This window comes from Cynocephalus volans, chromosome X (assembly GCF_027409185.1).
Source record: "Cynocephalus volans isolate mCynVol1 chromosome X, mCynVol1.pri, whole genome shotgun sequence".
In the NCBI taxonomy this organism is placed as follows: Eukaryota; Metazoa; Chordata; class Mammalia; order Dermoptera; family Cynocephalidae; genus Cynocephalus; species Cynocephalus volans.
Window position 1 is genome coordinate 82476708 of NC_084478.1, and position 144179 is coordinate 82620886.

General features: G+C 37.2%; 1 protein-coding gene and 1 non-coding gene across 2 annotated transcripts; both read left to right on the forward strand.

Annotated features, from left to right (window-relative positions):
* Positions 1 to 12422: 12422 nt before the first annotated feature.
* On the forward strand, positions 12423 to 12529 carry LOC134368800 (U6 spliceosomal RNA). Its single transcript, XR_010022502.1, has one exon. It is a non-coding gene; the product is annotated as a U6 spliceosomal RNA (small nuclear RNA).
* A 14513-nt stretch (positions 12530 to 27042) lies between these two features.
* CHIC1 (cysteine rich hydrophobic domain 1) lies at positions 27043 to 107004 on the forward strand. Its single transcript, XM_063083633.1, has 6 exons — positions 27043 to 27394; positions 36486 to 36540; positions 43799 to 43954; positions 102420 to 102476; positions 102751 to 102810; positions 104312 to 107004. Exons 1-6 carry the CDS (start codon positions 27123 to 27125, stop codon positions 104360 to 104362), a joined length of 651 nt encoding a protein of 216 aa, XP_062939703.1. The 5' UTR covers positions 27043 to 27122; the 3' UTR covers positions 104363 to 107004.
* Positions 107005 to 144179: the final 37175 nt, after the last annotated feature.

Genomic DNA, 144179 nt, shown 5'->3' on the forward strand with positions numbered 1-144179 from the left:
ACTCAAAGACAAAGAGAGAATCTTAAAAGCTGCAAGAGAGAAGCGTCTAACCACCTATAAGGGAGCCCCAATCAGACTAACATCAGACTTTTCATCACAAACCCTGAAAGCCAGAAAGGGATGGGATGATATATTCAAAATACTAAAAGACAGAGATTGCCAACCAAGAATACTTTACCCCATACGGCTATCCTTCCAAAATGAAGGGGAAATAGTATATTTCTCAGACAAACAAAAACTGCAGGAGTTCACCACAAGACCACCCTTACAAGATATTCTCAAGGAACTGCTGGGTTTGGTACATGAAAAATAACTACCTCTGCCATAAAAACCCAAGAAAAATCAAAACCCACTAGTATAATAAAAATGGCATTCGTGAAGAGAAAACAAACAGACAAACAAAAAGGCTATCTACAACCAAAGAAACCAACAAATACAGAAAACGAACTGTAAATCAGAAAGAAAGGAACAAAAGACACCTAAGACAACCAAACAATAATCAATAAAATGCGAGGAATAAATCAACACTTTTCAGTAAGAACTCTTAATGTTAAAGAATTAAATTGCCCAAACAAAAGAAACAGACTGGCTGACTGGATTAAAAAGGAGGACCCAACTATATCCTGCCGTCAAGAGACCCACCTCACCTATAAAGACTCACATAGACTAAGAGTGAAAGGATGGAAAAAGATTTACCATGCAAACAGAAATAAAAATGACCTGGAGTAGATATTCTTATATATGATAAAATAGACTTTAAACGTAAGACCATAAAAAGAGATAATGAGGGCTACTACATAATGATAAAAGGATTTATCCATCTGAAGACATAAGAATCATAAATATATATGCACCCAATGTCAGAGCAGCCAGATTTATAAAACAAACTCTATTAGACCTAAAGAAGGAAATAGACACTAATACCATGATAGCAGGGGACCTGAACACCCCACTGTCAATATTGGACAGATCATCTAGGCTAAGAATCAGCAGAGAAACACAAGATCTAAACAATACTCTAGACCAATTGGACTTGGCAGATATCTAAAGAAAATTCCATCCAACAACCTCAGAATATTCATTCTTCTCATCAGCACATGGATCATTCTCCATGATAGATCACATGTTAGGTCACAAATCAAGACCCTACAAATTCAAATAAATTGGAATTATCCCATGTATTTTCTCAGACCACAATGGATTAAAATTAGAAATAAATAACAAACGAAATTCTGGAAACTATACAAACACATAGAAATTAAACAGCATTGCACTTAATGAAATATGGGTCCAAGAAGAAACCAAACAGGAAATCAAAAATTTATTGAAACTAATGAAAATAATGATACATCATACCAAAACCTGTGGGATACTGCAAAAGCAGTACTAAGGTGGAAATTTATCACATTAAATGCTTACTTCAGAAGAATGGCAAGAAGGCAAGTGAACAACCTAACACTTCACCTTAAGGAGCTAGAAAAACAAGAACAATCCAAACCCAAGTTAGCAGATGGAAAGAAATCATTAAGACCAGAGCAGAACTTAATGAAATTGAAACCCAAAAAACAATACAAAAGATCAATGAATCAAAAAGTTGGTTTATTGAAAAGATAAATAAAATTGACAAACCATTAGCATGGCTAACTATAAAAAGAAGAGAGGAGATCCAAATAACAGGAACTAGAAATGAAAAAGGTGATATTACAACTGATACATTGGAAATACAAGGAATCATTCGAGACTGGTATATACAATTATATGCCAACAAATTTGAAAATCTGGAGGAAATGGATAAATTTATGGACACACACAAGCTACCAAAACTGAGCCAAGACAATGTAGAAAATCTGAACAGACCAATAACAATAAAGGAGATTGAAGCTGTTATCAGAAGGCTCCCAACAAAGAAAAGCCCAAGGCCAGATGGATTCACAGCAGAATTTTACCAAACATTCAAAGAGGAATTGACACCAATTCTTTACAAACTATTCTGAAAGATTGAAACAGAGGCAAATCTCCCAACCTCATTCGATGAAGCAAACATCATCCTGATACCAAACCAGGTAAAGATACAACTAAAAAAGAAAACTGCAGGCTGATATCCTTGATGACTATAGATGCGAAAATCCTCAATAAAATACTAGCTAACAGAATACAGCAGCACATATGAAAAATTATTCACCACGATCAAGTGGGATTCATCCCAAGGATGCAAGGTTGGTTCAACATATGCAAATCCATAAATGTGATACAAGATATTAATAAAATCAAACACAAGGACCATATGGTCATTTCTACAGATGCTGAAAAAGCATTTGATAAAATTCAACATTCATTGATCACAAAGACCCTCTATAAGTTAGGTATAGATGGAAAGTATCTCAACATAATTAAAGCCATATATGATAAACCGACTGCCAATATCATCCTGAATGGGGAAAAGATGAAAGCTTTTCCTTTAAGAACAGGAACTAGACAAGGATGCCCACTCTCACCACTCCTATTCAACACAGTGTTGGAAGTACTAGCCAGAGGAATCAGAAAAGAGAAGGAAATAAAGTGCATCCAGATTGGAAAAATGAAGTCAAACTGTCCCTGTTTGCAGATGACATGATCCTATATATCAAACAGCCTAAAGTCTCTACAAAACAACTCTTGGAGTTGATAAATGATTTCAGGAAAGTAGCATGATACAAAATCAACACACAAAAATCAGTAGCATTTCTATTCTTCAACAGTGAACGTGCAGAAAGAGAAATCAAGAAAGCTTGCCCATTTACAATAGCCACCAAAAAAATAAAATACTTAGGAATTGAGTTAACCAAGGATATGGAAAATCTCTGTAATGAGAACTACAAACCACTGCTGAGAGAAATTAGAGAGGATACAAGAAGATGGAAAGATATCCCTTGCTCTTGGATTGGAAGAAACAACATTGTGAAAATATCCATACTACCCAAAGTGATATACAAATTCAATGCAATCCCCATCAAAATTCCAATGACATTTTTCTCAGAAATGGAAAGAACTATCCAGACATTTATATGGAATAATAAAAGACCACGCATAGCCAAAGCAATGCTGAGCAAAAAAAAATAAAGCTGGAGGCATAACACTACCTGACTTCATACTACAAAGCTATAATAACCAAAACAGCATGGTTCTGGCATAAAAACAGACACACTGATCAATGGAATAGAATAGAGAATTCAGAAATCATCCCATATGCCTACAGCCATCTGTTCTTTGACAAAGGCACCAAGCACCAAGCCTATTCACTGGGGAAGGGACTGCCTCTCCAGAAAGTGGTGCTGGGATAACTCAATATCAATATGCAGGAGAATGAAACTAGGCCCATACCTTTCACCATATACTAAAGTCAACTCAAAATGGATTAAAGAATTAAATAATCACCCTGAAACAATAAAACTTCTTAAAGAAAACATAGGAGAAATATTTCAGGAAGTAGGACTGGACACAGACTTCATGAATACGACCCCAAAAGCACAGGCAACCAAAGGAAAAATAAACAAATGGGATTATATCAAACTAAAAAGCTTCTGCACAGCAAAAGAAACAATTAACAGAGTTAAAAGACAACCAACAGAGTGGGAGAAAATATTTGCAAAATATACATCTGACAAAGGATTAATATCCAGAATATATAAGGAACTCAAACAACTTTACAAGAAGAAAACAAGCAACCCAATTAAAAAATGGGCAAAAGAGCTAAGTAGGCATTTCTCTAAGGAAGATATACAAATGGCCAACAGACATATGAAAAAATGCTCAACATCACTCAGCATCCGGGAAATGCAAATCAAAACCACACTGAGATACCATCTAACCCCAGTTAGGATGGCTAAAATCCAAAAGACTCTGAACGATAAATGCTGGCGAGGTTGTGGAGAAAAAGGAACTCTCATACATTGTTGGTGGGACTGCAAAATGGTGCAGGCTCTATGGAAAATGGTATGGAGGTTCCTCAAACAATCGCAGATAGATCTACCATACGACCCAGCTATCCCACTGTTGGGAATATACCCAGAGGAATGGAAATCATCAAGTCGAAGGTATACCTGTTCCCCAATGTTCATCGCAGCACTCTTTACAATAGCCAAGAGTTGGAACCAGCCCAAATGTCCATCATCAGATGAGTGGATACGGAAAATGTGGTACATCTACACAATGGAATACTACTCAGCTATAAAAACGAATGAAATACTGCCATTTGCAACAACATGGATGGACCTTGAGAGCATTATATTAAGTGCAACAAGCCAGGCATAGAAAGAGAAATACCACATGTTCTCACTTATTGGTGGGAGCTAAAAATTAATATATAATTCACACAGACACACACACACACAAAAAAAAATACTGGGGGTGGGGGAAGAAGATATAACAACCACAATTACTTGAAAATGATAAGACAAGCAAACAGAAAGGACATTGTTTGGGGGAGGGGGGAGGGAGGGAGGTTTTGGTGATGGGGAAACAATAATCAATCACCATGTATATCGACAAAATAAAATTTAAAAAAAGACAACAACAAAAAACCAAAAAAAAGATACAGAATATGAAGGAGGAATCTTACAAAGAGATTAAAACCTTATAAAAGGTTGTAGCATAACTCCTGAAAATGAAGGATTCATTCAATGAAATATAAAACACAACTGAGAGCTTAAGCAGCAGATTAGAACAAGCAGAAGAAAGAATCTCTATCTCAATAATGGTCTTTATGAAATAACCCAGACAGAAAAAAAAGGAAAAACATTTAGATGAAGAAAGACTAAGAGACCTAGCAGACAACCTTAAGTGCACAAACATCTGAATCATGGGTGTTCCATCAGAGGAGGAAGAAGGTAAAGGCATTGAACATCTGTTCAATGAAATAATAATGCAAAACTTCCCAGATATGAGGAGAAACAGATACCTTCTGATCCAGGAAGCTCAAAGATCCAGAAACAGTTTCAAATCCAAAAGTTCTTCTCTGAGAAACATTATAATCAAACTGGCAAAACTTAAAGACAAAAAGAGAATCCTAAAAGCAGCAAGAGAAAAGTGTCAGAATAACAAATGCTGTTGAGATTGTAGAGTCAAGGGAAGTCTTCTGCACTGTTGGTGAGACTGTAAGTAAGTAAAGTCACTATGGAAAACAGTATGGAGTTTTCTCAAACTACAGATAGATCTACCATATGATCCAGCAAGCCCACTTCTGGGTATATACCCAAAGGAATGGAAATCATTATGTTGAAGGGATACCTGAACTCCCATATTCATTGCAGCTTTATTTACAATAGCCAAAATATGGAACCAACCTAAATAAATGTCTTTCAACAGATGATTGGATAAGATGATATGTATACACAGCAGAATGCTACTCAGCAATAAAAAAGAATGAAATTCTGCCATTCACAACAACATGGATGAGTTTATTAAAAATTCTGTTAAGTGAATTAAGCCCATCACAGAGTGAAAAATACCACACTGTATCCACTCATAAGTGGGAGCTAAGAGAGAAAAAAGGAAGGAAAGAAAGACCACAGTGTATGTTGCACTTGTAGAGGGAGAGAACCGACCTAGGATTGCCTGTGTTGGGGGGGAGGGGCATTGGGGAGAGGTTGGTTGTGGGACATGTGGAATAATTACAATTTGAGGTGGTGGGCATGCTTAGAGCATTGATTTGCTCATGACATCTTGGGCACAGGTGTTGATGGTCAGCTCTTGCCCCATGAATATGTATAATTGATGATAATGATACTACTACTACTACTACTACTAAATACTACTACTACTACTACTAATAATAATAATAGAAATGTTTTATAAATATCTGCCCAGTCTATTGGATCTATAGTGCATTTTGTTTTATTTTGTCAATATACAATGTGGTTCATTATTGTGGCCAATTACAGAAACCTACCTCCCTTCCTCTCCCCCCTCCCTCCCAACAATGTCCTTTCTGTATGCTTGTTGTATCAATTTCAAGGAATTGTAATTCTTATGTCTTCTTCCCTCCCCCCCCCCGGGTATTTGTGTATTTATTTATTTATTTTTAGCTCCCACAAATAAGTGAGAACATGTGATATTACTCTTTCTGTGCCTGACTTGTTTCACTTAATATAATTCTCTCTAGGTCTATCCATGTCATTGCAAATGGCAGTATTTCATTCTTTTTTATAGCTGAGTAGTATTCCATTGTGTAGATATACCACATTTCCCATATCCACTCATCTGATGATGGACATTTGGGCTGGTTCCAACTCTTAGCTCTTGTAAAGAGTGCTGCGATGAACGTTGGGGAACAGGTATACCTTCGACTTGATGATTTCCATTCCTCTGGGTATATTCCCACTGGTGGGATAGCTGGGTCATATGGTAGATCTATCTGCAATTGTTGAAGGAACCTCCATACCATTTTCCATTGAGGCTGCACCATTTTGCAGCCCCACCAATGTATGAGAGCTCCTTTTTCTCTGCAACTTTGCCAGCACTTATCATTCACAGTATTTTGGATATTAGCCATCCTAACTGGGGTGAGATGGTATCTCAGTTTGGTTTGATTTGCATTTCTTGAATGCTGAGTGATGTTGAGCATTTTTTCATATGTCTATTGGTCATTTGTATATCTTCCTTTGAGAAGTGCCTATTTAGCTCTTTAGCCCATTTTTTAATTGGGTTGCTTGTTTTCTTCTTGTAAAGTTGTTTGAGTTCCTTGTATATTCTGGATATTAATCCTTTGTCAGATATATATTTTGCAAATATTTTCTCCCACTCTGTTGGTTGTCTTTTAACTCTGTTAATTGTTTCTTTTGCTGTGCAGAAGCTTTTTAGTTTGATATAATCCCACCGCCATCTTGAAAACCTCCAACCAACAGCATATTCTCTATATTTTTTCTCATTTCATGATGTTGTCTTACTGAGTTTTCTCTTATCTCACTGAGTTTCCTTAAGTTTGTTACTGGGAATTCCTTTTAAGTCATTTCAAGGGTTTACTGTTTTGCAGTGTCTGGTATTTGAAAATTACTATATCCCTTTTGCAGTCATATTTTCTTGTTTTTTCATACTTCTATTATCTCTACATTGATTTCTGCTCATCTAGTAGATCAGTTGCTGCTTCTATTACTCTGGAATGGACTTTGAGGAGAAACACTTCCTCTTTTTCCAGGCTCCTCTGGTGACTCTCCTTGTGTCAGTACAGTTGATATGTGGCAGACCAACTGCATGGTGATCATGGCTGCTACTGTGGTGACTAGCCATCTTTCCAGCAATTGAAGCTGTGGTGGTGGCTGTTGTGGACTACCTCCTCTGAAGCAGTATGGGGCCTCCTGGATCTGGTCCTGGTGGGGAGGTGGCACTGGGTCCTGTCTTGTTGGCAGGCAGCAGCTGGGTTTCCCAGGGGGATTTTTCCCTTCTTGTGCTGCCCCAGTCCTGGTGGGTGGATGACACAGTGCGATCGGTCCTGCCTTGTTGTCAAGTGGCAGGGGAGCTTCCCGGGGGTAGCTTTTTACCTGCCTGTGTGGTCCCAGTCCCAGAGGGTGGGCCTCATGAAGTACTGGGTCCTGCCTTGTTGGCAAGTGGCAGGTGGGCTTCCTGGAAGACTGGAAGCCTGGAAGCCTTTTCCCTGTTTGTGTGGCACTGATACCAGCAGGCTGCTACAGAACATTTCATGCGACAACTGCAGAATACACATTCTTCTCATCGGCACATAGATCATTCTCCACGATGGACCACATGTTAGGCCACAAATCAGGTCTCAACAAATTTTTAGAAATTAAAATCACATCAAGTATCTTCAGACCACAGTAGAAAAAATTTAGAAATCAATAACAAGCAAAATGTTGAAAACTATAAAACTACATGGAAGCTAACATGCTCCTGAATGACCAATGGGTTTAAAAAGAAATTAAGCAGGAAATAAAATATTTTCCTGAAACACATAAAAGTAAAAGCACATCACACCAAAATGTATGGGATATTACAAAAGCAGTAAAAAGAGAGAAACTTGTTGCAATAGTGTTTACATCAAAAGAATAGAAAGACTTCAAATAAACAACCTAACATTACACCTCAAAGAACTGAAAAATCCAAGCAAAATCCAATCCCAAAATTAGTAGATGTAAAGGTATTATAAAGATTACAGCACAACTAAACGAAATAGAGACCAAAAATACAATAAAAAGATTGATGAAAAAAATTTTGGTTTTTTGAGAAGATGAAGAAAATCGACAAAACATTATTATCTAGACTAAGAAAAGAGAAGAGAATACCCAAATAACCAAAATCAGAAATGAAAACAAGAAGACCTTACAGAAAAATACAAAAAAAAAAATCATTAGCAGCTATATGAACAACTACACACCAATAAAATTGAAAATCTGGAAGAAATGGATAAATTTCCAGACATAGAAATCACTGAGACTGAACCAAAAAGAAATAAAAAACCTGAATAGACCAATAACAATCAACAACATTGAAGCAGTAATCAACAGTCTCCCAGCAAAGAAAAGCCCAGGACCAGATGGCTTCTCCACTGAATTCTACCAAACTTCTAAAGAAGAATTAATACACCTTCTTTGGCAGCTATACCAAAAAATAGAAGCAGATAGTATTCTCCTAATCTCATTCTGTGAGGCCTGTATCACCCTGATACCAAAGTCAGACAAAGACACAGCAAAAAAATAAAACTACAGGCCAATAGCCTTGGTAAACATAGATGCAAAAATTCTCAACAAAATACTAGCATATCAAAAACATTATACACCAGGATGAAATGAACTGCACCCCAGGGATGCAAAGAAGGTAAATATACGCAAATCAATAAATGTGATACACCACATCAACAAAGTGAAGGACCAAAACCTAATGATCATCTCAGTATATGCAAAAAAAAAGCATTTGACAAAATTCAAATCACTTCATGATAAAGATTCTCAACAAATTAGGTATAGAAGGAAAGTATCTCAACACAATAAAATCTATAAATGGCATTCTCCAATGCATTATTTCTCTCTATCTGCTTTCAAGATTTTTTTCTTTAGTTTTCAAAAGTTTGAGTATAATGCGTCTCAATGAGAATTTCTTTGGGTTAATCCTTTTTGGCTTACACTCAGCTTCTTCAATCTGTATGTTTGTGTCTTTTGACAAATTTTGAAAGTTTTCTTCCATTATTTATTCAAGTACTCATTCAAACCCAGACTTTTTGAAGCTCCAATGATATAAATATTAAATCTTTTATTATTGTCCCTCAGGTCTGTAAGACGGTTCTTTTTTTTCCTTTTTTTCCCCCTTTTCTTCAGCCTATTTTCTCTTTGTTGTTCTAATTGAGTAAAGTTTATTGAGCTATCCTCAAGTTCACTGACTTTATACTGTTATATCCACTCTAAGTATTAGCTCATCCAGTGAGTTTTCTATTTTGATAATGTTATTTTTCAGGTCTATAATTTCCATTTGGGTCTTTTTTAGCACATTTTATTTCATTGTTCAGATTTTCTATTTTTTTATTTGTTTCAAGAGAATTTAAAACTGCTGATTAAAGTATTTTTATGATGTCTACTTTAAAACTATTGCCAGATCATTTTAATACCCAAATCATCTCAGTCTTGGCATCCAGTGATTATCTCTTCTTATTCAAGTTGTGATTTCAAGTTTGGATTTTTCATCTTTTTGGTATGATAAGTGATTTTCTATTTTATCCTATACATTTTGGATTAGTCGATTAATTTTTATTTATGCAATTTAATGCATAAAAGACTGCTTTTTCAACAAATGTTGCTGAAACTACTGGACATCCATATGCAAACAGATAAATAAAATTCCCCCTATAATTTACACTTTATAACTAAATTAACTCAAAGTATATCATACGCCTAAATGTGAAACTGAAAAGTACAGAACTTCTAAAAGAAAATATGGGAGAATAATCTTTTGGGTTTTGAACATTTCTTAGAAATAATATCAAGAATATGATTCAGAAAGAAAAAAGTGAAAAACCAAACTTTATCAATATTAAAAACTTCTGCACTATGAAATACATATATTAAGAAGACAAACCATAGACTTCAGCAAAATAATTGAAAATCACACCTCTGCCAAGAAACTTTTATCCAGAATATATAAACAACTCTCAAAACTCAGTTTTATTAAAAAAAAATTCTATTTGAAAGAAAGCAAAAGTCTTGAACAGTTAACTGTTTACAATAGCCAAGACATGGAATCAACCTAAATGTCTATCAATGGATGACTGGATAAGGAAACTGTGGTATATATACACCATGGAATACTACTCTGACATAAAAAAGAATGAAATACTCCCATTTGCAACAACATGGATGAGTCTGGAGAAACTCATGTTGAGTGAAATAAGCAAAGCACAGAGGGATAAATACCACATGCACTCACTTATATGTGGGAGCTAAGAGAGAAAGAAGGAAGGAAAGAAAGACCACAATGGTGTGTTGGACTTGCAGAAGGAAAGAACATAACTTGGGATACAAAGTGGAGTGGGGGGGGAAGGGGGAGGTGGAGGGAAGTTGGAGATAATTGGGTGGGGGACACAGGGTATAATCACCATTTGTAGTAATGGACATGCTGCCAGTATGGATCTGGCCATCACATCTTAGGCACGAGTGGTGACAATTTGCTTTGTGCCCCATGAATATTCATAACCAATAAAAACAAAACAAAACATTTTTAAAAAAGAATTGGATATATATTGTTATAATGTCTTTACACTACACATGAAGTTTTGCAGTATTATTTAAAGGTGTACTTAGATTATTTAAAGTGTATATTATAAACTGCAGGCAAAATACTAAACAGTTTTTAAAAGAGGTATAAATAATAAACAGAAGAGATAAGATAGAATAATAAAAATGTCCAATTAAATTAGGGAAGGGAGAAAAAGAGGAAAATGAAAATGGATAAGAAGTGCAATACGTAGAAAATGACCAGCCAAATGACATACTCAATGGCATCAGTAATTACTTCAAGTATAAGTGGTCTAAAAATACAAGTTAAAAGACAGAGATTCACAGATTGGAAAGAACCAAGACCTGACTACAGGAAAGCCATTTTCTGTACAAAAGAAAGGTAGAGAGGTAAAAAAAAATAGAGAGAGGTAAAAAGATACAGAGGTAAAAAGCACAAAGAAATATATAATATACAAATACTAACCAAAAGATATCTGGAGTAACTATATTAATTATAGACAAAGTAGACTTCATTAAAAGGAAGATTATCAAGGATAAACAGCGACAGTACATAGTAATAATAGGATCAATTCTGTAAGAGTACATAATTCTAAATGCGTATGAAACTAAAAGCAGTTTCAAAATACATGAGGCAAAAACTAGATATGATAGACACGAAAGGAGAAACAGACAAATCCAAAATTATAATTGGACATTGCAATACCCCTCTCACAATACCTGATATAACAAGTTAATAAAAAACAAGAGGACTGGCCAGTTATCTCACTTGGTTAGAGCTTGGTGCTGATAACACAAAGGTCAAGGATTTGGATCTCCTTACCAGCTAGCTGCCAAATAAATAAATAAATCGTCTCTAGATTACTTATCCTTAAAACATGGCGAGCCGTCAGAATGAATGAATGAATGAATGAATGAATCATCTCTAGATTACTTATTTTAAAAAATGACCAGCTACCAGAATGCATGAATGAATGAATGAATGAATGAATAAAAGGAAGTCTGAGAAACTTTCATAGACCATAGATGACAACTGAGACATGAAGACTAAATGCAATGTGGTATCTAATTGGATCCTGAAAAAGAAAAAGGACATTAATGGAGGAACTGATGAAATCCAAATAAATAATGGTGATAAGTTAATAGTGTTTTACCAATTTTGATTTCTTAGTTTGGCAAATATACCATGGCATGTAAGATATTCGCAATAGGGAAAACTGGGTGAAGGGTATATAGGAACTCTGTGCAGGGCTATTTTACAATTTTCCTGTAAATCTAAAATTATTTAAAAATTAAAAGTTTATTTAAAAATAAAGTAATTCCTAAAAAAAACGAAAATGAGATAAAGTAAATGATTTCACATATATTCATGTAGTTGATGGCATAACCACGCAGTAATTTGGTATTGACTAAAAACTAAAAGTACTCTACATTTTTTAACTGTTTCTACTAGTCATATTTTTGATAGTAGTGCTGGCATTTTAATTCTGAAACTGTTCTGTACATAATATAGAAAAAAGTAAATTAATATTTTTATGATATTCTATCTATCTCAGTCTATTATGCTTCCTACCCAAGAGGACTGGGATTTGAGCATGGAAAACTGGAGATAAAATGTAAGGTACAAGAAGTTAAGTAAAAATCCAATATTCATGAATTTGAATTGTAAATTGCAATATAAACTGATAATTTATTTTATATTTTTAAAAAATGATCATTTCAGCAGCACAGGTACTAAAACTGCAACAATTCGGAAAAGATTAGCATAGCTCTTACATAAGTACGAGACACAAATTAACAACTTATCCTGCATTTTTTTCAAGGAAAGGAAATGTGAGCCAAGGATTTTATATCCAGAAAAACTAACAACTTTTAGGTATAAAGATTACAGTCATATCTACATGCAGAAACTTGAAAAGTTTGTGTTCTCGTGAGCCTTTCCTTCTACAAGAGAAAAATTTTCAGACAATAAAATTGACTAGAGACACATGAACATGATGTGTAGTGATAAAAAATAATAATATATAGTAACTTGTAGAACTAAGACAAAATTGGGGTTAAAAGGGCAGAAATATAGTCACATATAATGGCTATAAGTTCTGACAATACAAATATAAACATTAAAAACAGGAGAGAATGAGAAAGTCACATAGAAAAATATTTTAACTGTTTTTATGAATTATATTTTCAGGGGTAGGGGTAGTATTGTTATTCTGAGACTTGAATGCATAATGTGAGATAGTAAATGAGAAATTATGTATATTCTATTATTTCCTTACTTCCTGTATCCTTCAGAACCAGTATTCTTGGTGTAGAGCCAAGAAGAAACAGATATAATATAGAAGAGGTTAAGTAAAAATCCTGTAGTCTTAAATTGGAATCAGAACTATGAGTATGAACTCATGAAGTATTTTACGTGTGTGTGTGTGTGTGTGTGTGGTTCTATGCAATTTTGACAAAAATGGTAATTTTTTGACAAAATAGTAATTTATAACAAAAACCACTCACCAAATAGAGAACATCAATAACTAAATAGAAATTATTTTTAAAAATAGAAATTCTGGAGTTGGAAATGACCATGACTAAGGTGCTCAACAGCAGATCTGAGAAGGCAGAAGCAAGAATCAGCCAACTACCATATAGATCAATAAAGGTTATCTAGTCTGAATAGCGGAAAGAAAAAAGAATGAAGAAAAATGAACAGAGTGTCTAAAACCAGTGTAACCTGACACCACCATACATTTAATGATAGTCTCAGAAGGAGAAGAGAGAAAAATTGCAGAGAAAATATTTGAACAAATGGCTGAAAACTTCCCAAACTTAATGAAAAACACTACACATTCAAAAAGCTCAATCTACACATTCAAGAAATTAATAAACTTGAAGTAATATAAACACAAAGAGATCCACACCTAGACACATCACAGTTAAACTGTTCAATGACAAAGCAAAAATCTTGAAAGCAGTAAGAAGAAAATTACTCAACATATACAAGAGAACCACAGTAAGATAAACAGCAGACCTCTCATCAGAAGTTACTGAGGCTGGGAGGTAGTGGGATTACATATTCAAAATACTGGGGGGGGGGAATGTCAGCCAGTATATTAGTCCATTTTCTGTTCCTTATAACAGAATACGTGAAACTGGGTAATTTATAAGAAAATAAAATTTATTTCTTTCAGTTTTGGAGGCTGGAAAGCCAGGGGCACATCTGGTGAGGGTCTTTTTCTTTGTCAAAACTCTATACAGAGTTCTGTAGTGACACAGGCAATCACATGGTGAAGGTGGGAAGGGTGCATTCATGCTCTCCTTATAAAGCCACCAGTCCACACTCATGATAACTCATTACTCCATGAATGGATTAATCTATTCATGAGACCATAGTCCTCACGATCCAGTCACCTGTTAAAGGCCCCACCCTTCAACACTGTCACATTGGAAATCAAGCTCCAATACATGAACTTTAGGTGAACACACTTAAACCATAGCATTCCACCCCTGGCCCCCAAAATTCATGTCTTTCTCACACATAAATATATTTATTCCATCTCTGTAGCCCTGGCCTTAACTCATTCCAGCATAAACTCAAAGGTCCAAAGTCCTATCTGTGAAATCAAAACAAGTTATCTACTTTTGAGATACAATGGTGGAACAACCATAGGGTACACTATCCCATTCCAAAAGGGAGAAAGAGAAAGAAGTAGAAAGTGGCCCAAAGCATGTCTGAAATCCAGCATGGCAAGCCTTAAATCTTAAAGCTGAAGAATCATTTCCCTTGACTCCATGTCCAGCATCCTCTGCACACTGGTATGAGGTTTGGTCCCTACAGCCTCAGGCAGCCCCACCTCTATGGCTTTCCTGAACTTAGCCACACTTCAGCTCTCTCAGGCTGGCATTGCACACTGGTGGCTCTACAGTGTCCCGCGCTACCGTCTCGCCAGCAAGAACGACGCGGCACACAAAGGATCCTTCTGCAGATCAGCTTTAATGCATCTTGAGAGGGAGAGCATAAGCTTGCCAAAAATGGAGACCCCGAGCGAGGGAACCCGCACCCTTTATATAGAGACTGCTCCTCGCCTAGGACGTGCTCCTACCTTATTGGTGGCTGCCTAATCGGCCCAGGCGTGTTACCGAGCAGCCCTGCCCTCCACCGGAAATCAGCGCCATCTTGTAATGGCGATTTCGGGCAGCTCCTCACATCTCCCCCTTTTTTATCATTTAAAGCGGCTGGTACAAGCTCGGCGGTCGCGGACAAATTAGCCAGCGTTCCTGTCCTAGGTCGTCCCTCCACAGACTTTGACCTTACCCGTCATAGGTTGACCCTATTGCCACCGGGCACCATGTCTTAGGTTGGCTCAAGTCTGGGGGAAGTTGCCCGTCTCTGGACACACTGGAGCCTGTTGTTACACATAGACCTGTTTGAGCAAGGGCGAACTCCTCTGAACAAGCTTCAGGGAGGCCAGCCAACAGGAAGGGGGAAGGGGAGTCAGAGCAGGCTAATCCTTAAGCATGGACAGCCAAACGTCAGGGTTGGCCCCCTGTTCCAGGGCTAGAAATGCCTGGGCGATGACTACCCTGTCTCTCTGGGTCTGGGCTTTTAATCTGCAGACCAACCATAGTAGGAGCACAGTTCCCCCACATAAGAACATGCCAACCCCAATCACTCCTGCCCACTCCTTGAAGTGGGACACGGCCGTTTTAATCCATGAGGACAGTCCGGCTGCGAAGGAGACATCCACTCTTGTTGAATTCACGGACACAATGGCCATGCGCAGCTGGTTTATCAGGTTGTCAAATTCTCTCGTCCAACCTGTTGAAAGATGCTGGGATAATTGTTTAGACAAATTTGCAGCTTTGGTATACTTTTTATATTGGATACTGGTGACACATAACCCTGAATATTTCCATTGACACCCCAATTGAGCAATTTGCCATAAAACGTCTATTTGTTCCTGCACAAGATCCACCCGCTGGTTAACCACCATTAATCCTCCCTTCAGCTGAGCGTTTAGCGCAGTCTGTGTTTCTAGGGCCTGTGTTACCGCGGAGGACAAATTATTCAACGTGGTGGCAGTCTGTACCGTGGTAGTCAAGGAGACGGCAGCAGCTGTGGCTGCACCTGCCGCCAGGGATACGGCGGCGACTATTGCCGCAGTGAGACCAAAATCCCTCCTCTGCCTGAACAAGACCATAGTATTGGGAGCTTCTACTGGGACAGGAATCCATCTAGGCATTCGAGCAACTATGGCCAAATTGAACAGCGTAGCATTCCAGCACTGTGCATAAAAGCAAGTATAGTTATCACAAGCAATCTGACTCCTCTCATCACTAATATTAGTTAAAATAAACATGAAAGGAGGATAAAGGCAAACTGGTGTTGGCGGGACAGAGTAATTTGTTCCAAGCTGTTTTATGGACACAGTGGAGTCAAAGGACTCAGTCACATTCCACTCAAAAGAGGCATTTCCCCAACCACCGCCTTTTGAAAAGGCAAACGGTGAAAGGTCCGTGCAGCTGCCATTTACCCCACACAACAGCCAAACATCAAATGGGTTGGAACGGAAAGCCGTCTGATCAGCGGCAAATGGGCCCTGGCCTGTTAACATATCAAAGGTCCAATCTCGCTGCTCGGGGGTCAGTGCAGCAGCGTTTGCCCTGGCTTGAGCTTGTGCAGCCTCATGCCATAGCGCCTTCCATTCCATGTATTGACCCATGGTAGGGAGCGCTGCCTTAGCCAACATTTGCCAGTCAGCGGGTGTCATAGCCACACCAGCAAACCTTTCTAGCATTACTAGAGTAAAATTGGCATTTACACCATATTTTCTAACCGCCTCTGCTAGATCCTTAATTTGGGTCAGCTTGAACCTTTTTCCTCACTTTATCAGAGAGGAATGAGAAGGGATTAGAAGACTGATCTCTCCTCCTCGTACCTGGCAGCTTCCTCCTCCAAATCAGATTCCTCACTAGGGCTGAGGGGATCGGAGTCGGACTCATCCAGATTTAAATCTTCTAATTCTTGTTTTAAGGCCCCCAGCTCTTGCATAGGGTAGAGGCCTCCTTCTTTCCCTTCCAACTTTTGTCTGGGTTTTGAAATCCCTCCTTTACCGGCAGATGTGCCGGGAGTGTCACTTTGTTGTTTTAGAATCTCTCCCTCATCCGTAGACTTACCGGGAGGGCCCTTTTTCTTATGGGAGACGTCTCTCCTCCTGCGGGTACCCATCCTCTCACTCCGTTCAGTTTCTGACATGCTGTCTTGGACCTCCTCTAATGTATTTTGCCCTACTATCACTACCGGTTTACAGCCCTCATCTTCTAAGCAATTTTTAATAAACTTCCAAATGGTCTTGGTGCCCTGACGGAGGTCTCCCTCTGCGTACTTGCGGTCAAGGTCTCTGCCTAGTTTGTTCCAAGAGCTCAAAGTCAAGGAGCCGGAACAAGCAAACCACGGCGCTACACGATCTACCTCTTTTACAAAATTTTTGAGCACACGGCCCCCTACCTTTATATCACGTTGTCTCAGCACGGCCTCTAACGCGGTAACCATGGACTGAGTGGAACCCATAACGCGCCCCACTCCGTGGGAGGCGCTGTGAGACGCGCCGTTCCCTTACGTACTAGAGGCTCACACAGGTCTCTGGTGCAGCTGCTTATCTACGTCAGTCTGACCACACCAACGGGCGATTTCAAAACCTTTTAAACCAACCGGATTAACCCCAGACCAAGAACAGGCATACCTCTCCGAACTTACCCTCCTGCAGTTCTGAATCCTCCCTGTCTCCAGGGGGTCTCCGAAGGTGCTGACGATGACACAAGTTTCCCGGGTTTCGGCACCAGATGTCCCGCGCAACCGTCTCGCCAGCAAGAACGACGCGGCACACAAAGGATCCTTCTGCAGATCAGCTTTAATGCATCTTGAGAGGGAGAGCATAAGCTTGCCAAAAATGGAGACCCCGAGCGAGGGAACCCGCACCCTTTATATAGAGACTGCTCCTCTCCTAGGACGTGCTCCTACCTTATTGGTGACTGCCTAATCGGCCCAGGCGTGTTACCGAGCAGCCCTGCCCTCCACCGGAAATCAGCGCCATCTTGTAATGGCGATTTCGGGCAGCTCCTCACACTACAGTTCTGGCATCTCAGTGGCAGCTCTGCTCCCATGGCTCCACTAGGTATGGCACTCATGGAGATTCTCTGCTGAAACTCTGATCCCACATTTCCACTTGCCATTGTTCTAATGGAGATTATCTGTGGTGACACTGCCTTGCCACAAATCTCTTCCTGGGCCCCCAAGCTTTTCCATACATCCTTTGAAATCTGGGTGGAGGCTGCCATGCCTCCACAGCTCTTCTATTCTGCCAGCTGGCAGACTTAACACCATTTGGACACTGCAAAGATTTGGATCTTCTGAAGCAGAAAGCCCAGCAACACCAGGGCCAATTTAGCCATGGCTGAAGAAGCCGAGGGACACTGTGGTGGAATGCAGGGAGCAGCTTCCCAAGGCGGCCCTGGGTAGCAAGCCTGTGGAGGGCATCTCAGTTTGGTCCCCTGAAACCATTCTGTTTTCCTAGGCCTCTGGGTCTGTGATGAGAGGGGCAGTCTCAAAGGTCTCTGAAATGCCTTAAAGGTCTTTCTTCCATTCTCTTGATGATCCCTTCCCTCTGTACTAATCTCCTTAGCAGATGGTTGCTGGGCTACACCCTTGATTTTCTCCCCCAAATACACTTTTTCACTTTTACATGGCCAGGCTGAGAGTTTTCTAATTTTTTACCCTCTACATTCCTTTTAATTATAAATTCTCCTTTTATGTCATGGTATTGCTTCTGTGATTCATTGTAAACTGTTAGGAGTAGCCACGCAGCTTTCTGAATGCTATGTTGCTTAGAAATTTCTTCTGCCAAATACCCTGGTTCATTACTCTGAAGTTCCACATTCCGTATAGCCCTTGGGCATGGACACAATGCAGACAAGTCCTTTGCCAGTATATAACAAGGATGGAATTTGGCCAAATTTCAAATAAGTTTCTCGTCCATCTGAGGCCTCCTCAGGATGGCCTTTACTGTCCACATTTCTATCAATATTTTGGGCACCACCACTTACCCAGTCTCTGATATGTTCCAAACTTCCCCGGGTCTTCTTGTCTTCTAAGCCCTCACCAGAATCTAGGATTCTTTTAGCCTGCTCCTCCAAATTCTTCTAGCCTCTGCCCATTACCCAGCTCCAAAGCGACTTCCACATTTTCTTATATTTGTTATCAGCTATGCCCCACTTCTTGGTACCAATTTTCTGTATTAGTCCATTTTCCGGTGTAACAGAATATCTGAAACTGGCTAATTCATAAGAAAATAAAATTTATTTCTTACAGTTTTGGAGGCTGGGAAGTCCTAGGTCAAGAGGACTTCTGACCTAGGAAATCACTTCTGGTGAGGGCCTTCTTCTTGGTGGAAACTTTCTACAGAGTCCCATGGTGGCACAGGTAATCATTTACATGGTGGGGGCAGCAAGAGTGCTTTCATGTACTCTCCTTATAAAGGCACCAGTCCACAGTCATGATAACCCATTACTCCATGAATCCATGAGATCATAGTCCTCATGATCCAATCACCTCTTAAAGGTTCCACTTTTCAACACTGCCACATTGAGAATCAAGCTCCAATACACGAACTTTGGGGGGACACATTTAAACCACAGTAGCCAAGTACCCTATATCCAGAAAATCTGTTCATCAAAAATATAGGCAAAATAAAGACATTTACAGTAAACAGAGAAAGAGAATTTGTTGCTACCAGACTCCCTTACAAGAAATACTAAAGAAAATTCTTCAGCAAGAAGGAAAGTGACATCAGAGAGTAACTCAAATCCACGTTTTATAAAAACAACAACAAAGAGTACCTGTAATTAGAGAGCTAAATATAAAAGATGATATAAGTATATATGTTCTCTTTGCTTCTATTATGTGATTTAAAAGAAAATTACATTTAAAAAAATTATAAAATTTTATTGCTGGACTGATAACATATAAATATATAATGTATATAACAACAATAAAACAAAAAAAGGTGAGGGACTAAAGTTTATTGCAATAAGAAAATGACTCCCCAAAGCAACTTACATCCACAGAGAGAAAGAGTGCTAAAAATGGTTACTATGTAGATTTATAGATAACACTGTTTAAATTTTTTTCTCCTTAACTTCTATAAAAGACATAAGATTTGTATAAAGCAAAAATTAAAAATATAGTATTAAAATTAAAACGAATATACACATAATATGTGTGACCACAATAGCACAAAAAATGGTAGAAGGCAAGGAGGTATATTAGAGCAAAGCTTTTATGTTTTACTGAAATTAAATTGGCATCAAAATCTGAAGTAGATTGTGACGTGTTAAAAGGCATATCTTAATCCCTAGAGGAAAAATTAAGAGAATAAAAGCAAATATAGTATAAAATAAACAAAGAAATTAAAATGGTACACTAGAAGGTATTTAGTAAGTACAAAAGAATTAAAGGAGCAATAGAGGAACAAAATAAAGACATGAGACATATTGAAAACTAAGAGCAGACAGAAGTCCAACCATATCAATACTAATATTAAATGAATGAATTAAAACCTCCAGTCAAAATGCAGCAATTGTCAGATTCCATTTTTTAAAAAGATCCAATAATATACCATCTAATGGAGATACACTTTAAAAAATACAAATAGCTGTAAAGTAAAAGGATGGAAAAACATGATGCAAACAGTAACAATAATAGAGCTGGAGTAAGTATGCTAATATAAAAATACAGAATTTCAGACCAACATTATTAGTAAAGATAAAGAAGGGTATTTCATAATGATTAAAGGATCAACTCATCAGGAAAATATAATTACAAACAGATATTCACCTAACAGGAGAAACTAATACTACACGAAGCAAAGACTAACAAAATTGAAGAAAAAAATGAAAGATTCAATAATAATGGTTGGAGACTTCGATGTCCCACTTTCAGCAGTGAACAGCAAAATAATACAGAAAATAAGAAAGGATATAGAAGATTTGAATAACAGTATAAAGTAGACATGACATTTTTAGAACACTCCAACCAACAACAGCAGAATAGCCATTCTTCTCAAATGCATATGGAACCTTCTATAAAATAAATAATATGGTAGGCCACAAGTCTCAATAAATTTTAAATGATTGATATTATTCAGCTTATGTTCTCAAACCACACTGGAATTAAATTAGACACAACATAAGGAAATTTTGGAAATCTGCAAATATCTGGAAATTAAACAAATTCATAACAACCTATAGGTCAAAGAGAAATCAGGGAAATTAGAAATATTTTAAGCTGGATGTAAACAAAAATTTATCAGATATAGCTAAATCAGTCCTTAGAAGGAAATGCATAGGAGTATGTGTCTATAATATAGATGAAAGATCTCAAGTCAATAATCTAAGTTTTTGCTTTAGCAAACTAGAAAAAGAAGAACAAACTAAACCCAAAGCAAGCAGAAGGAAGAAAATAATATAGTTTCCTGTAAAAATCAATGGAAAGGTTAACAGGAAAAAAAATACAGAAAATCAGTAAAACCAACAGTTGGTTTTGCAAAAAGATAAATGAAATTGAAAAATCTGTAGCTAGACTGACCAAGAAGAAAAAAGGGGACAGAAAATTCCTGAAGTCATAATGAACAAGTCACTACTAACTTTACAGAAATTAAAAAGATTTAACAAACTAGTAATGGAAGGTAACTTCATTAATCTAATTAACGGCATTTACAAAACAAAAACTACAGCTAATGTCATACTTAATGGTGAAAGACTGAATTATTTTCCATTGATATTAGGAACGAGTCAAGGAATTCTGCTCTTAACACCTCTTTTCAACACTGTACTTACTGTAAGTTCAAGCCCATGCAATTAGGCAGAAAAGAAAGAAAAAGAAACAAGTTGGGGGTGGGGCGAGTAGAGAAGAAGAAAGGAAGGAAGGAAGGGAGAAAGAGATAGAGAGATCCAGATTAGAAAAGAACAGGTAAAACTGTGTTTATTCACAGGTTACATGATCTTATATGTAGAAAACTCTAAGAAATTCACATACAAATCTACTACAACTACTAAATGTGTTCAGCAAGGTCACATACTACATCAGTATACAAACATAAATTGTATCCCCACAGACTAACAATGGACAATCCAAAAATGAGATAAGAAAACAATTCCATTCATAATAATATGAAAAAGAATAAAAATATTTAGGAATAAATTTAACAAAAGAATCTCAAGTTTTGTACATTGAAAACCACAAAACGTTATTGAAGAAAATTAAAGAGGAGCTAAATAAATAGACAACCCATGTTCATGAATCAGAAGACTTATTATTATGTTGGTGACATGCCCAAATTGATCTACATATTCAATGTGATTTATGTTAAAATTCCATCTGGCTTTTTAAAAAGAAACCGATGAGATGATCCTAAAATTTATGTGGAAATGCAAAAGATTCGATAGCCCAAACAGTACTGAAAAAGAGCAAATTTGGTGGACTTATTTGTTCCAATTTTAAAACTTACTATAAAGCTACAATATTCAAGATGGTGTGGTACCGGGCTGAAGATAGACATATAAAAAAATTGAATAGAATTAAGAGTCTCAAAATAAACCCATATACTCATGGTTCAGTTGATTTTCAAGAGAGTTGCCAAGGCAATTCAACAGAAAAAGGACAGTCTTCGAGGGAAGAAGACATAACAATTACAATTCCTTGAAGTTGATACGACAAACAACAGAAAGGACATTGTTGGGAGGGAGGGGAGAGAGGGAGGAGGGAGGGAGGTTTTGGTAACGGGCCGTAATAATCAATCACATTGTATATTGACAAAATAAAATAAAACTAAAAAAAAAAAAAAAAAGAAAAAGAAAAAGGACAGTCTTCAACAAACAGTGCTAGGATAATTTGATAGCCACAGTGCAAAAACATAAATTTAGACCCTTACTTAATACCATACACAAAAATTAACTCAAAATGGATCACAGACCTAAATGTAAGAGTTGAAACTATAAAGGTCTTAGAAGAAAACATAAGAGCAAATCTTTGTGATACTGGGTCAGGCAAAAGTTTCTTACATATATCATCAAAGCACAAGCAATAAAAGAAAATTGATGAATTGGATTTCATTTAAATTAAAAACTTTTTCAGTTCAAAATTAACCATTAACAATGTGAAAAGATAAGCCAAAGACTAGGACAAAATATTTGTACACTATATATCCAATAAAGGACTTCTATCCAGGATACATAAAGGGCACTTATAAGCTAAGAAGACAAATAACCCAATTTTTAAAAGGACAAAAAAGCTATACACAAGTGTTCATAGCAGTTTTATTCATAACAACCAAAACCTGGAAACAACCCAAATGTCTTTTAGTGGATGAATAGGTAAACAAACTGTGGTATATTTATACTGTGGAATACTACACAGCAATAAAAAGGAATAAACCATTGATACACACAATAACTTGGATGATTTTCAGGATAAGTTTGCTAAGTCAATCCTCAAAGGTCACATACGGTATGACACAATTTACATAACACTCTTGAAATGACAACAACTATTGATTGTAAACAGATGAACAGTTGCTAGAGAGTAGGGAGGAGGGTAGGGATTGCTATAAAAGTATAACAGGCGGTATCCTTGTGGTGACATAATTGCTCTGCATCTACGACTGTGGTTATAAGAACATAAACTATGATAAAATGCATAGAACTAAATGCACGCACACACGCATACACACATACAATGAGTACATGTATTACCAGAAATCTGAATAAGATAGATGGAATGTGTAAATACTAATGCTGTGGTTGTGATAGTGTACTATAATTATGCAAGATGTTGCTATTGTGGGATACTGAGTAAACAGTAAACAGAAGCTCTCTATTATTTTTTACAACTACATATGAATCTACATTTCTCTGAAAAAAAGCTTGATTTAAAAAATGTAAAAGATTTGAAGAGACATTTTATCAAAGATATATAAATGGAAAACAGGCACATGAAAAAAATGGTCAAAATCATTTGTCAATAGTAAAATACAAAGTAAAACCACAATGCACACCCACAAGAATAGCATTAATCAAAAAGACAGACAACAACAAGTGTTGGAGAGGATATGGAGAAAATGGAACCCACATACATTGCTCGTGGGAATGTAAACTGATGGAGCCACCTTGGTAAAACAGTTTGGCAGTTTCTTAGTTTCAACATAGTCTTACCATATGACCCAGAAATCCACTCATAGGTATCTATCCAAGAGAAATTAAAACATATACTCAAACAGACCCATGATTATAGCAGCATTTTTATAATACCTAAAAGGTGGAAACAACCCAAATGTCATCAGCTAGTAAGTAAATAGATAAACAAAATGTGATATACTGCAACAATGGAATACTACTCATCAATTAAAAGGAATGAAGTACTGATACATAATACAACATGAACAAACCTGAAAAACATTATACTAAGTGAAAGAAGCTAGGGACAAAAGACCACATATCGTATGAACCAATTTATTTGAAGTGCCCATTGAAGAAATCTATAGAGACAGAGAGTAGATTAATGGTTACCTAGGGTTGAGGGTGAGAATGGGGAGTAACTGAAAATGGGACAGAGATTTCTTTTGGAAGTGATGGAAATATTCTAAAATTAGTGTGTAGTGATAGTTGCACAACTCTGTAAATTTACTAAAATCACTAAATTGTATGCTTTAATAAATAGATAAAGCTGTTTTTAAAAAGCTACAATTCTTTTCAGCTGTTTTAAGGTTGAAATCCTCTCAGCTCATTAAACCTGTAACCTCATGCCTCAGGCCCCCATCCCTTAGACGGCAGAATTACCCCCATGCCCTGCATAGCACATCAGATAGAATGTTAAATGGCCTGTTTTCTTCTCTATCCACTCCTTGATTTACTATCCTCAACGCTAAGTATCATTTAGAAACCATGGTGTTGCTTGTGATTACTGACAATGGATAAACAAAATGTGTTTTTCTCAGCATGCTCAATTCCAAATTCTCCTATGGTTCAGCAAAACAAATTACCTTTGGAATTACATATGCCTTTTCAGCACAATGTATGTGCAAGAAAACAGATGAGCAGATTTGAATATACTTGTGCATTTAGCCAAATATAGCACTTTCCTGAACTGCTTTGTCCTTTTGGCATCTGACTAAATGTCAGGGGTCTCTTTCCATTTTAACAGTAGAATTTTCTCATCTCTTTCCTTCCTTCCCATTCCCCCCCTAGCCATCATTTCCTCACTTTTACCATAGTTCAAGTACGTTATTTGCACTTGTCACAAAGCCCACCCCTTACTCCCTTCCCTTTCTCTCTTTCAAATATCCCTTCCTAGCCTAATCTTGAGTAGCATAAAGGAGAAACTACATTTAATCAGTCATCAGGGGAGTGTCTTTCTCTCTAGACATTGACTTAGTGGAACTTTATGGATAAAATAGTATATTTGAAAATTGTTAGTCTCATCTATGGTTTTTTTAGGGGGGGAGGTGATTCTTGAAATAGAAGAACTGGTACAGAATACTGAATTTGATCTTAAGTCTAAGGTATTTCACTCCCACAGTTGATATATGACACATTTATTAACACCCAAGAAAAGCAAAGATACATCATATATGTCTTGCCAGAAGGCTATTATGAAACATTTTAAGGTTCCACCTGTTATTAGAATCTCTGGCTAGTAGATAAGGTGCTCTATACTACAAAAATCTAGATTTTGTTGCTTATTGACAGTGTTACAACTTATTTTTAGAGTTCCTAAATAATCAAGTTTTTTAACACAATGAAAAATTTTTAACTTTAAGAAGCTCCTTGATCAGAATGGTTTTATCTGTTCCTAGAAAAGGAACTAATTTCTCCTTTTCTCATACACCCTAAATACTTTGTTTATACTGCTATAGTACTAATATAATGCTCATCCTAAATTAAAATCTGGCTCTGTCTGTTTCCCTAATCTCAGTATCTGATTGGGATGCAGCTGTAGTATAGTAGAAAGAGCCGTGAAGCTGGTATTAAAATACCTGGATTACAGTATTTGTTCTGTTACTTAGCAGCTATATGACTTTACCGTCTTAATGACATTGATTTGTGTGCTGCTGCCTGGTATGAACCAGTTTGGCACATTGTTTGGAAACTCAAAATATATGATCTCTACAACACTGGAGTGTGTGTGGAGAAGACAAAATATTTGGAATGGAAAATTTTGGACAAAAAGTCACCATAGACCTGAATAAATTACTAACTTGCTGAGACTCAGTTTTGTCATCTATAAAGTGTATATAATGATGCCTATCTCACAGGATTGTTTAGGGGTTAACTGAGATATTGTATGTGAAAGAATCTAGTGCGGTGTCTGGAAAACGGATAACGTTAATTAATGTTTCCTTAGGTTGGAATAATACTTCTACCCCCTCCATCTCCCCCCTGCAAATAAAACCCTCCAAAATTCAAACATGCATATTCTGACTTATCTTTTTAGAAGCCGCCCAAAAGGCAGCACTCTACAAACGCTTTCAAAACGACTTTAGGCAGTATAACCCTTTGCTTAAGAGTACTGGGCTTTGGGGATTAGAAGAGACTCCCAAATTTAAAAGTAGGTCTGTCATTTAGTGGCTCCATGACTTTGGACAAGTTACTTATTCTTTCTGCATCTAGATGTCCCATCTGCAAAGTGAGATTATGGTACATACTTCATAGCGTTGTGGAGGATTAAATGGCATATGCACATAGAGCAATTAGCACAGTCCCTGACAGTAAGTCTTCCATAAATATTACACAGTGAAAGTAGAAGTAGTAATAGAAAGTAAAACGTTAATAAAAACGCTTACCCCGCCTCCCAGCATTGTGGCAAAGTTTTGACGCAAAAGTCTTTTAAAATGTAGTAGTGGACAAACGTAGGGTAATTGCTATACACATTGCAATATTTGGGGCAAGTTCTAACCTCACTTTTATAAAATATGCTTCCCCTCGTCCGCCTGCCCTGGGGGTAATAACACTGAGTATTAATGAATAGGAAATAAAATCACGGATACGTCCCCCGAATACAAGCTGCTGACGCCCAAAAAGCAGAAATGAGATCAGCACCCGCAGACCGGACCTCGATAATTCCCTGGAGTTCACCTCTAACGGCCCCCTCCGCTTGGAGCCGCGCAAGCGTACACTGAATTTGTCCCCTCTCCCTCGTTCCCCGCCTCCGACAGCCCCCCCGCGTCTGCTCAGCACGCAGGCGCGTCTCCTCAGATCCTATCCCTACCCGCCTCCTCTTTCTCTTCATTTCGTTCCCCCTCCTTTTCCAGCACCTCAGCAGGTTCAAACTCTTCTCCGTGAGAGTGGCGGCGATCGCGAGGTCACGTGATGAGCATCCTGCTGCCCAACATGGCGGAGTTCGACACCATCTCTGAACTGGAGGAGGAGGAGGAAGAAGAAGCGCCAACGTCGTCGTCGTCGCCGTCGTCGTCGTCTGTATCTGGGCCCGACGATGACGAGGAAGAGGAGGAGGAGGAGGAAGAAGAAGAGGAAGAAGAGGGGGAGGAAGCACCACCCCCGCCTCGGGTAGTGAGCGAGGAGCATCTGCGGAGATATGCCCCCGACCCCGTATTGGTGCGGGGCGCCGGCCACATCACTGTGTAAGCAAGCGGGGGACGGGGGCTTTGAAAAGGCTGAGGTTTGGCGACAGAGGAATAAGAAGATGATCGAGGGGCCTGGGGAGTGGGGGAGGGCTGTTGAGGCTTACAGTTAGGAAAGGATACCTGGTCTAAATGGAGAAACCGAGGGTGAATGGGTGTAAAGAAGTGAGGAGAATGTAAGTGTGAAGCACCAACGCCGGGTAAAGAGTGAGTATAGATCAGGGAAGTTAGGGGGTTGGGAACCAGAGGGATTGGAGTAGTGATGTCTCCTTTCTTTTATGTATGCTGGCAAGTGAATAATATTTCTACTGCAGGATGTACCAGAGGGTTTTTAGCTGCCGAGATTGGTGTCTAGTTGGAAAACGGCGACTGCTGTGACATGTGACAAGAACTAGGCTTGCATTCTTCAAAACAGAAACATGATATATTTTGTAAATTATAGAATGTCCATCCACCCACATATTCATCCATTCTTCCTATCTAATCCTTACATGAATTAATACAATAATCCTTTCCCTGTTTTGAGCACTACTCATTCTGACAGTCCTTAAATATCACATTATGAGAGGTTCAGGTTGAGAGACTATGGAAAGTAAAAAGAGCAATAAATTAAGAGTCAGGGCTGTTGCATGCTAATCCCAATTTTGCTTCTTACTGGCCCTGTGACCTTGGGTTGCTCCCCATTTGTGGGCCTCGATTTCTCCATCTGTAAAATGAAGGGCTTGGAGTAAACGGTTTCTAAAGCCTTTCAGCTCTGAGATAATTTAAGATATCACCAGGGGATTTTGTATGCCCAAATACTAAATGAACAAACACTAAATATATATATGGAAATTGGTCCTCCAGGAGCTGAGGATGATTTCTTGAAAACTTATCCTGGGTGGCTTTTTAAAAAATTGAAATCTTGGATCATATATGAGAAAATAAAATGGAAAGGGACTTCATAACGTAGTAGTTGCAAAGCAAAAAAAGAAAAATTGATGGTTCTCTGGGCTTTGAAGAGTGCTTCCTTATTCTTTATTTGCTTGGACTGTAAATACTTGAAAGTTTGAGTATTGTATCATGTTCATCCTCTTAACTGTGCTTTACTGCATTTTCAAACTAGGCCTTTTTTTTCCCCCCCTGTCATGTCATGCTGCCTCTCATCTGGATAATGACTCACCTAGCCCCTTTGACTTTGAATTGAGTTCATTCTATATGAAATCATATAATATGGACTACCTCCCCTATCATGTTAGCTTTTAATTTTTAACATGTTGAGTATTTTGATTGTTACGTACTTTTGTAATCTTTGACATGAAATCTGTTAACAAAGATTTTGAAATTGTGCAAGGGTTTAGGAAGAGTTTTAGACCTGCTTTTTGATTAGGCAATTTTAAGACAATTTTTCTCGTGCAAGAATTTTGCAGATAGCCTAAGATGTTCACCTGCCAGCTTACTGCATTGTTTTACTTCCAATACTGGGGAGAGAATTTATTCCTCAAACTAGTTATGATTCTGGCACCAAAGATTGCTTTCATGCAGATTATTTCATGATTGAACAGAGAAAAGTTATCTTATTCCAATTCATAATTTTATACTCCAATACTCACCCTTCTCCCATTATTTTCTAAAATTCAGATGATGGAGAAGGAACAATGAAACAGAATTTAAGTTTCATTTGTGGTTCCATTGTACACTTCACACAACCATGATGAAGTACTTACAACTTATTTCTTCTTTAGAAGAAGAGCACTGACACTTGCCATACCCAGGCCCTTGTGGTAGATGTAATGTTCTTCCAAGCTTAAAAGTTCTGGAATTAGGAATGTGAAGTAGTTGTGTTGATAGTAACTGTTGGTATTAATTGACTAAAGCCAAAACCTGAAAAACAGCAAACCACTATTTGAATCACTGACCAATGTATGTAGTTTTGAAACTTACTTAGTTCTATTGTACACATGCCCTCACCTAGAAAGCACATTTGATGTTAAATGTCTGGGATTTGAAAAAAGATGCAGTGTTTAGGAGAAAGTTTTACTGGAGCTGAGAAATGGGTCTTTCTATGGTAGTAAAGCCTTTCTTGTATCATATAAAGTAAAGTCCTTATGAAATAATTAATCTTATATTCTGAGGCATCTAAAATATCAGCTTCTGTTTAATTTCTTTCTGGCATAGGAGTGTTAGAGTTGCCCTAAACTGTATGCCCTATCTGAATGAAATATTTCTTATTCTCTCCCAACTCTGAATTTTTTCCATTCTTTGTGCAGTCTTCTATTCTGTAGAGAATTTGTGTCTTCTCAAAGTTTAAAATTTGAGAGTCATCACCTCAAACTCAGTATATCTTCAATGCAACATTTTTCTGTCCCCACATTGGCTGTGCTTTCCAGTTCCCCCATTTCTGACCCTTATACCATTCTAATCTCCTAGGGCAATATTTAATATCTTTGAATCATTTTGACTCTTCCTTGTCCTTGAGTTGCCCTATACCAGTCTGTCCCAGAATTATGTCATCATACCTTTCGAAATATATCTTAAATTTTTCATTTTCTCCATTCCTATTTGGCACCACTCAAGTTTAGGTTGCCATTATTTCCTGCTTGAGTTATTACTACAGTCTGCTGCCTCTCCCCACTCCAGTGCGTCCTGCATGCCTGTGCCAAACTAATTTTCTTAAAACACAGTTGAATCATGTCACTTTCCTGCTGCCAACCTGCACTGGATCTTAATTAGGTCTGAGTTCCTGTGCCTTCTTCCTCCAACTTTAGAGTTCAAGGAGTCCTTCTTCTTGTCCAGAGCTCACCCCTCCACTTGTGCCTTCCATTCCAGCCTCTTCCTAGTTCTTGCTCCATCAGGTAGTCCCTGTCTCTCCAATACTACTTCTCTTTGCTTTTTCACTAGTTCAGCCTATAAACATATTCAGTCTCTCTAGTTTTTTAAATACAAAATAAGACAAAAGCCTTCCTATACCCACATTCCCTTTAGCTACCGTGGAATCTCTCTTCCTCCCTTCTCCAAATTTCTTAAGAGTAGCTCTATTCACCATATTTATTTCCTTTTCACCTCTCTGGAATATAGATTCTGCTACCACAGAGGAGTTGGCCTTAACTGAGATCATCTTGACCCTGTGGTTGTTAAATCAGTGGGCATCTGTTATTCCCTATCTTTCTGGTCTTCTCTGCTGACACTTAAGATGACTTCCTCTTTCTTGGAGGCTTCTACTCCAGGGTTCACAAACATGCAGGCTTTCAGAAGCAAGGCAGGTCACGGAAAATGGTGCAGCATAAATAGTGATGGAGACTTAGTTCAACTGGAACATCTTGCCTAAGGTGTTCAAATTCTGATTTAAAAAAAAAACAAAGACAAAAAACACTTCACTCTCCTGGTTCTCCTCCTACTTTTCTGGCTCTTCTGTAACTGTCTTATTCTTGGGCTCCTTTTCCTCTCTTGCATCTATAAATATCAGTGATCTCCAGAGTTTTGTTCTCAACCCACTACTTCTCTTATTTATTCCCTACTTTCCCTAGATGGTCTCATCTTACCTCGCATGGTTTCAGTTATCTGACATCTCCCAAATATGTATCTCTGTACCATACTCTGCTCAGGCTCTTATCTGGGCTTCTTCACATGATAGCCCACTGTCGTCTTAAATTCATCATATTCAACAGAATTCATCTTCCCATGCCCCCTCACACCCCACCCCAAACTCTCAAAACATTCCTCCTGTTTCTGTATTCTCCATCTCAGTTGAATGTACCTCCACCTATCACATTCATTACCCATCCTTTGTTCTCCTTCCCGCTCACACTTCCCACAGCTAAGCAATCAGCAAATATTAACAGTACTTGTTTATGTCCTAAAAATTTCTTCTTTTCCTCCCTCCCATCACTTCCCTGATTCATGCCCTTTCACCACCCTAACTAGTCCTCTTGCCTTCATCCCTGTCACCCTCACATCCATCCTGCAGCCTGCTGTTAGATTAAGACACCAAAAGTGCAGATAACCAAACCACTTTCCTGCTTAAGATTATTCTGTGGTTTTCTCTTCACCTGCAGGATAGAGTCTAAACTTTATAACGTGGCATACAGAACTGGACCCTGCCTATCAGCCTAATTTCCTGTCATTTCTCTTACTGCTTGTGCGTTACTCTTAACAGTATGCTGTTTCTTACCTCATTGCCTCTGTTCAAACTGGGGCCTCTATCGAGAATGCTAATACCTACCTCTCCTCACCCCAGCTCTCCATATGTCACCACCTCATGCAAGTCCACTCTGTCCCTGCTAAACTATAAACTACAATGGCAAGAACAATTTCTGATTACCTCTGAATCCTTAGTGCCTAGCACAGGGCCTGGCATGAAGTAAGTTGAATCGATATTTGTTCACTTTAGGAACACTCAATGTGCCCATCGTAGTGCAAACTATGCTATAGGCCCTCAACAAGTACTAGTTAGTTGAATCACACTGTGGTGAGTACTTGTTTCTGAACATAGATATATATGAATACAATAATATCACCAGTCCCAGTGATGGGGTTTATGGCATGGCTTTACTTCTGAAAGCTTTGTGAAGCTAGCTCTTATGTGTCAGAGTACCCCTGTTTACTTGTATCATCTTAATGTTTTGGCTTTCTAGTTAATTTAACAAGATATTAATCTTTTAACATGTAATGAATTATAATTTCTTAAGAAGTATAATGACTTAACCACACTTATTGTAATTGCAATTCTGAGATAATGACCATAAATAGATATATGGAAATCTTTTTCCAAATTTTAAGAGATTATAGAAACAGAAATAATGAAATGTCTCAGAAGTATTAAGTGTTTCAGAAATACTATACTTCTGAGTGATATAAATTAGTATCTATCACTTCTTGATATTTGTAGGGTAAATATTTGGATCCATCATATTGAAATGCGAAAAACAACGTCTTATGCAATTTTTTCCTTATTTATAGACATTAACACACTCTTTATATTACTTAAAATATATATATTTACTCTTGATAGAAGTTAGTAGATAAGATAATTTTATCAATCCCTGAGAATTGGTAATCTGTCTCATTAAAATTAATCTAGAAAAGATATAGATTTGCCAAACAGTGCATTGCTGCCAAAACTTAGAGAGCACTACACATACGGATATTTCTGAAATCGGGATGGAGTGCCTTTCTTGTAAACAGCTGCCTTTGAGGAATTACAGTGATGGATTGTTAATTTGTATCTATATAAGGTGAATATCTTATAACATTTTAGGCTTTGAGAATATTGAAGCTATGGTAACTTGCTATTGTACAGTGTGGTAATATGTGATTATTTCCACATGAAAGATTAAAGAGATTTAACTAGAACCTTTTAAAAATCTCCCTGTATTATATGGCATAGTCTTTCCTTTTCCTTAGTGTAGTAAATAGAGTTAATTGTACATGCTTCAGAATCAGTATTACTGAAAGTGCATCATTTTCTAGTGAAATTGCGTTTCTTGTTGGCAGAATTTTACTACACCATTTTCTTAAACAACCTGAGCACATGAACTTTAATTTGTGTAAGGTTTTGAAAAGCTAGTGTATAGCCATTTTCAAAAAGATGAAAAACAGTGACGGGTGTATAGAGGAAGAGAAGAAAAGGGAAGAGAAACTCCTTCTTTACCTCAGTTTTCTTTACTCCAATTAAAATTTTAGGCATTGAATACACTTGACAAAGAAAATACGACCATTTAGAACCACCAGCTGGGTCAGCTTCAAACACATAAGAGATTCAGTAGTAATGAAGTTGATAAAATGATGGTCTGAGCAGTTCCCAAGTGCCTGTTTGTCGAATGTTGAAGAGCCCCACATCTTGTCTAATGTCTGTTACTGATCAGTAATGAGTACATGAGCTTGTCTAACCTCTATGGACTAAGAGTTCTTAACTTAATGGTTTGTTTATGAAATAGAGCTGAGGTGTTTATTCAGCAACAGCCATTTCAATGTTTTTCTGGTAACTACTAAGTGAAATGTTGGGCCTAAGGTTATTTAAATATTCTTTTTATGTGCTGAGTCTCTAACGGGGAAAATTAAGGAAAGAAATCCCTGGTAGGCAAGAAAAGGATTGCTACCGCTTATTAGCCAAAATTATGAGAGAATATCAGGCCTACTTTGCCTTTCTTCACATTTTTTGATGTGGATATATGTAGGTCATAAGGGAGTATTTTAAGAATTAATCTGATACTTTCTTTACAATTTCTAATGTATGTTTTGTATTTTAGAAAATGCAATTCCTTTTTATATTAGAAAAGAAACTTAGTAATGTGAACATAGCAAATATTTCTTGAGAATTTGAATACTGGGCTAAGCACTATGAGGAATTCAGAGAAAACAAAGTACAGGCCTTACTTTACAAAGCTAACAGGAAAATTGCCTTTAAGGTATTGAGATGGAGAAGCAAAGAATAAAAGACAATATTTTACTAACTGTTGAATTGTATTGTACATGTTAGAAGTGGCTGTGAGTGTTCAGAGAAAGGGAATCAGTGAAGGCTTGAGCATGTCAAAGCATTACATGGGGATTGAAACTTGACTTGAGCCTTGAAGGCTACATAGGATTTAAACTAGGGAGAGGAAGCGAGAGGAACGATATGAGCAAAACCACAAACCAACGTGGCAGTGGCAATAGAAAAGAAGGAACTGTTATGAGAATGGTTTCACAGGAGCAAATAAGGGACCACCTGGCTATAAGCAAGGTGCAAAAAATAGGAGAGGGAAAGTGCAAGAATGATACCACAGTCTAGATTAAAGAGAGCAATGCGCCATTGACAGAGATGTAGAATTTGAAAAGGGGAACCAGTTTCCAAAAATGGGTAACATTTAATTTTAGGCATGTTTCACTTGTGGTACTATTATTTTGTGGTAAGATATCCAAACAAAAATTCTCAGAATATAATTAGAGATGAGGGTCTAGAGCATGTTTGAAAATATACATTACTAGAGATATAGATTTGATGGTCATCAGAACATAAGTGATTGCCAAAGCTATTAAATACAGATGAACTGTTTTAGACCCCTTAGAAAATGAAGCAGATGACTAAAAGCTAAATTTTGGGAAAAGGCAAGAGCGTTAGGGCAGAATGAAGGAATGGGAGTGTTAGGAAGGGAGTGATCAACAGTGTCACAGCTGTATACAGAGTCAGGAGAAAAAGTTCTGAGAAGAGAACATTGAATTTGACAATAAATAAGACAATATGAACTTGTCTTTCTGAATACATTTACTGAATAAGAGATTATTTTCAGTAAAATGATAGCATCACAAATCAAATTTCAAAAGGTAGAGGATACTAGGGAAATGGAAATAGTGGAAAGTTCATTTGTCTGGTGATAATTGCAGAGAGAGTATAACAAAGCTAAGAATTTTTAAAATAAAAATATTCTATACATTTTGAGGGATACATTTTGAGATATATATTTCATATATTCATATTTCATATCTAGTAGAAGAATGACAGCTGGCAAAAGCTAAAATGGCATCAGTCTCTAATTGAGGTAGTAACTTGTTATTGATGTTGCATCTAAAAGGCATTTAGACAAGATGTAGAAATAGAGTTCTACATTAAAAGGTATCATGTCTACTTTCTAAAAATGAAAACTGCATCTATTTTTTGTTGCCCAATAAGAATTTACTCTGTAGAATAATGAATTAAATTACATTTTTTTTTGACTAGTGATAAAGTCACTAACTAGCTGCATAGTGATTTAAATGGAATATGTTTCTTGGCTCTATTAAATATTTGTCATGTTATTAATTGCTGAGTTAACACATAATTGAATATATGTTTAATACTAGAGTGTTAATTTCTCAAGCAACAGGTGGAAATTGCCATAAAAATTAATGCACAGGGATATCCCATCTTGTTTTAAGTTTGGCTGTACTCCTGTGTTTACCTGTAGATTTAAAGGGAACGTGTGTTTGCATATTATTGATGTTCTCATTACATGTTCTACTGACACCCGAACAGAAGTAATGAAGGATTTTTTGATGTAGTTAAGGTCTTTTTACACTTTAATTAATTAATTTTCTCAATTATTTCAAAATATAGAGTTTGTTTTAAAATACATTTTAAACATACAAGGTACAGTATATTTATGCATAGGTTCACCCCACTTACTAGATAAATGACTTTGGGCAAGTCATTTAGTTAATTTATGTTTTAAGGTTTTTTCTGAGTGTCAGCTTCCTTGTCTGTAAAATGGGATGACAGTATCTCTTTTGAAGGCTTTTAGAATTTAGAAGTAATGTATTTACTTAGCTCTATGTGTAGCCCATGGAAAGTGCATAATTATTGGTAACGGTTTTTGTTATTGCCTACATCACATGGAATTCTCCATAAACGTTAGTGTCTTTCCCTTTTTGCTTACAACCTATCGTCCACTGACATAAAATTTTAGTCAGTATATGGTATCATCTAACATTAGGGAAGTGACCTTTGTTATCCCTGCTGAAATCAAGTAGGTGGCCAAAGCCTAACAAAATTCATTTTGACTTCTTTGTACAGATTTACTGGAAGAGAGAGCTTTATAGGCTGAAATGTGTTTTCTCAAAATGGATTGAGCATGTACATGAAAATCATTCATAGGGATCAACCTTGGAGTATCTGAATAGTTACTGCTCACAGGTTGTCAAACTCTGTAGTTCCAAAGGCTATATATAAGTGGGAGAGGGGGATACTTTTTATTAGGAACATTTTCATACATCCACAAAAGTAGAAAAAATAGTATAATGGACTCCCACATGCTACCCATCATCCAGCTCCAAAGTCAGTTTTAACAGATACATTTCAGTCAAAAATTATGACATGTCTAACTCTACGTAAGTGGTTCTCTAATTTATTATGTTTTAGTCCCATATCATGGGTGTAGTAAGAATCCCACTTTAACTTTTGCTCTTTGTTAAGTTTCTTTTACTATTAATTTGGGTTAATAGTCAAAGATTTATTTTCCATAAGGATCATAGAAATTTTTCTAGACACATTTTTAAATCAAAAGACCAAAAGAAAAATGCATGGGTAACTTTTTTTCTAAAAAGGGAAAGAGTTAAATATGCTGGGTAGAATATATTTTGTTCTGTCTTTGTTTTTAAGGTTTGGCTTGAGCAACAAGTTTGATACTGAATTTCCCTCAGTTCTAACAGGGAAGGTAAGTGAGAGTTTGCTTCGAACTTTTCAATTCTAAAGCATCGTTTTATGCGTTATTCAGTGTTAATGACAAATGCTTTGACCCATTGGTAATGAAGTCAAATAACAGGATGCCTCCATACTTGGAAGCTGTGTTAGTAGTTAGTAACTGAAAGCTGTCTTCATGGCTACCAGCCTCTGACCAGTTATTTTGTCCATTAATGCCAGCCATTATTTATTTATTTATCTGTGCAGCTTTTCCAGTTTTGCCCTTTTTTTTTTTTGCAGCACAGGTAGCTATAATTGTTTTCATTTAGGTCAGTAAATTCCCATGTTTTTAAAGTTATTTTTTGACTGTGTCACTCTATTATTTTTAAAGTGCCATATGGTATTTGTTATACATGAAAAGAATCAAATTTTTGTTTAGATATTTTTCTGCCTTTTAGATAGTTTGAGTTTCTTAAATTAGACTCACTGCAATGAATTATTGCCTTCTGTTCCTTGGTTCCTCTACATTTGATATCTTCTCTAGCATTGAGACTCAAAATTCAAGGACTTCCTAAGATTTGAAACTGTAAGTCTAGAAATGTAATGTACAGTGTGATGGCTGTAGTTAATAATATTATATTGTATACTGGAAATTTGCTAAGAGAATAGATTTCAGATGCTCTTACCACACAAAAAAAGTAACTGTGAGGAGATGGGTATGTTAAATTGCTTGACTCATAATCATTTCACAGTGTATGAAAACATCATGTTGTATGCCTTAAAGATATACAATTTTAAAAAGACAGCATATTTGGAATATCTTTTGCAACAGTAATGTTAACTTTCTAGATCCAAAGGAGAAGGCTCTGCCTGAGGCAAAAAGTTATTTATACCCGTTTGTTGTTGAGGAAATGCAGAAGAGAGAAAACCCATTAGATTACAGAATACTTTATAATTTCCAAATGGATAATAGCTGAAAACCTGGGTAGCTAAAATCATGATTAAAAGAAGCTTTTCTATTTTGGCGGATGGAATTTAATTTCATTCTGTTTAATTTTAGTACTAGAATAATGCTGTCAGTATAAATTTCCATTGTGTTTTAAAATCATTCCATTCTCTAAAGGTCTTTTATGGTATTTTAGTGTTACTTTTTCTCATATTGTCAGTGTGTATAGTGTGAATAAGAAATGGGAGAAATAAGAACATTAATAATTGTATTTTACATAAAGAAATTCTAGAAAGATATACATGAAACTATTAAATGTAATGACTTTTGATGGGAGAAGGGAAATGAGATGGATGGAGGCAAAGGGAAGGATGAAGTTGTTTTCTGAATATCTTTTAGTATTGTTTTAATTTTTGAACCATGTGACTGTGTTACTTTTTGAACCTTAGTTTACTTTTAATTTGTTCGTTCTTGTTCTAAACTCTTTGGGAATGGGATAAGATGCTTTTACTAATATTGGCTCCTTTTTGTCATGATGCATTGTTTTCAGCTGTTTACTCTCCTCACTTTTGGCTTAATTCCAATTCCTACCCACCCACCCCCACCGCCTCCTTAAGGGAAGGAGAGAGAAAAAGACAGCAGACCTATTTCTTTTTTCAAAAGGTACCTCTCGGATCATAAGAAATTCTATTTAATTTAACCCTGATAGGTATTTTACACTTTACTTGCCTCATTATCCCCATGAAAAATGGGGAGCTAGTTTGAGACAGAAAAAAAGTAGTTAAATAAGCTTTGCAGTGAGATCTGGGTTAGAATTCAAGTTCTGTCACTTACTGACTATGTGGCCTTGGAAAAGCCACTTCTCTGAGCCTCAGTTCTTATGTGAAAAATAGAGATGATGCTGATAGTTAACCTGACTTCTTCTTTTATGGAATAAATGAGAGCATGTGTAAAATCCTAGTACAATGTCAGGTACTTAACTCCCAGTGTTAGTTTGTGGTTGCTATTGACCATTCTTTATCAATGTATTGCAGTTTCACCGTGATTGTTTTTCCAGTTTACTCACTGGCTTCCAATTTTTAATTGCTTTTGCTACTTTTTCTTTATCTGAATAAAAATTTGTTCTCTGGTCCCACCACTAATTTGTCTGTTCTATTGCCTGTTGACCTTTCTTATCTCTCCTGAGGTATAATGTCAAGTCCTTCCATAGAATAATAAGCAGGTGATCATAATCTCTGACTAAGTTAACATTAGAAAATATGTGGGCGTTTAACTTTTTAGAACACGAAGAACCCTTTGGTGTGAGATTTTGATCTCACTCTCCAGTATGTCCTACCTTCCTATCCTAATCGCTTAGAATAATTCAGCAGTTGAAGCAATTGTTTAGATATAGATTTAGATTATATGAATTAATCATAAATGTTTTCTCCTAATGAATAAATTAGTTATGGAAATTTTTCTTGAATAATAACATTTATGGAAAGATAGCAAATTTAATATTAAAATTAAAAAGAATGTGAATGAAAATGGCTCCAATGGAAAACTTTTACTTTTCTTTGATGCTGCAGCATGTGTTCTCTCAACAGTTACAGCCAGCTTTTTTTTTAGTATTGCCTTAATTTTAAAAAGTTTGAATTACAGGTCCAAAAAATTCTAGAAAATGAATAACCTAAAAAATATGTCAGTGAATAAAGTTTCCAGGCATAAGAATTAACTATTTATGGAATTGGCCAGTTTTATGTGCTCAAGGAGTCTTCAGAATATCTCTTCACACCTTTTCATTTCTTTCTAAACCTTCTGAAACTAAAAATTCCACTGGCCCAACAGATAGTATAATTTTTTAAACTGGAGGAGTAAGAATGGTAAGGTGCTTTTGGTATGCATTCACACACCTAAATGATCTGAATATGAGCTGTTCTTAAAGACATGCATTCTTTCCAGGTGACAGTTTTTTTGTACTATATATCATAATGACACATGGATGTTTAATCATGTGTGCATTATTTATAGTGTACAAAATTTCTCATGTATTGGGTAAGGCATAAATTATACTGTGATGTTTTTCTTTGTGTTTGGTGATGAGAAAAACACTAAAAGGAATTCTGAAGGTCTGATTTTTTAAAGTTAGGTGGTGGTAACATTAGTTTTCTTTTTCTCTTTAATGAGATACTTTTTCTCTAGTAGGCACTGTTTCATTTGTATAGGTTACTTTGGATTATCAAAATGCTTCTCTGATAACTGGGGAGAAGAGGTAAAAAATTTACATGAATCTGAAAAAAAAAGTTAAAAGAAAAAAAGGTCTGAGTTCCACACTTAACAGTCCTTGTGTTAAAATATTTTTAAAAATGAATAAATGCAATAGCTAAATGGAAAAATATCTACGTTTTACAAAATCAGTCTTACAGCATGAATGAGATAGCAAATAGCTTTTATGCCTGCTTGTGCTAAGCAAAATTGCAGAGTGAATTCTGAAAACTTAAAAAGCCATTTTGACAAGCTCTGTGGCTCAATATATATTTTTTGCTTTTAATGTGTCAATACTTTTAATGCAAAGAAAAATATAATCTTTTAGAGTAAGTGCAGAAAAGATTGTTTTCCATTTCACTGGAGATAAGTACTCCTGTCATGATAGGACATATCAAGCAGGTATATACACACAGATTCTGGTGACCAGAAAATGAAAGAACCACAGAACTTTAGAAAAGAAATTTAAGCTTCCGGCTCACAGCTTGAAACAATTAAATGGTGTTATGGGGAGATTAGTGTGCAGTGTTGGGAATTGTAACCTATAAAAATCAACCTTTACTATTGTGATCCAATATGACAAGTGATTGATAGGGTTGTGTAACCAAGCATTGAAGGAGGCAAATCAGTCCTGCTGGGGTTTGCTTAGATTTTCTTCTGTTTGCAGAGTCTACTGCATCCTGTTGTAAAATATTATGACCCTTTCTCCTACCATCATGGTGTGTTTTTCTTTTTTCTTTCCAAGAGAGTCAAAAAGATGGAAAAGTTTCTTTACAACTTACCATTCAGCTAGAAAGTAAGGGGCCTCCATCTAACCTTCATTACTAGAGATACTCAGTTTTGTGAAAGTAAATGAGTAAAATGTTATTAACTCTGATTCTACACAGTTAACTAAATATTTCTTTAACACTGTTTAAAATTGGGAGTTAACCAGTTCTCATTTTCTGTGCCTTGATCTCTGTTTTATGACTTTTACTGTTATTCAAATACAGATTTTTTTTTTCAAAGACAATTCTGGCTTCCTTTTAAAGTCAAAATGCAGATTTTAGTTTGTCGTTTGAAAGTCTACTAAAAGTTTTTCTTTTCAATACATTTGTCTTATGACTTCAAAACATCTGAATTCTCATTTTTGGTAACTTGTATGTTTTTGTTTTTGTCTGTGGTAAGAGAGTACAAAATGAGGCTGTTATGTGTTAAAAGTCGAAAACGTGAGGAAGAAGGAAAATTGCTACATTTTAAGAATGTTTTTGTTTTCATTTCCGAAGCATGTAATGAAAGACAAATTTTATATACATTGACATATAATTCATCTCTTTCACAATGTTTTAAATAAAAAGTCAGTTTTCCTTCTTCTCTTTCCTTTTATTCTCTAGCTTTAGTCTCCCTCAGGTTTCTAACGCTATTCATCCCTGGTGGAAGTGGAGCTTTCTTTCCTAAGGCTCCTTATAAACACATTTTTTTGGAATTATTTCTGCATTTAGCCTTACCCTTTACTTTTAATTTTTTCATCTGTGCTTGTACTCACTTTTAAATAAAAATTTAAATTCTAATTACAAGTACTTAAATTTGTAAATGGACAGATTTAATAATTTTATGATTTGCATGAGTTTATATCCAAATATGCCATATTTTAAAAATGTCTTTGTGATTCTGGATATACAACTTAGAAAGACTTAATAGTAATGTTATATTACAGATTAGAGCTAAATATATAAATATATTTTTCCTTATTGTAACTTCTATTTAGTTGCTTGGTGATTCCCTAGGAAAAAAGAAGTTGAGTGGATGAGGCTGGAGAAAATTATTCTAAGTGAAACAACCCAGGTACAGAAAGAGAAATACCACATATTCTCACTCATAACCAGGAACTGAATCCATAAATAAACACATGAACAATAAAGAGAGGCAGAGAGAAAGAAAGAAAGAAACAACAATCACATTAAAACATTGAACTTTTAGAAAACTAGAGGTGGAAAAGGCGGGGGTGAAGGAGGGGGGCTGATGAGGAATTGGTCAATGGACACAAAGAATGATTGTGTATTGTAATGATGAATAAGCTAACTCTACTGATCTAACCACCACACATTCTACACAATTATTGAAAATCAACGTTGTACCCCACATGTATGTATAATAAAAAAAATTAAATTAAATATGCTTATGAGTTTTAAAAAAGTTGAATATTGCGATTTGAGGAGGTAAATCTTAAAATAGTAACTTGGTACCTTGTTTTTAAAGAGAACATCTTCGAGTTTTTTCTCTGATGAACTGAAGAGCATTGCATCTGCATTCAAAATATAGCAGATGATCCTTTCATTTATAATTTACTGTGCAGCACAACCATGGACTACTAGTAGTTACTTGATCAAAACCCTTGCCTTCAGGTGAGATTTATGCAAAAGAGCTTTTCTTTTTCTCCAGATCTACTCAGAGACATTAATTCACACACTTCCTTTTCAAAGCACTTCACTCATGAGGTTCTTTCTAAGATGAAATTTCCATTCCTTGTGAGGTATATAACACAAAGATTATTATTCTCATTTTATAGATGGAAAACTGAAACTCAGAAAAATTAAGTGGTTTAGCCTGGGATTTTTCATAGCTAATAAGTAACTACAATCCAGATCTCTTAGTTTATTGTCTAATGTGCTTAACTTTTTAGTGTTTTCTGTTCTTGATTATGAGACATGTTTCTTTAAATTTACTTTCATATTTACCCCAGATATTTTGTCATTTAATTGGGATTCTTTGTAGACAGTGATTGTCTTTACATCATGTTGCTGACAGTCTAGATTGAGAATGAAATTAGTTTACTTGCTCCATGTAAACAAAGTTTTGAACCTTACAATTTCACAACTGTTATTGGTTAACATATTAGGAAGAGAATCAGATTTATGGGCTAAGCAATTAACCTTATTGGATGACATGAACAATTGTAATAAAGCTTATCTACTTAATGTTTTAATCATCATCATGCTGAATTCTGTGGTCATGTATCTTTGTAACATCTGCTGATAGACATATGATTTGTAGTGTTGATTCTAAGACATCTTTATTAAAAGACAAAAGTGTGATAAGTTGATTTCTCTAGTACAATTTTTATTTGGAAGAGTAGTAAATCTCTATATTTTTTATACCTAATGTGCTAATGGGGTTTTTATTTTACAGCAGCTTACTTTTCCTGACAATTTCATAATTTTTGCTTGTACAGCCAGATGCTGAAATTTTTTTCCCATAAATTTTATAGCCTGACATCTTTCTAAATGAAAGTAAATTGTTTTTGTGATCCAGAAATGTGATTTAACTCAAAGCAAATTATTTTTAGTATACCTTCAAGTTGTATAACCTTCAAGCAGAATTTTGGTATAAATCCTGTGATGCCAGTCATGCTCATGCCTTTGAACTGACTTTGTCATTGCTTACAAAGAGGCACAAGTAGCCACTTCTAGGAATGGAGGTAATAACTAGAAATATTAAATTTGTGTATTTAAAGACTTTTCAACTTTCAAAATTTATAGCAGTTATGAGTCCATTTTATGCTGAATATTAACAGACCATTTTGAATGTAATCAATAGGCACTGTCTTTTGTTGTCTAACCAATGGCAAGTGTTAAAATTGTTCTGTGGTAAATTTGCCGTGAAAAAAGATTTGAGTCTTGCCTTTTTAAAAGTAACCCAGGAGTATTTCCAGAGTCTAATTTTAGTTCCATTTCCTTTGGTAGTATTTGGGTTTTTACAGTTGTATTATGCTTTTAGTCTTATTCAACTTTTAATCAGAGTGACTGGAGACTGTAAATAATATTGCCTTAATAATGAAAATATTTAGAAAGAAAACTACTTGACAGGTATTGATGTCATTTTATTGTTGGTAATTTCAGAAGAGTGTTTCTAAACATCAGGCTAAGTTCTGTGAACATGAAATTATATTGTTTTGCTTTCCAATATCATCCAATAGTATATTTGGGGGAGACGGGGAGGAAATATGTTTAGACATTTGTAATTCCTTAAAGTATTTGTAATAAGATAAACATTGTCCTTCGGTTTAGAGATAAATAGTAGAAAGCTGCTAACAAACTCTTAAAAGATTTTGCCCTTGTTGTAGGTGGCTCCAGAAGAATTTAAGATCAGCATTGGACGTGTGAATTCATGTTTGAAAAAGGCTCTCCCAGTCAATGTGAAATGGCTGCTTTGTGGTTGTCTCTGCTGCTGTTGCACACTGGGTTGCAGCCTGTGGCCTGTTATTTGTCTCAACAAAAGAGTAAGTAACCATTTTATTGTGTAATAATAAGAGCTAACATTTATTGCATACTTACTATGTGCCAAGAACTGTTCTCAAGTACTTGGCATGATTTATTTAATTCTTTTAACAATGCTTTCCTTATTTTAGAGATAGGGAAACTGAGGGAGAGAGAAATTAAGTCACTTGTTCAACCTTTATCAACACTTCATCAGTTAATATGGATTCTCAACATTGCATTAGATAAATGCAACGGAAGTGAAATACTTAAGTAAATATAAATGTACATGAGCAGCTTACTCTTTTTACAAAACCTGAAGCTATGACTTAAGGTATTTCCAAGTTATAGGTATATGGGAGAGCTTCTCTTGATCTGAAGAAAGGAAGTAGTGGGAGTAACATACTAAATTGGAGTCAAGGGGGGAATCCTTAGTTTTGAACATGATATAACAACATTCGAAAATAACATTACTAGTTATATCAGGGATTTAAGACTACTATCTTAATTTTTAAAATTTCATTTTAATTTTTGGAATTTTTTTCCCTGTGGAAAGATATCTTTAAAAATTTCAATTGAAGCCAATGAGGACAACTAATTCATTTTACCTAAACTTCTTTTCCCAGTGCCACATTAATGAGTTCATTTAAACTTTAAAATAACAACTCACTAAATCAGAATCAAAATTATATCACCTGTGGAGGAATAATTAGTAGTGCAATTATTTTATTAAGACCAAAAATATTCCTAAGAAATACTCATTTATTCCTCTCCATCTTTCTCCCACCCTCTTTAATGTATACTTCAAAGAGATAAATACCTGTAATATAATACTGCCAACCCTATGACTTTTTGGATGGAAAAGTTAAGCTTTTATTGGTTCCCTTGATCATGACCACCAGAAGGACAGAGCTTTACTTTAAATAAAGTTTAGTTGACCGCCCAAGCAGGAACAAAAGTGAGCTGCATCCCATGTGCCACCAGGTGCCCAGACCCAAGCCCTGGAAAGGCCTACCCACTGCCCGAGCAAGAGCAAGGTGAGTGGCTTCCAGCACACCACTGGGGGCCCAGACCCAAGCCCCAGAAAGGCATGCCCACCTCCTGAGCAGGAGCCAAGGTGGAGTACACAGCCATTGTCACATCTACTGCCACTGCAAGGATGGCTCACCACCACAGTAGCAGCCAGGGCCACACTACAGACAGTCCACCACACACTTGACTGCACTAATACCAGAAGAGTCACCAGCAGAGCCTACAATTACAGGAGTAAGTCTTTCTCCTCAAAGCCCACTCCAGAGTGATAGAAGAAACAAGTGCTCTACCAGATGGCGAAACATCAATGAAAAAATACTAGAACTGCAGATAAACAGGAAGATATGACACCACTGAAGGAATACAGTAATTCTCAAGTACCAGACTCCATACAGCAGGAAACCGTTGAAATGTCTGAAAAGGAATTCTGAGCAATGATCTTAAGAAAACTCAAAAAGATAAGAGAAGCCTCAGTTAGAGAACACAATGAAACAAGAAAAAATACCCAGAATATGAAGGAGGAAATTTACAGAGAGATTAATACCTTAAAAAAGATTGTAGCAGAACTGAAACTGAAAGATTCACTCAATGAAATATAAAACAAAACAGAGAACTTGAGCAGCAGGCTAGAGCAAGCAGAAGAAAGAATTTTAGATCTTGAAGATGGTTTTTTAGAAATAACCCAGAAGGACAAAAAAAAGGAAAAAAGAATTTTTTAAAAATGAAGAAAATCTAAGAGACCCTAGCAGACAACAAGTGCAGAAACATCTGAATTATGGGTATTCCAGAAAGGAAAGAGAAAGAAAAAGGCATTGAAAACCTATTCAAGGAAATAACAGAAAAGTTCCCAGGTATAGGGAGAGACACAGACCTTCACATCCAAGAAGCCCAGAGATTCCCAAACAGATTCAATACAAAAAATTCCTCTCCAAGACACATTATAGTCAAGCTGGCAAAGATCAAAGACAGAATTCTAAAAGCAACATCAAGTCACCTATAAGGGAGCCCCCATCAGACTAACCCCTAACTTCTCAACTGAAACCTTACAGGCCACAAGAAAATGTGATGATATATTCAGAATATTAAAAGAAAAAAATTACCAGCCAAGAATTCTATACTCAGCAAGGCTCTCCTTCAGAAAAGAGGGAGGAATAGTGTATTTCCCAGACAAGCAAAAATTGTGGGAGTTCACCACCACACAAACAGCCCTGCAAGAAATTCTCAAGGGAGTCCTACATCTAGAAACCAAAAAATGATAATCAGTATCACAGATACAAAAGAAATAGCAAAACTTGCTGCTAAAGCAAAAATGCCAATGAGAAAGAGAAAGAAACTAAATCATGCCACCTCAAAAATCCAACTAACATTGCAAATGAAAAATAAAAGGGGACAAAAGGAACAAAAGATATTTAAATCTACCATAGGAAAAGCAATTAAATGACAGGAGTAAAGCAATACCTGTCAATAACAACCCTAAATGTAAATGGATTAAAGTCCCCATTCAAAAGACACAAACTGACTGATTGGATTAAAAAGCTACACCCAAGTATATGCTGTCTTCAAGAGACTCTCCTCACCTGTAATGACACACACACACACACAAAGAATGGATAGGAAAAGATATACCATGCAAATGGAAACCAAAAACGAGCAGGAGTAGCTAATCTTATATTGGATAAAGTAGACTTTAAACCAAAAACCATAAAAAGAGACATAGAAGACCACGATATAATGATTAGGGGGATCTATCCAGCTAGAAGACCTAACAATCATAAATATGTATGCACCCAACACTGGAGCACCCAGATATATGAAGCTAACACTCTTAGACCTAAAGAAAGAGATAGTCCCTAATACAGTAATAGTGGGCGACCTGAATACCCCTCTCTCAGTGTTGGACAGATCTTCCAGGCAACAAATCAACAAAGAAAAACAGGATTTAAACTACACCTTAAACCAACTGGATGTAGCAGGTGTCTACAGAATATTTCATCCAACAACTACAAAATACATATTCTTCTCATAAGCACATGGAAAATTCTCCAGGATAGACCACACGTTATGTCACAAATCAAGTCTCAGAAAATTTTAAAAACTCGAAATCATTCCAAGTATCTTTTCAGACCACAATGGATTAAAACTGGAAATCAATAACAAGCAAAACTCTGGAAACTGTACAAAATGTATGGAAATCAAACAACAGGCTCCTGAATGACCTGGGTTCAAGAAGAAATTAAACAGGAAATCAAAATATTTCTTGAAACTAACAAAACTAAAGATACTTCATACCAAAACCTGTGGGATACTGCAAAAGTAGTACTAAGAAGGAAGTTTATTGCAATGAATGCTTACATCAAAAGAACAGAAAAACTTCAAATAAATGACCTAATGCTACACCTCAAAGAACTAGAAAAACAACAACAATCCAATCATAAAAGTAGTAAACAGAAAGAAATAATTAAGATCAGAGCAAAACTAAATGAAATAGAGACCCCAAAAAATGATACAAAAGGTCAGTGAAACAAGTTGGTTCTTTCAGAAGATTAATAAAATAGACAAACCATTAGCTAGGTTAACAACAACAACAACAACAACAAAAAAAAAAAAAAAAACCACAGAAGACCCAAATAATAAAAATCAGAAATGAGAAGGGAGATATTACAACTAAACCACAAAAATTCTAATAATCATTACTATTATAAACAACTGTATGCCAACAAATATGAAAACCTGGAGGAAATGGATAAATTTCTGGACACATACAAACTAGCAAGACTGAACCAAGAAGAAATAGAAAACCTGAACAGACCAATAACAAGCAACAAGATTGAAGCAGTAATCTGCAATCTTCCAATGAAGAAAGACCAAAGATCAGATGGCTTTACAACTGAACTCTATCAAACCTTTAAAGAGAGATAAGTACCAATTCTCTTTAAACTCTTCCAAAAAATTGAAACAAAAGCCATTCTCGCAAACTCATTCTCTGAGGCCAGCATCACCCTGATACCAAAACCAGACAAAAATGCAACAAAAAAAAGAAAATTACAGGCCAATATCCTTGGTAAACACAGATGGAAAAATCCTCAACAAAATATTAGCAATCAGAATACAGCAACAATAAAAAAATTATGCACCATGACCAAGTCGGATTCAACCCAGAGATGCAAGGATGGTTCAACATATGCAAATCAATAAATGTGATACACCACATCAACCAAATCAAGGACAAAAATGATGTGATTTTCTAAATAGATGCAGAAAAAGCATTTGACAAAATTCAACACCCCATCGTGATATAGACTCTTGGCAAATTAGGTATAGAAAGAAATTATCTCAACAGAATAAAAGCCATCTACAACAATCCAGTTGCCAGTATCATCTTGAATGGGAAAAAGCTGAATGATTTTCCCTTAAGAACAGGAACAAGATAAGGGTGCCCACTCTCACCACTCCTATTTAACATAGTATTGAAAGTAGTAGTCAGAACAATCAGGCAAGAGAAAGACATAAAGGGCATCCAGATTGGAAGAGACGAGGTCAAACTTTCCCTGTTTGCAGATAACATGATCTTATATATAGAAAAACCTAGACTCTACCAAAAAACTCTTAGAGCTGATTAACAATTTTAGTAATGTGCAGGATACAAAATCAACACCTCAAAATGAGTGTTTTTATACTCCAATAACGAACTAGCAGAAAAAGAAATCAGGAAAGCAATCCCATCCACAACAGTCACCAGAAAAATGAAATACCTAGGAATCAATTTAACCAAGGATATGAAAGATCTCTACAATGAGAGCTACAAAACACTACTGAAAGAAATTAAGGAGGATACAAAAAGGTGTAAAGACAGACCATGCTCTTGGATTGGAAGAATTAACATCATGAAAATGTCCATTCTACCCAAAGCAATCTACAGATTCAGAGCAATTCGCATCAAAATACCAATGACATTCTTCACAGAAGTGGACAAAAGAATCCTAACATTCATATGGAACAACAAAAGATCCTGAATAGCCAAAGCTATCTTGAGCAAAAAAAAAAAAAAAAACATAAAGTTGGAGGCATAACACTCCCCAACTTCAGATTGAATTACTAAGCTTTTGTAACCATAACAGCATGGTACTGGCATAAAAACAGCCACTCAAATCAATGGAACAGAATGAAAACCTGGTAATCAGCCCACATACTTACAACCAACTTCTTTGACAAAGTCAACAAGAACATACAGTGGGGGAAAGACTGCCCCTTCAATAAGTAGGCCTGGGAAAACTGGACTTCCATATGCAGAAGAATGAAACAGGACCTGTACCTCTCACCATACACCAAAATCAACTCAAAATAGATTAAAGATTTAAATATAAGATCTGAAATCATAAAATTACTAAATGAAAACATAGGGTGATCACTCCAGGAAGTAGGACGGGACAAAGACTTTAGAGTAAGACCTCAAAAGGACAAGCAACAAAAGAAAAAATAAACAAATGGGATTATATCAAGCTAAAAAGCTCCTGCACAGTAAAGGAAACAATCAACAGAGTAGAAAGACAACCTACATAATGGGAGAAAATATTTGCAAACTATACATCCAACAAGGGATTAATATCCATACTATGTAAGGAACTCAAACAACTACTCAGTAAAAAACCCCCAAATAATCCAATTAAAAAACGGGCAAAGGAGATGAATACACACTTTTCAAAGAAGATATGCAAATGGCCAACAGGTACAAGAAAAAATACTCAACATCACTAATCATCATAGAAATGCAAATTAAAACCACATTGAGATATCATCTCAACCCAGTTAGACTGGCCGTTATCATAAAGACAGAATAATGAATGCTGGCAAGGATGCAAGGAAAGGGGAACTCTTCTGCACTGTTGGTGGGACTGTAAATTAGTACAGCCACCATGGAGGTTTCTCAGACAACTACAGATAGAACTGCCATATGATCCAGCAATCCACTACTGGGTATATATCCAAAGGAATGGAAATCATCATGTCGAGGGGATACCTGCACTTCCACGTTCAGTGTAGCTCTATTTACAATAGCCAAAACATGGAATCAACCTACATGTCCATCAACAGGCAACTGGATAAGGAAAATGTGGTATATATACACACTGGAATACTACTCAAAAAGAATGAAATTCTGCCATTTGCAGTAACATGGATGAGCCTGAAGAAAATTATGTTAAATGAAATAAACCAGACTCAGAAAGAGAAATACCACATGTCCTCACCCATAACTGGGTGCTAAGAAAGAAGGGAAGAAAGAAAGAAAGAGAGGGAGACAGAGACAGAGGGAGGGTCGGAGGGAAAGAACGAACGAAAGATAGAAAGGAAGGAAGGAAACACCACAATAATAAATTGAACTTTCAAAAGGAAAGAACAAACCTAAGGATACTAGAGATGGGGCGGAAGGAGGGAGGTGGGTGGGGAGTGATAAGTCAAGTAAGTGGCATAAAGAAAAATCACGATTTGTAATAATGAATATGCTAATTAAAATAGAGTTTAGTTTACTTGTCAAAGCATTTACAATATTCTGAAATGGCTTGCTCTAAGTTAAAAAAAATCTGACAGCATGTATTTCTTTTCTTAATTGTGATATCTTACTCTTAAAAGTTATGATCATTAACTCCTCCCCATCACCATTATTTTAAAAGCCTCAATGTGAATTGATCATGATTTGGATTTCCAATCATGTAAATACTGCCAATCTCAATTAAGAACAGATTTTTTGCTTTTAATATTATCCAGGATCTATCTTTTTTTCTGATGACCTATTTACACTTTGCTTATTTGTTAATACCTCCACCAGAGGGTCTGAAATAGGGAGAAGCAATTCTTTCAATCGTTTGATTTTACTATAAGTACTTCTAGTAGAATGTTCAATGGAAAATGAGATAATACTGATGCTGTGGTCTCTACCTATACTCCATTACTTTGGTTAATTAAGAGTCCATACTGAAGTTGAGGTGCCAGTGTATCTAATTCAGTAATCTGTCAATTTTAAAACATTTATTTAGTACGTATTTGCAAACTATCGTCCCCTGATCCAGATCCAGCCCACTCTGTTTTTAAATATTTGAATCAATTGCCAGCATTTAATAATTAGAATATTTAAAATAAAATTTGGAATATTTAGCTTCTCATAATAAATATCTAAAGATCTGGCAATCCTGGACCCACATGCCTATATGTCAGCAATTGGTTCTAGCTGAGTGGTGGTCATATAGTCTCTGGTTTGCCACAGAACTACCCAGCATTTACATTAGCTGCCTTGCTCTATAGGTATTGTAGTTCATGGCCCCTGATTTTTTGTACATGCCATGTTTTTAACAGTACACTAGACCACGAAACATTAAGCACATGCTGGTAACCTTGTGCAAGTCACTGTCCTTTCTGGAGCCTCAGTTTTCTTACCTATAAAATCTGGATAATATTATTATTTTTAAGGTGGTTATGATGAATACATTTAAGGCACTTCACAGCTCTTTTTGTGTACATGGAGAAATAAAAAGTAAAATACAACAATTTAAAAATTTTATGCCTTCATTGCTACTTCCTAATCTATAAAATAAATTGTGTAGACTATAATAATTTAATTGGAAGGATTATTAGTATTTATATAGCCCAAATCTCTTATTTTACAGGTGTAGAAACTGAGATCCAGAGAGGTGAAGTGACTTCCCCATAAACAGAATGTTTATATGGGCACACAGCTAATGGCACAACCAGAAAAAATCCATGCTGTGTTTTGTTTTTGTTTTTGTCTCTGACACTGTATTCTCTTGACTGCATTGTTTCTTATGTCAGATTTTCTATTCTTGAGACAAGAAACATTGGGATAAGTGGTATGATAGACAGTTGGCCCACTGAGTTTTAGTTCTCTTGCAATGATCAGAAAACTTTTTCTTTTTTTTTTTTTTTAATTTTTTTTTTTTTTTTTTTTTTTAAAAAGATGACCGGTAAGGGGATCTTAACCCTTGACTTGGTGTTGTCAGCACCACGCTCAGCCAGTGAGCGAACCGGCCATCCGTATATGGGATCCGAACCCGGGGCCTTGGTGTTATCAGCACCGCACTCTACCGAGTGAGCCACGGGCCGGCCCAGAAAACTTTTTCTTAAAGAACCAAATAGTAAATATTTTAGGCTTTGTGGGCCAGAGGTCTTTGTTGCAACTACTCAACTCTGTCATTGTAACATGTAAACAGCCATAAACAATACGGAAATGAGTGAGCATTGCTGTGTTCCCATAAATTATTTACAAAAACAGGCAGTAGGCCAGATTTGGCCTGTGGGCTATGGTTTGGCATCCAGTTCTAGACATGTCTTATTGGGTATCTAGCTTTATGGAAGTCATGTCTCTGTTTATCCACAAAATAAAATGGAAATAAAATGATTACCCTCTCCTTTGTTACAAAGTTGCTACGTGAACCAGTGATTGTAAAATATTTCCAAGAAAAGACTGTGCAAACAGTCTGCCTTATAAACTTTATTTCAGCCAGTATAACTCATGGATATTTTCTCTAGCAAATTAGGTGATAAAGGAAATATAGATCAGGATGCCTTAAACTGCGCCTAATCTCTCTTGGCTCTGGTGGGATTTTTTAGCACGTGATATATAAAATGAGGCTTTTCATTTGCCCATTATTACATTTACCATGGAAACTGTGGTATCATAGTCAATTTTCAGGCCTAGTCTTGCCACTGCCTTAAATTTGAAATGACTTTTAACCTTTCTCTTTTTTGCTTTAATACTTGCTAAATTGAGAGGGATGTTCAGAGGGAAGGGACTATTCTCTGTCTCATAACATGAATATGATGTTGTTTTAGGAGATAGAAGTTATAATTCACTGTTGTATTGATTCCTTTTTTTTTCTGTCTAATTATTTAAAAAAAGGAAATGCATATGCTAGAAACAAAAGCCCCATCCATACATTATGCCATGTGGAAAAGAAAATCAGTCTTTGCAATGAGATACAAATAGTTCTGCCTGTAATCTCTATATAATTTAGGCCTTTTATTCATGCCTTTCATAAAATATATTCTGTGCACTTGGGCAAAGACAGAAAGCAGAAAGCAAGTGCATAGAGTATTATAACATGGTCATAGCCTGCTTTTTCCATACCATCTTTGAACCTTTTAATTTTTGTGTCAAACTTGAGTCATTTGGCTATAGCTATGTATAAGAAAATGATGGTGTTTATGGCATATAATTACTAAAGTCTGCTGAGTTTGCTTCCTTTGGGTTTTTTTGTGTGTGTTTTGGCTGGCCAGTGTAGGAATCCAAACCCTTGATCTTGGTGTTGTCATGCTTCATTTTTTGGTCAGTTTTACTGGCTAACAATTGCACTGCATATGGGGTTTTATCCGCTCTACAAAAGTATAATGGTTGGTATTGAGCTAACTTTGATACTTTTCCAGTCAGTTTGAGAGTCACCTATCTAATTGAAAAAAAAAAACATTTTATTGAGAAATAATTTACATAGCATAAAGTTTACTCATATTAAGAGGACAATTCAGTGAATTTTAGTATACTTACAGAGTTGTGCAACCATCACTGCAGTCTAATTTTAGAACATTTCCATCATCCTAAAAGGAAACTTTGTGACCATTTATAGCCACTCCCTATTTCCCCGAATCCTCTTAGCCCTAAGAGACCACTGATCTCCTTTACTCTCTTATATTTGCTTTTTTGGACATTTCATATATTGCATCCACACAGTATGTATTCTTTCATGGCTAGCTTTTAAAACTGAGCATAATGGTTTTCATTGTGGAAAAATACACGTAACATAAAATTTGCCATTTTAACCATTTTAAAGTATATAATTCAGTGGCATTAAGTACATTGCAACCATCACCACTATCTATTTCCAGAACGTTTTCATCACCCACAAGGAAAACCCCATACCCATTAAGCAGTCACTCCTCATTTCCTTTCCCCTCAGGAGTTTAAGAAATGTTCTCACCTCTTCTATTTTTTAGAAGATAATAAGAAGGTTTGGTGTTCATTCTTCTTTAAATATTTGGGAGAATTTACTAGTGAAGCCATCTGGTCCTGGGATTTTTTTCATGGTAGGTTTTTGATTACTCATTCAGTCTCTTTTCTTGTTACAGGTCTGTTCAGATTTGCTGTTTCTCCTTGAGGCAGTTCTAGGAGTTTGTTTATTTTATCTAGGTTGTCTAATTTGTTGGCCTACAATTGTTCTTGGTATTCTCTTATAATCTTTTTTATTTCTGTAAAATTGATAGTAATGCACCTAGTTTTATTTCTGATTTTAGTAATTTGAGTATTCTATCCTTTTTTCTTAATCCATCTAGCTGAAGGTTTGTCAAATTTGTCAGTCTTTTCAAAGAACCATTTTTTAAATTGTTTTTCTGTTCTCTATCTTAGTAATCTCCACTCTGTTTATTTTTTTCTTTGGCTACCTTTGGGTTTAGTTTGTTCTTTTTTTTAACAGCTCCTTAAAGTACAAAATGAGGTTATTGATTCAAGATATTTCTTCCTTCTTAATGTAGGCATTTACAGCTCTCAGTTTCCTTCTAAATACTGCTTTAGTTACATCCCATAAGTTTTTATATGTTGTGTTTTTGTTTTCATTCATTAAAATATTTTCTAATTTTCCTTGTGAGTTCTTCTTTGGCCTATTGGTTGTTTCAGAATGTGGTATTTACTTTTCACATTTGTGAATTTTTCAGTTTTCTTCTCTTATGATTTCTAGTTTCATTCCTTTGCTGTTGGAGAAGATACTTTGTATGATTTTAATCTTTTAAAATTTATTAAGAATTGTTTTGTGACATAGCATATAGCTTATCCTGAAGAATGCTCTATGTACACTTGAGAAGAATTTGTATTATATTTTTGTGGGTAGAGCATTCTGTATGTTTGTTAGGTCTAGCTGTTTGATAGTGTTGTTCAAGTCTTATATTTCTTTATTGATCTTCTGCATAGTTGTTTTATGCATTATTGAAAATGGGGTATTGAAGTCTCTATTATTGTAGAACTATTTATTTCTCCCTTCAGTTTTGTCAAATTTTGTTTCACATATTTTGTGGGTCTGTTGTTAGTTGCATATATGTTTATAATTCTTGATTCTTCTTGATGGATTTATTCTTTTATCAGTATACACTGTTATGGACTGAACATTTATGTCCCCCCCCAAATTTATTTTATTTTGAAGCCCTATTCACCAATGTGATGATATTGGAGGTGGGGCCTTTGGGAGTTAATGAGGTTTAGATGAGATCATGAGGGTGGGGTCCTTATGATGGGATTAGTACCCTTATAAGGAGACCAGAGAGCTCTCCCTCCCTCCTCCCCCTTCTCTCTCTCCCCTTTCCCTTTTCCTCTCTCCTTATTCCCTGTTCCTATCCCTATCCCTCCCTGCCATGTAAAGATACAGCATGAAGGCAGCTGTCTGCAAGCCAGGAAGAAGGCCCTCACCAGAACCTGACCATGCTGGCACCCTGATCTGAGATTTCCCAGCCTCCAGAACTGTGAGAAATAAATGTCTGTTTTTTTAAGCCACCCAGATGATGGTATTTTGTTATAACAGCCTGAGCAGACTAAGGTATGTATACTGTCCCTTTTTTTCCCCCTTTTTACTTAAAGTCTATTTTTTCTGATACGAGTATAGCTACCCCAGCTCTATTTTGGTTACTGTTTGTGTGGAATATCTTCTTCCATCCTTTCACTTTCAACCCATTTCTGTCTTTGAATCTAAGTTGAGTCTCATGTAGACAACATATAGATGGGTCATGTTTATTAATCCATTCTGCAGATCTCTACCTTTTAATTAAAAGTTTAATTTATTTGCATTTAAGTTTTTTTAATGATAATGTATTAATTTTCCAAGGCTGCTATAACAAAGTACTGCAGACTGAGTGGCTTAAACAACAGAAATTTGTTTCCTCACAGTTTTGGAGGCTAGAAGATCAAGATCAAGATGTTGGGAGGGTTTGTTTTTTCTGAGGCCTCTCCCTTTGGCTTGTTGATAGCTGTCTTCTCCCTGTGTCTTTGCATGCTCTTTCTTCTACACTGTCTGTGCTCAGTCTCCTCTTCTTTTTTTTTTTTTTTTTTTTTTTTTTTTTTTTTTTTTTTTGGTCTTTTTTCGTGACCAGCACTCAGCCAGTGAGCGCACTGGCCATTCCTATATGGGATCCGAACCTGCAGCGGGAGCGTCGCCGCGCTCCGAGCGCAGCACTCTACCAAGTGCGCCACAGGCTCGGCCCCAGTCTCCTCTTCTTATAAGGATACCAGTCATATTGGATTAGGGCATACTCTAAAGACCTCATTTAACTTAATTACTTCTTTAAATACCCTATCTCCAATACAGATGTTCCTTGTCTTACAATAGGGTTACATCCCAGTAAACCCTAAGTTGAAAATATCATAAGTTGAAAATGCATTTAGTACACCTAACCTAGTGAACACCATAGCTCAGCCTGGCCTACCTTAAGCATGCTCAGAACACTTAAATTAATCTACAGTTGGGCAAAATCATCTAACACAAGCGTATTTTATAATAAAGTGTTGAATATCTCATGTAATTTATTAAATACTATACTGAAAGTGCAAAACAGAATGTTTATATGGGTACTCGAAGTACAGTTTCTACTGAACGTGTATCACTTTCATAGTATCATAAAGTTAAAAAATTGTAAGTTGAATCATAAGTCAGGGACTGTCTGTATAGTTACATTCTGAGGTACTGGGGGTTGTGATTTCAACATATGAGTCTTGAGGGAATGTAATTTAGCCTGTAACAGGTAAGACTTACTTTTGCTATTTAGATATTTGTTTGCTGTGTGTCATGTCTTTTTTGTTCCTCAGTGGGTTTTGTAGTGTGCTGTGTACCTCCTCATTTCCTTTACTGTATATTCTTTAAACTGAAAGCACACCAGTTTGAATTAATACCACCTTAGCTCCAATAGTATACAAACTGCTCCTGTATATCACCATATCTCCTCCTTTATGTTGCTATTGTCACAAACTACATCTTATATATTGTGTGCCCATTAACATAGATTTATAATTATCATTTCATGCATTTGTCTTTTAAGTCATATAGGAAGAAAAGAGGAGTTCCAAACCAAACATACAATAATATTGGCTTTCATATCAGTGTTCTTTATTTCATCATATGGCTTTCATTTCAGCCTGAAGGATTCTCTTAGAATTCCTTACAGGCACTTCTAATAGTAATGAACTCTCTCAGCCCTTGTTTGTCTAGAAATTTCTTTCTTTTTTTTTTTCCCTGCTCTATCACTTATTTATTTATTTATTTATTTATAATTTTATTTTATTTTGTGAATATGCAATGTGGTTGATTATTGTGGCCAATTACCGAAACCTCCCTCCCTCCTCCCTCTGCTCCTCACCCCCAACAATGTCCTTTCTGTATGCTTGTTCTATCAATTTCAAGGAATTGTAATTCTTGTGTCTTCTTCCCTCCACCCGCTGGTTCTTTTGTGTATTTATTTATTTATTTTTAGCTCCCACAAATAAGTGAGAACATATGATATTTCTCTTTCTGTGCCTGACTTGTTTCACTTAATATAATTCTCTCTAGGTCGACACATGTCATTGCAAATGGCAGTATTTCATTCTTTTTTATAGCTGAGTAGTATTCCATTGTGTAGATATACCACATTTCCCGTATCCACTCATCTGATGATGGACATTTGGGCTGGTTCCAACTCTTAGCTCTTGTAAAGAGTGCTACGATGAACATTGGGGAACAGGTATACCTTCAACTTGATGATTTCCATTCCTCTGGGTATATTCCCACCAGTGGGATAGCTGGGTCATATGGTAGATCTCTCTACAATAGTTGAAGGAACCTCCATACCATTTTCCATTGAGGCTGCACCATTTTGCAGCCCCACCAACAATGTATGAGAGTTCCTTTTTCTCCACAACCTTGCCAGCATTTATTATTCACCGTCTTTTGGATATTAGCCATCCTAACTGGGGTGAGATGGTATCTCAATGTGGTTTTGATTTGCATTTCCTGAATGCTGAGTGATGTTGAGCATTTTTTCATGTGTCTGATGGCCATTTGTATATCTTCCTTTGAGAAGTGCCTATTTAGCTCTTTTGCCCATTTTTTAATTGGGTTGCTTGTTTTTTTCTTGTAAAGTTGTTTGAGTTCCTTATATATTCTGGATATTAATCCTTTGTCAGATATATATTTTGCAAATATTTTCTCCCACTCTGTTGGTTGTCTCTTAACTCTGTTAATTGTTTCTTTTGCTGTGCAGAAGCTTTTTACTTTGATATAATCCCATTTGTTTATTTTTCCTTTGGTTGCCCGTGCTTTTGGGGTCATATTCATGAAGTCTTTGTCCACTCCTACTTCCTGAAATGTTTCTCCTATGTTTTCTTTAAGAAGTTTTATTGTTTCAGGGTGTTTATTTAATTCTTTAATCCATTTTGAGTTGACTTTAGTATATGGTGAAAGGTATGGGTCTAGTTTCATTCTCCTGCATATTGATATCCAGTTCTCCCAGCACCATTTGCTGAAGAGGCATTCTCTTCCCCAGCATATAGGCTTGGTGCCTTTGTCAAAGATCAGATTGCTGTCGGTGTGTGGGTTGATTTCTGGATTCTCTATTCTATTCCATTAATCAGTGTGTCTGTTTTTATGCCAGTACCATGCTTAATGAAATTGAAACCCAAAAATCAATACAAAAGATCAGTGAATTAAAAAGTTGCTTTTTTGAAAAGATAAATAAAATTGACAAACCATTAGCATGGCTAACTGAAAAATGAAGAGAGAGGATCCAAATAATACAAATTAGAAATGAAAAAGGTAATATTACAACTGATACATCTGAAATACAAGGAGTCATTCAAGACTACTATAAACAACTATATGCCAACAAATTTGAAAATCTGGAGGAAATGGATAAATTTCTGGACACACACAAGCTACCAAAACTGAGCCAAGACGATGTAGAAAATGTGAACAGACCAATAACAATAAAGGAGATTGAAGCTGCTATCAGAAGGCTCCCAACAAAGAAAAGCCCAAGGCCAGATGGATTCACAGCAGAATTTTACCAAACATTCAAAGAGGAATTGACACCAATTCTTTACAAAGTATTGCAAAAGATTGAAACAGAGGCAAATCTCCCAACCTCATTCTGTGAAGCAAACATCATCCTGATACCAAAACCAGGTAAAGATACAACTAAAAAAGAAAACTACAGGCTGATATCCTTGATGAATATAGATGCAAAAATCCTCAATAAACTACTAGCTAACAGAATACAGCAACACATACGTAAAATTATTCACCACGATCAAGTGGGATTCATCCCAGGGATGCAAGGTTGGTTCAACATGCACAAATCAATAAATGTGATACAACATGTTAATAAAATCAAACACAAGGACCATATGGTCATCTCTATAGATGCTGGAAAAGCATTTGATAAAATCCAACATTCATTTAGCACAAAGACCCTCTGTAAGTAAGGTATAGATGGAAAGTATCTCAACATAATTAAAGCCATATATGATAAACCGACTGCCAATATCATCCTGAATGGGGAAAAGCTGAAAGCTATTCCTTTAAGAACAGGAACTAGACAAGGATGCCCACTCTCACCCCTCCTATTCAACATAGTGCTGAAAGTACTAGCCAGAGCAATGAGAGAAGAGAAGGAAATAAAAGGCATCCAGATTGGAAAAGATGAAGTCAAACTGTCCCTGTTTGCAGATGACATGATCCTATATATTGAACAACCTAAAGCCTCTACAAAACAACTGTTGGAGTTGATAAATGATTTCAACAAAGTAGCAGGATACAAAATCAACACACAAAAATCAGTAGCATTTCTATTCTTCAATAGTGAACATGCAGAAAGAGAAATCAGGAAAGGTTGCCCATTTACCATAGCCACCCAAAAAATAAAATACTTAGGAATTGAGTTAACCAAGGAGGTGAAAAATCTCTGTAATGAGAACTACAAACCACTGCTGAGAGAAATTAGAGAGGATACAAGAAGATGGCAAGATATCCCATGCTCTTGGATCGGAAGAATCAACATTGTGAAAATGTCCATACTACCCAAAGTGATATACAAATCTAGTGCAATCCTCATCAAAATTCCCATTACATTTTTATCAGAAATGGAAAGAACTATCCAGACATTTATATGGAAGAACAAAAGAGCACGCATAGCCAAAGCAATGCTGAGCAGAAAAAATAAAGCTGGAGGCATAACACTACCTGACTTTAAACTGTACTACAAAGCTATAATAACCAAAACAGCGTGGAAATTTCTTAATCTGTCCCTTTTTTTAAAGGATAGTTTTGCTTAATATAGAATTCTTGGTTGACAGTTTTTCTTTTAGCACCTTAAATATGTCATTCCACTGCCTCTGACTTTCATAATTTTATTTATTTTACTTAAATTTTGGTGGCTGGCTGGTACAGGGATCCGAGCCATTGACCTTGGTGTTGTAACGCAGTGCTCTAACCAACTAAGCTAACCAGCCAGCCCCTGACTTTCATGATTTCTGATGTGAAATTAGGTGTTAATCTTATTGAAGATTGCTTGTACTTAACAAGTCGTTTCTCTCTTACTGATTTCAAGATTTCTCTGTTTTTGATGTTCACCTGGTTATATTTTATCTTGGTATTGCTCATTTTGGGTTTATCCTACTTGGAATTCATTTAGCTTCTTGGTGTTGGTTTTTTGTTGTTGTTTGGGGGGGGTTTTGTTTGTTTTTTTCTGTGTGTGCATTCAAATTAATGTCTGAGGTCACTTGGTTGTAGCCTAAAGAACTTACTTTAGTATTTCCCATAACGTGGGTCTGCAGGCAACAGATGCTCTCACTTTTTTTCTAGGAATTTCTTAAGATTCTTTAAAAGTAATTTGTTAATTAATAGGGGGTTTTTTTGGAAAAATTAGAGGTTTACAGAAAAAATGAGCAAAATGTACAGAGCATTTCCATAACCCCCCCCCCATCCATCACCAATTTCTTCTAGTATTAACATCTTGCATTAGTATGGTACAGTTGCTACAACTGATGATCCAGTGTTGATACATTATAATTAACTGAAGTCCATGATTTACATTAGTGTTCACTCTTTGTATTCTATGTTTTATGGATTTTAACAAATGTATAATATTGTGTTCATCATCACAGTATCATATGGAATAATAGTTTCACTGCCCTAAAAATCCACTGTACTACTCATATTTATCCCTCCATCCCACCCATAAATCTTGGGCAATCACTGAACTTTTTATTGTCTCCCTAGTTTTGCCTTTTCCAGAATGTCATATAGTTGGAATTATACAGGATATAGTCTTCAGATTGGCTTCTTTCCCTTACCACTATGCATTTAACGTTCCTACCTATCTTTCTGTGGCTTCATAGCTCATTTATTTTTATCAACAAATAATACTCTGTTGTTTGGATATACCACAGTTTGTTTATGCATTCACCTATCAAAGGGCATTTTGGTTGCTTCTAAGATTTGGCAATCATAAATAAGCCTGTTATAGTCATTCAAGTATAAGTTTTTGAGTGGGCAGAAGTTTTCAAGTCATTTGGGTAAATTCCAAGAAGTGTTATTGCTGGATCGTGTGGTAAGAGTATATTTAGTTTTGTAGGAAACTGCCAGACTCTCTTCTAAAGCGGCTGTACCATTTTGCATTCTCACCAGCAACAAAATGAGACTTTCTGTTGCTTTACATCCTCACCAGCATTTGGTGTAGTGAGTGTTTTGGCCATTCTAAGAAGTGTATGGTGGTATCTCACTATTGTTTTAATTTTCAATTCTGCAGAGTTGTATAATATTGAGCAGCTTTTTATATGCTTATTTGCCTCATCTGTATATTTCAGACCTATGCCCTTTTAAAAAAAAAAATGGTGTACGCACAGGATAGTTCTTGAGGGAAAAGAGGGCTGGGTGCCCTCCAGGTCACCCTTGCCCACCCATTTATGGAGGAGACCCTAGCAGGGCAGGCAGGAACCAAGGGGCCTATGCCCACCTTTTAACTGGGTTGCTTGTTTTTATTATTGTTGAGTTTTTAAGAGTTATTCATATACTTTGGGTACCAATCCTCTACAAGATATGTGTTTTGCAAATATTTTCTCTGAGTCTGTGGCTTATCTTTTTATTCTCTTAACAGTGTCTTTTGTAGAGCATAAATTTTCATTTTAATGAACTCCAACTTATCAATGTTTTCTTTCCTGCATCATGCTTTTTGGTGTTGTATCTAAGAAATAATTGCCAAACCTAAGGCCACCTAGATTTTGTTTTATGTTATATTCTGAGAGTTTTATAGTTTTACATTTTACATTTAGGTCTGTGATCCATATTGAGTAATTTTTTGTGCAAGGTGTAAGGTCTGTGAATAGGTTTATTTATTTATTTTTGCATGTGGATGTCCAGTTTTACCAGCACCATTTGTTGAAAAGACTGTCCTATCTTCATTGAATTGCCTTTATTTGTCAAAGATCAGATGACTGTATTTGAATGGGTCTATTTCTGGCCTTTCTATTCTATTCCATTGATCGTTTATCAATTATTTGCCAAAACATGCTGTCTTGATCATTGTACTTTTAGTAAGGTCGGGTAGTGTCAGTCTTCTATCTTTGTTCTCCTTAAACATTATTTTGACTATTCTGAATCTTTCTCCTTTACATATGAACTTTAGAATCAGTTTGTTAGTATTCACAAAATAACTTCCTGGGATTTTGATTGGGATTATATTGAATCTATAGATTAAGCTAGGAAGAAAAATCCTCACAATATTGAGTCTTCCAACCCATGTTCATGGAATATCTCTTCATTTGTTTAGGTCTTATTTCTTCTATTAGAGTTTGGTAGCTTTACTCATGCAGATCATGTACATATTTTGTTATATGAATGCCTTAGTGTTTCCATTTGGGGGATGCTAATGTTAATGGTAATATGTTTTTAATTTCAATTTCCATTTGAGTTGATTCTGTAATGAGTTAAGTCTTTTGGGACTGTTGGGATAGAATGAATGTATTATGCATGTGAGGACATGAATCTTGGGGGATCAGGGACAGAATGCTATAGGCTGAATGTTTTTGTCTCCCCAAAATTCATATATTGAAACCTAATCCCCAATGTGATGGTATTAGGAGGTGGGACTTTTGAGAGTTCATTAGATCATGAGGGCAGAGCCCTCACGAATGGAGTCCTTGTTAAAGAGACTCTAGAGAGCTCCTTGCCCTTACACCATGTGAGGACATAGCAAAAGATGGCTGTCTGTGAAATAGGAAGCAGGCTTTCACATGACATCAAATCTGCCAACAACATGATCTTATACTTCCCAGCCTCCAGTACAGTGAGAAATAAAATTTCTGTTCATTATAAGACACCCAGTCCATGGTATTCTGTTACAGCAACCTAAACATACCAAGACACTCCCCAATCTGTAGGCCTTATATTTTCTGTCTTTTCATATTGCATTAGCTAAGACAACTAATATGATTTTGAATAGGAGTAGTGAAAGTGGATCTCCTTGCCTTATAGCTAATCTTAGCAGGAAAGCATCTAGTTTCTCACCATTAAGTATGATGTTACCTGTAGATTTTTTGGAGATGTTCTTTATCAAGTTGAGGAAGTTTCTCTCTGTTCCTAGTTTGCTGAGAGTTTATATCATCAATGAGTGTTGCTTTTTGTCAAATGCTTTTCCTGCATCTATTGATAGGATCACATGATTTTTCTTCTTTAAGCCTATTGATGTGATGGATTGCGTTAATTGATTTTCAAATGTTGAATGAACCTTGGACACCTGGAATAAGTCCCACTTAACTATGGTAAATATATTGTTGTATTTGTTTGCTAATATTTTGTTTATGATTACTGCATCTGTGTTCATGAGAGATATTGGTCTGCAGTTTTCCTTTTGTGTAGTATCCTTGTATGGTTTTGGTGTCAGGGTAATACTGACCTTATAGAATGAGTTAGGAAGTATTTCCTCTGCTTCTGTTTTTTAGATGGTATTGTAAAGAATTGGTATTATTTCCACCTTAGTGTTTGGTAGGATTCATCAGTGAATCGATCTGGGCCAGATGCTTTTATTTGGAAGGCTATTAATTATTGATTCATTTTCTTTAATATATATAGGACTATCTGGATTGTTTGTTTATCCTTTTGTGAGTTTTAGTAGGTTGTTTCTTTCAAGTAATTTGGTCCATTTCATATAGATTATAAAATTCATGGGCATAGAGTTGTTAATAATGATTTTTGTATTATCCTTTTAATGTACATGGGATCAGAAGTAATGGCCTCTATTTCATTTCTGATGTTAGTAACTTTTGTCTTTTTTTCTTAGTTAACCTGGCTAATGGTTTATTAATTTTGCTAATCTTTTCAAAGACCCAGCTTTTGATACTGTTGATTTTCTCTATTGATGTCCTCTTTTCAGTTTCACTGATTTCTAATTTAATTATTTCTTTTCTTCTCTTACTCTGTGTTTAATATATTTTTTCTAGTTTCCTGAGGTGAAAGCTCAGATTAAATAGTTTACATCTTTCTTATTTTCTAATAGATGCATTCAATAATGCTATAGACTTCCTTCTAAAGACTGCTTTAACTGTATCCCACAAATTTTGATAGGTTGTATTTTAATTTAGTCCAATATATTTTTAATTTCTCTTGCTACTCCTTCTTTGACTCGTGTTGTTTAGAAATGTGTTGTTTAATTTACAAGTATTTGGGGGTTTACCAACTATCTTTCTGTTATTGATTTCTAAATTAATTCTTTGGGATCTACTTTTTATTATTTGTATTCTTTAAAATTTGTTAGAGGTGTGTTTCATAACCCATAATGTGGTCTGTCTTCATGAACATTCCATGTGAACTTAAGCAGTATATGTATTCAGCTGTTGTTGGATAAAATATTCTATTGATGCCAATTAGATCCAGTTGATTGGGTATGTTGTTCGATTCACCTGTGCCCTTACTGATTTTCTGTCTGCTGGTTCTGTCAATTACTGACAGAGGGGTGTTGATATTTCCAGCGATAAAAGTGGATTCATCAATTTCTCCTTATAGTTCTGTAGGTTTCAGCCTTATGTATTTTGACACTCTGTTGTTAGGTGCATATACATTAAGGATTATTATGTCTTCTTGGAGAATTGACACTTTTTATCATTATGTAATGACCCTCTTTGTTGCTGATAATTTTCCTTACTCTGAAGTCAGCTTTATCTGAAATTTCTAAAGTGACTCCAGCTTTCCTTTGATTACTGATAGTATGGCATATCTTTCTCCATCCCTTTACATTTAGTCTATATATGTCTTTATATTTAAACTGGGTTTCTTGGCCGAGATGAGCCAAGACCTTTGCAGCACCAGGGCCCAGTATAAGGCCCTGGGGGGAAGGGAAGCACACACAGCCCAGCGGCTGCCAAGGTGAGCCAAGATCCACATGCCACCGGGGCTCAGTCTAAGGCCCCAGGGGGACGGGAAGCACACATAGCCCAGCAGCCTCAAAGGTGAACTGAGACCTGCGCAGCACCAGACACTCAGTCTATGGCCATGGAAGACTGGAACAGGAGCTAAGATGGTGTAATATACACACTGCCACACCTTCTGTCACAACAAGGACAGTTCGCCACCACAGTAACAGCCAGGGCCATTCTACAGGCAAGCTGCCATTCACTTGACTACATTGATATAAGAGTCACCAGTAGAGCCTGCAAATAGAGGAGGAAATCTACATCCTCATAGCTGATACCAGAGTAACAGAAAAAGCAAGTCCTCTACCAGATGACCAAACATCAATGAAAAAGTACTAGAACTACAAATAAACAAGGACATATGACACCACCAAATTACTACAGTAATGCTCAAATTCCAGACCCCATAGAACAGGGAATCCTTGAAATGTCTGAAAAGGAATTCCGAACAATGATCTTAAGAAAGCTTGAAGAAATAAAAGAAGACTCAATTAGAGAACACAAGGAAACAGGAAAAAAATATATACAGAATATGAAGGAGGAAATTTGCAAAGAGATTAATACCTTAAAAAAGAATGTACCAGAACTCCTAGAAATGAAAGATTCACTCAATGAAATAAAAAACACAACAGAGAGTTTGAGCAGCAGACTAGAGCAAGCAGAAGAAAGAATTTCAGATCTCAAAGATGGTCTTTTTGAAATAACCCAGGCAGACAAAAAAGAAGGAAAAAAGAATTAAAAGTAATGAAGAAAATCTAAGACAGACAGCAGACAACCTCAAGCACTCTAATATCCAAATTGTAGGTATTCCAGAAGGGGAGGAGAAAGGAAAAGGTATTGAAAACTTATTCAAGGATATAATAACAGAAAACTTCCCAGATGTAGGAAGAGATGCAGACCTTCAGATCCAGGAAGCTCAAAGGTCCCCAAACATTCAATCCAAAAAGATCCTCTACAAGACACATCATAGACAAATTTGTATAACTCAAAGACAGAATTCTAAAAGCAGCAAGAGAAAATCGCCAAGTTACCTATAAAGGAACCCCCATCAGACTAACAGCAGACTTCTCAACTGAAACCCTACAGGCCAGAAGAAAGTGGAATGATATATTCAAAACACTAAAAGAAAAAAATTGCCAGCCAAGAATTCTTTGCCCAGCAAGGCTCTCCTTAAAAAATGAGGAAGAAATAGTGTTGCCAGACAAACAGAAATTGTGGGAGTTCACCACCACAGGACCAGCCCTGCAAGAAATTCTCAAGGGAGTCCTGCATCTGGAATCTGAATAATGATGATCACTATCATGGATAAACAAGAAAGAGCAAAACCTGCTGTTAAAACAAAAACGCCATTGAAAAAGTGTAAGAGGCTAAATCATGCCACCTCAAATTTTCAACTAACATTGAAGAAGAGAAATAAAAGGGGAAGTAATGATCAAAAGATATTTGAAACATCTAAACAAAAAGGAATTAAATGACAGGAATTAAACAATACCCGTCAGTAACTACCATAAATGTGAATGGGTTAAACTTCCCATTCAAAAGTCACAGATTCACTGATTGGATTAAAAGGCTATCTTCAAGAGACTCACTTCATCTGTAGAGAGACACACAGACTAAAAACGAAGGGATGGAAAAAGATATACTGCAAATGGAAACCAAAAATTAGCAGGAGTAGCTATTCTTATATCAGATAAAATAGACTTTAAACCAAAAAACATAAAAAGAGACAAAGAAGGCCACTATATAATGATAAAAGGATCTATCTAGCTAGAACACATAACAATCATAAATATGTATGCACCCAATTCTGGAGGTCCAGTTATATAAAGCAAACACTCTTAGACCTATAGAAAGAAATAGGTCCTAATATGTTAATAGTGGGTGACCTGAACACCCCTCTCTCAGTATGGGACAGATCTTCCAGGCAACGAATCAACAAAGAGACATAGGATTTAAACTACACCTTACACCAACTGGACCTGGCAGATATATATAGAACATTCCATGCAACAACTAAAGAATATACTTTCTTCTCATCAGCACATGGGCCATTCTCCAGGATGGACCATATAGTAGGTCACAAATCTATCTCAGCAAATTTTGAAAAATTGAAATCATTCCAAGTATGTTTTCAGACCACAATGGACTAAAACTGGAAATCAGTAACAAGCAAAACCGTGGAAACTATACAAATACATGGAAAATAAACAATAGGGTTTTGAATGACCTATGGTTCCAAGAAGAAATTAAACAGGAAATCAAAACATTTCTTGAAACTCATAATGAGCTCTCTCTGCTCTCTCTGCTTCTACCATCTTGCAGTGTGAGATCTCTGGGTCACCATCTGTCACCACCACCAGATGGCCTTTGGACTTCCCAGCCTTAGAAACTATAAACAATGAATTTCATTTTCTCACAGATCACCCAGTTCCAGGTATTTTTTTATAAGTAGAGGAAATGGACTAATGCACAAAATTTGTACCAGAGAAGTGGGTTGTCTCTTACAACAAATACTTAAAAATGTGGAAGCAGCTTTGGGACTGGGTGTTGAGGAGAGGCTGGGAGAAATTCAAGGAGCAGGCTAGAAAAATCGTAGCTGCTGGTGAGAGTTTAGAAGATAAAAACAGAAAAGTTTGGAATATTTTAGAGACTATTAGTTAAGTGGTGGTGACCAGAATGCTTATGGGAATATGAGCAGAGGGTAAAGATTTGGAAAACTTGCAGCCTGGTCATGTGATAGAGAAGCAGAGAGCATTTTCAGGAAAAAAAAAGCAATGGTGCTAAGAAGATTAGTACAAAAGAACAGGATTATCAAGAGAAGGGGGAGAAGGCCCTGAAGGCATTGCAAAAGCCTCTGGGGCCAATCCTTCCATTTCAGGCCCAAAGGCCAAGGGAGACAGAATGGTCTTTGGGAACAGGCCTGAGGCACCCTCCATGGGCTCCCTGCCTAGGGCCACCTTGGGAAGCTGCTCCCAGCAACAGCACCACAGCTGCTTTGGCTGCTTCAGCTGAGACTAAATTGTCCCCAGGTGTGACTGGACCCTCAGCTTTGGAAAATACAAGCCAGAAGACTTGGCAGCATCCACCTGGTGTTAGGTCTTCAGGCTCACAGAAAGCCAGAGCTGTGGAGGCTTGGGAGCCTCCACCCCCATTTCAAAGGATATATGGAAAAGCCTGGGGGCCCATGAAGAAATCTACCTCACGGATGGAGTCACTGCAGACAGCCTTTGCTGGAGCAATGCTGAGCAGAAATGTGGGGTTGGAGTTGCAGCAGAGAAATCCCATCAGCACCATGCGTAATGGAGTCTTGGGAGCAGGACCACCATGGAGACTCCAGAGTTATGGAGCTACCAGTGTGTAACGGCAGCCTGAGAGAGCTGAAGCATGGCCCGAGACCTGAAAAGCCATAGAAGCAGAACTGCCCAAGAACTTGGTGACCCAACCCTTACACCAGCATGCAAAGGACTTCAAACATGGAGTCAAGGTACATGATTCACCAGCTATAAGATTTAATACCTGTCTTGCTGAGTTTCAGACTTGTTTGGGGCCTATTACCCCTTTCTTTCAGCCTGTTTCTCCCTTTTGGAATGAGAATATTTAACCTATATTTGTCCCACCATTATATCTTGGCAGTAGCTAACTTGTTTTGAATTTCACGGATGGGACTTTGAACTTTTGGCTTTTGAGTTGAAATAAGTTAAGACTTTGGGGATGAAATGAATGTATTTGTATGTGAAAAGGACATGAGTTTTGGGGAGCCAGGGGTGGAATGTAATGGATTGAATTATGTCTCCCCATAACCCACTGGAGCTTGAATTGTTTCACAAGATTTATGTTTTAGAAACTTAGCTTCTAAGGTAGGGTTCTGGTCAAGATGCAGAATAGATGGTCTGCAGTGTCACTCTCTCCCACAAATCACCGAATTTACAACTATAAAAATGTAACATCAGCCAAGCTGGGGCCGCTGGAGTTCATGGGAAGAGAAGGAGAGACCTATGGAACTCATGAAGGCAGGAGAAACCTCGATGAGAGAAAGAAAAAACTGCTCTCAGCGTTTTGGGTGGCAGCCATTTTAATGCTGGAGCACATGGAGCAGGAGGTGGCAGAAGCCACAGCTGTGCCTTTTAGATGGAGTTACTTGGAGGTGGAAGGGGAGAAGAGGACTTTGGTGGCCCCCAAGACAGCAAGATCACTAATAGGGTTCCCATGGACCCATGCAGGAATGAGGAACCAGATTAGCTGAAAAAGGGGAGCCACTCAGAGGCTGGTAAGTCAACGTAAGGGACCGGTGCAGGGCCCATCCCATGGAAAGTGTTTGGAGCTCGGGCAGTGGGGGAGACAAGCTCACTGAGAAAAAACTGGGACACAGCAAGGACAGCCGATCTGCCCCACAATCAGTGCAGGACCATGCAGAGGAGACTGGTCAAGAATGCAGAATTGCATGGGGTGCAGTTTGATGAAAAAATTCAGGCCCAGATCAGAGTTTTTACACAACCCAGGTGCACCGAGTATCTGGAGAGCCGGAAGTACCTATAAGGTCAAGCATTAAACCCTGAGCTGCACAAAAAGCCTTCCCTAGGGAAACAGCAGTAAAGCAGCAATTTACTCAACCACATAGCTCAAGTACTGGTTTCCACAGGAACTTCCCCCATGTTAGAAGTAAGCAAAGGATAAAAAATTAGTTCTGGCCCGGGCACACCCGCAATGCCTTTGGGCCCACCAGGGAACATGAGGCATGGAGTCAGGGGCAGGACCCCAGCCCACAACCACACACTGCCAGCAGCTCAGGGCCCTACCCAGGAACCTGAGGATTGGAGCCAGGATCGGTCCCCCATTCCACATCCAGGCACACCACCAATGCCTCAGGGCTCACCCAGAGACCCGGGGCTAGCAGCCGGGTACTGGACTTTCCTCCTACAACCAGGCACACCACACCAATGCCTCGTGCTCACCCAGGGTCCCAAGGTATGGATCTGGGGATCAGACCTCCCCTCCCACAACCAGACTCACCACACCAGCACCTTGGGGCCTACCCTGGGCCCTGGGGTATGGAGAAGGGGACGGGACCCCCCTCCCACAACCAGGCTCACAGCGCCAGCACCTTGGGGCCTGCCCGGGGTCCCAGGGTGTGGATCCAGGGACTGAAACCCCCCACACACCCAGGCACACCTCACCAGTGCCTTGGGGCCCACCTGGGGACCCAGGGAATGAAGAAGGGAACCAGACCCCCCTCCCACAACCAGGTATACCATTCCAGTGCCTCAGGGCCTGCCCAGGGACTTGGGGCATGGAGAAGGGGACTGGACCCCCCCTCACCCAACCAGGCATACCACACCAGCACCTCGGGGCCCACCCAGGGTCCCGAGGCATAGAGAAGGGGACTGGACCCCCCATCCCACAACCAGGCTCACCATGCCAGCATCTTAGGGCCTGCCTGGGGACCCGGGACATGGAGGAGACCAGACCCCCCTCCCGCAACCAGGCACACTGTGCCAGCACTTTGAGACCCACCCGGAGTCCTGGGGCATGGATAAGGGAACCGGACCCCACTCCCACAACCAAGCACACCACACCAGCGCCTTGGGGCCCACCCAGGGTCCCAGGGTATGGATCTGGGGACTGGACACCCACCACACACCCAGGAACAACTCACCAGTGCCTCAGGGCCTGCCTGGGGACCCGGGGCATGGAGAAGGGGACCAGAACCCCTTCCACAACCAAGTACATCGCACCAGTGGCTTGGGTCCCACCCAGGGTCCCAGGGTATGTAGCCAGGGATCAGACAATCTCCACAACCAGGCACACTGCCAGCATCAAGGAGCATCCCAAAATCATCTCCTCCATATGGGTGGCCCACCACAGTCACCACAATGACCATGGCTGCCATGAGGCAGCTAGATGCCACAACTACCAAGCAGATGGTCCACCAGCCACTGGAGTGCATTGACACAAGGAGTCATCAGCTGACATAAAGAAAGGAGGAGGATGTCTCTCTCCACAGAGATCATTTCAGAGTGATGGAAGAGGTATCTGCTCTATGATTGTATTGGGGGACCTGATCACACTTCTCAGCATTGGGCAGATTATTTGGGCAGCAAACCACCAGGGCAACCATTATTTTTCAGACAGAGAGAAGAAATCTGGGGTAATTAAAGGGGGGAGTGAAGAGGGGATGGGTACGGATTGGACAAGGGGCATAAAGAATAATTACGATTTGTAACACTATATATGCTAGTAATATTGATTTGATCAACATATCTCAACGTTGAACCCAAAAAATATGTATAAAAATTTTGATTCAATAAAAATTTTTAAAAAAGAAACTCTAAATGAAATTAAAGATACATCATACCAAAAGCTGTGGGATACTACAAAAGCAGTACTAAGATGCAAATTTATTGCAATAAACACATCAAAAGAATGCAGGGAGAGGCCCAAGATCTGCGGAGACCATGCACCCTGCGATGCCAGCATGCAATCCACCAGGTGGGCCTCGCCACTGCCACCTAACTCCATCCCCAGCCCGGCCGAGTGTGCACCTATCGGAGAGGTGCCCAGCTGGAGAAGCCCAGGATCCACAGAGACCACGCAACCTGCAGTGGCAGCACACAGTCCAGCAGGTGGGCCTCGCCACTGCTGCTTGGCTCCATTTCCAGCCCAGCCAAGTGCACGCCAAGCCGGAAAGGCCCAGGATCCATGAAGACAGCATGCCCTGCAGTGCCAGCGCATGACCCAACAGGTAGGCCTTGCTGCCGCTGCCCAGCTCCATCTCCAACCCGGCTGAGTGCACGCTGATCGAAGAGGCACCTAGCTGGAGAGGCCCAGGATCCACAGAGACCACACACCCTCCACTGCTGGTGCGCAACCAAGCAGGTAGGCTTCACTGCCACCGCCAAACTCCATCCCCAGCCCAGCCAAGTGCGCACCGATTGGAGAGGCGCCCAACTGGAGAGACCCAGGATGAGGAGACCATGCACCTGGCAGTGCCAGCATGTGACCCAGCAGGTAGGCCTCACCACCACCATATGACTCCATCCCCAGCCTGGCCGAGTGCATGCTGATCAGAGAGGCACCTGCCCAAAGAGGCCCAAGACACAGGGTGACCACACACCCGAGGCACCAGTGAGCAACTGAGCAGACACTGAGGCAGCAGTGCCAAATTGGCAGCCCCAGCAGCATCCTAGCCAGAAAATAGTGTCAAACTGGTGGATCATGAAATCCCCTTCTGCAATGACTTAACAACAAAGGAAAGATACCAGAAATATGAAAAATCAAGAAAATACACCACCAAAGGGTAATAACTCTCAAGCTCTAGATCCTAGAGAACAAGAAGCCCTTAAAATGTCTGAAAAGGAATTTTGAGTGATAATTCTAAGGAAACTAAATGAGATACAAGAAAATTCAGCTAGACAACACAATAAAACAAGAAAAAGTATACAGGACCTGAAAGAAGAAATGTACAAGGAAATCAGTGCCCTAAAAAAGAATGTAGCAAAAAAAAAAAAAAAAATGTAGCAGAGCTTGATGAGCTGAAGAATTCATTCAACGAACTAAAAAACACAACACAGACTTTAACAAGCGGGCTTCCAGAAGCAGAAGAGAGAACTTTTGACCTTGAAGATGGGCTGTTTGAAATAACACAGGCAGAAAAGAACAAACAAAAAAGAATTAAAAACATTGAAGAAACTCTAACAGAGATATCAGACAACCTTCCAGAAGGAGAGAAAAAAGGAGATTGCATTGAAAACGTATTCAACAACATACTGGCAGAAACCTTTGCAGGTATAGGAAAAGACACAGATCTTCAGATTCAGGAAGCTCAAAGATCCCCAACTGTATTCAACCGAAAAAGACCTTCTCCAAGACATGTTATAGTCAAATTGGCAAAACTCAAAGACAAAGAATCTTAAATGCTGCAAGAGAGAAACATCAAATCACCTATAAGGGAGTCCCAATCAGACTAACATCAGGCATTTCATCACAAACCCTAAAAGCCAGAAAAGAATGGGGTGATATATTCAAAATACTGAAAGACAGAGAATGACAGCCAAAAATACTCTACCTCTCAAGGCTATCCTTTCAAAATGAATGGCAAATAGTATATTCTTCAGACAAACAATAACTGTGGGAGTTCACTACCACACAACCAACTTTACAAGAAATTCTCATGGGAGTACTGGGTTTGGTACCTGAAAAATTACTACCAATGCCGTAAAAACTCAAGAAAAATCAAAACCCACTAGTAAAATGAAAATGCAAACAATGAAGAGGAAAAGAAAGTTTATCTACAACCCAAGGAACCAACAAATACAGAAAACAAACAGTAAATCAGAAAGAAAGAAACAAAAGACACTTAAGACATCCAAACAAAAATCAATAAAATGCTAGGAGTAAATCAACACTTTCCAATAACAACACAATGTAAAAGGATTAAATTCCCCAATCAAAAGACACAGACTGGCTGACTGGATTGAAAAGGAGGACCCAACTATATGCTGCCTTCAAGAGACCCCCCTCACCTACACTAAGAGTGAAAGGATGGAAAAAGATTTACCATGCAAACAGAAATGAAAATGAGCTAGAGTAGCTATTCTTCTGTCTGATAAAATAGACTTTAAACTAAAAACCATAAAAAGAGATGAGGGTCACTACATAATGATAAAAGGATTGCTCCATCAAGAAGACATAATGATCGTAAATATATACGCACCCAATGTCAGAGCATCCAGATTTATAAAGCAAACTCTACTAGACCTAAAGAAGGAAATAGACACTAATGCCATAATAGCAGGGGACCTGAACTCTGCACTATCAGTATTGGACAGATCATCCAGGCAAGAATCAACAGAGAAACACAAGATCTAAACAATGCTCTAGATTAAGTGGACTTGGCAGATATCTACAGAACATTCCATCCAACAACTTCAGAATATTCATTCTTCTCATCAGCACATGGATCATTCTCCATGATAGATTACATGTTAGGTCACAAATCAAATCTCAACAAATTCAAAAAAATTGGAATCATGCCATGTATTTTTTCAGACCATAATGGATTAAAATTGGAAACCAATAACAAACGAAATTCTGGAAACTATACAAACACATGGAAATTAAATAGCATTCTACTTAATGACATATGGGTCCAAGAGAAATGAAGCAGGAAATCAAGAAATTTATTGAAGCTAATGAAAATAATAATACATTATATCAAAACCTGTGTGATACTGCAAAAGCAGTACTAAGGGAGAAATTTATCACATAAATGCTTACTTTAGAATAATGGAAAGATGGCAAGTGAACAACCTAATACTTCACCTTAAAGAACTAGAAAAATGAGAACAATCCAAACCTAAGGTTAGCACATGGAAAGAAGTCATTAAGATCAGAGCAGAACTTAATGAAATTGAAACCCAAAAAGCAATACAAAAGATCAGTGAATCAAACAGTTGGTTTTTTTTTTTTTTTTTGAGAAGATAAATAAAATTGACAAATCATTAGCATGGCTAACTAAAAAAAGAAGAGAGAAGACCCAAATAACAAAAATTAGAAATGAAAAAGGATATATTACAACTGATACTTCTGAAATACAAGGAATCATCAGAGACTACTATAAAGAACTATATGCCAACAAATTTGAAAATCTGGAGGAAATGGATAAATTTCTGGATACACACAAACTACCAAAACTGAGCCAAGAAGATGTAGAAAATCTGAACAGACCAATAACAATAAAAGAGATTGAAACTGTTATCAGAAGGCTCCCAGCAAAGAAAAGCCCAGGACCAGATGGATTCACAGTAGAATTCTACCAAACATTCAAAGAGGAATTGACACCAATTCTCTACAAACTATTCCAAAATATTGAAACAGACTCAATTCTCCCAAACTCATTCTATGAAGCAAACATCACCCTCATACCAAAACCAAGTAAAGATATAACTAAAAAAGAAAACTACAGGGAAATATCGTTGATGAATATAGATGCAAAAATCCTCAATAATATACTAGCCAACAGAATACAGCAACACATAGCAAAATTATACACCACAATCAAGTAGGATTCATCCCAGGGATGCAAGGTTGGTTCAACATACGCAAATCAATAAATGTGATACACCATATTAATAAACTCAAACACAAGGACCATATGATCATCTCTATAGATGCTGAAAAAGCATTTGATAAAATTCAGCACTCATTCATGACAAAGACCCTCTATAAGTTAGGTATAGAGGGAAAGTATCTCAACATAATTAAAGCCATATATGCCAAACCCACTGCCAATATCATCCTGAATGGGCAAAAGCTGAAAGCTTTTCCTTTAAGAACAGGAACTAGACAAGTATGCCCACTCTCACCACTCCTATTCAACATAGTGCTGGAAGTACTGGCCAGAGCAGTCAGAGAAGAGAAGGAAATAAAGGGCATCCAGATTGGAAAAATGAAGTTAAACTGTCCCTGTTTCCACATGACATGATCCTATATATTGAACAGCTTGAAGCCTCTACAAAAAAACTCTTGGAGTTGATAAATGATTTCAGCAAATTAGCAGGATACAAAATCAACATACAAAAATTAGTAGCATTTCTATTCTCCAATAGTGAACATGCAGAAAGAGAAATCAAGGAAGCTTGCCCATTTACAATAGCCACCAAAAAAATGAAATACTTAGGAGTAGAGTTAACCAAGGACGTGAAAAAACACTATAATGAGAACTACAAACCACTGCTGAGAGAAATTAAAAAGGACACGAGAAGATGGAAAGATATCCCATGCTCTTGGATTGGAAGAATCAACATTGTGAATATGTCCATACTACCCAAAGTGATATACAAATTCAGTGCAATCCCCATCAAAATTCCAATGACATTTTTCTCAGAAATGGAAAGAACTATCCAGACATTTATATGGAATAAGAAAAGACCACGCATAGCCAAAGCAATTCTGAGCAAAAATAAATAAATAAATAAATAAAGCTGGAGGCATAACCCTACCTGACTTTAAACTATACTGTGAAGCTATAATAACCAAAACAGCATGGTACTGACATACAAACAGACATACTGATCAATGGAATAGAATAGAGAATCCAGAAATCAACCCACACACCTACAGCCATCTGATCTTTGACAAAGGCTCCATGCCTGTTCACTGGGGAAGAGACTGCCTCTTCAGCAAATGGTGCTGGGATAACTGGATATCAATATGCAAGAGAATGAAACTAGACCCATACCTGTCACCATATACTAAAATGAACTCATAATGGATTAAGGAATTAAATGTACACCCTGAAACAATAAAACTTCTCAAAGAAAACATAGGAGAAACACTTCAGGAAGTAGGACTGGACACAGACTTCATGAATATGACCTCAAAAGCATGGGCAACCAAATGAAAAATAAAGAAATGGGATTATATCAAACTAAAAAGCTTCTGCACAGCAAAAGAAACAACAGAGTTAAGAGACAACCCGCAGAAAACAAGAAACCCAATTTTTAAAAATGGGCAAAAGAGCTAAATAGGCTTTTTTCAAAGGAAGATATACGAATGGCCAACAGACACATGAAAAAATGCTCAACATCACTCAGCATTCGGGAGATGCAAATCAAAACCACACTGAAATACCATCTCAGCCCAGTTAGGATGGCTAATATCCAAAAGACTGTGAATGATAAATGCTGCCGAAGTTGCAGAGAAAAAGGAATTCTCATGCATTCTTGGTGGGACTGCAAAATGGTGCAGCCTCTATGGAAAATGGTATGGAGGTTCCTCAAACAATTGCAGATAGATCTACCATATGACCCAGCTATCCTACTGGTGGGAATATACCCAGAGGAATGGAAATCATCGAGTTGAAAGTATACCTGTTCTCCGGCGTTCATTGCAGCACTCTTTACAGTAGCTAAGATTTGGAACCAGTCCAAATGTCCATCATCAGATGAGTGGATACAGAAAATGTGGTATATCTACACAATGGAATACTACTCAGCTATAAAAAAGAATGAAATACTGCCATTTGCAACGACATGGTTGGACCTAGAGATAATTATATTAAGTGAAACAAGTCAGGCACTAAAGAGAAATATCACATGTTCTCACTTATTTGTGGGAGCTAAAAATAAATAAATAAGCACACAAAAGAACCGGGGGGTGGAGGGAAGAAGACACAACAATTACAATTCCTTGAAATTGATAAAACAAGCAAACAGAAAGGAGGTTGTTGGGGGGGAGGGGGAGAGGAAGGAGGGAGGGAGGTTTCAGTAATGGGCCACAATGATCAACCACATTGTATATTGACAAAATAAAATAAAATAAAATAAAATAAATAAATAGAATAAATTCAATGAGGGAAATGGGATCTCAAAAAAAAAATGCAAAGACTTCAAATAAATGACCTAACACTACACCTCAAATAACTTGAAAAACAGCAAGAATCCAATCCTAAAGGCATTAGATGGAAAGAAATACTTAAGATCAGAGTAGAACTAAATGAAATAGAGACCCAGAAAATGATAGCAAAGATCGACAAAACAAAAAGTTGGTTTTTTGAGAAGATAAATAAAATAGACAAACCATTGGGAAGGTTAACAGAGAACAGAAGACCCAAATAACAAATATCAGAAATGAAAAGGGAGACATTACAACCAATACCACAGACATACAAAGTATCACTAGAGACTATTATAAACAACTGTATGACAAAAATATGAAAACCTGGAAGATATGGATAATTCTCTGGACACACACAAACTACCCAGACTGAACCAAGAAGAGAAAATCTGAACAGACCAATAACAAGCAATGAGATTGAAACAGTAATCAGCAGGCTTCCAACAAAGAAAAGCTCTGGTCCAGATGGCTTTACAACCAAATTCTATCAAACATTTAAAGAGGAATTAATACCAATTCTCCTCAAAGTATCCCAAAAATTTGAAACAGAAGCCATTATTCCAAACTCATTCTATGAGGTCAACGTAACTCTAATACCAAAACCAGATAAAGACACAACATAAAAAGAAAATTGCAGGCTGATATCCTTGATGAACATAGAGACGCAAATATCCTCAGCAAAATATCAGTAATCAGAATATAACAACACATCAAAAAAATTATAGACTATGATCAAGTGGGATTCATCCCAGGGATGCAAGGATGGTTCAACATATGAAAGTCAATAAATCTGGTACATCACATCAATAAACTCAAGAACAAAAGCCATATAATTATCTCAATAGATGCTGAAAAAGCATTTGACAAAATTCAACATGCCTTCATGTTAAAGACTCTCAACAAATTAAGTATAGAAGGAAAGTACCTCAACACAATAAAATCCATCTACAACAAGCCCACTGCCAGTATCATTCTGAATGGGGAAAAACTGAAGGCTTTTCCCTTAAGAACAGGAACAAGATAAGGATGCCCACTCTCCCCACTTCTATTTAACATAGTACTGGAGGTACTAGCCAGAGCAGTCATGCAAGAGAAAGAAATAAAGGGCATACAGATTGGAAAAGATGAAGTCAAAACAGTCCCTATTTGCAGATGATATGATACTATATATAGAAAAACATAAACACTATCAAAAAACTCCTAGAGCTGGTTAATAATTTCAGTAACATTGCAGGATACAAAGTAAATGCCCCCAAATCAGTTGCATTTATATTCTCCAATAATGAGCTAACAGAAAGAGAAATCAAGAAAGTAAGCTCATTTACAACAGTCCCCCCCACCAAAAAATACATAGGAATCAACTTAACCAAGGAGGTAAAAGATCTGTACAATGAGAACTACAAACTACTATTGAAAGAAATTAAAGAAGACATAAAAAGATGGAAAGACATTCCATGCTCTTGAATTGGAAGAATTAACATTATGAAAATGTCTATACTACCCAAAGCGATCTACAGATTCAGTGTAATGCCCATCAAAATGCCAATGACATTCTTCACAGAAATGGCAAAAACAATCTTACCCTTCATATGGAACAACAAAAGACCCCGAATAGCCAAACCAATCCTGAGCAGAAAAAATAAAGCCAGAGGCATAACACTACCTGACTCCAAATTATACTGCATAGCTATGGTAACCAAAACAGCTTGGTACTGTCATACGAATAGATACTTGGACCAGTGGTGCAGAATAGAGAACCCAGAAATCACCCCTCAGGCTTACAGCCATCTGATATTTGACAAAGGCAACAAAAACCTACATTGGGGAAAAGACTGCCTCTTCAATAAGTGGTGCTGGGAAAATTGGATATCCATATGCAGAAGAATGAAACTAGACATGCATCTCTCACCATATATTAAAATCAACTCAAAGTGGATTAAAGGCTTAAATATAAGAACTGAAACTGTACAATTACTAAGGAAAAATATAGGTCAAACACTTCAGGAACTAGATCTGGGCACAGATTTTATGAACATAAGCCCGAAAGCACAAGCAACAAAAGAAAAAACAAACAATGAGACTACATCAAACCAAACATCTTTTGCACAGCAAAGGAAATAATCAACAGAGTGAAATGACAGCCTACAGATTCAGAAAAAAATTTTGCTAACTATGCATCCAACAAGGGATTAATATCCATAATATATACAAGGAACTCAAGCAATTACACAGTAAAAAAAAAACCCCAAATAACCCAATTAAGAAATGGGCAAAGGAACTGAATAGACATTTTTCAAAGGAAGACATACAAATGGCTAACAGGTACATGAAAAAATGCTCAACATCACCAGTTATCAAGGAAATGCAAATTAAAACCGCACTGAGATATCATCTCACCCCAGTTAGACTGGCTATAATCAAAAAGACAGAGAATAACAAATGCTTGTGAGGATGTGGAGAGAAGGGAATGCTCCTACACTGTTGGTGGGACTGTAAATTAGTACATCCACTATGGAAAACAGTGTGGAGGTTTCTCAAACAACTAAAGATAGATCTTCCATACAATCCTTCAATCCCATTTCTGGGCATACACCCAATGGAATGGAAATCATGTTTCAGGGATACGTGCGCTCCCATGTTCATCACAGCTCTGTTCACAATAGCCAGGATATGGAACCAACCTAACTGTGCATCGATGGACTATTGCATAAGGAAAATGTGGTATATATACACCACAGAATGTTACTCTGCCATAAAAAAGAATGAAATTCTCCCATTTGCAGCAATATGTATGAGCCTGGAGAAACTTATGTTGTGTGAAATAAGCAAAGCACAGAGGGATAAATACTGTATGTACTTACTCATAAGTGGGAGCTAAGAGTGCAAGAAGGAAGGAAAGAAAGACCAGAGTGGTGTGTTGGACTTTCACAGGGAGAGAACCTACCTAGGGATACAAGATGGAGGGGGGGAAGGGGGATGGGGATGGAGGTCAGGGATGGTTAGGGGGATAATTGGATGGGGGACATGGGGTATAATCACAATTTGAGGTAATGGGCATGCTGCCAGTATGGATCTGGCTATCACATCTTAGGCACAAGTGGTGACAATTTGCTTTGTACCCCATGAATCTTCATAACCAATAAAAAATAAAATAATTAAAATAAAGTGGGTTTTTTATAGACACCGTATAGTTGAGTTTTGTTTTTTCATTCAGTCTGACAATCTGTTTTTTAATTGATATATTTAGACCATTTATGTTTAAGGTTATTATTGATATAGTTGGATTAATATCTACCATATTTGTAACTGTTTTCTATTCATTGCCCTTGTTCTTTCTTTTTCAGTCTTCCACTCTTTTTCTGCTCTCTCTGATTTTTATTGAGTATTGTGTGTGATACCACTCTATCCTTCCTTAGCATATCAATTATATTTCCTTTTTAACTTTTTTAGTGGTTGCCCTTGAATTTTCAATATACATTTACAACCAATCCAAGTCCACTTTCAAATAACACTGTACCACATCTAGGACCAGGTATGCAAGTCCCTTATAACAGTGTTCCAAATTCCTCCCTCCTGTCCATTATAACATTACTGTCACTCATTTTGTTTATCTATTAAGCTAGAGCAACTGAATTGTTGCTCTTATTTTTAATGAAGTGTTACCTTTTAGATCAATTAAGAATAAGAGAAATAAAAGATTTTATTTTACCTTCATTTATTCCTTCTCTAATGCTCATTCTTTGTTTATATAGATCTGAGTTTCTAACATATTTTTTTCCTTCTCTCTGAAGAATTTTTTTAAAAGTTAAACAAAAATTATAGGTATTTGTGACCAGTAGACCTGCCACTTCTTGCAAGGCAAGTCTACTGGTCACAAATTCTTATAACTTTTGTTTGTCTGAGGAAGTTTTTATTTATCTTTCATCATTGAAGGATAATATTGCTGGGATCAGAATACCAAGCTGATGGTACTTTTAACACTTTAAATATTTCACTTCACTCTCTTCTTGCTTGCATGATTTCTATAAAGACACCCAGTGTAACTCTTATCCTTGCTTTATCTATAAGGTGTTTTTTTCCTTTGGTTCCATTTAAGGTTTTTCCTTTGTCTCTGATTTTCTGCAGTGTGAATGTGATATGCTACCCCAGTCCTGGTTCATGCAGAGTTTTCTTTTCTTATGTTTCTGCTCTAGTAAGTTGTGCTTCTCTGCATCTGCCTGTCTGTCTCTTCAATATTTGGTGCATTTGTGTATACTATGACCTCACTTCTTTGATAAATCTTGGAGGAGCAGTTGATTTTCACTTTATTCAGTTTTTTTCCTTGTGTGGCCAGGAGAGACGACTTTCAAGCTCCTTACATGCCTAAATGGATCACATTCATTTTTTTCACCGTTAGGTTTGCTTCCTATAGGATTCTTCATTGACATTTTTTTTCTTTCGTCACTTTCAGTTTCTTATTCCTGTCTCTGTCCTCCACTATTTTTAATGAGAAGTCAGCTGTTAAATCTTATTGTAGTTCTCTTGTAAGTGATGAGTCATTTTCTTGCTGCTTTCAACGTTTTCTGTCATTCTGTGGCTTTCAACATTTTTACTATGACATGTCTGTAATGGAGTTCATTGTGTTTATGCTACTTGGAGTTCCTTGAGCTTTATGGATATGTACATAAATATTTTTTATTAAATTAGAGAAGATTTCAGCCATTGTTTTGTTGAATATTTCTTCTGCTTTATTCTTGCTCTTGTCTTTTTCTGGTACTCCCATTACATATGTGTTGGTGAACTTAATGATGTCTAATATTCCTTTCGGGCTCTGTTCATTTTCCTTCACTTTTTTTCTTTTTCTTCTTAAGATTGCATGATTGTTTTTAATCTATCTTCAAGTCCACTGATTCTTTCTTCTACCTCCTCAAATCTACTATGGTACCCTAATACTAAATTGTTTTAGTTATTGTACTCAACTGTATAATTCCATTTTGTTCTTTTTAATAATTTTTATCTCCTTGTTGATATTCTGTCCTTGAGACATTGATGTCACAATTTCCTTTAATGATTTTCTTCCTGGCATTAACATGGCACATTGTATTTCTTTATTTTGAGAAACTGAGTTCCTTTTTTCTCGAACCTATGTCCTCCTGGCTGTGGATGTTTCAAGTTACTTCAAATTTATCTTTGCTTCTTTTTCAGTCTCCTAAACCTCCATAACAAGTTGTCCAGTCAGCTTTTAATTTTTTAGACCTCATTGCTTTCAATTGAGGGTGCGATGATCTTTCTATTATCCAGAAATTCCCTACATTTTTTTTGTCAGCTGATTAAATCGTTTCTTGGTTTCCAGTGTGGTCACCTTTTTTTTTTTTTTTTTATTCTTGTAAAATACACATAACATAAAATTTACCATTTTTAAGTGTATCAGTTTTGTTCAACTTACCTATTTCCACAACTTTTTCATTATACCATATAGAAACTCTATAGCCATTAAGTAATAACTCCTCATTCCCAATTTCCCTCAGACCATAGTAACCTCTAACCTACTTTTTGTCTCTACAGAGTTGCCTATTCTAGATACTTCATATAAGGAAAATAGGCCATATTTTCCCTCTTGTATCTGGCTTATTTCACTTACCAAAAGGTCGTAAGGGTTCATCCATATTGTATCATGTTTCAGAATTGTTTTCACTTTTCCTGCTGAATAACATCCCATTTTATGTATATACCACATTTTGTTTATCCATTCATTTGTTGGTAGACACTTGAGTAGTTTCCACCTTTCAGCTATTGTGAATAATGCTTCAATAAACGTTGCTGTGTAAGTATCTGTTTGAGTCCCTGCTTCCACTTCCTTTGGGTATATACCTGGGAGTGCAATTGCTGGATCATATAGCAATTGTTTCACTTTTGAGGAACCACCAAAATGTTTTTCATGGGAGCTGTGCAATAGACAAACTGATGGAAATTAAGTTACATTTTACATTTCCACTAGCAATGCACAAGAGTCCCAATTTATCCAGTTACTCACCAACATTTGTTATTTTCTACTTCATCGCTAATAGCCACCCTAATGAATGTGAAATGGTTTCTCATTGTGGTTTTGGCTTGAATTTCCCTAATGACTAATATGTTGAGCATCTTGTCCTTTGCTTATTGGTCGTTTGTATATACTTTTTTAAAGAAATGTCTATTTAGGCTCTTTTTTCATTGTGTAACTAGGTTGCTTATTTTTTTTTTTCAGTTGTAGGTGTTTTTATATATTCTGGCTATTAATCTCTTATCAGATATACAATTTGCACATATTTTCTCCTATTCTGTGGTTTGTCTTTTCACTCTTTTGATAGTGTCATTTGATGTGCAAAAGTTGTTAATTTTGATGAAGTCCAATTAAACTATATTTCTTTTCTTACCTGTGCTTTAGGCATCATATTTAATATACCATTGCAAAATCCAGTGTCATGAAGATTGTCTCCTGTGTTTTCTTATAAGAGTTTAATAGTTTTAGCTCTTATGTTTAGTTCTTTGATGCATTTTGAGTTAATTTTTGTATATGGTATAAGGGTAAGGATCCAACTTCATTCTTTTCATTCTTTTGCATGTGTATAACCAGTTTTCCCTGCAGCATTTCTTAAAGAGACTGTACTTTCCCATGACACCCTTGTTGAAAATCAGCTGACCATATGTTTGAGAGTTTATTTCTAGGTTCTCTATTCTATTGCATTGGTCTGTATGCCAGTACCACACTTTTTTGATCAATACAGCTTTGTAGTAAATTGTTAAATTAGGATATGTGAATCCTTCAATTATTTCCCTCATTTTCAGGATTGTTTGGCTAACAGGGGTGTTTTGAGACTCCATATGAATTTTTTAACGTGTTTTTCTATTTCAATAAAAGAAAAAAAAGTCATTGCAATTTCTGTAGGGATTGCATTGAATCTGTAGAGTGTTTTGGGTACTACTATTTTAGTAACAATATGAATTCTTTCAATCCATGAACACAGGATGTCTTGGCATTTCTTTAAGTCTTCTGTAACTTCAGCAGAGTTTTGTAGTTTTCTGTGTTCAAGTGTTTTGCCTCTTTTGTTAAATTTAACCCTAAGTATTTTATTCTTTTTGATGCTATTGTAGATGTAATTGTTTCCTTAATTTCCATCAGTTTATCTATTGTCATTGTATAGAAACACAACTGATTTTTGCGTATTAAATTTGTATCCTGCAATATCACCAAATTCATTTGTTCGATCTAACAGATTTTTTGTGGATTCTTTAGGATTTTCTTCATATAAGATAATGTCATCTGTGAATAGAGATAATTCTACTTCTTCCTTTCCAGTTTGTTTGCTTTTTATTTCTTTTTCTTGCCTAATTGCTCTGGTAAGAATTTCTTAGTACTGTGTCAAGTAGAAATGGTGAAAGTGGATGTCATTGTCTTATTTTTGTCTTAGAGAAAAACCTTTCAGTCTTTCCCCCGTTTATTATGATGTTAACTGTGTGTTTTTTATATATAGCCTTTGTCATGCTGAGTAAGTTTCCTTTCATTCGTGATGTGTTTAGTGTTTTTATCATAAAACTCTGTTGAATTTTTCTTTTTATGTGAACCACTTTATTGAGGTATGGTTGACATATAAAGAGCTGTATATTTTCCTCTGTTCAAGCTACTATAACAAAATACCATAAACTGGGTAGCTTATAAATAACAAATTTATTTCTCTCAGTTTGGCACCATATCAAGGTACCAGCAGATTTGGTGTGTGGTAAAGACCCACTTTCTGGTTCATAGCTGTAGCCTACTTGCTATGTCCTCACAGGGTGGGAGGGGCTAGCTACTCTTTGAGGTCTCTTTTTTAACTAATCTCATGATCTAATTACTTCTCAGTATCCCCACTTTCTAATATCATCACTTTGAGGGTTAGGATTTCAACATATGAATTGGGGGGGGTGGGGTATAAACATTCAGTCCATTCTTCTACACATATTTAATATATACATCTCAGTGAGTTTGGGGATAAATATACACCCTGGAAATCTTCTCCACCATGAAGTCCATAAACATATCCATCACCTCCCAAAGATTGCTCCCATCTTCTTTATTATAAGCATACTTCAAAAAATTCATGGAAAGATTAGTATTATTGTACTATCATTTGATTTTTTTTTTTTTTTAATAAACTTTTTGAAGTATCCTCATATTCTTTTTGGGTTTGGTTTGGTTTCTTTTTTTCTTTTTTTTTCTTTTTTTTTTTTTTTTTTTTTGCTGAGAATGTAAGATCCACCATCTTAGCAATTTTAAGTATGCAATACATTATTGTTAGCTATAGGCACTATATTGCATAGTACATTTCCAGAATTTATTTATTTTGTATAACTGAAACTTTGTACCCTTTCACCATCAACTACAATATCCCCCTATCTACAGCCCCTGACAACCACTGTTCTGCTCTCTGCTTCTATGAGTTTGACTATTTTAGATTCCACATATAAGTGAGACATACATTATTTGTCTTTATAAAACATCTCGCTTATTTCACTTAACATAATGCCCTCCAAGTTCATACATGTTATCATAAATGGCACAGTTTCTTCTCTTTTTTTTTTTTTTTTTTTTTTTTGGCTGAATAATATACCATTGTATATATACAAGGAGTCTTCAAAAAGTTCGTGAATAAAATTTAAAAAAAAAAAAAAAAGAAGAGGAGAGAGACACACACAGGCAGGAGAATGCCTGGTGAAAACAAACATAGAGACACTGTATGTGTGGTGACAGACGCAGGGATTGGAGTGACAATTGATTGGAGCGACAATTGATTGGAGCAAGCCTAGGGATGCCAAGTACTGCAGACCATCACCAGAAGCTAGGGAAGAGCAGGGGAGGATTTCAGAACTGTCAGACAATAAATTTCCATTGCTTTAATCCACCCAGTTTCTGGTACTTTGTTACGGTGGCCCCAGGGAACTAGTACACTGAATCCAAATAATATCCTTAAAGTGAAAATGTATTCCTCTTTTTAAAAATTGCTATTTTTCCTTATTTGTTATTTAACTTCAATATTTTTATTTATTATATAAGTTTGTTCCCCACTTAAAAGCCCATTAATATAATTAGAATTGATCTATTGCTTTTTCCTTTTTGTGTGCTGTAATATTCATCTCATTTTAAAATTTATTTAGAAACTTTTTATCGGCATCAATATATACATATGGGATTAAAAAAAAAAGTTCGTGGAAAGATTCATTTTATCTTTTAATTCTATTTTTCCACAAGCTTTTTGAAGTACCCTTGTATATCACAATTTCTCTGTTCATCTGTTTATGGACATTTAGGTTGTTTTTACATTTTGGCTATTGTGAATAATGCAGAAACGGACATGGGAGTACAGATATATCTTTGAGATCCTGATTTGAATTCTTTTGGATATATACCCAGAAGTGGGATTACTGGATCATGTGGTAGTCTATTTTCAATTTTTGAGGAACCTCCATACTGTTTTACCAATTGACTCTACCACTTTACATTCCCACCAACAGAATGTAAGAGTTACCTTTTCTCTATATCTTCACCAGCACTTGTTATCTTTTTTTAAATAATAGACATCCTAACAAGTGTGAAATGATAATGTTGTTGTGGTTTTGATTTGCATTTCCCTAACAATTGGTGATGTTCAGCACCTTTTCATATACCTATTGGCCATTTGTATGTCTTTTTTGGAAAAAGTCTACTCAGGTCTTTTGCCCTTTTTTTTAATTGGATTATTGGGTTTCTGTTTGTTTGTTTGTTGCTATTCAGTTGAAAGAGTTCCTTATACATTTGGGTTATTAGCCCCATATCAAATATATGGTTTGCAAATATGTTCTCACATTTCTTGGGTTGCCTTTTCATTTTCTTGATTGTCACCTTGGCTGGGCAGAAGCTTTTGAGTATGATCCTATCTAACTTATTTTTGCTTTTGTTGCCTGTCATATCCAAAAAATTAATAACTAAGACCAATATCAAGGAGCTATGTTTCCTTCCAAAGGTTTTACAGTTTCAAGTCTTATGTTTAATTCTTTAATCCATTGAGTTCATTTTTGTGTGGTATAAGATAAGGGTCCAATTCATTCTTTTGCAGGTAGACATCCAGTGTCCCAACACCATTTTTTGAAGAGATTATCCTTTCTCCATTGTGTATTCTTGGCACCCTTGTCAAAAATTAGTTGACTGTATATGTGTGGGTTTATTTCTGGGCTCTCTATTCTGTTCTATTGGTTTATGTGTCTGTTTTTATGTCAGTACCATATTATTTTGATTATCATAGCTTTGAAATATAGTTTGAAATCAGGACATGTGATGCCTCCAGCTTCATTCTTTTTTCTCAAGATTATTTTGGCTATTTGTGATCTTTTGTGGTTCCAAACAAATTTTAGGATTGTTCTTTCTATTTCTGTGAAAAGTGCCATTGGAATTTTCATAGGAGTTGCATTGAGTTCATATATTGCTTTGGGTAGTATGGACATTTTAACAGTTTGTACTCATATTGTTAAACTCTTCCAATCCATTAATGGGATATTGTTCCATTTGTTTATGTCTTCTTCAGTTTCTTTCATCAGTATTTTATATTTTTCAGTATACAGATCTTTCACCTCCTTGCTTAAATTTACTGCTACATTTTTTTTTGTAGCTATTGTAAATTGGATTGTTTTCTTAATTTCTTTTTGGACAGTTCATTTGTAGTGTATAGAAATGCAAATGATTTTTGTGTGTTGATTTTGTATCCTGAAATTTTGCTGAATTGTTTATTGGTTCTAACAGTTTTTTGGTGGTGACTTTAGGGTTTTCTATGGAAAAGATCATTTCATCAGTAAACAGAGACAATTTCACTTCCTTTTCAACTCTGTTGCTTTTTATTTCTTTTTGTTGACTACTTGCACTTACTAGGGCTTCTAGTACTAGACTGAATAGAAGTGGCAAGAATGAGCTGTCTTGTTCCTCAGCTTTTCACCATAGAGTATGATATTAACTCTGAGCTTGTGATATATGGCCTCATTATATTGAGATATATTTTTTCTTTACCTAATTTGTTGAGCTTTTATCATGAAAGGATATTGAATTTTGTTAATGCTTTTTCTGCATGTATTGAGATAATCATATTATTTTATCCTTCATTCTGTTAATATTGTGTATCCCATTTATTGTTTTGAGTATATTGAATCATTCTTGCATCAGAGATAAATCTACTTGATGATGGTGTATGTTCCTTTAATTGAGCTGTTGAATTTGATTTGCTAGTATTATGTTCAGGATTTTTACATCTGTGTTCTTCAGGGATATTGGTCTGTAATTTTGTTTTCTTGTTGTGTCCTTCTCTGGCTTTGGTATTGGGATAATGCTGGCCTTGTAGAATGAGTTTGAAAGTGTGCCCTACTCTTCAATTTTTTTGGAAGAGTTTGAGAAGGAATAGTATTAATTCTTCTTTCAATGCTCAGTAGAATTCACCCATGAAGAGGGCCGGCCCGTGGCTCACTCGGGAGAGTGCGGTGCTGAGAGAATTCACCCATGAAGCCATCTGGTCCTGTACTTTTCTTTGCTTGGAGATATTTACTTACTGATTCAATCTCCTTGCTCATTTTTGTTCTGTTGTTTATACTTTTCCGTCTTTTCATGGTTGCATCTTTGTATGTTTTTTTTTTTTTTTTTTTTTGGTATATTACATGTTTCTAGGAATTTATCCATTTATTCTAGGCTGTCCAATTTGTTGGCATAGAATTGTTCATGGTAGTGTCTTATGACCACTGTTCTTCTGTGGCATCAATTGTAATGTCTTTTCTTTCATTTCTGATTTTATTTATTTGAGTCCTCTCATTTTTTCATGGCTAATCTAGCAAAAGACTTGTCAATTTGCTTATCTTTTCAAAAACCAACTCGGTTTTGTGAATCGTTTTTTTTTTCTAGGCTCTATTTCATTTATTTCTGTTTCAGTTTTTATTATTTCCTTCGTCCTGCTAACTTTGGGCTTACTTTGCTCTTCCCTTGCAGTTTCTACACTTGATCTTAGCCAAAAGGCCGAGAAGCGATTCCCCTTGCAGTTTCTTGTGGTGTAAAGTTTGGTTGTTTATTTAAGATAGCTCTTGTTTATGTAAGCATTTATTGCCATAAACTTTCCTTTTCCTCTTAGAACTGCTTTTTCTGCATCCCATAAGTTGCGATATGTTTTATTTCCATTTTTGTTTGTCTCAAGATTTTTTTATATATATTTCCCTTTGTTTTCTTGTTTGACCCATTGGTTGTTCGGAAGTATATTGCTTAATTTCCATGTATTTGTGTTTTCCAATTTTCATCCTATTACTGATTTTTAGTTTTATACCATGATAATGGGAGAAGATACTTGATATGATTTCAGTTTTCTTTAATTTGTTAAGACTTTTTTGTGGCCTAACATATGATCTCTCCTGGAGAATGCTCCATGTGCAATTGGGAAGAATGTGTATTCTGCTGCTAATGGATGGAATGTTTTGTATGTTTTTAGGTCCATTTTTTCTGCAATCTTATTCAAGTCCGCTGTTTCCTTACTGATTTTCTGTCTGGATGATCTGTCTATTGTTGAAAGTGGGGTTTTGAAGTCCGCTACTATCATTGTGTTACGTCTACTTCTCCCTTATATTCTGTTAATATTTGCTTTCTATATTTAGGTGCTCTGACCTTGGGTACGTATGCATTTACAGTTGTTATATCCTCTTGATGAACTGACCACTTTTGAATTATAAAGTGACCTTCTTTGTCTCTTGTGACAGAGTTTGACTGAAAGTCTATTTTGTCTATGTATAGCCACCCATGCTCTGTTTTGTTTGCTATTTGTATGGACTATCTTTTCTTTCATTTTCAGTCTATGTGTGTCTTTAGAGGTAATGTTTGTTTCTTGTAGGAAGCATACAGTGGGATGTTACTTTTCAGTGCATTCACTCACTCTGTTTATTTATTGGAGAATTTGGTCCATGGACATGAAACTTAATTATTGATAGGTAAGGACTTACTAATGCCATGTTTCTCATTATTTTCCAAATTTTGGGTTTCCTTTGTCCCTTTGTTTCCCTTTTGCTATTCTCCTTAATTTGTTGATTTTTTTTTATTGGTATGCTTTGATTTCTTTCGCTTTATCTTTTGCATATCTACAGTAGGTTTTCTTCTGTGGTGCTTAATAGGAGGTTAATTTTCATCCTTTTATACTGTGTGTCCATTAACAAATTATTGTAGCTATAGTTGTCTGCAATCTTTTGTCCTTAACTTTTATCATAGAGTTAAAAGTGATTTATGCACTACCATCACAATATTATGGTATTCTGAATTTGACTATATATTTACCTTTACTATGAGTTTCATACTTTCATATGTTTTCATGTTGCCAATAAGCATCCTTTTATTTCAACTTGAAGAACTCCCTTTAGCATTTCTTATAAGACAGATGTACTGGTGATGAATCCCTTCAGCTTTTGTTTGTCTGCGAAAGTCTTCATTTCTGAAGGACAGCTTTGCTGGGTATAGTATTCTTGATAGGCAGGTTTTTCTTTCAGCCCATGAATATATCATCTTTCTCTGTCATGGCTTGCAAGTTTTCCACTGAGAAATCCACCAATAGTCTTATTCAGGTGATGGTGAGGGTTTTCCTTGGATGTGATGTGTTGTATTTCTCTTGGTGCTTTCAAAATTCTGTCTTTGACTTGATGATTTAATTAAAATGTATCTCAATGAAGATCTCTTTATGCTTAACCTATTTGGAGTTCTTTGGGCTTTATGGATCTAGATGTTCAATTCTCTTTCCAGATTTAGAAGGTTTTCTGTCATTTTTTTAAATATCCTTTCTCTTCTTTCTCTTTCTCTGCTCCTTCTTGTACTCCCATAATTTTTGTATTGGTTTGCTTGATGGTGTCCCATAAGTCCCATTGACTTTCTTCACTGTTTTGCATCTTTTTTGTTTGTTTTACTGACTAGATAATTTCAAGTGATTTGTTTTTTAGTTCACAGGTACTATCTTCTGCTTGATCAATTCTGCTGTTGATGGTCTCTATTGAATTTTTCATTTCAGACATTGTGTTCTTCAGCTCTAGGGTTTCTGTTTGGTTCTTTTTTATGGTTTTTCTATTACTTTTTTGGACTTTCCATTTTGTTTATGTGTTATTTTTCTGATATTTAATTGTCTATCTTGTTCTCTTGTTAGTGAGCTTCTTTAAGATGATTATTTTGAATGTCAAGCAATTCATGTATATCCATTTCTGTGGGGTCTTCATTGGAGCTTGGTTTTGTTCTTTTGGTGGTGTCATATTTCCTTAATTTTTCATTTGCCTTTCAGCCTCGTGTTGCTGTCTTTGCAAATGAAGAAGCAGTCAGTTCCTCCAGTCTTTACTGACTGGGTTTGCGAAAGACCTTCACCTGTGAGCTCAGCTAGAGATTCTAGGGGTCTGTCAGACCATTTTTATGGATGTGCCCACTCCACTCCTCTAGCTCCCTCATAGAGGGCAAGTCTTAGCATTGTGTACCTTTTCTGTATCCCATAAAACTAGGCCTGGTGCTGAGAGCCTCCTGTTTATTTTCCCTAAGGTGGTGTCCCAATGTGTTTAAGGTTGTGTGCCTTTTCCTAAACCAGCTGAGTCGGTCTGGCTGTTAAGATTTGCACATGTTGTTGAGATCTATGTGCTACCTATGGGACCTTAGAAGGGCTGTGCTCAGGGGTGTGAGGGATACCATCCATGGGGTTGGGGATGTGCGTGCAATGCTCAGGGATCACATGGGCTAACTGGGGGAACCTCAGCCAAGTCATCCTTCAGATTTCTTGAGCAGGCCTCTTGGTGGAGTCTGCAAGCAGATTAGCATTATCTGTGGCTACTGTTTTAAATTGCACCTTGGTTGCTGTGCACTCCTTCCCCTTCTCCCTGCTCCTAGCTGTCCCCAATTTAGTTATGCTGATCCCCTCATTGTTTTGGGTGGGGAGAGATACAAGAGAGGGCCTCATCAGCAGTGTCTACTGAGGAAGTTGGGTGCTCACTTTCTTCTCACTGTCCCCCATGACAGAAATTGCAGGATGGTGGGGGCCTCTCTCAGCACAGAGCTGTGACATCTTGGTGGAGAGATGACAAAGATGAATTTTAATTACTCTTTTTACCCTCTTCAGTGTGTCCACTCTTGGATTTTTTTTTTTTTTTTTTTTTTTGCTTCACTGGTATGCTGCAACCTCAGCTAGACTCTGTGGCTTCCACAAAGGTATTCTCGTCCATGGATGTTTGCCAAAATCAATGTTTCTATAGGAGATTAGAGCTGGAACTTCCTATTCTACTATATTGCTCATAAAACTTTAATTTCTCAAATATTTGTTCAGCATCAATTTAGATAATTGTGTGGTTTTTTATTCATTCTGTTAATGTGGTGTATCGTGTTGACAGACTAACAATCAAAACCTGAAATCTGTCACACAAGAGATAAAGAAGGTCACTATGTAATGTAAAGTGGTACATTCATCAAGAAGATATAACATGGTAAATGTATGTGCACTCAGGTCAGAGCACCTAAATATATAAAGCAAAATTTAATGTACTTTTGGGATAAAAACTCTCAACAAATTAGGTAAAAAGGAATGTTTCTAAACAAAATAAAGGCCGTATATCACAAGCCCACAACTAATATCATACTCTGGTGAAAACTTGAAAGCTTTGGGTTTATTTTACTTGGAGATGGTCCTTGAGCTTCTTTGATTTCTGGGTTTATATTGTTTTTTAATTTGGGAAGTTTTCAGTGATTATTTTTTCAAATAATGTCTTTGCTCCTTACTCTGTCCCTTCTGCTTTTCAGAAGCCCCTATTACATATATTGGTTTGTTTAATGATATCCCACAAGTCTTCTTGGCTCTGCTTACTTTTTTTTCATTCTTTTTTCTTCCTTCCCCTCAGACTCAATAATTACAGTTATATTATCTTCAACTTTGCTGATTCTTCTGCCTGCTAAAATCTGTTGTTTGACCCCTGTAATGAATTTTTATTTTAGTTATTATATTTTTCAGCTTCAGAATTTTGTTTGGCAATAAAACTTCTTAAAGAAAACATAGGAGAAACACTTCAGGAAATAGGACTGGACACAGAATTCATGAATACGACCCCCAAAACACGGGCAACCAAAGGAAAAATAAACAAATGGGATTATATCAAACTAAAAAGCTTCTGCACAGCAAAAGAAACAATTAACAGAGTTAAAAGACAACCAACAGAGTGGGAGAAAATATTTGTAAAATATACATCTGACAAAGGATTAATATCCAGAATATATAAGGAACTCAAACAACTTTACAAGAAGAAAACAAGCAACCCAATTAAAAAATGGGCAAAAGAGCTAAGTAGGCATTTCTCTAAGGAAGATATACAAATAGCCAACAGACATATAAAAAAATGCTCAACATCACTCACCATCTGGGAAATGCAAATCAAAACCACACTGAGATACCATCTAACCCCAGTTAGGATGGCTAAAATCCAAAAGAGCCTGAACGATAAATGCTGACGAGGTTGCGGAGAAAAAGGAACTCTCATACATTGTTGGTGGGACTGCAAAATGGTGCAGCCTCTATGGAAAATGGTATGGAGGTTCCTCAAACAATTGCAGATAGATCTACCATACGACCCAGCTATCCCACTGTTGGGAATATACCCAGAGGAATGGAAATCATCAAGTCGAAGGTATACCTGTTCCCCAATGTTCATCGCAGCACTCTTTACAATAGCCAAGAGTTGGAACCAGCCCAAATGTCCATCATCAGATGAGTGGATACGGAAAATGTGGTACATCTACACAATGGAATACTACTCAGCTATAAAAACGAATGAAATACTGCCATTTGCAACAACATGGATGGACCTTGAGAGAATTATATTAAGTGAAACAAGTCAGGCACAGAAAGAGAAATAGCACATGTTCTCACTTATTGGTGGGAGCTAAAAATTAATATATAAATTCACACACACACACACACACACACACACAAAAAAAAAAAAAAAAACCGGGGGTGGGGGGAAGAAGATATAACAACCACAATTACTTGAAGTTGATACAACAAGCAAACAGAAAGGACATTGTTGGGGGGGGGGGAGGAGGGAGGGAGGTTTTGGTGATGGGGAGCAATAATCAGCCACAATGTATATCGACAAAATAAAATTTAAAAAAAATAATAATAATAAAGGGCCCTCAATTTCCTGGGGTATTTTTGATGCACAAATGTTTTTCATTTTGATAGTCAAATTTAATAGTTTTTAATTTTTTGCTTATGTTTTTTGCATCATATCTAAGAGGGTTTTGCTTAATGCAATATGACAAAAATTTACTTCTGTGTTTTTTTCTAGGTATTTTAAAGTTTGCTTCTCAAAGGGGAAGCGGAAGGGGGGCTAGCAAAATTGGTTAATGGACACAAAGAATGATTATGTTTTGTAATGATGAACATGCTAATTATCTTGATTTGATCATCACACATTGTACACAGATATTGATATTCAACTTTGTACCTCACAAATATGTTTAATCCGTTATTTTTCAATAAAAAATAAAGTAGTACAAAGTGTAAAAAGAGGTAAAAAAAAATAAATAATAATGAAGTTTGCTTCTTACGGTTAGGTCTCTAAGCCATCTTAAGTTAATTTTTGTGCATGGTGAGATCGGGATTCGAGTTTATAAATTTTCTTGTGGATGTCCAATTATCACAGCACCATTTGTTGTAAACATGATTATTTTTCCATTAATTTTCTTGGTATTTTTGTCAAAAATCAGTTGACCACAAATAAGGATTTTTTTCTAGGCTGTCATTTCTATTCTGTCGATCTATATTTCTGTCCTTACGCCAGTACCACAATGACTTAATTGCCATAGCTTGGTAGTAAGTTTGATATCAGGAAGTATGAGTTCTGCAACTTTGTTTGTTATCAGGAAGTATGAGTTCTGCAACTTTGTTTTCTTTCTCAAAATCGATTTGCCTATTCTGGATTCCTTGCACATTCATATAAATTTTAAGATCAGTTTGTCAATGTTTGCAAAAAAGAAAACAGCTAGCTGTAATTTTGATATGGATTACATTGAATCTATAGACCAATTTGTTTTACCATCTTTTAAAATTTTTATATTTAATTGACAAATAATAATTGTAAATATTTATGGGGTACAATGCAATGTTTATACATATACAACGTGGAATGATTAAATCAAGCTAATTAACATATTCATCACTCCACGTCATTTTTCTGTGGTGAGAACATTTAACCTCTTTCAGCAATTTTGAAATATACATTATTATTAACAATAGTCCTGTGCAGTAGACCAATAAAACATATTCTACTCGTTTAACTGAAACTTTGCACGCTTTGACCAACATCTCACCTTTCTCCTTCCCACCTCCTCTGCAACTGGCCATCACCATTCTACTCTCTACTTCTCTGAGTTCAACTTTTTTAGATTCCACATATAAGAGAGATCATGCAGGATTTTTCTCTCTGTGCCTGTCTTATATCATTTAACACAGTGTCCTCCAGGTTCATCTATGTTGTTCCAAATGATAGAATTTCCTTCTTTTTAAGGCTAAATAGTATCTTTCATGTATATGTATCACATGTCCTTTATCCATTCATCAGTTGATGGAAACAGGTTGTTCCCTTATCGTAGCTATTGTGAATAATACTGCAATGAACATGGGAGTGCAGATATCTCTTTGACATACTAATTTCAATTCCTTTGGATATATGCCCAGAAGTGGGATTGGTGAATCACGTGGTAATTCTTTTTTCAGGTTTTTGAGGAAACTCCATACTATTCTCCATAATGGCTGTACTAATTTACATTCCCACCAACAGTGTAGAAGGATTCCCTTTTCTCCACATTCTCTCCAACACTTGTTTTCATCATCTTTTTGATAATAGCCAGTCTAACACGTGAGAGGTGATATCTCACTGTGAATTTAATTTGCATTTCCCTGATGATTAGTGATGTTGAGTACCTTTTCATATACCTGTTGCCCATTTCTGTGTCTTCTATTGAGAAATGTCTATTCAGGTTCTTAGCCCATCTTTTAATAGGGTTATTTGTTTTCTTGCTGTTGAGTTGAGTTCTTTAATAATGGCTGTTAGCTCCTTATCAGATGTATGGTTTGCAAATATTTTCTCACAGTGCATTGTCTCTTCATTCTGTTAATTATTTTCTTTGCTATACAGAAGCTTTTTAGTTTTCTGCAATCCCAATTGTCTGTTTTTTGCTTTTGTTACCTGTGCTTTTGCCAATAAATCACTTCTTACATTTTCAGGTCTTATTTTTAAGTTTTTAATCCATTTCAAGCTGATTTTTGTATATGGTATAAGGATCCAGTTTCATTCCTCTACATGTGGATATCTAGTTTTCCCAGCACCATTTATTGAAGAAACTGTCCTTTCCCCTATTGTGTGTGTTCTTGGCACCTTTGCTGAAAATCAGTTGACTGTAAATGTGTGGGTTTATTTCTTCTGGGCTCTTTATCTTATTGCATTGGTTTTTATGCTAGTACCATGCTGTTTTGATTACCATAGTTTTATAATTTTGTAATTTTTGTAATTTCAAAATCAGGTGATGTAAGGCCTCCAACTTTGTTCTTTTTGCTCAAGATTGCTTTGACTACTTGGGGTCTTTTGTAGTTCCAAATGAATTTTAGGATTATTCTTTCTATTTCTGTGAAAAATCTCATTGGAATAGGGATTGCATTGACTCTGGATTGCTTTGGGTAGTATGGACAATTTAACAGTGTTAATTCTTCCAATCCATGAACATATCTTTCTATTTTTGTCTTCAATTTCTTTCATCACCGTTTTATGGTTTTCAGGATACAGATCTTTCACCTCCATAGTTAAATTACTCCTAAGTATTTTTTTTTGACGTTATTATAAATGGGATTGTGTTCATAATTTCTGTTTTGGATAGTTTGTAGTATATAGAAGTGCAACTGATTTTTATATGTTGATTTTATATCTTGTAACTTTAATGGATTTATCTGTAAATTTAAACAGTTTTTTAGTGGTGTCTAGGGTTTTCTATGTATCAGATCACATTGTCAGCAAATAGAGAATTTTACTTCTTCCTTTCCAATTTTGGTGCCTTTTATTTCTTTTCCTTGCTTAATTGCTCTGGCTAAGAGTTCTAGTACAATGTAGTATTCAATGTAGAATACAAGTGGAAAGGGTGGGATTCTTTGTCTTATTCTTGATCTTACAGGAAAAGTTTTCAAGTTTTCACCACTGACTATGATATTGGTTGTGGGCTTGTCATATATGGTCTTTATTTTGTTGAGGAATATTCCTTCTTTACCTAATTTGCTGAGTCTTTTAATCATGAAAGGATGTTGAATTTTGTCAAATGCATTTTCTGCATCTATTGAGATGTTCATATGATTTTTACCCTTATTTTGTTAATGTGGTATATCACATTTATTGAATGGTGTATATTGAACCATCTTTGCATCTCAGGGATAAATTCCACTTGGTTATGGTGTATGATCTATTTAATGCACTGTTGAATTCAGTTCGTTAGCATATTGTTGAGGATTTTTGCATCTATGGTCATCTTATTACTGATTCAATGTCCTTACTCATTGGTGGTCTGTTCAGATTTTCCAATTCTTCATGATTCAGTTTTGGTACGTTGTACATTTCTAGGAATTTATCCATTTATTCTAGGTTAACCAATTTGTCAGAATATAATTGTTCATAGTAGTCTCATGATCCTTTGTACTTCTGTGGTATGAGTTGTAATATCTCCTCTTTCATTTCTGATTTTATTTATTTGAGTCATTTCTCTTTTTTCTTAGTCTTGGTAAAAGTTTGTTGAGTTTTTTCTTTTCAAAAAAAAACAACTCTTAGTTACATTAATCTTTTCTATTTTTTTTCTGGTCTCTATTTCATTTATTTTTGCTCTGATCTTTATTTTTTCCTTCCTTCTACAAATTTGGGCTTAGTGTGTTCTTTTTATACAGTTTTTTGAGGTGTAACATTAGGTTGTTTATTTGAGACCTTTTTTTTTTTTTTTTTTTTTTTGTGTGTGTGTGTGTGTGTGTGTGTGTGTGTGTGTGTGTGTAGGCGTTTATTGCTATAAAATTTCCTCTTAGAACTGCTTTTGCTGAATCCCATATGTTTTGGTGTATTGTGTTTCCATTTTCATTGTCTCATGGTATTTTTTAATTTCCCTTTTATTTTCTTTAACCCATTGGTTGTTCAAAACCATATTGTTCCATTGTGAAATTCTGCCATTTGCAGCAACATGGATGAGCCTAGAGAAAGTTATCTTAAGTGAAATAAGCCAGACACAGAAAGAGAAATACTGCATGCTCTCACTCATAACTGGGTACTAAGAAAGAAGAAAAGAGAGAGAGGGAGGGAGGGAGGGAGAAAGGGGAGGAAGAAAGAAAGAGAAAGAGAGAAAGAAATGAAGGAAGGGAGGAAGGAAGGGAAGGAAGAAAGAGAGAGGAAGGAAGGGAAGGAAGGCAGAGAGAGAGAGAGGAAGGGAGGGAGGGAGGGAGAGAGAGGAGGGGAGGGGAGGGGAGAGGAGGGGAGGAGAGGGGAGGGGAGGAGAGGGGAGGAGAGGAGAAAAAGACCACAGTAATACATTGAACTTTCAGAAGGAGAGAACAAAGCTAAGGATACTAGAGATGGTGGGGGGAGGGCGGGATGGGGGCTGGAAATAGGGGCACAGCATGGCTCAAGTGAGTTCTCTTATTGGGGTCTCACAAGGCCAAAATCAAGGCATTGGCAAGGCTTCATTCTTTTCTGGAGATTTTGGGAAAGAATTTGCTTCCAATCTCATTCAGGTTTTGGCAAAAAAATATTTCCCTCTTAAACTTTCTATATGGATCTTTCCATCTTAAAGCTAACAATAGTGGGTTTAGTTTCTCTTGTGCTTCAAATCTCTGTCCTTCCACCAGCCAGAAAAAGTTCTCTGCTTTTAGGGGGTAATGTGATTACTTTGATGCTACTCAAATAATTCAGAATAATCTCCCTATATTTTAAGGCCAATTGATTAGTAATTTAATTACATTTGCAGTGTCTTTTTTTCAGTGTAACATAACATATTCACAGATGTAACACCAGGGGGTGAAGGTCATGGGAGCCAGAATTCTACCTACTGCAATTTTGTATCTGCTAACTTGCTGAACTCATTTATTAGTTCTAGTAGTATTTTAGTATTTTCCTTAGGGTTTTCTATATACAAGGTTATGTTGTCTGTGAATGAAGATAGTTTTACTTTTTCTTTTCCAATCTGGATGCCTTTTATTTCTTATTCTTATCTAATTACCCTGACTACAATTTTCAGTACATGTTGGAAAAAAAGTGATGAGAGGAAACATCATTATCTTTTTCCCAATCTTTGGGAGAAAACATTTAGTCTGTCTCCATTTAGTATGCCAGTAGCTGTAGGTTTTTCATAGGTGTTCTTTATCACGTTGAGGAAGCTCCCTTATATTCCTAGATTTTTTAGGGTTTTTATCATGAATGAATATTGGATTTTGTCCAATGTACTTTCTAACTCTATTAAGATAATCTTGTGGTTTTGTCTTTTATTCTTTTAATATAATGTATTACATTAGTTTATGTCTGTGTTGTTGGGATAAATTCCACTTGATTGTGATTCAATTTGCTAGTGTTTTCAAGATTTTTGTGTTTATATTAATGAGAGATATTGATCTATAATTTTCTTTTTTGTGTGATGTCTTTGTCTGGCTTTGGTATCAAAGTAATATTTTCCGCATAGAATAGATTGGAAAGTGTTCCCTCTATTTTGGGGGAGAATTTGTGAAGGATTGGTATTATTTCTTCTTAAACTGGTAGAATTCATCTGGGCCTGGGTTTTTCTTTGTGGAAAGATTTTTGTTTAATAATTCAATCTCTTTATTTGTCAACCATTTGGTTTTGTCTGGAGAGATTCTATTACATGTAATAGCCCCAAGGTATACTGCAACTGGCATTGTTGCTGATCTGGCCAACTATAAATGAGCCAGTTGACTTTATTTAGAATTCAATTGCCATTTATTGTTGACTTACATTGTTGAACAGGTAGAATAGTTTATTACATTGGTGCTTTGGAAATCACTTCAGATGTAGTCTGGTTTATAAAACTTTTAATTTTGGGAAGTAATATTCAAAATTAACAATGCCTACCAATTTTTTTAAAATCAGAAACCTTATAAAACTCTTCCAATAAGAATTGAAAATGCCTAATAATCTTCTATCTTAATGATTTCAAAGGCTTTGCAAACTTTTCTTACTCCCTACAAAATACATGCGTTCTGAATGGAGAAACTCAGCCTCTGTCCCCCTGTTTACTCCATTGCTACTTCTCTCATTTACATTTTTTCCTCTAAATACATGTTTTCCTACTGGTTGTGTGGTTCTTTTTTTTTTTTTACTTTTTTTAATTGATACAAAATAGCCGTTCATGTATGTGAAGTACAGTGTAATATACATGTTCTTTTCAGTGGAAAATTCTGATATATGTTGACTTGCTTTACTCAATCTATAGACCTTGACTGATTGCTATATGCCAGGTGTTGTGCTAGCAGCTCTGATAGGAAAACTTTCTATGTGAAATTAGATTAACTCGGCATATTAGATGTTTATTGAAAAAGCAATCCTGTGAAAGTTATGTGAAAATCTAAATTAGATCTGTAAATGGACTACTATTTCAAGTAGCAGTATTGGTAAGGTTTTCACAATAGTCCAGTGAGTGACCTCAGAGTAATTAGTACATATTTCATTTTGAAAAGCATGTATAAAAATCTGATAGATATGAGTATATACCCAAAGGAATGGAAATCATGTCAAAGGGATACGTGTACTCCCATGTTCATCACAGCTCTGTTCACAATAGCCAAGATATGGAATCAACCTAAATGTCTATCGTTGGATGAGTGGGTAAGGAAAATGTGGTATATATACACCGTGAAATACTTCTCTGCCATAAAAAAGAATGAAATACTCCCATTTGCAACAACATGGATGAGCTTGGAGAAGCTTATGTTGAGTGAAATAGGCAAACCACAGAGGGATAAATACCACATGTACTCACTCATAAGAGAGAAAGAAGGAAGGAAAGAAAGACCACAGTGGTGTGTTGGACTTGCAGAGGGAGAGAACATACCTAGGGATACAAAATGGAGTGGGGGAAAGGCGGATGGGGAGGGAGGTTGGGGATAATTGGGTGGGGAACACAGGGTATAATCTCAATTTGTAGTAATGGGCATGCTGCCAGTATGGATCTGGCCATCACATTTTGGGCACGAGTGATGACAATCAGCATTGTATCTCATGAATATTCATAAACAATAAAAATGTACTATGCAAAAAAAAATCTGATAGATAGATATTATAACTGTATCATAATCACCGAATATATTACTTCTCTTTTGACATTTTCTATCAGTTATGTTGATTTTTTTCTATAATTTTTAATAGAATTAAAATAATTTTTTATAATTTCTAATAGAAAAACAAGAGGAGAAAATAATGGGATCTTAAAAGTAAGCAGAAAAGTATACATACACATAGTTTTCAAAGCTCTTCAGGTCATCTTGTAACAAAGTCTTGATCTTTTTTCTTAGACCAGAAGATCAATTCAGAAGTTATTAGAATGGGAAAATAACAGATTGTATCACAAGGTAAGAAATATTAAGGAAATAAGTGCCCCATTCATATATTTGCATTATTAAATTGAAAAAATAAGTACTAAATGAAAAATGTTCAGGCCACAAAAAAATAGGTTAGAGAACTAATACTCAATTTTTAATATATATTCTTTACAAGGTACTTTTAAGTGTTGTGTTTTGTATCTTATACTTATTCCTGGATTGCTTTCAGTGATTTATTCAAATATTTAGGTTGTAATTAGTTTAAATTGATATAAAAATTCCTAACAAAACTATACTTTTTTAGCTTGCTTTGCACTGGAAGTTGACTAAAAGGAAATGCGAAACTAACAATATGATGGAGTATGTAAGTATAAAGTTTTTTTTAATTACTTCTTTTGGATTTCATTCTAAATGTGACATTTTACTGTGTTTATCATTTGTCAGCTATTCTTTCTGCCTTTTTTCTCCTCAGCCTGAACTTTTGTCAGATGGAACATAAAGATTTCCTTTTGCCTTCTTTAGATTTGCAGCCGATCTAAAATAGATTGAAAGCTAACAATTATTTAGATCTTAGAAGAGTCTCAGCAAGTATGCTGAGATGAAAATATTGTACAACCTTAATCTTCTTTTAATAGACACAAACCATAGCATATGGTGGTGGGGACAGCTGCTGTTGAACAAAATATTTCTAAATGTAATCTTGTCAAAACTTGCAGAAAATAGGAATTCACTTCTGAATTCTGGATTCATGTTTCTGGCCTTTTTGGTGGGGGGCTGACATTTAACTTTTAGTGAAGAAACTATAAGTTCTATTTTTTTTTTTTTTTACTGAAAGCTATGCAATCTTAGTAATAAATATAAATTCACATATAGCCAATGTGATCAATTCAGCATCATTAATATTCAAAAGAATGTTAAATTTATCCAAGCTTCAAGTTGCTGACATGTAGTATATATTTAATAATAAATACTCTATTTATGTTTCATAAATAAGGATTATTATGGCATCTCTCTCCAGTTTGAACAGTTTCGGGGAAAATGTATAAATGACCAAAAATTGAAAATCCATTATAGATAAAACACTCAAAAATATGTTAAGATTTTTTATATTATGTAGTCACATACCACTTAACAGTGGGGGAATGGGGATAATGTTCTGAGAAATGCATCATTAGGCAATTTTGTCGTAGTGCAAATATCATAGAGTGTACGCATACAAACCTAGATGGTATTGCCTCCACATACCTAGCTAGGCTATATGGTGTAGCCAATATAATCTTATGGGAGACCACCTTCATATATGAAGTCTGTCATTAACAAAAACATAGTTAATGTGGTGCATAACTTTATTTCCAAACCTTTCTGTAATTAAAATTTTTAATCAATCCATTTCGGCACTTTATTATTTTTCACAAACAACTTGTAAAAGTTAGTAATCCTCACTTAATATCAACTGTTTTAATTGAAAAATATACAGATATAATATAAAGGTATTTTTAATAATCTGTTTAGCAGTTTTAATCCCTTCTAATTCACTAAAGAAAAAAGGAGTGGTGGGGGAAGGACATGATAATGTAATAGAGTTTGTCCTCTGAACCTGAACAAATAGTTATTTTAAATCAGGTAATAAAAACTATTAGCTACAGTAAATACTTTTGTTTGCTAGTTGAATTTTTAAATTGCCAATCTAATAACAACTTGTGATAAGTCCTTTATATAACTCTGTTTCATGTATTTCATTTTATATAGTCCAAGATCAAAATACAGTCCTGTGAAAAATGATTATAGACTTTCTGGATTACATATAAGTTATATTAAATGAAAAATATTTTGTTAATATATTCTTGTTTGTTTTTATTTTACAGGTAATACTAATAGAATTCTTACCAAAATATCCCATATTCCGACCTGACTGAGGAGTTTTATTCAGTCACTTCTGTGTTTCCTGTCATTTCCTACCCTTAGTGCCTTGTAGATGATTTTGGAATGAAGACGGTCTCCTTTGTTGTGTTCAACTTATTCTTTATAATGGTAGAATATACTCCTCACCCTTTTATTTGTGTCGATTTAACCAGAAAATTTGCACATCTTTTTTTTGTTATTAAATAAGGCTTGTGTTTTGCACTCTCAATTTTTAAATAAATACATGCGTACGTGTGGACGCACATATACATATATATGTAGTTGCCAGTAAAGATAAAACATCACTGCTGGTGTTTAAAAACAAAAACTTGTTCTGAGCATGCTGCCTTATAATTTTCATACTCACTGTTTCTAAATATGCATCATTTTTCTAGGCTACTTAATGCTCTGTAACCCCTTACTGGACACACTTAAATAAGCTTTTAGAAATGGTTTTACTCTGCTTTTAAAGGACATGCAATTAATAGCACTGGTTTTGTCCTGCACTTTGCTAAATTATCACTTATGTTATTAGGTAAAATATTTAAACTCCTAAAGACTTGTAAATATTGTCTCTTTGCATAATGTAAAATGTGGTATGCCATGGTTTACAGAATGTAATATTACTATTACTGTATTGCCAACAATTCTGCATAGATTTTAAGATGAATGAAGTTTGCAAGCATCCTTTTGAATGTAGAGACCATTAACATGCTATTTTATGGCAAAGCCGTAATAAGTATGTTAAAAATTTCAGGTGTAGGGCAGGGTTGCCCTTTGTAACAAGTGGATTAAAATTGAAATCATTATCTCAGATAGTCTACATTGCACCTGAAACCAAGAACATTATGTTTTCCATTTAATTCAATAATTTCTGTTTTGTCCTTCACCCCCACCCTCCAAAAGAATTTGATATCTGACACGTTTCACAGTCTTACTATCCTTCATTTATTTCCTTGTATGTATCCTATCCTTCCTTTGAAAATACAGTTATGACCTTTGGCATATTTTGAGATTTCAGATGTCTTGGTAGGTATCTGGAGACCTTCATGAAAGCCACTGCTAACCCCTTTCTGGAGTTCAGTATTCTGCTTTGGGAAAGAGAGAGAACTAATTGATAAGCTGTATTTAAAGAATATATAGTGGCCAATTCATAATTGATAAGATATTCTCAATCCTCTTTTTGAGGATCTTTTTTAAACATTTGGATATTATTAATGAGAAAAGACGAGTATTTAGACAAAAGTATTTGAGCTTATAAATTTACTACATGGTTAGCCATTTTATTGGTATGAGCGTATTTCTCTTCACAATTAAGATGAGTGAGAGTACCACACTCTAATCATACTAGAATTTGAAATTTTAGCATAATGAAAGCTTTATATTAAGTTAATTCAACTGCAAGTGTATGCCTGTGTGTAGGCATTATTTGTAATTCATAGTGCTGAAAATAAAAGTTACTGGGACTGAATAATATTTTATTTGTCATCTTACTCTTACTCTTTTAGCAAACTTTTTTAGGCAAGCATTCATCCCAGTGAAGAGAGCAATCATTTCTTTCATACAAGGTCAAGACTTTTGAAGCCACTTTTAAAATTTATGCCCAACTTGAAATCCTCAGTCCTTGACCAGTAAAAAAAAAAAAAGGCACTATTTGATATGTGATTATAATTGTCTGCATAAACACTTTTCCTCTTCCCTCTGTAGAGCCCCATGACCCCGTGCCTATCAGCCACCCAAAATCTCTAACGTTTAATATGTTTTGTATGCCTGCAAATATCATGTGTCTGCCTGCTGCAAAATTGAAGGTGTATTTTTATAGACAAGATGGAAACCTCTGAAAATGCATACCAAATGTCTTGTTTTATGGACCATAGCCAGGGAAAAACTGTATTTGTGGTTTATGTTGTAGCTAATATCATCAAATTTATGCTTCATGCTGTGACATTTTAATAACAAAATTGATTTCCAGCACTATCACTGATAGAATAATTGCTTTTAAGTGTTAACCCTTAAAAATCTTATTTTTTTCTGTAACCTTAGAATTTGACCATATGGTGGTTATATGGTTATAGTAACTTTTTCTGCCATGTATAAATCACGCTTGGTTTTGCTCAAAGAACTGCAGGAAGTGGTAAATTGTTTCCATGAAACAAATATTGAAACAGGAATAGAGTGTATCAGTAGTGGTGACTGAGTACAATTCAAGTTACAATAGGATGTCATAAAAATAATTTGCCAGCTTGTGTAAACTTAATTTTAAAACCTACTGTAATCATTCTTAAATTTATTATTTTATTGTTCATTATGCAGGTTGACTCATCTTAGTTTCTTGAACAACCCAGAAAACATCCAGTCTTCTTTTTGTTCTCTCTTATGTGACTGCTTTTTCAAACTATTTTCCCTTGCAGGGGGCTGATTAACAAATGAATATTTTGGAGTGTTGGGGGGGGGGTTCTTTTCAATGAAATTGGCAGCAGTGAATGCTGAAATGACAAGAGTACACTGTGGTAATTAATTCCTCCCCCATCGAGATTTTTTTCTTTTATCCTCAGGGTAAAACATACTTGTATTTTTCCACTGGGTTAGTAAAGTGTTTTTGTGAAAGTTGGTTTTTTATTGAAGAAAGTAATTTTTAATTTCTTTGTTGTATAATATTCCTTTGTGAAACCTGCCATGGTAATTCCAGAGAAAAATAACATGTATTTGCCAAAGTATGAGTATGTAAACCTCACAAGGCTTTGAGGTTACAAGGTAAAACTGTTCTTTAAAATTAATGTTTCAATGCTTCTCATTCCGCCCAAGATTCTGGTTTAATAAATCAGTCTAACTGGTCATTTTTAAGCTTGTCCAAAAGGCCAATAGCATGTGTATTATTAATAACAAATATGAGCAAGTGTTATTTACAGATTTATTAACACCACCCCAGACATGTCCTCTGCTGTTTGTTCCCTCCTACACCCACGTTAATTTAGGAAAGAGACCATTGTTGTTAAGCATTAGAAGTAGATGGAGAAGTGCCTTGTCTTTTATGAACAAAGATAACTTATTATGCTGAAGGAAGCAGAATGAATGAATTGATAGATTATTAAATTAGAAATCCATTTCAATGAGGTATTAGAATATTTCAGTAGCATATTATATTTCTTTTATTTGTTACTCAAGGCCTGTTTCCTTGTTTTCTCCCAATCATTTGATATATTAGTGACAAAATATTACAGAAAAGGACTATCACTCACTTTAAAATTAGTATAATTCTAATGCTACTAAACATGTAATTTAACATGGTTCTAGAAAGACAATGATCTTTGAAGCCCTACCAAAACTCACTTAAGTATTTAATACACATACTATTCATATCATTATGACCTGTAAACAGTAATGCCTGAGCAACTAATCAAACTTAATATTTATCACTCTACCATTTTTAATGAAATTTATCTTGTTTTTTGATAATTTGAGTACAATTTGATAATATTTGTAAGCCTTTGAACAAATAGGGTTTTTTTCAAATGTATGAGAGCTTTAAAAAAATCATTAGCATTTTTATTTTGTTTACAAATAAGCTGCTTCTTAAGAAAATCAAACTTTACTACTTGAACATACAGCCCCCAAACAATGTTTCACTAGAACTTATTATTTTGACCTAGAAGGATATAGAAATTATATTCACCTGATTAACTGGAGTAATTTCACATAGTGAAAATATTTTTTGCTAATTTGATTAAATGAATAAATGCTCAGATCCATTGAAATTAGGTCCTCTTATGCCTATAAAAGTCTTGCTTTAAAAAATAAAATCTCTTTTGCAACAATTGTCAAATTGTTCATGTCCCTTTAAATGGTGAACTATTGGGATATTTTCTGCAGAAAAGGGACGGGTTTTATTAATACCTGTTCATGTAATGTGGACTAAAAATAATTGAAGGATACACACACGTACACACACACGCGCGCGTGCGCGCGCGCGCACGCGCACACACACACACACACACACACACACACACACACACACCCCTATATCCATATCCTTTTCTTACCCCCAAATTTCCCTTACCTGATTCTAAGCCAGCCTTTTTATTTGATGGCAACCTTAGAATATGTTTCATTTTCTGTGGACTTTGTCAAATTCATACTATATGAGGAAATGATGTGATATTGTGGGGCCCAGGCAAGTCACCTAAATTGTATGTCAGTCTCTTCATTTTGTAAAATTATGGGGTTGAACCTAGAGCTGGACAGAAAATTAGAGATCACCTAACATTCTGTGATTCTAGAAATCCTTAGAAAATTTTTACTCTACAGAATCTCAGAATGATTATTCTTAGATCTACTACCCTTGGTGGAAACTCTCACAGTGCCTTGGACATAGTAAAAGTTCAGTTTGCCAACTGGCTGCTAACTGATGTGTTTTAATATCACACAGATTCAAAGAACCTGATGCCTGCTTGACCTTAGTCCCTCCATGATGATAAGAGTGAATGTACTTTCCCTAGGAACTAAGGACTGAGGTCTGTGTGTTTTGCCTATGTGGTATCTGACTATGCAGTTGGTATCTAGGCAACAATTATATCTGTGACAACAAAGGAGATATGGGAGGACCCACTGTGACATTTATGTGAAGAGTTTCATATCATATCCAATAACTGCTTCAGTGTCTTATCAAGTTCCATACCCTCAAAAAGATCTATAGGAACAAATTGATACAATTAGGTGGAAAGGAAAATGGTATGGAATTCAAGCCCAAGTCTCTTTTGGTTTAATTCTTAGCTCTGCTGCTTGATTCCTCTGTACCTCATGTCTTCATTGTTGAAGTGGGGACAATAATCTGGACCTACCTCACAGGGGAATTGAGGATTTTTTTCATTTATTAGTGTGCTTTCAAGTTGACTGAAAGATATACTGGATATCATAATTGTGTAATTTCTAAAATAGATTCCTTTAAATCCATGTTATGTTTTCTTTTTCAGACCTTATAGAATGAGTGCTGCAGTTGATCTGTTTTTTCAGTAATAAATTTTGTTATTAAACCCCTATGTGTTAAACATGGGTAATTGTATTAATACTTGATTTAGGAAGGAAAAGTAGGTGAATGTAAAACAGTGGTTCCCAACTTGGGGCAGATGAAGATAGCAGCAGGGGATATCCTTGAGCCTTTTTCAATATTTCAAAAACTATACTAGAAATCATACATTTACTCATAGTATTCCTGCTGCACAGGCCAGCTAAGGCATTGAATTTCCATGCATTTTGCTTATATTCTTTCAATTCTGTCTGTTAACACTGCTGCTTATCTATGTTGATCAGAAACTGTGAATGGCTATACGCTTTTGATTAATAAAATAATGAGAAAGCCTATTACATGCAATTTAGTAACTGCTTGAAAACATGGGGAAGGAATAATGAAGGGATCCTTATGGTTAAAATGTTGGAAGCCACTTTTGTAAAAGAAATTCAGATTAATTTGACCCTTTCCATAGATTGCTTACATAGCCCCTAAATAATGAAATGCTAGAGTGTGTGAGTGTGTGTGTGTGTTGGCTAGATGGTTCTATATAACTTCTGGTTAGAATTTGCCTTTGGGTTTTTTTTTTCTGTTTCAGGATGATATAACTGAGCTGATTTATTCAGGTGTGTACATGTGACTCATACATACACACACGTATAGGATTGCAAATGTGGAAAGTGTTATAATGTCATGTTCTAACATTGGACTACATATCAATTTCTGAGTCTCTTAAAGTAGTTCTGTGTATAAACTCAACATGATGAATCAAGGCAATAATTTCTCAGATGTTCCTTTTATTCCTGCTTATTTTGTGTGCTTTTATCTTGGCTTAGTTTTCCATTTTTCTAGTAAGCAAATAGTGGAAAATTGTTTTAATGCCTGGACTTTGAAACAAGTTATAAATGTTTGAAATTATATAATCTACAAGCTAGTTTGCCATCCTTGAACCAACCACATACAAATCTTAGCTGCAAAAACAGTACATCTGGATAGCTAGAAAGTGGGCATTGATCAAAACAACTGGTTGAAAAACCTAGGATTTCTACTTTTTCTCACAGGATTTCTGTTGGGACAGCTTTACTAGGAAAAAATAAAAATGGATATGTTCATTCAAACCAAAAACTTTCATGCATCTTGTATTTTTACATAGCCTGTGGAATGAATTCATTTTTTTCTCCCTTGAGTCCAGGAGTGACTCCCCTGGAAGAACTCAACCCATATACAGCTGTGCCAAAATGAAGGATACCTGCCTCTCTGAAATTTTCACTGCTGCTTCTGTCATTGTTCACTTGTCGGATAAAATTTTATTATCTCAGGATGCAAAATTAAAATAAAGTGCAAATCTATGTTAATGAATTGTATGGTTTTTAGTGCATCTTCCTTTCTTTCCCTGTTTTCATGATTATAAGGTAATTACTTGAGGCTTCCCTATAAAAATTGTATTTTGCATGTTGCCCCTTCTACATTTGCTAGTGTTGTGTCTGATTCTATAAGTTATTCATGCTGTATATTGGCTGTGGGGGGCCTTTTTGTGTCCAGTGTTTTGCATTTAGCTAAGTAGAAAGTTGTTTCTAAATGACCTTGCATTCATTCACTCTGCATGTCTTCCTGTGAACTATAAAATTAAAAGTAAGGTACAAGTACAGTTCCACCTCACTAAGCATAAATTTTTAGTGCAAGGAATGTGGAAATGTGAAGCTACTTGACAAAAGTTTGACTTTTCTTGTCAACAGATTGTGTAAGAAATTCAAGTGTTAAAATCTACTTGAGTTAGTACTCAAGCTGATTAACATGCAATAGTATTAGATTTTTTTAACTTATCTCTAATTTTTGAAAATTCATCAAAAACATCAAAATACAGCATAGCAAGAAAAACTGTTTAATGTTCCCCAGTATCTTAGGTAATTGTACTGAATATTTCAAAAGGCGTTAGATTTCAAAATGTTAAAGCAGAGATGACACACTTAAACCTACATAGAAGTTTTATAACGTTGTGTTTTAAAATTCTTTTTTCGAAACTTAATTATATGAATGGGGCAAAAATGTATGCTTTTCATTGATAACTTCTTGGATGTGAAGTAGAATGTGCAATGTGGGGAATGCTTTTACATTACATTTCACATTGAGGGCAGAAGCCACATGCCTTTAAATCTGCCATCAAATAATACTCAACACTTCATGGGATACTTCACTTATATAAATGTAAGAAATTCTCTGGGAGATAGAATTATCCAGTTGTAATTACCAGAAAATTTGAGTTGTAGTCCTTGGTCACCTGGGTGACCTCTGCCAAAAATCAGGATGCTCAGTGAGCCTGATTTTGTTCGTCATACCCAAGGTAGGGAGTCGGGCTAGATAAGGTTGTAACCTAAGCCATTTCCAGTCCTTAGTCATGTCTTATTGACCTGCAGAATTTTTTAACACATTTTGAAGTAGTTGCCAGCACTTAAAGTTAAGAGACTTCACATAGAAATCCAGATTTTTGGCTGCTTGAGAGAAATGACACATATGAACAGTCAGCTAGAGCTGAATAGCAGCCTGTCCCTTTTAGGTGGAGCATTCGTTTTCTGTTTTGACATAGTCACCACTATTCACTCTTGTATCCCTGAAATTCATACCTTTTCAACTTTTTCAAAAGGTTTCGTCAGCCACCCAAAGCAGCACTGGCCTTGTTACCTCCCAAGGGTGATATTGCCCAAGGCGATCCTAATATAAGAACTCTTGGTGGGAATCTATAAAACCTACCATTTGTTGTGTTATTTGTATGGGACTACTGATGATTTTCTTTTCTCACAATACATTGAACCAAATTGATGTTAATCTAAAAGAAAATTTAGAAAAGCTTGTTTCAAAAATAACCTAAAATCGTTTTAACTAGAATGATGAAGTAATGGGCTAGCTTTTCAGTTGGGAGCTAGATTTCAGAACTTGGATATTTTATTCTATACAAAGAATTCCCTTCTAGCAAACCTTGTAACGCCTGAAACCTACCAAGCCCCCTGAATTCAAGCAGAGAGTCAATAACTGGCATTTTTCTGCTGTGAAAACATGTGCGAGAGTATGAGGTTAATGGGTACAAAATCACAGCTAGATAGGGAAAATAAGTTCTAGTGGTCTACAGTAGTGCTAGGCATCTATAATTAACAATTTTTTATATGTTTTCAGTTGGCCAGGAGAGAGATGCTAATTACCCTGATATGATCATACAAATTGTATGCATGTGTTGAAATATAAACTCTGTATCTCTTACATATGTACAATCAAAACATGTCAAATAGATATTTTTTAAAAGTTTAAAAAAAAAACACAAAACCTAAACTCAATATGTTTAGACACTGCAACCAGAACAAAACAGAACAGAAATTGTCAGTTTTAACTTTAATAGGACCTGTATTAGGGTCTGATGGATGAAAAATATGGCTAAGAGAACTTTTTTATTATAAAAATACTTGATTCCATTAGAAAATATAATAGATGTAAGTATGAAGAAAAAATAAGAATTATCTCATTGCCGCACCATGTACCATTTTAATATCTTTAAATTGCATTACATTATTTGTGTGTATAGTACATTTTTCAAGATAAAATTTTAATTATACTGTATATTGTTTGCTGCTTCTACACTTTCATATGTTCCCATATAAATATTCTTTGAAACTAAATTATCGTTATATAGCAGTATATTGTATGATATACCATAATTTAATCATTTCTTATTTGATATTTAGTCTGTTTTCAGTCTTTTGCTATTATAAATGATTCCATGAGCATCTTTATGTATAAACCTTTCCTGAAACTAATAATTTCATTCAGATAGATTCCTATAAACTCATTATTGGGTGAAAGGATATGAAGTCTTTTTGACTTTATGTGTATTGCAAAATTGCTTTAGGGGAGACATGGGAGATATGACACTCAGAAACTGAGAATTTCTGTCTTTCTTGGGATAGATGGGGAGAATTAAGTGTAGAAATTAACAGACACTACTTAGAGCTCCTAATTGGGATGGGCTGCTGGCAAAAATTGGAGGGATCAAACTACCATCCCCAGCAGGTAAAAGTAGAACAGAGGTTCCTTGTTTCTCCAACAGAGGGCACAAAGAGTTGTCCCTAACAGTCAGTGAAGAAAGCCTCTCAAATTCTATGATTTCCAGAGCTGTGATAGCTCAATAGAAAGCATCAACAAATACAGTATGTGCCAGTCTGTAACTATCCTTCCTCCTATCTTTCAGCACTCAGATGGGAAAACAAACTGCCTACTCCTCTCTCCCAAACATCAACCACAGACTTCAATGGCCATGGTTTCTCACTGCTTCCCTTGATGGCTTTTTAAATTTGACTTCACTTCTAGAAAAAAGTGTGAAAGGGCTCACCTCTTACATATTATTTGCCATATTCTGGGCCCCAACAGGGTTTTTTCTCATTCCCCTAAGATGGTTGCCTCTTACCTGCTTTATTCATACTGGAAGGCAGCCATGATTGAAGTAAATGAGTACTGGATTTAGTAGAACTGGCTTTAATCATCCTGCCTGCCATTTACCTCTCTAGACAATCTTGGGGAAATAGTTTAACTCTTTTAGTCTTGATCTCTTCTGTAAAACAGGAATAATTAGATCTATCTGCTAATTTTTAGTATTAAGTAAGGTCACGTATGAAAGGACTGGGAGGATACCGAGTCACAATATTATTGTTTCTAGTGAAGACTGATTTCACAGTCTATGCCTTCTGATAGGTGAATGAATAAATCCAATTCCTTTGTCAGAATTGCCTACTGCTGCTTATGTTAAACATTTTGAGCATTCAAAACTCTGCCAAGATATAAGCGGGCCCTTTCTCAGTTTTTTTGTTTTTTTATTTAGGGGCACTCGTGTTCTTTTTTTTAATTTTATTTTATATTATTCTGTCAATATACAATGTGGTTGATTATTGTGGCCCATTACCTCCTTTCTGTTCACTTGTCGTATCAACTTCAAGGAATTGTAATTGTTGTGTCTTCTTCCCTCCACCCCCCCGGTTGTTTGTGTATTTATTTATTTATTTTTAGCTCCCACAAATAAGTGAGAACATGTGGTATTTCTCTTTCTGTGCCTGACTTGTTTCACTTAATATAATTCTCTCTAGGTCCATCCATGTTGTTCCAAATGGCAGTATTTCGTTCTTTTTTATAGCAGAGTAGTATTCCATTGTGTAGATATGCCACATTTCCCGTATCCACTCATCTGATGGTGGACATTTGGGCTGGTTCAAACTCTTAGCTCTTGTAAAGAGTGCTGCGATGAACATGGGGGAACAGGTATAACTTCGACTTGATGATTTCCATTCCTCTGGGTATATTCTCACCAGTGGGATAGCTGGGTCGTATGGTAGATCTATCTGCAATTGTTGAAGGAACCTCCATACAATTTTCCATAGAGGCTGCACCATTTTGCAGTCCCACCAACAATGTATGAGAGTTCCTTTTTCTCCACAAACTCAACAGAATTTATCGTTCACACTCTTTTGGATATTAGCCATCCTAACTGGGGTGAGATGGTATCACAGTTTGGTTTTGATTTGCATTTCCCGAATGCTGAGTAATGTTGAGCATTTTTTCATTGTTGTCTGATGGCCACTCATATATCTTCCTTTGAGAAATGCCCATTTAGCTGTTTTGCCCATTTTTTAATTGGGTTACTTGTTTTTTTCTTGTAAAGTTGTTTCAGTTCCTTGTATATTCTGGATATTAATCCTTTGTCAAATGTATATTTTGCAAATATTTTCTCTCACTCTGTTAATTGTTTCTTTTGCTGTACTGAAGCTTTTTAGTTTGATATAATCCCATTTCTTTATTTTTCCTTTGGTTGCCCATGTTTTTGGGGTCGTATTCATGAAGTCTGTGACCAGTCCTACTTCCTGAAGTGTTTCTCCTATGTTTGCTTTAAGAAGTTTTATTGTTTCAGGGTGTATATTTAATTCTTTAATCCATTTTGCGTTCATTTTAGTATATGGTGACAGGCATGGGTCTAGTTACATTCTCCTGCATATTGATATCCAGTTATCCCAGCACCATTTGCTGAAGAGGCAGTCTCTGCCACAGTGTATAGGCTTGGTGCCTTTGTCAAAGATCAAATGGCTGTAGGTGTGTGGGTTGATTTCTGGATTCTCTATCCTATTCCATTGATCAGTGTGTCTGTTTTTATGCCAGTACCATGCTGTTTGGGTTATTATCGCTTTGTAGTATAGTTTAAAGTCAGGTACTGTTATGCCTGCAGCTTTATTTTTATTTTATTTTATTTTATTTTTTTAATTTTTATTTTTTGCTCAGAATTGCTTTGACTATGCGTGGTCTTTTGTTATTCCATATAAATGTCTGGATAGTATTTACCATTTCTGAGAAAAATGTCATTGGAATTTTGATGGGAATTGCATTGAATTTGTAGATCACTTTGGGTAGTATGGACATTTTGACAATGTTGATTCTTCCAATCCAAGAGCATGGGATATCTTTCCATTTTCTTGTGTCCTCTTTAATTTCTGTCAGCAGTGGTTTGTAGTTCTCATTATAGAGATTTTCACATCCTTGGTTAACTCAATTCCTAAGTATTTTATTTCTTTGGTGGGTTTTGTAAATGGGCAACCTTTCCTGATTTCTCTTTCTGCATGTTCACTATTTGAGAATAGAAATTCTACTGATTTTTGTGTGTTGATTTTGTATGCTGCCACTTTGATAAAATCATTTATCAACTCCAAGAGTTTTTATGTAGAGGCTTCAGGCTGTTCGATATATAGGATCATGTCATCTGCAAACAGGGACAGTTTGACTTCATCTTTTCCAATCTGGATGTCCTTTACTTCCTTCTCTTCTCTGATTGCTCTGGCTAGTACTTCCAACACTATGTTGAATAGGAGTGGTGAGAGTGGACATCCTTGTCTAGTTCCTGTTATTAAAGGAAAGGCTTTCAGCTTTCCCCCACTCAGGATGATATGGGCAGTGGGTTTATCATATATAGCTTTAATTATGTTGAGATACTTTCCATCTATACCTAACTTATAGTCTTTATCATGAATGAATGTTGAATTTTATCAAATGCTTTTTCAGCATTTATAGAGATGATCATAAGGTCCTTGTGTTCGATTTTATTAATATGGTATCACATTTATTAATTTGCATATGTTGAACCAACCTTGCATCGCTGGGAGGAATCCCACTTGATCATGGTGTATAATTTTGCATATATGTTGCTGTATTCTGTTAGCTAGTATTTTATTGAGGGTTTTTGCATCTATATTGATCAAGGATATTGGCGTGTAGTTTTCTCTTTTGGTTGTATCTTTACCTGGTTTTGGTATCAGGGTGATGTTTGCTTCATAGAATGAGTTTCAGAAAATTGTCTCTGTTTCAGTCTTTTGGAATAGTTTGTAGAGAATTGGTGTCAATTCTTCTTTGAATGTTTGGTAAAATTCTGCTGTGAATCCATCTGGCCCTGGGCTTTTCTTTGCTGGGAGCCTTCTGATAACAGCTTCAATGTCTTTTATTGTTATTGGTCTGTTCAGATTTTCTACATCTTCTTGACTCAGTTTTGGTAGTTTGTGTGTGTCCAGAAATTTATCTATTTCCTCCATATTTTCAAATTTGTTGGCATATAGTTTATGGTAGTCTCTAATAATTCCTTGTATTTCAGATGTATCAGTTGTAATATTGCCTATTCCATTTCTAATTTTTGTTATTTGGGTCTTCTCTCTTCTTTTTTTAGTTAGCCATGGTAATGGTTTGTCAATTTTATTTATCTCTTCAAAAAACCAACCTTTTGATTCACTGATCTTTTGCATTGTTTTATGGGTTTCAATTACATTAAGTTCTGCTCTGATCTTAATGATTTCTTTCCATCTGCTAACTTTGCATTTGTATTGTTCTTGTTTTTCTAGTTCTTTAAGGTGAAGCATTAGGTTGTTCACTTGCCATCTTTCCATTCTTCTGAAGTAAGCATTTAATGCAATAAATTTCCTCCTCAATACTGCTTTTGCAGTATCACACAGGTATTGGTATGATGTATCATTGTTTTCATTAGTTTCAAAAAATTTTTTGGTTTCCTGTTTGATTTCTTCTTGGACCCATATTTCATTAAGTAGAATGCTGTTTAATTTCCATGTGTTTGTATAGTTTCCAGAATTTCGTTTGTTATTGATTTCTAATTTTAATCCATTGTGGTCTGAGAAGATACATGGGATAATTCCAATTTTTTTGAATTTGTTGAGATTTGATTTGTGACCTAACATGTAATCTATCCTGGAGAATGATCCATGTGCTGATGAGAAGAATGAATATTCTGAAGTTGTTGGATGGAATGTTCTGTAAATGTCTGCCAAGTCCAATTGGTCTAGTATGTTGTTTAGATCTTGTTTCTCTGATGATTCTTTGCCTAGATGATCTGCCCAATATTGATAGTGGGGTGTTCAGGTCCCCTGCTATTATGGCGTTAGTGTCTATTTCTTTCTTTAGGTATAATAGAGTTTGCTTTATAAACCTGGCTGCTCTGACATTGAGTGCGTATATATTTATGATTGTTATGTCTTCTTGATGGATCAATCCTTTTATCATTATGTAGTGGCCCTCATTATCTCTTTTTATGGTTTTTAGTTTAAAGTCTATTTTATCAGATATAAGAATAGCTACTCCAGGTCGTTTTTCATTTCTGTTTGCATGGTAAATCTTTTTCCATCCTTTCACTCTTAGTCTATGTGAGTCTTTATAGGTGAGGTGGGTCTCTTGAAGGCAGGATATAGTTGGGTTCTCCTTTTTTATCCAGTCAGCCAGTCTGTGTCTTTTGTTTGGGCAATTTAATCCTTTAACATTAAGAGTTGTTATTGAAAAGTGTTGATTTACTCCTAGCATTTTATTGATTTTTGTTTGGATGTCTTAAGTGTCTTTTGTTCCTTTCTTTCTGATTTACTGTTTGTCTTCTGTATTTGTTAGTTCCTTGGGTTGTAGGTAAACTTTTTTTCCTTCTCTTCATTGTTGGCATTTTTATTTTAGTAGTGGGTTTTGATTTTTCTTGAGTTTTTATGACATTGGTAGTTATTTTTCAGGAACCAAACCCAGTCCTCCCTTGAGAATTTCTTGTAAGGGTGGTCGTGTGGTAGTGAACTCCCGCAGTTTTTGTTTGTCTGAGAAATATACTATTTGCCCTTCAATTCAGAAGGATAGCTTTGTAGGGTAGGGTATTCTTGGCTGACAATCTCTGTCTTTTAGTATTTTGAATATATCATCCCATTCCTTTCTGGCTTTTAGGGTTTGTGATGAAAAGTCTGATGTTAGTCTGATTGGGGCTCCCTTATAGGTGATTTGATACTTCTCTCTTGCAGCATTTAAGATTCTCTCTTTGTCTTTGAGTTTTGCCAATTTGACTATAACATGTCTTAGAGAGGACCTTTTTGGGTTGAATATGTTTGAGGACCTTTGAGCTTCTTGAATCTGAAGATCTGTGTCTTTTCCTATACCTGGGAAGTTTTCTGCCACTATTTTGTTGAATGTGTTTTCAGTGCAATCTCCTTTTTCCTCCCCTTCTGAAATACCCATGACTCGGATATTTGAGCACTTAAGGGTTGTCTGGTACCTCTGTTAGATTTTGTTCAATGCTTTTAATTCTTTTTTCTTTTCTTTTTTTTTTTTTTTTTTGCCTCCCTGTGTTATTTCAAACAGCCCATCTTCAAGGTCAGAAGTTCTCTCTTCTGCTTCTGCAAGCCTGCTGGTTAAACTCTCTGTTGTGTTTTTGATTTCATTCAATGAATTCTTCAGCTTGGCAAGTTCTGCTACATTCTTTTTCAGGGCACTTATTTCCTTGTCCATTTCTTCTTTCAGGTCCTGCATACTTTTCTTCATTTCATCATGTTGTCTAGCTGAGTTTTCTTGTATCTCATTTAGTTTCCTTAGAATTATCACTCAAAATTCCTTGTCAGACATTTCAAGGGCTTCTTGTTCTACAAGATCTAGAGCTTGAGAGTTATTACCCTTTGTTGATGTACTTTCTTGATTTTTCATATTCTGGTATCTTTCCTTTGATGTTTAGTCATTGTGGCAGGGGATTTCATGGTCCACCAGTTCGACACTATTGCCTGGCTAGGATGCAGCTGGGGCTGTCAATTTGGCACGGCTGCCTCAGTGTCTGCTCGGTTGCCCATGAGTGCCTTAGGTGCGTGGTTGCCTCAGGTCTTGGGCTTCTCCGGGGAGGCACCTCTCTGGTCAGCATGCACTCGGCCAGGCTGGGGATGGAAATGGGGGGGCAGTGGCAAGGCCTACCTGCTGGATTGCATGCTGGTGCCACAAGGCATGTAGTTTGCACAGATCTTGGGCCTCTCTGGCTGGGCACCTCTCTGATCAGTTCATACTTGGCTGGGCTGGGGATGGAGTCAGGCAGTGGCAATGTGGCCTACATTCTAGGTCGTGTGCTGGCACCACAGGGCGTGTGGTCTCCACAGATTTTGGGCTTCTCCGGCTGGTTGCCTCTCTGGTGCATACTCAGCGGGGCTGGGGATCGAGTCCACACTCAGGTTCTTTTGGCATTCTTTACACACCTATCGTGTGTGATCCCCTGCCATATCTATACAGCATGTGATCCTTACCTTCTCTCTGGGCACTAACTTCTAACGTGGCACAGTTCATTGATTTGTTCTTTCATTTATTCAACTAAGTTTTAGTGAGCAGTTAATATGTACCAGACACACCATTAAGCATCGTTTCTACACTGTTTTGCTTCCCCAGAGAGTATGTTCTCAACCACTATACTATTCTGATATCATATACTGCCTGTGAATATGCACATATGCATATTTATATACTTCATATACCCAAACAATACAGTATATTAAATAGCAAACATATTGTTCCCTGAGATCAGCTTTGCGTTCTGCTTTTGCTGTGTGATTTAAAAAAAATAGTATTAAGCAGGTTTTATATTGAAACAATTGATCGTACATATCCATGGGGTACAGCATTGAATATCAATACCTATGTGCAGTATGTGATGCTAAAATCGAGATAATTAGTATATTTAATATTACACAATGTAATCATTTTTTATGGTCCTTTACCAATTTCTCACTACTCTCCTCCCCCTCCCCTTTTCCCACTTCTGGTGTCCTCAGTTCTGTTCTCTCTTTTTGAAAGTATAATGAATTATTGTGATTGTTGTATCTTTTTCTTTTTTAGCTTCCCCTTATGAGTGAGGACATGCAGTATTTCTCTTTCTGTTCCTGGCTTGTTTCACTTAATATAAGTTTCTCTACATTCATCCATGTTGCTGTGAATGGCAGAATTTCATTTTTTTCCTATGGCAGAGTAGTATTCCATTGTGTATATATACCACATTATGGAAAACAGTATGGAGATTCCTCAAACAACCGCAGATAGAACTGCCATATGATCCAGCAATCCCATTGCTGGGTATATACCCAAAGAAATGGAAATCATCATGTTGAAGGGATACCTCTACTCCCATGTTCACTACACCTCTATTTACAATAGCCAAGAGTTTAGACCAACCTAAATGTCTATCAACAGATGACTGGATAAGGAAATTGTTTTAAGCAATTTGGACTAGAAATGAATTATTTGGTAGGAGGTGGAGGACAGGAGTAAATCCAGTCAATCAGAAGTACTGTGAGGTAGCTGAGAGTCCAATTCTCATTTCTCTAGTCTGAGAAAGCATTCAGAACTACTTACAGTTTGATGAGAAGTTTCACTGATGAAAGGTGGGTAGTAATGCAGATGTTTACAGTGGCATAGATGATGATCACAATGGAAGTCAGAAGATCAAAGGAAACCTCAAAATGCTTTCAAAGGATAAACATCCCACATCAGTGAAGTTTTAATGAACTAAGATAGCAGGTACATAATGGGAGCCAAACAGCAAGAGCAGTTAGTGATAAATTACAAACAAGGGCTTGGTACTTTGGGTTGTTGAAGAAATTTTTAGGGGCCCTTTTTCCTCCAACTGATTATTTGTGGTTGCTACAGAAGAGAAAAATTCAAATAAATGAACCTTTCAACTGGATACTCTTAACATCCATATTTGAAGGGAAACATTTCTGCGCTCTGAGCTCCATTTTCCATGATATCTCTAATGTTAGTCTGACACTCTGCAGGAGTTTAATGAGTAATCAATTATAACCTTGTGTTATAAAATCCTCAATTTCATTTGTCCTTCTGGTTGGCTTTTGTCTCTGTCTCAACCTTGGTTTTTCTTCATCTCTGTCTTAAGGTTTTGTTTGCTCAAAGTGCTGGAAATAGTCAACAAATAAATCTGTATGACAAATGGGGTTAGGACCTCTGTTGGCCACCACACTGAGTTCATCTGATTCATGTCAGTGTTGGCGGCCTCTGAGACTAATGAACTTTGGTGTATGCCAGCCACCAAGTCAGAATTAAGCCTCAATGGGAAGGGAGAACCTGGTTAAAAAGCCCATAGTGGCACTAAAAGTTGTAATGAAGGGAAACATGAGTCAAGATCTCCATGAAAAATAGGGTAAGTGAAGAGATACATGCTGTTGGATCTGAATAAGTCAAAGTGTTTCCCAATGAATAACCTTCTTTTCCTCCTCAGGCCAGTAATAACTAACAGAGACAATTTATGCTCATATTGTCTGGTTATTTCATAGAAAATATTGACCATGACAACAGGTACATGAAAAATGCTCAGCATCACTAATTGTCAGGGAAATGCAAATCAAAACCACATTGAGATATCATCTCATCCCAGTTAGACTGGCTGTTATCAAAAAGAGAATAACAAATGTTGGTGAGGATGCAGAGAAAAGGGAACCCTTATACAATGGTGGTGGGACTGTAACTTAGTACAGCCATTATGGAAAACAGTATGAAGATTTCTCAAACAACTACAGATAGAACTACCATAAGATCCAGCCATCCCACTACTGGGTATATACCCAAAGGAATGGAAATCAGCATATCAAAGGGATACCTGCACCCCCATGTTTATTGCAGCTCTATGTACAATAGCCAAGAGTTGGAACCAACCTAAATCTCCATCAACAGACTACTGGATAAGGAAAAGGTGGTATATGTACACAATGGAATACTACTCAGCCATAAAAAATGAAATTCTGCCATTCACAGCAACATGGATGAGTTTGGAGAAAATTATGTTAAGTGAAATAAGCCAGGCACAGAAAGAGAAATACCACATGTCCTCACTCATAAGTGGGAGCAAAGGAAGGAAGGAAGGGAAGGTGGGAGAGAGAAAAGAAACAATAGCAATAATACATTGAACTTTCAGAAAAGAACAGAACTGTGGTTACTAGAGGTGGGAAAGGGGGAGGGTGAGGGGGGTTAGCAAGAAGTTGGATAATGGACAAAAGAATGATTATGTTTTGTAATGATGAATATGCTAATTATCCTGATATAATCATGACATATTGTACACAAGCATTGATAGTCAACTCTACCCCACAGATAGAATTATCATATGATCCAGCAATCCCACTTCCAAAGGAATGGAAATCATCACGTCAAAGGGATACCTGCACTCTCATGTTCATTGCAGCTCTGTTTACAATAGCCAAAATACGGAACCAACCTAAGTGTCCTTCAAAAGATGACTGGGTAAGGAAAGTATGGTATATATACACAATGGAATACTACTCGGCCATAAAAAAGAATGAAATTCTGCCATTTGTAGCAACGTGGGTGAGTCTGGAGAAAATTATGTTAAGTGAAATAAGACAAACAAAGAAATACTGCATGTTCTCACTTATGGGTGCTAAGGAGGAGGAAGGGAGGGAGGGAGGGAAGAAGGAAGGAAGGAAGGAAGGAGAAAAGAAAGAAAAAGAAAGAAAGAAAAAAAGAAAGAGAAAGAAAAAGACCATAACAATTCATTGAACTTTCAACAGGAGAGAAGAAACCTAAGGTTATTAGAATTGGGGGGGGAGGGGGGGATTTGGGGAGGGATAGGTCAGGTAAAGGGCATAAAGAAAAATCATGATTTGTAATAACAAATATGCTAATAGTAAAAAGTAATAATTAAAAAAGGTATTTTTTAAAAACTATACACCACAAATATGTATAGCCAATTATATTTCAAAAAAAATTTTTTTTGGCCATGGGACATGGCTTGTAAAGAAGTTTCATGACTTGGGCAATGTTGTCTCTTGGAGAAATGATTTGTAAATTGTGAAAATGAATATTTCTTCAAATAATGCCAGCAACTGAGCCTACAATACACTCACAATCTCCTTTAAAATCTTACTCTGTTTTCTAGATATGCCATGGGTCTTTTCCACTTTCTAGTCTGTTGGGCTATAACAGAATGGAAAACAGAACTAAAAATAAGGATGAAAGAAGATTATGAACCAGTCAGTAAGAAAAGAAAGAACAGGTGTCCCTTAGAGACTGCAGTGAGTCTTTGCATCTTGAGGTAGAGGAAAAGTGGTTTTGTGGAAAGAGTGCTGAACTTGGAATCAGACTGTCTGGATTCAAATTCTGACTCTATATCGTACTAGCACTGAGATTACTTAAAGTCTTTGACACATTTATGAAATGGGGAGAATATAATAATCCTTGCCTTAAAGGACTAGTGTGAGGATCTAATGAGACCATGGATGTGGAAGAGCTTTTAAAACTGTAAAGTGAAGAAGGGTATTGCTGTTGTCCAAGACATCTTCACACATACTGGTGACAGGGGCACAGTGGGAAAAGAAGGGATCCTCTCTCTCAGGGGAGCTGTAGCTAGTGAACTCCTACAGCTATGTCTCGTGTTCATCTTCTTGGAATGCTCAAAGTTTGTGTGAAACCTCAGTGGCATATAGAACCAAAGATTACTAATTAATTTCCCTCTAAACATAGGTTCGTAATGGGGCCTTGCTTCCTTCCTTCCTTTTAAACCTTTTTAACTGACTTCCAACAAACTTACAATAGTTTTAAGCAGAACATGCCTTGCTTTTCTAATATTCAGGTAACATTATGTTGGCATTTTTTTACCAGTTTTGAGAATGTAGCCTAGTTTCATTCAGGCCTCCCTGTGACCGGTAGCATATATTTGCAAGATTTGAGGGGCTGGTCTGTGACCATAGAACAAGCAGGTTATGTAAGATCTAAACTCATTAGTTTAGCCTCATGAGCATGATGTTTTAGCCAGCTCTTTGCATTTAATTTTAAGCTTCCAGAAACCATATTATAGAATGACATAAAGTGTTAGATATAGAAAAAGATATTTGAGATCATCTACTCCAATACAAATGAGAAAGCAGAGTGGAAGCAGAGACTTTCTTTGAATAGCAGAGTTGGAACTGAAGCTAAGGTTGCCTGATTCCCATTCCAGTATTTCTTATTCTATTTTCTTTTAACTATCTTTGCGTTATTAAGACAGGTCCACCTCTTTTCTCTTCCTCCATCTCTCAATAAATGATCTCTGAATCAGGCAAATGATCCAAGCATCATGGTGCCAACTTTCAATAATTTAGAGATGTCAGACATATATCAAAGGGTGGACCTAAAAATTTAACTTTTCACAGGCTTTTTCCTTCCTCTTTTCATTACATTTGGATAAGAAGTATGACTGCAATATTTTATCCATACTTTTCTTATATCCCACGGTCTTTATCATGTTATGACTGTGTAACATTATGACTGCAGAGTATTCATTCCAGTGGAGTGACAAAGAAATGGTGTTTGGACAAAATGACTTCAAAGATTCTAGTTTCAGCATTCTGTGATTATAGGATGTAAACATTTCCGCATTGTGGGCTTTTGGATAATTCCCAGTTTTCCACTAACAAAAATATCAATGTTTTTATACAAATATATTTTAATTAAGTCCTAAGTGTGTCCTTAGGATATATCCCAGTAATAGGATTGCTGGGAAAAAGGGCAGGTTGACTTTTTTATGACTCTTGATGCATATTGCCAAATTGCTCTCTATAATGATTCATACTACCTAATTATATCACTATCAGCAATGCATAGTGTTCCTGCTTCTTGACAACCTCTCCAAAGAAGCATTGGGCTCCTTTTTTAGTAATATTAACTTAAGATAACTTAAATGAATCTAATAATTAATTCAACTTTTATTTATTTCTAGTAAGGCTGAGAATTCTTACAAGTATGGTTTACTATTTTTAGACAGTATACTGCTAGATAGAACTGAATTAAGCCACTTAGTAGCTATTTGATGTAGGGCAAGTTACTTAACCTCTCTAAGCCTCGGTTTCCTCATTAATATCACCATAATAGTACCAAATTATTAGTGTTTTTTGAGGATTCAGTGAAATAATACACATAAAGAGTCTGACATAAAGCAAAAATTCAATAAATGTTAAACATTCTTACATGATTTGTGGGTGACAGCATAGTAGAATGGCAAGAACACTGGACCAGGTATTTTTTAAAAGCCAAAATTCTAGTCCTGCCTCGTCCATTTATTAACTGTGAAATCTTAGGCATTCTGGGTTTCAGTCTCTCTGCTGTCAAATGAGTGACTTCAGGGATCTTTAATGGTTTTTCCAGTTCTAAAATTTTATACCAATATCTGTAGAGGATTCATAAAGAAAATGTTCCTTACAGGGCCTGGTTTTCCAAAGCCTTGCAGTTTCAAATACTGACCTTGCAAAGGACAGGGAATTTCCCCCAGGGCATTGAGTCTCTGTTGCAAGATAAGTATCCTAACACAGCAAGGCTGCTGGTTCTAAGACAGACAAGTTACTAATTGATATGTAAAGTTACTAAAAAGCTGCTAGAGGTAAAAGGAATGTTAGCTAAATCAAGCCTTTGTTAGTGGATCACTTAATTGCCTAACAGAATGTCATTTAACTTGTTTTTCTGAATGTTACCAGCTTCTATTGTAAAACTTGTTAAACTGTACTTAGCAAAACTCCACCTATGTCTCTTCCTGTAACTTCTTGGTCTGGACGATAAATGCAGGAAGAGAACCCCAATTTGTGGTTAATTTCCAAAATGGAAGGAATGCCTTGTGCTTGAGGAAGTTCCGGGAGATTAACCCCTTTCTGGGGCTTTTCACTGCTCAAAACAGATAGGCTTTGAGTAATGTTTGGCGGCTCCGTCACCCAGGGGAAAAGGGGTGACAAATCCGTGGGAGGCAAAGCAACAAATGGTGCCCCATGTGAGGAGATTCTGGGTCCACAGATCAGAGACCGACCTGCCAAGCCTTGGAAAGGAAAATAAAGAGTATGTCCGCCACTCATCCCGTCAAAAGGGAGGTTCCTGTTATGGGACCGTGCCCTTTTTCTAAGCAAAAACAACAGATGGCCTAAATGGATAAAAGGTGGCATCCAAGGGAAGTTAAGGTGGAGGGTTAAGCATAAAGAGGCAAGGCACATGCACATTTGACTTTTTCAAGGATTGGCCTAAGCTTGGGAATCCCTGCCTGCTAAGCATATAAATATGATCTTTTGTGTTACAATAAACGGAACTGCCTGACAGAACCCCCACTGCGTGTGTGTGTGTTTGTTCCCTATCTGGGAGAGCAGTGGCGTGCTCACCCATCTCTTGGAATCTCTTTTCACCCCATGTTCCAGGGGGGAGAAAAGGGCAATCCCTTTGGCCCCAACCCTCTAGGGAAAGGAAAAACCTGTTGGGGTCCAATGTGGCCACCAGAGATGCCCAACACCCATCAAGAGGAAAGTCCCTGTGCAAAGGGGAGGCCTCAACAAAAGAGGCAAAGGAAGAAGAGGACATCCACTCATCCCATCAAGAGGGAAATCCCAGTAAGGGGGATTGCAGAGGTGGCTTTCAATTAAGTGATTGCACACATGCTGCAGTGTTTATTTTAGCTAGGGCTTTGCCTAGATGTTTTGCTTTCTTACTCTCTCAGCTATGTATTCTTGCCATTATGGGTAGTTTACTGTCTAAGAGGGAAATTCAACATAGTTCAGTCCTTCTATGTCTCCTTAAGGCAGTAGGGTATAAAGTAACCAACCGTCATCTAACTAAATTATTACTGCTTATAGTGTTTTGAAAATTTTGTCAAATTGCTTTAAAAATTATTCAGAATCTTAACAACAAGAAAAAATGTGTTTATGCCATTAAAGAGGATGAAAAGCAATCCTCACCCCCTCCTCCTCTTCCTCTCCCCCACCTCCACCTTTGGAGGCAAACAATTCATTTGTTCCTGTTATGGCCAACATCTGATGGATGAAAGAAATTTGCCCACGAGAACCAGGTGATAGGAAAAGGAAAAGAGTTTATATCTGGCAGCCAGGGCTATGCAGGCCAATCGAGGAGCGCAGCCTCGAGTTGAAACATCTCTCAGCTTTTATTTTTAGCTAGGTGGGAATTTTTCACACCTGACACAATCTAGCCAATGCAAGCAAGCTAGCGGTACGTAAGCTAATTTTGTGGTTAGCTCTGTAGCCCCTCCCCATTTATTTTAGCAAGTGATTTGTATAGAAGCAGAATGCATATGTTAAGATCAGTAGGGGTAGGGGCGTTTCTTAACATTCCCCCCTGTTGTTGTAGCTATAGGAAGTCATTGCTATCTTAGGGGTTGAATTGTCCTTCTTCATCTATGGGAAGTTGGTCACCTAAGTACCAACAGCTTGACAGATGTTATTTGTCAGTACCTGGCAAAAGCAGGATAGTAGGAAAAAGCAAGACTGGGGTATATTGTCCTTCCCAATGAGGGGGTAAACAGATATAGATTATTCCTTGCCAGCAAAGGAGTCTACCTTAGGAGTGGTCCACACAAGTCATGTTTTCAGAACTGTTATACAACTGACTGGCATTGCATTCACCTAATAACTTCCCAATCGATATATTTCCTTGAGAAGAATTATAACATGAGAATGAAAAAAAAGGGAATGTGGAGGTCACCCATATGGAACAGCCTAGTCTTATTTCTATCTGTGAAGTTGGTGGTTAAGTTGGATAGCAAAGGAAGCACTGTCAGTTTTGGGGCAGTTGCACTTATGCACATCCAGCAACCTTGGGCAAATGATGAGAAGCTTCATTGAGACTTATTTAATAAGTTCCAAGTTTCATTTATAAAAGTTTGAACCTGTATACATGGGTTCTCATATAGCTCTGTAGCTATAATGGTTAGATTCCAAGGCAAGTATGGGAAGGGCTGGACTCGTATTTGGTCTGCAGGAGGCCGCACGGGGTTTACAGTAATGGTGGTCTCTCCCATGGTAACCTTATATTGGGGGGGTTGGAGACACACATAGAACCCTCTTTATTTAGGCGGCTTTGGCCCAAGTAAGGTATCCCAGAACCACATGCGGTTTTGGAATTTATGCCGATTAGCTAGTGGTGGGGCAGGTCGGTGCAGTTATATGTGACATCAACGCATGTGGGGCTAACATAAGAAATGGCTTTTACACCTTTTGGACAACAAGTTGTTGTGCAGCCCCCCAAGTCATTTTCGGAGGGCCTGCTAGAGAATTATTATGCACAAGACTAAGATAAGGAGTTGAATTTTAAAAAGCATGTTAAAGTCTATTTAGTCTTATCTTAGTTGGGTGGTCAGTGGTCTGGATGGTCCAGCAGACGGTGTTGGGGTTTGAGTTCGGTGCCGGTTTGACGTGAGTCCAATGTATCCAAGCGTCCTTTCTGGCCACCTTTACAGCTGTGGGCGTGCTGAGGATCACCGGGTATGGTCCAGTCCAGCGGGGCTGGAGGCACGAGGCAGTTAACTTCTTTATGTACACCAAGTCCCCGGGTTAACGGATGGGTCCGGGTGGCTCCCGCTTTGGAAGGGAAGCGTTAGCATTTAGTTTGTTTCTGATTTGTGAACAAATCTGTTGTAGGGTTAGAAGTTCCCCCAAAATAGGGGCAGGCAGCTTTTGGGGGTCAGCCTCCATTGGCACCCTGGGTAATAGGGGCGAGGGGCGACCGAAAATAATTTCATAAGGTGTATATACCTGTTTATATGGGGAATTTTGTACCCTTAATAGTGCAAAGGGAAGGAGGTCTACCCAGTTTTTGCCAGTTTCTAAATGAAGCTTAGTCAAGGTTTCTGTTAAAGTTCTGTTCATGCGCTCAACCTGTCCTGAACTTTGAGGGCGGTACAAGCAATGTAACTTCCATTCTATTCCCAAGCATTTGGCCAACTGTTGGGATATTTGTGCCGTAAAGGCAGGTTCATTATCTGACCCGAGGGTTGCGTGTAGCCCAAACTGGGGTAAAATTTCATTGATTAATTTTTTTACTATTATACAGGCTGTCTCAGACTTGGTAGGAAATGCCTCGACCCATCTAGAATATGTGTCTCCTAATACAAGCAGGTATTTGTATCCATACCTTCCAGGCGTAACTTCAGTGAAATCAACTTCCCAATGTTCTCCTGGAGTATTACCTGTTTGTTGAACTCCAGACCATCGATGAGTGACCTGTTTAGAGTTTACTTGAGTACATGCAAGGCATCAGTAAGGTAATGATTCAACAATTTTTGATATGTTATTAAAATTAAATGATTGTCTAATTAATTCTAATAGCTTTGTTTTCCCTAAGTTGGTGGCCTGATGAATTTCATGAGCCAAGTGTTGACCCATTTTTTATGGAAGCCATATGGCTTTATCCTTTGATTCATACCACCAAGTGGTTATTTTTTTATTTTTTATTTTTTTGGTATCCCAATGTTTCAGCCTTTTTCTCCTCTTCTGGAGAGTACTCAGGTTTTAGTGACAAATGAGGTTGTGGTAGCAAAGGTGCAATGATTGATGTCCCAGTTGGTTGGAGTGCCACTGTTTTAGCAGGCTTATTAGCAAAGTTATTTCCTTGAGTTTCTACAGTTGTTCCCTGTTGGTGTGCCTTGCAATGAATAACTGCAACCTTGGTTGGAAGCCAAATAGCTTCTAACAGTGCCAGAATTTCAGGAACATTTTTAATTGTCTTTCCTTCTGAAGTGAGTAACCCTCTTTCTTTGTAGAGGGCCCCATGTACATGTACAGTAGCAAAGGCATATCTACTGTCATTGTAGATATTTACAGTCTTACCTTTGCTAAGCTGAAGGGCCTTTGTGAGAGCGATAAGTTCTGCCCGCTGGGCTGAAGTCTGGGACCTGGGAGCTTCTGCCCATAGAACTCATTCAGGAGTAGCCACCACGGCACCTGCATACCTGACTCCGTCAACCATGTAGCTGCTGCCATCTGTGAAAAGAGTTCGCTACACCTTCTTGAGAGGAGTGTCTTATAACCCTGGTCGGGTGCACTGGAAGGTGGCTAAGATTTCAAGGCAATCACGTGTGATTTTTCAATGGCCAGGGTCACTGTCAGGGAGCAAGGTGGCTGGATTTAGGGCAACCGGGTTGAAGAATGTAATATGTTCGGGTCCAAGCAGTTGGGTCTGATAATGAGTTAACCTTGCATCTGAAATCCATTTTCCTGGTGGGGTTTTTAGTACAGCCTCTACCCCATGAGAGGTGACAATATTTAGGGGCTGGCCCAAGGTTAATTTATTAGTTTCTTTTACTAAGAGTGCAGTTGCAGCTGTAGCTCATAAGCATGTGGGCCAGGCGGTGGCCACTGGGTCCAGCTTGTGTGACAGGTAAGCCACTGGTCGTTTCCATGGCCCTAGATCTTGGGCTAGCAACCCCTTTGCCATGCCCTTGTTTTTGGCCACAAATAAGGTAAAAGGCTTTTCTAGATTGGGCAGTGCCAGGGCTGGGGCCTGTGTAAGAGCAGCCTTTATGTTGTTGAATGCCAATTGGAGTCTCTCAGTCCAAGTAATTTGATCCCCTGGTCCCTTAGTAGCCTCAGAAGGGCTGGGCCATTTCAGCAAAGTTGAGAATCCATAAGCGACAGTATCCTGCAGCTCCTAGGAATTCTCGAAGTTGCCTTTTAGTCTTTGGTTCTGGTATATTTTGGATGGCTGTTATGCGGTCAGGGGACAATTTCCTTTCCCCTGCGCTTAAGATATATCCCAACTATGTCACCATCAGGGAGCAAAGTTGGGCCTTTTTAGGGGATACCCGGTATCCTAGGTATTGTAAGGTCTTTAATAAATCCCCTGTGGCTTGTTTAAAAATCCCCGGGGTGGGTGCAGCCAATAGCAAGTCATCGACATATTGTAACAGTGTTATGTTTGATCCCCATTTTACCTTGAAATCTTGGAGGTTTTGGCTCAGCGCTTCATCAAACAGCATAGGTGAGTTTTTTAACCCTTGGTGCAGTCTAGTCCATGTTAGTTGACCAGAGTAACTTCCATCTGGGGCTTCCCGTTTGAAGGCTAACAGAGGCTTGTTGATTTTGGCTAGGGACAGACTGAAGAAGGCATCCTTTAAATCCAACACTGTATAAACCTGATGGAGGGGATTAACCAGGCTCAACAACGTATAGGGATTTGGTACTGTCACATGGATAGTTTCCACCCTCTTATTGACTTCCCAGAGGTCCTGGACAGGCCTGTAGTCATTTGTCCCTGGCTTTTGGACCGGTAACACGGGAGTATTCCAGCTAGACTTGCAAGGCACGAGTATCACTTCTTGTTTTAATTTATTGATGTGAGGTTCTATCCCTTTTCATGCCTTCAACAAAACAGAGTACTGTTTCACTCTGATGGAGGTGGCAGTTGCCATGAGCTGGACCACTATTGGAAGTTGGTGCCTTGCTAGCCCAGGGGGATTAGATTCAGCCCAGACGTGGGGCACAAGTTTCACATAATAATCAAGCAATTCTTGGTGCTTGGAGGTTTTATCTTCCCACAATTTTTCTGGCAAGAGCTTATATTCTTCGGACAAAGGCAGTGTTACCAAAAGGGTGGCAGGTTGCTCCAAGCTTAGTGGAGTAAATCTCTGCCCAATAAAGGCACTGGGCAGTCAGGCATTAAAATGAACGAATGAGTGGCTGTGTTCTTGCCTAAGTCGGTGAGTCGCCCTTCTGTCCATGAACAAAATTTAGTTTTCCCTGTGGCCCCTTGAATGGCAATGGGGGGCTTATTACTAGGCAATTCTGGTTTTTTCAGTACAGAGTAGGTAACCCCCGTGACCACCAGAAATGATACTGGTTTGCCCCCTACTTGAAGAGTTAGGCTGGGTTCCTGGGGGTTAAGGGGCATGGAACCCTGACCCCATCAGTATTCTGTGTCTTCACCCAAACGAAGCACAATATTAGTCTTTTCAGGCTTTTCCGGTAACCGGGGGCAAGCCTTTTTCCAATGATTACAGTAGGCACATTGGTCTTTATCCAATGGTGGGTGTTTTTTCACCCCCATGTTGACTGCTCCTTTAGGGGTCTGAGGTTTCTTGGGTTGGCCTTATGTGGACAGCAGAACCTTAATTAGTCTTTTAAGCTTCTTATTTTCAGGTGGGTATTGTTTTGTGAAAAACTTTTGGGCTATTTCTACCAACTCTGAAAGAACCTTGCCTTCAAATCCCTCTAATCTCTGCAACTTCTGTTTCATATCAGGTGCGGACTGAGTTAGAAAGGCCAAATTAATAGCTCTTCAATTTTCAGATGCTTCCAGGTCTATGGGTGTATAGATCCAGTACGCCTCTAGGAGGCGCTCTAAGAATGCACTTGGAGATTTGGTGGGCTGTTGTGTTACTTCACTAACTTTAGATAGGTTTGTGGGTTTTGGGGCTGAAGCTCGAACCCCTCGTAACAGGACCTGGCAAAACTGATAACGAGCCTCCTTACCTCTCTTACTATTTGGGTCCCAATCAGGGCAGCGGGTGGGGAAAACAGCAGCCAATCGCTCAGGGTCATCCGTGGGGAGACCATTGGGGCCCGGGACAGCCCATTGGGCCTCTCAGCAGATTTGTTCATGTTCCTCAGATGTGAACACAGTCTATAACAATTGTTGGCAATCATCCCAGGTGGGCTGGTGAGTATAAAAGACAGACTCTAGCAGAGAAATGAGACCGTGTGGATTGGTGGGAAAGGAAGGGTTCTGGTTTTTCCAGTTTTAAAGATCACTGGTGGTAAAGGGAACATATACCATAAAAGGGCCACTTACCCCTGCGGCCTCACGCAAGGGGAAATGTCCAGGAGGGGAACCAGTTGAGGACAGTGAAGAAGGGGAAGCAGAGGAAGGAGGGGACACTGGTAGGACAGGACTCTGGAGACGATAAGAGGCCCCAGAGCGGGTGTGTGGGGAGAGATAAGTGGGTTAGATACCTGGGTGGGGTCCACTGCATAAGGCGGAGGGCGGCTGGTCAGGTCCAGCCCCTCTGCAGAGGTTGATAAAACTTGCTTAGGGGTAGAATCAGGGCGCAGCTTCGTCAGGAGTATGGCGGCCGTCTCTCAGTGGCGAGCATTTTTCTTTAACTCTGGAAAACATCTTTTTAAGCAAGGAGGAGGGTAAGACAGAATTTCAATCCACATGAGAATATAAGGTATCTGATCAGGGTGTCCAGGTTTTCCGAAGATGACCCGTCTGACAGCCTGAGCTAAGGGGGGCTAAGAGAGCCCTCTGATGGCCAGCAACACTGAAGGCCGGCCAATCAGTTTCACAAAGGACTCGCAAGACTCCAGGGTCCACGGAGACCCCAAAGTCTGCAGCCTTCTCTTGGAAGGTGTTAAAGTTCATGAGAAAACATTGGAGGACAGTTTGTCTGGAGGATCCTTGTCCCATGATGTTCTGTGGAGCTGAAACGGCCAAGCTACACTTATAGCAGATGACACAAAATGAAACTAGACAAACAAAAGGACTTAAACACAGACCAAAATTAACAAACAATACACATATAATTAAAGATTTTCAAATCAAAATGAAAGTCCCAGCGACGTAAAAAAGGTCCCAATGGATCAGAACGACGTCTCATTTGATCCAGGGAAAGAGGCATCTATGGCTGCATCCAGCCTAGCCTTTTTCCCAGCCAAGGAGTCGACTCACCAAATTTGATGTTGACTGCCATGGGTTTGTCTCTCTGGGGCTGAAGAACGTCTTTTCAGGAATTCCCCCCTAGAGATCCAAAAAGTCCCAGGGCCAAAAGGATGGTAATCGAGAGGCTTAAGGGATCCTGGACGAGCCCCCAAATGTTATGGCCAACGTCCGACGGGTAAAAGAAATTTGCCCATGAGAACTGGATGATAGGAAAAGGAAAAAAGTTTATTTCTGGCAGCCAGGGCTACGCAGGCCAATCGAGGAGTGCAGCCCTGAGTTGAAACCTCATGCAGCTTTTATTTTTAGCTAGGCGGGAATTTTTTGCGCCTGACACAATCTAGACAATGCAAGCAAACCAGTGGTCCATAAGCTAATTTTGCGGTTAGCCCTGTAGCCCCTCCCCATTTATTTTAGCAAGTGATTTGTACAGAAGCAGAATGCATAAGTTAAGGTCTGTAGGGTTTTGGGCGTCCCTTAACATTCCCTTGATGGAGTCCTGTCTTAAAAAAGGACATAACATGGGAGTTGATGCTCATCATGTCTCTCCTGTTGTAAGAACTGAGACTCAGTCGAGACATGAAAACCTCCCATTCTCCTTGTTTAAAAGATTTAAAAGGAGCATCATAGAAAATGGCTTACATAGTACTGTTACTAAGGAATGCTTAGAATCAATTGGTAAGGTGTATAATATGACCCCTTGGCATTGGAAAATACTTGGAAAAACTGTTTTAACTCCTTCTCAATATACAGTATGGCTACAAGAATATCAGGAAGGCTTACATACTATTTCACTCAAAAATTTACGAGATGAGGTTCAATTTAGCATGGATATGTTGCTTGATCAAACAGCTAGAGCAGACATAAAGGCTTGGGAAAAAATTCATGAAACAAAATCTAAACTTCAACCTCTTGCTTCCTCTGGTGCACCTTTCATACAAAGATTAGATAAGACTCAGCCACTGTTGACATCTGTTGAACAAAAATTAAGTACAGGTTCGAGGGCTAATATCACCATAATTGCTAAAAAGTATTGGACTCCATTATGGAAAGTAACTTCTTCACCAGTTACACTTACTGGATTAGGCGGGTTCAAAATCCCTTATCAAAATAAAGATCCTTTGTTGTGTACTGGCCCCGAGGGACAAACTGCCTCCATTATGCCTTATGTTCCAGATCTCCCTCAAACTCAAGGGGGCCAAAACCTCCCTGCTCAATGGGATATTTATATTGGGACATCTCCTTAAAGATTTATCATGATGGTCATGGCCGCAGTCCCACCATCCAAATTAAAATGGACCCCTGGTCCTCCGGTTTGGGTGGAACAGTGGCCTCTTAAAGGGGAGAAATTAAATCAAGCTACTTTATTTGTTAAACAACAGTTGCAAGTGGGATATTTGGAGCCATGGCATGGTCCCTGGAATGCTCCCACTAAATCTTTTGCTACTGTTAAACAGGGACCCACTGTGCCTTATATAGATTTTATTAATTGTCTTCAAAATGCTATAACTAGACAAATTGACAATGCTCATGACAATCCAGAACTGGTATTACAAGTTTATTTACATTTAATCAAATAAGTTAATAATGCTGGTTTACAAGTAGCTCCAGATAAAATTCAAAAAAAGGAGCCTTGGAGATGCCTTGGGTTTTTGATCACTCAGAGAAGTATATGGCCACAAAGTACATCTCCCCATATTCAGGAGCCTTTTACTCTAAATGACTTGCAAGAATTACTTGTCCGCATTGACTGGCTCCGCCCTTCTATGAGTGCTCCAAATTATCAATTACAATATTTGTTTAATACCTGATCTCCCCTTGTTACTTATCTGAAGAAGCAAAATTAGAATTAAAACAGATTGAATTCTTTTTACATTCTAGACAATTAACATGTATTGTTAAATCTCAAGTCATTCATTTCATTATTTTAAACATCCCATATAGCCCCACTGGTTTGCTTTGCCAATTTCTTCCTCAAATAGGAGTCATTGAATGGATTTTCTTACTTCATCAACAAAAAAGGAAATTATATACTTAATTGGAACAATGTACTCATTTACTCACTGGGGGAGGATACTGTTACCAAGTGGTTGCTGGGTATGATCCTGATATTGTTAATCCTGGTCTTACTGGGGCTGATTTTTGTGCTGCCTTTGAATGATTGGAATCTTTGCAGATGGCTATGATTGATTTTGTTGGTAAGATGCAGTTCTCATTACCCCATGACAGAGTTTTGCAGGGACTCCGAATGCTGCCCATGCACTTGGGATCCTGTTTGTCCCCTGTTCCCCTCCCTTGGGCACTGGCTGTGTTTATCTATGGTTCTGGCAGATCAGGAAAGGAATCTGTGGCATGGTGGGAGCAGGAAATCTGGAGGCATTTTGTTGCTGTCCATCGTGGGTCCGCTCTGGGGGCTGTGTTGGTGGCTGCCATTGCAGCTTAGCAACATCTTTACAATCAGCCACTTAGTTTAGTAGCTGACTCTGCCTACCTAGTTGGAGACTTACAGGTAATTCAAGATGGATCTGTCCATGAGGGAAATGATTTTCTTTTATTTGAAATGTTTGGACATTTACAAAAACTTATTCAAAAAAGACATCATTCTTTCTATGTAATTCACATACATTCTCATTCTGGTCTTCCTGGCCCTTTATCAACTGGAAATGATATGGCTGATCACTCTGTTATGTATAATAATGTTTTACAAAAAGCTATTAATTCTCATCAGTTTTTTAAATCAGGGTTCAAGAGCTCTGGCTAACATGCATCAGAACTCTTACAGGCAAGCTCAAGATATTGTTCATGCTTTTCCCAATTGTCAGAGGTTTTCTAAATCTAATTCCCCTGGAGAAATAACAGGTAATGAAATTTGGCAAGTGGAAATCACTCTTAAATATTTACATGTTACTGTTGATACTTACTCTGGTCTTATTCTGGCCACTGCCTAAACAAGAGAAACTGCTAAATATGTTTTAAAAAACATTGTCTTTCTGCCTTTGCCACCATGGGGATTCCAAATCAAATTAAAACAGATAATGCACTGGCATACACCTCCAAAGTCTTTAAAGTATTCTGTGACAACTGGAACATTAAATATGTCACAGGAACCCCATTTAACCCCACTGGCCAGGCAATTGTTGAAAGAACTAATGGCCTTCTTAAATGTCAAATAAGTAAAGAAAGGAGGGGTAATATAGATATAGGACTGGCCTCTCATCAACAGGTCTTTAAAGCTCTGTTTACACTAAATTTTTAAAATTGTAACTCCCCAAAATTAACAGCCACAGAGCGACACTTTATACCTCCTAAAAAGAGACCTAGACTCTTGGTTTTATACCGCCACCTGCCAACGGGACCACAATGGTTGAGATCTGCTGAATTGTTAACACGGGGAAGAGGGTATGTGTCTGTTCCCTCACCCACAGGCCCACCATGGATTCCTGCTAATAAGGCTGTTAAACCTTATGGGAAACCCCAAACCAAACGAGGAACTGAACCTGATCCCAAAATCTCAACACCTTGCCATCACACCTCAATCCATCTCACCAGGGATGGTCCACATCAGACCACCAGTGATAGAAATAATGACAACAAGCTCCAAATTGAGCTGGGGTAAATTTAAAAATTTCAACAATCAAATGGTTTTCAATAGCTCAGCTCTTAAGCTCAGTAACTCATTTAAGAAACAAGAACTAACCTAAAATCTACCTGTTTAACTAGATGGTCTCAAATTTTCTGGCATCTTAAACAGACTTCTAAATTCTCTCCTAGTCTCATCTACATATTTCTTGACAAAATCCTATAATTCTATCCTATTTTCTTAATAGGAAAGAGTCTTCTCTGCATATTCTCGAAAAGGCTTGCATACTTTGCTTTACAATGTAAATTTCTTATCTTGCTTTCTTTAAGGCAGGGTGAAGCCTCACCAATAAGTCTTTTTAAAATATCAACACAATCTAAACCTGACTGTCCTTTTTACTAGTGAGCTTTTTTTTTTTTACATCTTGAACAAGATCCTATAAGATCCTTGTTTGTTCTTGTTGTTTATGTCTGCATATATGCACGTGTAACGTGTATGTTATGTCTGTATGTTCATGCCTGTATGTGTAATCATTTAGTGTGCAAGGTACTAAATTGGCTTATAATTAATGCACGCTCATTAAATAAGTATACTTTTCAAGTTCACGTGACTTAAATTTTCTAAAGTTTTGATATATATATTTTCAAAATTTGATTTAAACCTTTCACCTAAATTTGTCTGTAGGTCAATATGTCTCATTATTTCACCTCTGCCTCCTGGCCATGCTGGGAGAAAGAATATCTTTTAAACAATGCCACATGGAAACCTGCGACCTGAAATAGCTAGTGAAAAGAAACATATGCCAAATATTGCATAGGCCCTAGTTAACGTTAATACTCCAAGTTTTTGGCTGGGAAACCAGAAATATGTATTTGGAAAATATAGCTAAAACTCAAACTGGGCTTTGCATAATTTGCTCTGGAAAATGGATGCCTATTTACTAACTGGAATGTATAAAAATGTGCTTATCAGCACACATCATTGCCTGGGTTTACTAATCAAACAGGATTACTAGAGGTCTTTTCACTTGACTGCTCTTAATACAAAATTGTAAAAGGGTTTTTTTGCCCCTTAGATAACCGGGTTAAGAAACTTAATTTATGATAATTTCTTGTGCTCTCTGCCTTTGAAACCCTTTGCCGCTTTGGTTTTATTTTTGTACTAATTTGTGATTTTATTCAACTAAATGTTTTAAGCCTTTTTGTTACTTGACAGAGCTTTCCAATATCAAAAACCCAACCTTTTTGGTTTAGAAGAACTTGGAGGAGTTCCAAGGGCCCTGGAGTTTCTCAAAGGATATATAAAAGATGTATCAAAACTAATTGGCTTATTTAATAAATTAGACAATATGGAAAGTATTGTCAATGTTATGGCCAGCGTCCGACAGGTTAAAGAAATTTGCCCAGGACAACCGGGTGATAAGAAAAGGAAAAGAGTTTATTTCTGGCAGCCAGGGCTACACAGGGCAATTGAGAAGCCGCAGCCCCTAGTTGAAACCTCTCGCAGCTTTTATTTTTAGCTAGGCGGGAATTTTTCACACCTGACCCAATCTAGCCAATGCAAGCAAGACAGCAGCACATAAGCTAATTTTGAGGTTAGCCCTGTAGCCCCTCCCCACCCTGGATTCCCTGTTTATTTTAGCAAGCGATTTGTACAAAAGCAGAATTCATATGTTAAGGTCAGTAGGGGTTGGGGTGTCCTTTAACATTCCCCCCTGTTGTTGTAGCTATAGCAAATCATTGCTGTCTTAGGGGTTGAATTTTAAAAACCATGTTAAAGTCTCTTTAGTCTTATCTCAGTTGGGCCGTCTGTGGTCTGGACGCTCCAGCAGTCGGTGTTAGGGTTTGAGTTCGGTGCCGGTTTGACGTGAGTCCAATGCATCCAAGCGTCCTTTCCGGCAGCCTTTACAGCTGTGGGCGTGCTGAGGATCACCGGGTATGGTCCAGTCCAGCGGGGCTGGAGGCACGAGGCAGTTAACTTCTTTATGTACACCAAGTCCCCGGGTTGACGGATGGGTCCGGGTGGCTCCCGCTTTGGAAGGGAAGCGTTAGCATTTAGTTTGTTTCTGATTTGTGAACAAATCTGTTGTAGGGTTAGAAGTTCCCCCAAAATAGGGGCAGGCAGCTTTTCGGGGTCAGCCTCCATTGGCACCGTGGGTAATATGGGCGAGTGGCGACCGAAAATAATTTTATAAGGTGTGTATCCCTGTTTATATGGGGAATTTTGTACCCTTAATAGTGCAAAGGGAAGGAGGGCTACCCAGTTTTTGCCAGTTTCTAAATGAAGCTTAGTCAAGGTTTCTTTTAAAGTTCTGTTCATGCGCTCAACCTGTCCTGAACTTTGAGGGCGGTACAAGCAATGTAACTTTCATTCTATTTCCAAACATTTGGCCAACTGTTGGGATATTTGTGCCGTAAAGGCAGGTTCATTATCTGACCCGAGGGTTGCGTGTAGCCCAAACTGGGGTAAAATTTCATTGATTAATTTTTTTACTATTATACAGGCTGTCTCAGACTTGGTAGGAAATGCCTCGACCCATCTAGAATATGTGTCTACTAATACAAGCAGGTAGTTGTATACATACCTTCCAGGTGTAACTTCAGTGAAATCAACTTCCCAATGTTCTCCTGGAATATTACCTGTTTGTTGAACTCCAGACAATTGATGAGTGACCTGTTTAGAGTTTATTTGAGTACATGCAAGGCATCGGTTAGTTAATGATTCAACAATTCTTGGTGCATTATTAAAAATAAATGATTGTCTAATTAATTTTAATAGCTTTGTTTTACCTAAATGGGTGGCTTGGTGAATTTCATAAGCCAAGCGTTGACCCATTTTTTTCTGGTAGCCATGTGGCTTTGTCCTTTGATTCATACCACCCAGTGGTTATTTTATTATTATTATTATTATTGGTATCCCAATGTTTCAGCCTTTTTCTCCTCTTCTGGAGAGTACTCAGGTTTTAGTGGCAAATGAGGTTGTGGTAGCAAAGGTGCTATGATTGAGGTCCAGGTTGGCTGGAGTGCCACTGTTTTAGCACTCTTTTCAGCAAAGTTATTTCCTTGAGTTTCTACAGTTGTTCCCTTTTCCTGTGCCTTGCAATGAATAACTGCAACCTTGGTTGGAAGCCAAATAGCTTCTAACAGTGCCAGAATTTCAGGAACATTTTTAATTGTCTTTCCTTCTGAAGTGAGTAACCCTCTTTCTTTGTAGAGGGCCCCATGTACATGCACAGTAGCAAAGGCATATCTACTGTCAGTGTAGATATTTACAGTCTTACATTCGCTAAGCTGAAGGGCCTTTGTGAGAGCGATAAGTTCTGCCTGCTGGGCTGAGGTCTGGGACCCGGGAGCTTCTGCCCATAGTACTCGTTCAGGAGTAGCCACCGCGGCACCTGCATACCTGACTCTGTCAACCATGTAGCTGCTGCCATCTGTGAAAAGAGTTAGCTCTGCCTCCTTGAGAGGAGTGTCTTGCAACCCTGGTCAGGTGCCCTGGAAGGCGGCTAAGATTTCAAGGCAATCGCGTGTGACTTCTCAGCGGCCAGGGTCACTGTCAGAGAGCAACGTGGCTTGATTTAGGGCAACCGGGTTGGAGAATGTAATATATTCGGATCCAAGCAGTTGGGTCTGATAATGAGTTAACCTTGCATCTGAAATCCATTTTCCTCATGGGGTTTTTAGTATAGTCTCTACCCCATGAGAGGTAACAATATTTAGGGGCTGGCCCAAGGTTAACTTATTAGTTTCTTTTACTAAGAGTGCAGTTGCAGCTGTAGCTCATAAGCATGTGGGCCAGGCGGTGGCCACTGGGTCCAGCTTGCGTGACAGGTAAGCCACCGGTCGTTTCCATGGCCCTAGATCTTGGGTTAGCAACTCCTTTGCCATGCCCTTGTTTTCAGCCACAAATAAGGTAAAAGGCTTTTCTAGATTGGGCAGTGCCAGGGCTGGGGCCTGTGTAAGAGCAGCCTTTATGTTGTTGAATGCCAATTGGAGTCTCAGTCCAAGTAATTTGATCCCCTGGTCCCTTAGTAGCCTCAGAAGGGCTGGGCCATTTCAGCAAATTTGAGAATCCATAAGCGACAGTATCCTGCAGCTCCTAGGAATTCTCGAAGTTGCCTTTTAGTCTTTGGTTCTGGTATATTTTGGATGGCTGTTATGCGGTCAGGGGACAATTTCCTTTCCCCTGCGCTTAAGATATATCCCAACTAGTCACCATCAGGGAGCAAAGTTGGGCCTTTTTAGGGGATACCCGGTATCCTAGGTATTGTAAGGTCTTTAATAAATCCCCTGTGGCTTGTTTACAAATCTCCAGGGTGGGTGCAGCCAATAGCAAGTCATTGACATATTGTAACAGTGTTTTATGTTTGATCCCCATTTTACCTTGAAATCTTGGAGGTTTTGGCTCAGCACTTCATCAAACAGCGTAGGTGAGTTTTTTAACCCTTGGTGCAGTCTAGTCTATGTTAGTTGACCAGAGTAGCTTCCATCTGGGGCTTCCAACTCTAAGGTGAACATAGGCTTGCTGAAGAAGGCATCCTTTAAATCCAACACTGTATAAACCTGATGGAGGGGATTAACCAGGCTCAACAACGTATAGGGATTTGGTACTGTCACATGGATAGTTTCCACCCTCTTATTGACTTCCCAGAGGTCCTGGACAGGCCTGTAGTCATTTGTCCCTGGCTTTTGGACCAGTAACTTGGGAGTATTCCAGCTAGACTTGCAAGGCACGAGTATCCCTTCTTGTTTTAATTTATTGATGTGAGGTTCTATCCCTTCTCATGCCTTTAACAAAAGAGAGTATTGTTTCACTCTGATGGAGGTGGCAGTTGCCATGAGCTGGACCTCTATTGGAAGTTGGTGCCTTGCTAGCCCAGAGGGATTAGATTCAGCCCAGACGTGGGGCACAAGTTTCATGTAATAAGCTAGCAATTCTTGGTGGTTGGAGGTTTTATCTTCCCACAATTGTTCTGGCAAGAGCTTATATTCTTCACACAAAGGCAGTGTTACCAAAAGGGTGGCAGTTTACTCCAAGCTTAGTGGAGTAAGTCTCTACCCAGTAAAGGCACGGGGCAGTCAGGCACTAAAATGAATGAATGAGTGACTCTGTTCTTGCTTAAGTCGGTGAGTTGCCCTTCTGTCCATGAACAAAATTTAGTTTTCCCTGTGGCCCCTTGAATGGCAATGGGGGGCTTATTACTTGGCAATTCTGGTTTTCCTTTTACTAGGCACATTGCTCTTTATCCAACGGTGGGCATTTTTTCACCCCCATGTTGACTGCTCCTTTAGGGGCCTGAGGTTTCTTGGGTTGGCCTTGTATGGCCAGCAGATCCTCAGTTAGTCTTTTAAGCTGCTTATCTTCAGGTGTGTCGTTGTTTGCGAAGACCTTTGGGGCTATTTCTACCAACTCTGAAAGAACCTTGCCCTCAAATCCCTCTAATCTCTGCAACTTCTGTTTTATATCAGGTGCAGACTGAGTTACAATGGCCAAATTAATTGCCCTTCGATTTTCAGGTGCTTCCCGGTCTATGGGTGTATAGATCCGGTTTGCCTCTAGGAGGCGCTCTAAGAATGCACTTGGAGATTCAGTGGGCTGTTGGGTTACTTCACTAAACTTAGATAGGTTTGTAGGTTTTTGGGCTGCAGCTCGAACCCCTCGTAACAGGACCTGGCAAAACTGATCACGAGCCTCCTTACCTCTCTTACTATTTGGGTCCCAATCAGGGTGGCGGGTGGGGAAAAAACAGCAGCCAATCGCTCAGGGTCATCCGTCATCCGTGGGGAGACCACTGGGGCCCAGGACAGCCCCTTGGGCCTCTCAGCAGATTCGATCACTTTCCTCAGAAGTGAACAGAGTCTGTAACAATTGTTGGCAATCATCCCAGGTGGGCTGGTGAGTATAAAAGACAGACTCGAGCAGAGAAATGAGACCGTGTGGATTGGTGGAAAAGGAAGGGTTCTGGTTTTTCCAGTTTTAAAGATCACTGGTGGTAAAGGGAACATATACCATAAAAGGGCCACTTACCCCTGCGGCCTCACGCAAGGGGAGAAATGTCCCGGCCTGCGGGACAGATAAGAACGTGGGCTCGAGGAGGACTACCTGTAGCTGGTGAAAAGGGGGAGAGACAGGAGACACACAGAATGGAGGCAAGACAAAATTCTGATCAAGCCTCAAAATTTTATTGTTAGGCGATTGCTTATATTCATAGTGAAGAAGGGGCGGGCTGTCAGAGTGTGGCAGCTTATGATAGGCGGAAAGGCAGGGGGGTGATAGTGGCGTGGTATGAGAAGAGGAGGTGGGAGGGGTGTTGGCTTGGTGAGCGTGGGCTTTTCTGAGGAGGAAGAGAAAGGCTTACATAAAATGGCTGTTATTTGTTAAAAATGGCGGCTATTGTTAAATATGGCTCCCGACAGAAAAGTCCAGGAGGGGAACCAGTTGAGGAAGGTGAAGAAGGGGAAGCAGAAGAAGGAGGGGA

Coding starts and splice junctions, on each gene's coding strand:
- CHIC1 (XM_063083633.1), top strand. CDS start 27,123: ATGAGCATCCTGCTGCCCAACATGGCGGAGTTCGACACCATCTCTGAA. Junction 27,395..36,485: donor GGCGCCGGCCACATCACTGT/GTAAGCAAGCGG, acceptor TTTGTTTTTAAG/GTTTGGCTTGAGCAACAAGT. Junction 102,811..104,311: donor CTAACAATATGATGGAGTAT/GTAAGTATAAAG, acceptor TTTATTTTACAG/GTAATACTAATAGAATTCTT.